Genomic DNA, 105,864 nt, shown 5'->3' on the forward strand with positions numbered 1-105,864 from the left:
GAGGGTCCTGCATTGCTTAGTAACCACCAGATTCTCTTTGTCTTATACCTGTAGAGTGCCTTTCATCTAATTTTGTCTTTTTTTTCCTCTTCAGTTCCATAAACAAGGAAAGATGGGAGAAGTAGTTAAGCAAAAGATCAGCCGAGATCGCCACTACTGGGACAAGGTAATAAATGGCCATTCATTGCCCAAAAATAGAGTCTAATACAAATAATATAATATGCCTGATTTATTCAGAGTGAAGAATGTAGGATCACATACAGAAGTTGATGGCTTCAACAAACTACTTTTAAATACATTTTTCGATTAGATAAAGTGGCTAATGTCTAGACATACTGCTGTGTCATTAGGATGTATTATGTGTTCTCAGTTTTACAGAGTGTTGAACATCCCCAGATTCTGGACTGGCAGTGTGGAGGATGCCGATAAGTGTGCAGTCACCCAAGACCCCTTCACCTGCATGAGTGGACTGGAGAAACTAAAACTTTTTGGGCTTAACGGCTACATGGATAACGCTTCAGCTTGATGTAGGTATAAACATCCGCTTTATGCCATATAGCACTCATTTTAGATTCTTTATCGTTTCTGTATTCTCACAGCACATAATAAAATCAAAGCTCACTCAGTAGTATGTCTTAGAATGTGTTTGCAGTTAACTTATATTAGGTGGCCTTAACTATTATGTACTTACAATTAAAATCTAATAATTGCAATTGCACTTATGGTGTATACATGTTTTTACATTGCACTTATTTTTTTTAATACTGCACTGTAATTTAGCCTCCCAACTCAAAAACGACTGCTATGTTTACATTTTTTCCACCTGCCCAATTGATATTATTTTTTAATTGTAGTGTCAGTTGCTCCCACACAGAAAGCAGGGCAGTGTAGAAATCTAAATTGGGCCTGGACATGAGTCAATAGGAATATTTTGAGTTGGAGGTCTAAAATCTTACAGTGTGTGTATATAATTACACTGTAATACATTTTGTACTTACATTTAGTAATTGCATTATTGACCCATTCATTACACCTAACCCATCTACATTAAAATGATAGAATATTACGAAGATGTGTTACTTAATCTAGAGTAATAAGATTACACTTGATATACTTACATATGGTAAGGCATGCTCAAATGTGCCATAATTATAATCTGTAATTACAGTGTTGTTCTATAACTTAGTTACATGATAAACACATTTATTTCATGTAAGTACAATGGATACCACTTTAAGTATTTATATACACTTTTATTCTTTAAAATAACATTTCAAATTATATAATTTTTTTTAAAGAGACTATACTTTTTTCTGCTATTTAGTGAGCCAACATTTATATATTCCTACTTCAAAAATGCTGTTCTTTTTAAATTTCATATTCATCAAGGATCTAGGAAAAACATCATGGTTTCCATTAAAAAATAAAAACAGCACAACTGTTACCATTAATAATACTTTAGAAATGACAACATAATTCAGCAGGTGTTGTAGCATGGTATTTGGTATTCTGAACATGTATTGACCTTATCTCATTACTTACAGCAAGTATTGCACTGTATATTTAACCATTTATTCTTCATGGCAGTGGGGGTACTCCAGGCAATTGGTCAGTATGGCTCTCTGATCATGAGTATGTACCGCTGAGCAGTCAGGAGGCATTGTCATGGTAGTATGAACTACCCATTCTGTAGTCCTGTATAATTAGCATTATTCACACTGAGCTGCACAACCACTCCAGCGCTTATACTTTCATGATTTAAAAGACGAAATTTAAAGTGATAGTTCACTCTCTATGTCAATTTGTTATTAATAATCATCTTGCTACCCAAACTTGGCATACAGATTCTAAGCTTCAATAAATGCAAAAAGGTTTGAAGGTTTGCGTGCCGGTCCTATTCATCAAGGGACTTTTGGTACGTGCTGTCTGGATTTGATGGCAATGCGAGGTACAAATAAATGAGTACACCATTTCCGGCAACCATTTCTTCAGGGTATAGGTTGTGTCCTAGTTCCTCTGCCTGTATTCACCAAATCCATTTTTGTTTGTTTCTAATTCCAGAAATTTTCAACCAACTGGTCAGACAATGATCATTGTTTACTTGCCCTACACCTACTCAGTCAACAGTAATAATGCCTCACTCAATGTGCTCCTTTTTATAACTTCAGTCATTCACTTTTTTGTAGGGGCTTTTTTCTCAGCGCCAGACTACCTAATAGATATGTAAATGGACGGTTAACTTCTATATAATGGCAGTATAAACTCATTTAAAATGTGTGAATGAAAAAAATATTATGGTAATCTATATATATTCATTAGTGGTTTTAAACTCTAATGTAATGTGTAAATGTAGATTGAACTACATAGGCCAGTTTAGGTTATTTTATCTTAGTAGTGCCTTGAATTTAAAAAATGAGCTAAAACTAATCCATCGCTTAACAGCTCTTGAAGGTCATGCACAGGTTTGGTCTTCTTATTTTTAACCACCTCCATTAAGCTGCCTGGGTCAGTCGTGCAAAGGCACTACCACCTATTCAAAACCATTTATCGCTGCTTTGTTGCTGTATGGCTAAATAAATACACATTTACATTTTTTTATTAGTATAGATCTATCATCTATGCCACTGTAACAAGCTGTGCCTCTTAAACAGGGCTCTCACAGAGATATGTGAAGTCATTATCCATATGGTCTGAATTACAAACCATTAGAAGGGGCCAGTAAGGATAAAATGATTTCTAATTAACTTCTTAAAGGGATAGTTCACTGGGTCGAAAGTTCTGTCATCAATTACTCACCCTCCCTTTGCTGGATTGGTTTATTTTCTTTCAATAAAAGAATGATCATGCTGTTATTTTCTCAGATAACGAAGAAGAAAGGTCACTGTGAAAATGTCAACAGTACCAATTCAATGGAGCTAAGGTGCATATGTTAAAATAAATTGAGTTTTCTGTTAGCACGTTTATTGCCTGTACATCGTCAAGCATTTCACTGTATGGACAACAGCGCTGCATGAGCCTGGGCTATGGTATGTTGGATGAGTAAATGATGACAGAGTTATTTTCGATTTAGAAGTATTCTCATGTTATTTTCTAGCAAATCAAACAGAATGAAAGAGACAAACAGAGAACGTATGTTTGATTTGGGGAAAACAGCCTCTGTACACTAAACTCCCATAGTATTCTATATTGCAGCTGCATGCCAGAGTCTTGCAATGTCTGTCTTCTATTCACACATAAATATGGCAAACTGAGACTAACTGAAACTGGAAGCTGTAAACTTGGTTGTAAACCAAATCCAGCGTGAAATTTGACTGTAGTTGATCAGCAGCCCTGATCAGCTTAAAAACTCTTCATGAACTTCCTTCTTAGATGACTCAAGAAAATTAGCAGGTATGAAGATTTGACTCTATAAGCCTGACTTTTGTGCATAAAAAGTCTTACATGATTATAGAAATTCATGAAGGTTGAAATGCCTGTGACAGGAGATACTAGTAATCCTGGAAACTAATTTGTCAGGAAACTCCAAGAGCACTTAACATATATTGTTACCACTATAAAAGCACTGTGTGTTTTCAATGTGACAGCTTATGGTGTTTCCCTTGGAATAGTTAAGTCTAGATTTCCTAGTGGCATTAACTAACCATAATAGTCTGCATTTACACCTGCCAGACAGGGGTAAATAAATATAATCACAATATACGGCCATCAGTGGCACCTTATAGATTTTGAATAAATGAAAATGAGGTGAGATAAATATCACCCTGGTTGGCTCTGGTGTTAAGATGAGCCTGTCAGAGGTTCCTCGGCCCTGCAACCAAGGAAGAAAATGGCATTTGATGACACAGCTAAAATGGAAAAAAGACGGGCTCGGGGGTATAGTTGTGTGAAAAGATGGCAGAAAGAACTAAGAAAAAAATCTGCTTCTGGGTTATTAGAGTTGGTTCGCTGGCAAACAGGTCAATGCTCATGAGGTAGTAGGGAGTGTTTTCTTCTACTCTCAGCTTTGAAATGGATAATGTTGAAGCCTGCTTTAGTTCTCAGTGAACAGATGATGAAGGGAGTAGGAAGAAAAGGAAAAGTAGAATATGGGCAGTGAAATGCTGTATGTGTGTTTTCATGGTGAGGTTGAAAAGAGATTTTAAAAGAAAGAGTTCGAAAGAGAAAAGAGAAAAATTCATCAGGGAGCACCCACTGTAGCCCTTTCAAGAAATTTATCACTTACATCACTGTCTGCTTGTCCTTTCACGCGGCCATACATTATTAATCAGATGTTGTGTTCTTTTTTCCAGTCTATAATGAAGTAGCGAAATCTGGAAATATCAGTGTTGTTATTTAATTTAACATCTAATTCATTACACCATACACTGATACATTAATCAGATTCACTGCAACAACTGTATATGTCAATATTTGTAAAAAAGCTCCTGAAATCATTTTTATTCTGAAAGGCAAAAGATCTAAGAGATTTTGGGTAATGTGGTCAAGTTGGTCAACAAAATTCTGCCTCACTGACTCTACAAGGCTATAGAAAACCACTTTGTTTGAAGTGAGCTTAAGTGCCTGTTATGGGATGGAATAGATCATGAAATCTGCAGTCGATTGCCACTTTTGGCCAGCTACTTTGTTTTTAAGCCAGTTCTGTTCCAATATAGCTGGTGTTGAGCTGCCTCAAATATCTGCCTCTTTATTTCCATAAGCCAGTTAAAGTGGCAAATAGTGCCTTTTACACGGGCTACACTACTACTATAGTGGCTAATTATTCTTTTTGTTGCCTGCATAAAATGCTTGGCAAAATTTCACCTAATTAGGGCACAATGGGCACCTTAATATAAAGGGTGTGTGGAAAATTAACAAATCTCATTATTCACTGAAATCTTGTAAGGAGCATATTTTGGTGCTGTTATTAACAGAAACAGATGACTTTCAGTAACATCTGACCCCAAATCTTTGCAGATATTCTTTCATATTCTGTGTGGCTTTGTTTGTAGTGAAAAAGCAATTCACTTTAAAATAAGTTTGGAAAATGTTTACCTTATTTGAAGCATAATGTGCATAAATAATGTTTTGATGTTTTAAAAAAATTTATGCTGATATTTTGACAAAAAGTGGAAATATACTTTCAAATATAAACTTCAAATTGCCAGTAGGTTGAAGCCAAATCACTGCATGGGTGAGTCATTGAGTCATCTATTCATCTGATTTGGTTCCAAGAGTATAAATTCGATTAAGAAACAAAAAATAATAATGTCTTGTGCTTCTTAAGATTCAAAACAGTTCTGATATGACTACTTTCTTTTGGAAAAACATAGGACAAGCCAAGCTACTATTTTAAAATGGAAGCCACTTAATATTTGTTAACTTTGTTAACTGGAGTTGTTCATCAAATGGATACCACATTTACATTTATAATTGTGCTGATTTTTGAAGAAAAACAAATCACCCTTGTGTGATATTAACAAATTATATCAGATTATATTAATATACCTTCTCTTTTTTAATAGGATTTTTAACAGATCAGACTCATGCAGTGGAAAGTTTGAACTCCTGTGCTCGCTTCTTTAGGAGTGTTTGTTTGTTTCTGCGTGTATAGTCTATAATGTCAAATCATATATAAAACAAATTCATTACAATATTATCGTGGATATGATATATAGTGCACACTTACTGAAACTGATTTTGCCATCAAATTATTTCAAACATTTACTTGATTCTAACTCTCCTCCTGAGACCAACACATTTAGTGAGACAGTTTTATGCTTAAAAGTACAGACATGAAAAAACTGCAAAAAGATACAGCGTAAGTAGGTAGGTTAAGATACAATATGACATCCTATTTTTTCGTAGGATCACTCAGACAACCTCTGGGAGCTGCCAGACCTTGGCTCATGAGTTGGTCATAACTTGGAATGAACCACTACACACCAGAGCGAGGATGCGCTGTAGGATGATCTGTAGATCTATAGCGCTTGCATCATGGACCCCTTCTACAGGGTGAGTATATGCTATAGAAATGTATTGATAACCGCTTGATGGATCACAAACCCCTGCTGCCAAATAGGAGTATTTTGAACAAACTGAAAATCTAACTAGTCTATGATAGTTCTCCTCTTACTTCCAGTGCGGAGTACTCCTGTCTGGATTTGATGCATTAATGCACTGCAGGACGTATCACTCATGTGCTCAATTAGCTCTCCACTTGAGTTCTATTATCTAGGGAACGGTAAGCAAATCACGCCAGCTCATCATTCATGTACACAAGAGAATAATCAGCCACCATCGCATCTTATTGACTAGGGTTAATTAGCCACTTCTCAGTGATGAATTTGAATTTATAGCCATACGTCACCACTGACGCAAGGGCTGGTCTCTCGATTAGCAAACTCAAAACTTGTAGATAGACGGAAGGCTTGCTTGGTCCACCAGAAATTGTATTTCAGACATTTAGACATCACCTGGGCTCCCGTGATAACGTGATTGTTGTAATGGTTTTCGCATGCAGCTGGTCTTGGACATGGGTAAACACCAGGTTGATAAGGTGAGGCTGGCTCATAATGGAAATTTCCTCTCACACTTAGCCAGTTTGCCTTATCAGACGCATGAACCAGAAAGTGCGCTGGGATGGGGCTCTTTAGATGTGTCAGGAGTAAGAGAATTGAGTGTGAATCTGCTGTCTTGGCTTGCTTAGTTTTTAGGTGTGGCTAATGGCTGGCACAACACTGATTCACTTGATGGCTTTACAAGATTGTGCACAGTCGCAACCTTCCTTTACTAACTCTATTTTAATTTTATTTAGTCCATTCACAAGAGAACTCAATTATCTAAAAATTTACTATGAAATAAACATTTGCTGTTTATATTTTGGTATGCAAAACGGTACACAATATACGGGTCGATCATGTTTCACCTCTACCAAATACAACCAGCAAACCTTGACAGTTTGGTATAATTAAACAGATTAAATGTCAAATCAAAGGTTACTTTTACTGTATGTAAAGTGGTGTCTAAAATGTTGGGGTTTGATTACATTTAGTACATTTATTATATTTTAATATTGTCAAATATTATTAAAAAAAGTTTTTAAAAGAACTGTATTCTCTAAAATTGCATTTATTCCCATCATGTGAAGTAGAATTTAGCCATTGCTTCCATTGAAGTGTCACATAATATCTTTTGTGGAAACTGTGATGCTTTTTCAGGATAGTTTCTGATGAATAGAAAGTTTAGAAAGTACTGCATTTACTGCAGGTAAATTTAACGCTGTCTCTGTTGAATAAAAAAACAGTAGTATACACTATGGAGGATTTTCATTTTATGCTGTTAGGCAGTATTAGTAGAGTCAATAACCCCAAAATCTCAATTCTAAATACAAATCAAATTTTTATATATTTTAAAACTAATTTTGTAGCTCTAAAAATGCAAACCACTCTTGCAAGCAAGACGCGCATTATCTAGTGCTTCTTTGAGATATTCCAGAATCAGAATTAGTGGCTACTTTAGTGAGTCTCAATCTAAAGAAAGCACTGAGGTTTACAGTTTCACTCATATCGCACATGTCAGTCACCAGTAATCATCTGTCCGCTCTCAGCTGTGACCGGTTTTAGGAACTCTCTGTGGCTGTCTTATCTTATAGTGGGGATATTTTTGTTGGACTGGCTGCTCGACCTGATGATGACTGCCATAACAAATAGCAGAACCTATTCTCTAATATTTGCTCTATGACAACAAGACAACATGCTGTAGAAGAAACTCTGGGCTTTTAAAGCTTACCTTTAGGGAAAAGTCAGAGAGTCTGTTTTGTCATCTATTTTAGTTAACAGGTACTGTGGGGAGGTTGACATCATTTTTCTTTTCAAAGATTCATAGTCTCCAAATTCTCCAGCAGCGAATGGATAACACTTTAAAAGGACGTGGCGCTTCTGGTAAAAAGAAGGTGCTTTAAAGAATGCTGGAGGCAAAGCTTGTCCCCACTTTTCAAAATAGCTCTCGCATACTGTTCACTGCAGCGGCCATTGGGGGCTTTGAGGTCACAGTTTAGCTGAAGCTTGGTGTCTGCCTTCTGATAGGTTCATGTAGGCTTTGTTTTATGCTGTTTTAGGGGCAGCACACATGACTTTGTTGTAACAGAGAAGCTGTGTACTATTGCAGAGTCAGGTAAATGCTACCATTTTTTCGCTTTCCTCTCATGGAGAATTGCAGACTTCCCTGAGTTTATTCAACTTAAAGGCCGAAACTTATGGACATTAACGCGGTCTCAAAGACACAAAAACAGATCTACTATATGCAAATATACTATAGTTCTCCATGGGTAGGCTAAAAGCCCCTTTAATCAATGTTTTGGTCTTGTTTTAAAGGTTTTGAGGCTAAAATATTTTAGTAAGTTTTTAGAGAATATACAATACTGTTCAGGAAAATTGATTTAAGATGTTTTTGTTGTTGTCGAAGAAATGTATAATTTTTATTCAGCATGTATTAATTGTTTCATATTTCATATTTATATCAACATTTCACATAAAGGCTGTTACTCTGAACTGAAAGTTACTTAAAAGTTATTTTTCAGTTACTGAAAAAGTTTCCACAGAATATTGAGGAGCACAACATCAAATCAGCATATTAGAAAGATTTCTGAATGATCATATTACACTGAAGTCGTGGAATAATGTATGACATAAAACTACATTTTAAATATATTAAACAGAAATGATTTAATAACACATAATACTACTACACACTCATTATTACTACATGATAATTATTTTCTGCTGATTAAATAAATACAGCTTTTGTATACATTAGAGATTTGCTCTTCAAAAACAATTGTAGCATTGAATTGAAATGTATAATCTAAATTTAAGATACTGTGTGAATAAAAATAATAATATTAAAAATACCTAAATTACAAGATTTGCTTTTAAGAAGTTACTTGTGCTTTTTTGATCTTGGCATGCAGCCAACCTGTTGTTAGGGACTCCTAAAATCAAAATACATGAACATTACCCATAACAGGGCAATTTAAGGATAAGATATTTTGTACTAGAAAAGTTGAGATAAATACTGATAAAGAATCATTATTTGCAGATAAAAATATACTTGATACATGATGCATGCAGGTATAAAGAAAAAACATCTTAGTTTTCATTTTCCATATAGTTTGTTTCTTTGTTTCCATGCTGTTTGACTGCCTAAATAAACTCTCCTGTAAGTTGGCTCTAACAGCACAATCTGGCTCTTGATTTATTCAGTTCTCAAAACCCTTTTCCTACAATGTTGCTGGATGTGTTGTGCTGTTCTTACTCTGCAAGGATCTATTTTAAAGTTCAAAAACATGAGAAATTCATGATCTTGCACGCAGCGTTTTTTTCTTTTGATAGTTGCTGCAGAGCTCAGCCCCAGCATTCTATCCGCAGCATCGAACGAACAATACCATAATGGTCTGAGAGATTCAGAGCTGAAATCTCAGCAGAATTGCAAAACAATTGCAAATGAGAATGAATAAGATGACTGACAGACAGGACAAACAGACAAAAATAAAAAGAATAATTCAGAGATAAAAATAGAAATTAAGAGAGCAGGCTAAAAGTATAAACAGGAAGTTATTGTCTGCTTTTAATGTTTTTAACCAATACAATAGCTAACATTTATGCGCCAAAACAATAGTTTGAGGAAGTTTAAAAGTCATCTGCTTGAAAACGAATGGAGTGGAAATTGTATTGTCAACATGGCTACCCAAAGAAAAGGATGCCTTCTGATTTAGGAGAGTCTAATCTGACTTACGATAAATCCAATTCAAAATTTGTAACTCCCACTGTACGTTATTGTTCTCATTCAGTTAGACAGGAACGAGTAAATGCAAAACTTGAAATTGCTGTCAGTGGGATGCAACTCGAGATGACCGTGTATATGGACTAACTTACTCTTGAAAGGCACTCAAAGCATGAAGCACAGCATATATCTTAGCCTCGAGGTGTAAGGCCTCAGCAGGAGGTTAAATATCAGGATTTCACTTCATTTCTAATATAATCCTCTGCCTGTATCTTCACTACAGAGCAGATGAGGAAGAGCGCTTACAATAATATTAACATGCCAGATGGCCTTTTGAAAGAGTACATCAGGATGTTATCGCTTAATGGCATCGCTTTCACCTTTTATTGAGGCGCCACACACTGAATCCCAACGGCGTGTGTTATCTTCTAAACGATAGGCAGAACAATAGAGCCCAACTTGAATCAGTCTTTGTAGTCGCTGGAGGAGGCTGGATTAAACAGACATTAATTTCTCTATTCCGCACCCATTGCAGATAGCGTAGAATAGCTCTAATAGGTCAAAGTCTGAATGGTGGTTTGAAAAGTCTAGATGCAAATGACGCTTGAATTGCAGATTTTTTTTTTTCTATCACTTAGAAACTGTCCAGGCAGGTTAATGCAAAAGATTGTGTGTGTGTGTGTGTGTGTGTGTGTGTGCACAAACGTTTAAATATTTATGTCATTTATAAGTAATGGATTTAGTGAAGGCCTTGGGAAAAAGTGCCTGTAGGACATTTTTGGTGAAATATGTAGCTTACATGCTCACAACACTTTCAAAGTGAATTGTCCAGTAAGTGGCACTTTATCCTAAACAGATGAAAATGAATCTGCCAATGTTTTATTGCTTTAGTTGTTGAATATATTGCAACTGAGAGTGTTACTAAAAGCTAATATCACATAAAATATACATTTACTGAAGCAACCATGACACTGTAGTCTGATGGTTCCTTCAAACTGTTTTCTTTGTTAATTGTATGATGTTGTACCAGGAGCTACCGAGCATGTTTACTTATGCCAGAAAAATCTGTGAGCATAATGAGTTGGACATGTGGGATGCAAAATGTCAAAATACTTTAGATTACAAATTTTGCATTATGCTAAAAGTGATATATGGAAGTCATAACATAGTACCATCTAAGGAACCTTTATAAAAGATAGCATTAATTAATCGTAACCTGACGCTTGTATCATATTTTTGTAAACAGGAATAAATCTTATTAGTGTTTTACTGCTCCCTAAGTGTCCATTTCAGCTGGAAACTGCTGTGGAATTATGGGTATGTTTATGGAGTTTGGTTTGGTATGTTTTATGGTTTTCTGAGTGTTTCTTTAAACACTTATCATGCAAGGGTGTGTGTATTATGATATCAGATGTCATCATGGTTTGACTGGGAACCAGGCAGCTCTGATATTTCCTGGAAAATGAAATCTGAACGTTTGGAATTCTGGTGACATACTGAAGAGAGGTTCAGTGTCCAGAGATTGCTCAGGAATCAGGAATGCCCAGTTGTTTCCCAGGAACACGTGGTAACACGCAAGCTCAGCTGGAAACAATACTCTACTGGGTGTGTGTTTCTGCGTGTGTGAACACCCTCCATAATCTAAAACAACAGCCGAGTCTTTATGCATCCTGCATGCATCTAGTTGGACTCAAGCTGCACCTCCAGTCAGAAAAGAACCAGGTTTGATATTTTGGTTGGCTGGAGCCTGGGCTGGATATTTGGAAGTGGATTCTTGCATGACAGTCTACCCTGAAAGCAAAATTCTGTCATCGCTACTCAAGTATGTGTCAGTCCGTAGCCAACACATACAATGTTCTTTTCTTCATCAGGAAATAACAAAATATATATATATTTTTTATAGCTTCCAGAAGAACTAAGATGGATGTCATGCATTTTATTCTGTCCTATTTTATGGTTTCAGTCTCAATAATATTGCAATTTTTGTGATACTTGTGATGCTTTGTGTCTTGAAAGCCTAAGCTTGAAAGCTTCAGACTAAAATTCACTGGAGTGACATCTAAAAATGAATTGGCATGCTTTTTGAAAGAGATCAGGTTGGGAAACGCCATGACACCTCTACCCTGATTTTTTGGTTTTGGGAGTGAAGTATCCAGTTATCTACATCAAAAACAAGTGTTTGCTGACTGGCTTCAAAACAGTTTCTGACCACTCAGCCTGCTAGTCTTTAATTTCTTTCATTCCTCCTGACTGACTTGTTTTCAACATTTACCTCTCTTGTGTTCTGCTAAGTGCAGTGTTGTAGCTAGTTGCGCTGGGGCTTTTCTCACCCCTGCCCTGTAATTAAAAAGATCTCTAAAGCACAGCAGGTGCATTGGCCTCAGATCAGAGTTGCCAACAGCGCTGAGCGAGATTGGATTAGAGCCACTGGTTTTCTGCAAACACTCAACATCTCACTGTTCTACAAATATATCAAAATGCTTTAAGCACACTCGCTTAGAGAGGATACAGTTATAGCGGTAATTTCAGAATAATTTACAATCGTAATCTCAGCATCTGGGTTCATTGTAGTGCTCAATAGTCTTGGAAAGATGTGGCTTTCGCTTAAGGAGAACTATGAAGCAGATGCTTAATGATAGCAGCAAAGTTCTCAGATGCAAGCAGATCTCTTTGAGTTGAGAAAAGAGGTTTTGACAGGGTAGACTGCAGGGAGTCCCTCTGTGGATTTTTGTGCGCCTGGGCGGCAGTGATTTACTGGGGAAAAGTAAGAAAAAGTGCAGTTTAGGCAGGAAGGATTTGCTGTGTGCTCAAATTTGAATTGATAAGGATGGGGCTTTAGGGTTTGGTAGATGCTGGGAACAGAGCAAATCATTTGGTAATCTAGAAAGTTGAGTAAGAGTAAAAGCTTTGATTGCGCTTATAAATACGGATATGTGTTTGTTTGTATGTGTTTTTATGCATGGCTGTATCTGTGCCTACCTTATCCTAACAGCACTTTTTGAGAGTGGACTGGCACGTTAAATCTCATGCTCATGTGTGCCTCAAACCATCTCTGCATGCCAGGCCATACAAAACTAATCTGGCTTTTGCATCCGCTTATTCTTCACCACGCCTGGCGCGCTTTAACCCACTTGACCTGATGCTAATAGCTTCTCCAGAGCTTAGCCTGTGCTATTCCAAGCTCTCTGTCCCCAATGCCAATCCTCTTTAAACCAAAGTCCTTTCCTCTGTCACATTACTATTCTAGCCCTCGCTGCCAAAAAACGGCTCATTGTACAAAACTACAACACCCTTTAAATGTCATTTCTTGATCATTAGCTTTTTCTCTTAGGGTGTTTAAGATACAGTGTGTGTCGCTCCATTTGCAGTAAATGTCATGACTTTTACTTCCAGACGCCTACTGATTGGTCTCTTTCAACTGTAATCCTTTAAAGGCGTGCATTAAAACTCGCAGATGGGCTTGATTGTGCCTCAGCTTACTGCTACACTGCTGGCATCTGTGATGAGGATTTGTAGAATACCAGGGGCTTGCTGCAAATCAGTGTTTTGGGGCTAAATTGCTTGTGTCTGTTTTTATTGTCACTAAACTGACTTTGCTGATTCGGCAGCAAAGCACTGAAGTCTCTGGTGAGAGGTCTGTCTGTTTCTTTGTGGGTGAATTATGATGGTGTATGTAGCAGTCCTATAATAAAGAGAAGTCAAAATGCAACCTATTTAATGTCTTGATTGTTTCTCTTAGACTAGTTTTTTCAAAATGAGGTCTGAAAGGGGGCATTAATTCATATTGCATGTTTAATTACAGTCATTTAAAGTTTGTTACACGATTTAAAAACTTCTGCCTTTCCCCCCAAAACTTTACGCACAGTTCCATGTGTATTGCACACACAAAAATGCAAAAATACCTCACATCTCTTACTAAATAAAAGCACTGTATCTAAAATATCATAAGTAATGCCCCAAAAAGCAAACTCTTTGAAAACACTGTAGCATTTGCTGTAATATTAGTTCTTGTTAGATTTGTGTTACATAGAGAATTGTGTGTTGCAAAAATTGTTTTATGGTGTATGGTTTTGGAGATTTGGTTGTTCTGGTGTTTGAGTGTCAGGTTTTCAAAATTGTGTGACAAATAAGATTTTGTGTTTATACAGTTGAAAAAACTGTAAAACTGTTTTTCATACATACATTCATACATATACATACTGTACATACATAGAAAGAAAGAAATTATTTATTTGCTTATTCATTCACTAATTTTTATTTATCTCTGTATTTAACTAATAAATACAGACACACACATTCATCCATCTATAAATATATGAATAAATAATTACATCAAATCAGATTTAATAAAATACCAAAGTTATATCAAAGTTAATCTTATAAGATTCTATTATTATTATTATTTTTTTATATTTTTTTTTTTAATTAATTCAATATTTAAATAAATTATCAGATCAGATTTTTAGTTTCTGATAAGAATTCTTTCAGAATTTTTACATTTATTTTATTAATTCTTTTATTTATTTAATTTTTGTTCGATCTATGTCATTTGCAGTCATTTATGTCTTCGATTGTCTTCATTGTTGTCTGGCTTTAGACATTTTAAGAGAAAACAAAGCAGATACTTAAATGAAATGAGAGAAACCAATGAGTAATACCTCACAGTCCGGGTGTTGTGTTTTTTAGGCAGGGTGCAGTGAGGACACAGGGGAAGTAAGGAGGACAGACTCCAGAAACCCCTGCAGGAGTCCAGAGTCCACCTCCATGCGCTTGGCTCTCACCGCAAAACCTCAAACAAGCAGTCACTTACCCCAGGAGCGAGATGTTCCCGGCAAACAGTTTCTCCTCCCCAGACACCTCCTCCATCCTTCCCCTCCCGCGTTTCTCTCTTTCATCTGCAGAGTTTATTTTGCTATACTGGCACCGGGATGACAGAACGGCTTCTTGTCTGAGTCATGGATGTTTGATTCAGGCCCGCGTTCCTCTGTTTGCTCGCAGAAGGTGAGCGCTGAGGTTGTCTCTTGATGAGCGCGGTGGCGTGCGAAACAGTCGGTCCCAGCGGATGAGCTGAGGTGTTAAAGCGCGAGAGTTCATCAGCAACTCTTCAAAGGCTCCCGGTCAAGGGTGCATGAAAGTGAGAGGATGTGACATGCATGTGGCTGTACACGTCTGTTTGACAACTGCTTTTGATGTGATGATGAAAGATTGTGGCATTAGCTGGGAAATATTATTCAGCACTGAAGAGCTTGGTAGGGATGAGTATCCACTCCTGCTGAATAAAAACAGTAAAAGTATTTAGTTTTTGGCAGTGCATGTTATGCTTCTGGGATGCAATCGCTTTATCCCTATCAGGCTGTTTAACTCAGCTTAACCAGCTAGAAATACTTGGTCAGTCAGCTTTATAGTCAGAGAGCAGTTTTTCCAACTCCAAAACCAGCATAAATAAATATTTGTATTTATAGAAATATATAATTTATTGAAATAATAAATTATTAAAATAATCACTGACTACTGTAGTAAGTGTTGTTTATTCATAAATTAAATAATCTGAATAAAATTTGTATAAAAAAATGTTATTTCTTTCTTCAACTGATTATTGTGTAATCTAAATAATTTTAAAAATGGTCCTTTGCCATACATTTTAAATTAAAATTAAAACTAAATAAATTAACTAAATTAGGATCTTATGGGAACTTCATAAAATAATATAAAAGCAATAAACTATAATTTAAATTCAATTAAATATGCTCAATGTCACGTTTGCTTACACCTGACTTGAATATTTTTTTATTTATCACCTCCTCACTATTTTTTTATGCTTTAAAATGTTACATTTTTAAATTACTATTAGTGTATTACTGAATTTTGTACAATTTGTATTTATATACTGTATATATGGAAATTTGATATTTTAAAAATATATAATTTTAGTTTTTAATATCATTTTAGTTTATTTCAAGAAACATAAATATATATATATAATGTTTCCAATGTTATTACTAAATATAACCATATGCTGTAATTTTTCAGCACAGACATGTAACACTTCCATTAACTTTAGTGATTATTAATGTTTTAATCCTCTTCACATGCATGCATGCATACACTATTAATCTGCAGGGAGAGAGTCATTTGCATTTTTCAAAATACACAAATTCAAGGACATCCATTTATCTCAGCGTGCCATGATATTTTATGAGTGCATAGCAAAATATCAAAGACTTTGTTGCTTTAGCTTGTTTGTTGGGGTGAGTTAGTGAACTAAAGACTCTGGCAACAGACCATGAAGGATCTTCTGCAGTGCTCCCAGTGAGCAGAGCCTGTCCAGACTTAAAATGAGTTTCATTTGTCTTCTCTCTCAGATATCTCACCTCGTCCCGCTCCCTGCCCGAGGCAGCCGCCCCAGACCGAGGCTGCATGCGTGATCGTCCGCTGCTCTGCTTCATCTGAAAGAGCTTTCCGCCTTTTTGTGTCCATGTGGCTCTGCAGTGACTGCGGTCACGCTTGAGGTCACACCCGGTGCTGGTTTGTTTATAATCGTATCGGTACTGATGAATTAACATGAATAGTACCATATGGGCTTATGCTTAGCTGGCTTAGTGTTCTATCACGTAGAGGACCCAGCATGGAATGTCACGGTGGAAGGTCATATGCTAATTGGCTTGTTTTGTTGTCATTTTTCTGCTTGTAGAAGTAATGCCAGAATGACTTTGGGAATTTGAACACTTGAAACTTCTTTATGCTTTGGTTGGGTTGGTTGAGATTATGCACCATTATATCCAGGTTTCTTTTTTCTCTTAATACTAAGTTATTGCTAAAACTTTAGTTTTAAAAATTGATTTGGCTAAACAAACATTTGGTCGGGAAGCTTTTTATTGGCTAAGATTACTCACAAAGAGCTCTTATGTGAGGTCCAGGCTTGCTTATGACTTCTGTGTGGACATGCTGTTAACTAGCAAAACAAAAGTTAGTAAAGATGATTGACCAGCATGATTGTTCAGATGAGAGTTTGTTGACTCTCATGAGAAAATGTTATTAACTTATAAAATATTACATTAAATAAAACCTAACAAAAAAATGAAATAAAATAAACTGCAAAAATATATGTGGTTTAATGAGAAGGAGCAATTTTAGAATTAAATAAACTTCTAAAATGATTTAATCTTAATAACGTGGTAAAAATAATATATACAGGCAAAGATAGTGACATAAACTACATGTAGGTAACCCTGATTGCTCGCCAAACGTGAAATCAAACACACAAGACTTAACACATACATGCTGGAATTCAATTGACTAAATTAATAAGACACTGCTGAAGATACACACACCACTAATAGGAAGGTAGGGTACAGAGAGCACATGAAAACGAGACAAAACAATAAACAAAGAGTCCAGAGGACATGACAACATGAAATCCTTACAAAAATTCTAAATAAACAAAAGATAAATGACAAATAAATGCCTCAATTTAAAAATGTACAAAAAATAAATGAAATTTAAAGTAAGAAGTCTGATGGGGATAATATAATAAAATAATAAATAAAATATATATTTAATATAAATTTTCACTTTTCCCTTTTTTTCTTAGAACAGGTGAACTAGCCCTCACGGTGTTCAGTACGTGCAGTAAGGCATGATCTGGTGGCTAGTCTGGAGGAAGGTGGTGGCATGTGTTTATACACAATATGCCTGAAGTCAAAATGCTCTACCATGGGACAAAAATGTGGCAATGGCAGCATTGAGGAAGGAGGAGGAGGTGATCATGGAGAGCCGGAGGTATGAAGACTCACACACATCAAAGACCTTTTACGGCCAAAACAAAGCAGACCGCTGCAGGATTAGTAGATCTGAACCAGGTCCATCTAGTCTTTGGTGATGTCTGAATTTGATTTGGGGTCCGGCTTAATATCTACAGGCTAAATCATGGCTTAGCATGGATATGGCAAAAGGTAAATGTCAGTGAATCGCTTTTTTATATAGCGCTTATCAGCACATTTTATGTGTCAAAGCACTCTAACAGTATTGAATAGGAAAATAGAGTGTATAGTTATGTATATTACTAAACACTTCATTTTCAATAAATGCGCATCTCACAAGACAGCCGCTAAGAGACTAAACCCCATACATGACAGAATGGGAGAAAAAACCTTTGGAGTGCCAGTTGGTGCCAGTTCCCATGTTTAGATTTGAAACTATACATATACTACTTTTTTAGTAGCTGGGGATTTTTCTTATTTTTTACCAGCCAGCTTATTTTTTGGTTCCAATGAAATTAAAATATTTTTAGATCATTTATAAATATAAATGGGATGCATATAAAATGTTAGCTGTAATTGTTATTACTGGAATATAAAAATTACAAAGTAAAAAAACTCTCCCTAAAAGTGATACTGCTTAAAAAAGTTGACTGCTATGTCACTAATCTTATTCTTGCAATTACTGCAGGGTGTCTTTGAAATGATCTTATAGTGTGAAATTCCATTTACTTTCAAATCATTAATGCCCTAAAAACAGTTAAATATCTTCTGCACAGGAAAGTTCTGTGCATTTCTGACCTATTCAAATAAATGCTGCAGCCCTGGCCAGAGTTTGTGACGTAAAAGAGCCATTATTAGACCCGGGTTCTGAAAGTCCAGAATGACACGCCATCTGTAGCGGCCTGATCCTATCTCCACCTCTGTTTCCCCTTCCTGTCTGTCTCTTCTGTCCTATAAATAAATACTAAAATGTCCCCTAAATATCATGTAGTAATGGAACTGAGACTTCAAAAATGGTCTATGTAATTTAGATGTCATGCAGGCATATTGTGTCAATGCAGACCTGAGTAAAAAGCCCTGGCCTGAACTTTTAAAGTCTAGGATCTTGTTATAGTGGAAAGTTTCATTTAGAATGGCACCCGTGAGCTCCAGTGATCTCACCGGGGAATGAGGAGGAAGCGGGTAAAGGAGCAGAGAGGGAAGCTCAGCAGCGGTCTTGAGTAGTTGGGTAGAAGGATGAGAGAAGCCCATCCCCATCAAGCTTCTAAGACTAGTGATGGTAGTCTTTAGAGAAATAGCAGGTCTGTAAAGAGATTTCTGTGACTTGAGGAGCAGTTGGAGCCAGAGATTTGACTGTAATCCCAGCCCAACCCTTCCAGCACCTCTCCACACCAGGACTCAGTTAAGAGTGGGAGAAGGAGGAAAGAGAGGAATAAAAGTCCCATAGGAGGCTGTGTGTGTGTGTGTGTGTGTGTGTGTGTGTGTATGAAGCTACATTTAGTGCTTGAGGCCTTAATGTGAGCTTCTGTACTTTTGAGAAGAACAAGCTCACTATGCTCCTCACTACAGCAACAAACATGATTTTTAGTCTCTAAAATCACCTCTTCTCTCTCTCTTCTGAGATAAATGTCCTCGCTTCCTTCAATTGTGCTTGACTCTGACGTTCCCATCACTTCCAGTCTCGGGTCAGTGATGATGTTTCACCTACTTAGACACGCACACACATGAACACGTTCACTGATACCAGGGTTCAGAGGTTTGAGAAACAACATCTTTTTCAGAAACAATGCATGGACCACTAATTTAAACTACAGACCATGTCGACGTGACTGCATACACAAAACTACAGTAACGTTTCAAAACATTTTTTTTTGCTACCATGCGATGCAAAGAGCCAAGATGACAGAAGGAATTTCCTTAAAAGAATATGGGATCTCACACCTGGAACTAATATTTAATACAGTGATCACACTGCCAAAACTGGTTCAGACTTTTTTTCCCATTGTTTTTCTAAAAACCACCTATCTAATATCAAATTAAAGGGTCACAGCCTGTAGCTATTGTAGCATTTTATTTTTCCTTTAAAGTCTGCTTATTATGTTAGTTTGGTTATTTTTCCTGCATTTGAAAACAATTGTAATTCAGCTTTTTGGCCATTTTATACAATTATCCAACTTCATTTTGACAATTAACCATCTTCACTTAAACGATTCTTTTATTAAAAATATTCTAAGCTTTTTGTAATTTTCAGATGATTTTGCTTTTTTCATTTTTGCCGATGCTTTGTTTGCTTTGCTTTTTACTTTTTTGTTCTTTGTTTATCTTGGTCTCTGTTTTTTGTGCTTTGTTTTTATTTTTCATACTTTATTTTCAGTTTTATTGGGTTGTTCTTTTGTTATACTTCTGCTTGTTTTGCCTGTTTTATTTCTTTTGTCTTGCTTAAACTCCAGGACTACAGTTAAATAAAAGTGTAGCTATGAGTGACTGGTTGATACAGTGACACACGTGCTTTCAACTGTCGTCATCCCTGTGTTTTCAGGAGGTCTCAACTGTGGCTGCAACGCTACAACCTGCACCCTCAAGGGAGATGCTGTGTGCCTAGTGGACAGTGCTGTGAAGGCTGCCAGGTACTTTTGTGAATCTCTCTTGGTCTCCTCTATCCTCTTCTGCATTCATTCTTCTCTGTGTGTAATATAAAGGTGTGAAATCGCATTCTTTGCCCCATTACTAAGTGTAACATGAACCAACATTTGTACTCCAAACATAGTCACTCAGTTTCCTCTCAGGCCCAGACACATAAATCTGAGCGCCTGGCCTGTTCACTCTACTGGGGAAAAAAAGCTGTGAGAGCAGGGCCCTCCGGAACAGACCCTAGAATGTGGATGCAGGTGGTTCTGCAGCAGATTTTACAACAAACTACAATAAGCTTCAAATATAGTGCTTCTGTTAAAAATGAGTAAATAGCAATTAAAAAGAATTTAATCTGCCACTTCTCTCGGACTGTATTTAGTTTCTGAAAAGCAAAGTTAATGGAATTGGTTTTTGGTGAGCTTCTTTCCATGAACTACTGGGACTACTGTCTTTGGTAATTCATGGCAAGCTTAACTCTGTGACTCTTCTGAGTTTATCCTATAGTGCCTGGCAGGTAATGGTTGGTGTATTTCTTGCTTTATTTTGAAGGAAATTTCCATTAGTGACACAGAAAATTTTAGGTTGGCTCTCTGCTGTTGTTCCTAAGCCTTTTGTTCCTGTGTGTCTGTGCAGTTAAAACCAGCTGGGACTCCTTTGTAGAGAGTCCAGTAACTCCTGTGACTTACCCGAATTCTGCACCGAACAAACCCCCACTGCCCTGCTAATGTGTACTTGCACGACGGATATGCGTGCCACAATATGGATGGTTACTGCTACAACGGCATCTGTCAGACTCATGAGCAGCAATGCATCACTCTGTGGGGACCAGGTTGGTACCTCTGTAGATTCAATATATGGATATCTGCAGGGTTCCAGGCTTATTTGGTTGACTAAAATTGATTGTGGGGTTCCATGTGGTATATATTTCATTAATCATATATTTTGACGCTGTAATTTATATGTAACCATTGTCAAACCAGAACTTCCAGCATGCATTCATACGGCAAGCTCAAGCAATACTTAAAGCTCACACTGATTGCTGTTATTTATTCCATATGTCTGTTCATACTTCCAAAAGGATCCAGGCCACAGTCTGATATATGTTAGTCTTTTCATCTGTTTTTGGTTTTTATACAAGTTGAAACAAGATGGAAGGAGGTACAGTGTCACATTTCCTTATGCTGTTTTATTTTCTTATTCTTTCTTGTTTTCCAGGAGCAAAACCTGCCCCTGAATCTGTTTTGAAAGAGTAAACTCTGCAGGTGATCCCTATGGAAATTGTGGAAAAGACTAAAGCTGTTCTTTTGCTAAATGCCAAGCAAGGTACAGTTAGGTCGTGATACTACAGCACTTTGCTCTTAACCTTTTTTCTACCATACGATTAGATTGACTTTTCAAATTTTCTTCAATTTTACATTATTTGCCTTTTGTTTTGTGTTTGTTTTTGTTGCTTTTGTTTCGATTGGCAAAACTACACTTTCTGTTTAGTTTCTGTTATGTTCTGCTTCATTTATTTTGCTTTGATCATTTGGTTTTGTTTGTCTCTGCTTTGCTTTTCGCTTTGCTTGTTTGATGCACTACCGCCCTCTTTGTTCGTTAAACCATTTCTTTGCTGCTTCAGAACGCTTTTCAGCTTAATTTTGTGGTACTCGCAATGCAAAAGCTTAGCTTTTATAGTGTCGATACAGCGCGGTATAATTAGAACCAGTGACTGACAAGGAAATAGCTGTGTTCGTGGCTCATTCTCAAAACAAAAGAATATTAAAATAAAGAACGTTATGTAAAATGGAGAATAGTATTCTAAGGTTGTTCTGATTCATTCATATCACTTGCTGTCTAATTGTTATGGGATGGCCCATCAAACACGCTTGTAATGAATGTAATTTTATTAATTTCTTTGTAGCTGTGACATTATTATTCAGAGACTGTGGCAGCCCCATGGTTTTGCATGTAATCTCTTGTCACTATTAATTACACTCTTAGCTCACAGATGAGTGAGAGGGTGTGAAAGGCGAGATTACCTCAAGACAACACAATCTCCTCTCGGTTTTCCATGCTTTATCGCTTTATCGCATTTATTCAGTGTAAAAACATTTAGCACTGCTGTGGCATGCTCACTTTGTATTTTGTCTACGTGGGTTTAAACAGGGATGCTAGGTGTGGGAAAATTCAGTGCCAAGGAGGTGCCAACAGGCCGGTGATCGGAACCAACGCGGTTTCCATAGAGACCAACATACCTCTGCAGGAGGGTGGGCGCTCTTCTGTGCCAAGGACACATGTGTACCTGGGTGATTTATATGCCTGATCCAGGACTGGTGTTGGCAGGCACTAAGTGCGCTGAGGGAATGGTAACGACAATAAATCATTTTAGAGATTATTTGTGTCATCGAGAGAAATTATGCTATTGGTTGGTCAGCTTAGGCTGAGATTATATTTGGCCATTTTATCGCCATTGACCATTTGTTTTGCTTTTCGTGTTAGTTTGTTTGATCATTAACCTCACCAACGTGTCTGTTTTCAACATCCGTATATTGTTACACGCTTTTACGCTAATACCTGATTCTGATTGGTCAATCGCCACATTTCATAGTTTGTTATTCCCAGATAACGACTGCAAAACTAATAACACAGGCTCATTCCGGGACTACGTAATCACCTTGACCGCTAGTTAATTATACATATCACCCGCTGCCACTGAGTGTTTGGCTTAGTAAAATATTATAACCTTATTATGATTATTTCTTTGGTTTTAAGCAAATACGTAAATTTAATTTGCTTCTATTTTACAGCATGTGAAGTTACATGTTCTACTGCGTATAAAAATAAAAAAATCAGTCTAACCGCAGTTAAAGCCAACAATATATATGTTTATTTCTTAACCTGTATTTCTCTCTTTCTCTCTCATCATAACAGATCTGTTTGAACAGGCAGTGTCAGAATGTCAGTGTCTTTCGAGTGCACAAGTGCTCTGGGAAGTGTAACGAAGAGGGGTAAGGTTGTTTTCCACTGTCAGTCTAAATTTCCTCAAATCTGCTGGAAAAGTTTTTTTTTAATCTCTTTAATTTTTCTGACATTAGTTATCAGGCATTAGGCTCATATTGAGTAGGAACGAGACAGTAAGTCAGCGCAAATTATTTCTCCACTGAAAGTCTCGCTTTTACAGAAATGTCCATTTCATTACATTATAGCTGTCTGTCGGGAGGACAGCATGTGCCCATAATAGCACTTAGCTAACTAGGTGCACACACTATAACTTCACTTGAACTAGATTACTGGAATTACAAATTCAATGAAATAGCAGTTAAAAGCAGAGATAAGACACTGATACTGTTCTAAATTAGATTACATCATAACCTTAGTGTGTCAGTGGTCATTCATGGAAGCTTGATACATTTAAAGGGATAGTTCACCCAAAAATGAAAATCTGTCATTTACTAATCTTGCTTTTTTTTTTTGTATGACCAGATGACTTTCTTTTATCCAGGAAAACTGATAATGAGGAGGAAATGTAGGGAACCTGCCATTATGTCCCTTCCTATAGCAACATTTCAATATTCTCCCTATAGAATATCGCAGCTTGCACCGTCTCTCAAACTTCACTTTGTGTTTCAAGAAATAAAATCATAAAGATATGAAAACAACATTCGAATAAGTTCCGATTTTAGGTAAACACCGTTGTTTCTCCGAGCATGCTGGGTGACTTGAGGCTTGTCTCAGCTGTTGAGGTACTTCAAAATCAATCTCTGTCATTCCAATAAGGTTATAAGAGTCATATTTAATTCATTTGTGTACCATTTAAAGTGCCATTCATCATGCACATGCGCTGTTTTGCCAGAGGACTGCTGAAATGTAATCGTTAAACGTTAGAGGCAAGAACACCCCGCATTGTCTTTTGCATTTGCACCCACTGTCATCTCTGGCACGTGCAAGCGTAATGTTTTATTTATTTCTCTCTTTTTGCTTCCTAAATTGGAATTCTTATTTTTGTCTGTAGGCTGTGCAATTGCATCCATTTTTTTCTTCTCCAAGTTCTATTTCCTTGACTGACTGCGCCAAAGACGAATTGATCACTGTTAATAAAGATGTTGGTGGCTCTGTAAGCATTCTGGGAACCTGATGCTACGAATGCTAGTTGTTTTTTTGCCGATCGACCCCTAAAGGCCCAGGCTCAGAACAATAGAAGACCACTAAATACTGAGACCAATACTAGACCCCCTTGAGCCTCACGCCGAAAACCCCAAGACTCTAATAATACTAAACCACTGAGGTCATTGGTTTCTAGTCTTGAGAGGTCTCAAGATCAACCCACAAAAAAAAAGACTCGAACAATCTCATTAATCCTTGAAATTTAAGAGTCTGTCTGCTGAGAGGGTCTGTTTTTAAAACCAGGAAGCTGATGAGAGAGTTTGAGAATCTGGAAAAGTTTCTTCATGTTTTTATGGCGGAAAGACGTAGCTGCATGACATATAATATGCAGACAGTGATTTAAACATCAAGTGACATCAATCAACTTATGCAGCGAATTCTGACACATACCCTGATGGAAAAATTTGATGCATTTTTGTGAAAATGGAAAATGCTGCCCTTGAATGCAACATTGAACAGAGCAGCCATGAACTGAATGCTCATGAGGAGATTTCATACCATTATCCCTCAGAATTCCTTAAACATTGAACAGCGGGGTGTTGCTGATAATGTCCAGCAGGAAATTTGATCAGAGGTTTGAGCTGCATGTGGCATTGATGCCAGTTGCTTTATGTTTACAGGAATGTAACAACAAGAAGAACTGCCACTGTGAAGCTCACTGGGCACCTCCTTTCTGTGATAGGACGGGTCATGGCAGCGACACAGCGGACCAATGAGACAAGCTGGTAAAGTGACGACAACTGCACTTTTTTTCAATTACTTCTAGCGCAGTATGCATTACACTAACATTGCATGACATGCTGCAGTGCCTCTGTGCTCCTTTCCATTCAAAGTTCAGAAGCATACTTTTTTTTTTCATAATTTATTACAGAAACAACTTTTAACTTGAATGAAACAAATGCGGCCTTAGCCACAAATTAGTTACAAATCTGTCAATCTCTGTCTGTACTTCTGTTGTTCTCTATCATTCTAAGAAATTTCAGACAACTCAGCACAAAAAGAAATGGAACAAACCGCCTTTTCTTAAACCTTTATTTGTTTATTTATTTATTTATTTATTTTTCTGAACTTTATTTCAACTCTACACAAAAAGAAATAATGCAAAAATGACCATCCTTAGTCACAATAAGGTTACACATTTACAAAAGTATTTACATTTATTAAGTATTTGCATTAACATTTATTAACTATTATTATATCGAAAATATATGTATTTATTTCAGAAACAGCTGTACACAAAGGAAGCAAATTTATGAAAATTGACCATCCTTAGTGACAGATAAGTTATACATTTACAAATGCATTTACATTTATGCATTTAGCATGTACTTTTACATAAAGCAAATTACAAGAGTAATAAAGCAATTTGTTTACACGATGGCATATTTATTTATTTATATTAGACCTATTTCAGAATACATTACATTTTGCCTGACTAGGAGCGCTTCTGTTTGCCAACATGCATGAAGTCTGTTTCGACTTTTCGCTTTTGTGCATTCAGATTTCAGCTGTACGCGCTTGAGGAAGTGCACTCAGCTCTAACCGCTTTCATCTCTCTGTAGACAGCCGCAGATCGCAGGTAGAATAGCGCAGCCCAAAGTACAATGTACTTACAAACCCATTAAACGATTTTCCAGTGGAAAAGATAACAGCATTGACGGGACACGCCATTGATTTACTGGTGGAAACTGAAGCACAGCGCTAGATGTCACTCAGCACACATTCAAGAACTTTGAGACAGCTTGTAAAAAATGCAGGTGGAGACACAGAGGAGGTTGATCGATTCTTTTCTTTCTAACCTGACTCTGACTTCTTGTGTTTTTCCCTCTCTGTGCCATTCTGTGCCGTGCTGTACAACAGATGTGCGAGTGTGTATTAATGTGCGTGCTGTCCTATGTGACAACAGCTGACAGCAGCGCTGTGGCCGGGCGCGCTGGTCACCCTCCTTGCTTGCTGTCGGCGGGACTGATTGTGTGCCTGAAGAGGAAAGCGCTGGTTCAGATGCTCTGCATCAATAAGAAGAGCGCCATCCAAAAGCTCAGGTACTGTCAATGGTGCGGTTTCCAAAATGTGTTTGATCCTGGATTCTGCTTGAGCCCATCCAGGGACACCCAAGAGTCCCTAGAGTTTTATTGAAGCTTAAGGAATTAAGTTTCGAGTTCAGTTGAAGTTCAAATCGACAGCAATTCGGGGCATGAGGCAGTTTGGTACAGAAAATAATTTTGACTTGTTTCCTAAAAACGAATTCATGGTCAGAGTAACACACTTACAATAGAAGTAAACTGGGCCAGCATTCCAGAGGGTTTAAAAGTCTAAATGTGATGTTTGTATTTTTAGTTAAAGCGCTTTGAATTATCAGTAAAACCCTGTCTATAATTCAAGCTTTAAAGCTGTCTAAATCACCCTTTGAGGTGAGAATAGTTTTCTTTGTGGATGAATCCTATGTAATTCCTCTCTGGTGGAGTCTGCTACTCTAAAAGCTCTATACACTTTACAAGTCCTTTCTGTATTATTGAGTGTTTTCAGAGAAAGCTATGGGGTTTAGCCATCATGACATTGATGATTAAACAGGTAGGGTAAGGTCACTACACTACGGTACAGTTTGGGGTCGGGAAGATTCATTAATGAAGGTCTCTACACGCTATGCATTCATTTTGATTTAATACAGTACAAAAATTCTGAAATACTATTACAAATGAAAATATGGTTTGTCTTTGTGAATATTGCCAAAATGTAATTTAGTGGCAAAGCTGAATTTTCAGATCTTTACACAATCCTTCAGAAATCATTCTGATACGCTGATTCATGCTTAAGATACATTTTTTTTTATCAACAATGAAAAGAGTTGTGCTCAGAATCTCAGTATGCTTTAATGACAACAAATTTCAAAAAGAGCAGCATTTATGTGAAATGAAAAATCTTTTGTAACATCATAAAAGTCTGTTTCACTTTGATCAATTTATTGCATTCTTGCTGAATAAAATTTTTACATTTTGTTTATATACATATTTACCCCAAACATTCTGTCAGATCAAGCAAAATGTTATTACAGATATTTACTGCCTTGCCTTGTGTTTACTTACACTGAACATGATTTCCATTTTAAACATAATTAAAAATCACGATACAGATGCTGCAATAGAGCTTTAATAAAAATGTACCTCCCTACTGTACTAATTATATTCAACATACCTAAAAACATGAAAGTTTTTAAATTTTTTTAAACTTTACAGATCAGTAGGGCTTAAAGCAAGCTCCCAGCCCCTACAGACACAGTCGGTGTTCAGGGTCTCTCTCAGCACAAGCCCGCCTCTTACCTTTACACTCCCGCCAGACAAGGTAAGTGTGATGCTCATCAACATGATTAGAACGCCCAAAATGTCATAATAATTATAGTAAATACGTTACTGCTTTAATATTCCTTTATGCAAAATGATTAGCCTGTTTTCGTTAGTACAGTTCCCTTACAATTGCATTTCTGATAATCTGTATTTTTAAATAATCATACTAAATTTAACCAAAGCCCACCGCTTGTAGAGATTTCTGCTATATATGGCTTTGATTTAGTGAAGAGCGGTAATCTAAATTAACATTTACACTTATTAACAAGCACTAACAAGACCCTTTATTAAACCTCAGATTCCATAATTCATTGCCTCTGTGTCTGTCCTGCCCAGCGAGGAGCAGATGAGGTCAGCTCTCTTGTAGAATTACTATGCCTGTTCAAGCCAATCCATCCTCGCTTTCCTGTTCACGGCATGAGACTTAGGTGCATAATTGATTTAGTCTCCAGTATCGACTTTCAAAGAATATTAATGAAGTCCAGATTTTCATCTAAAACCTCAAAGATTAATTTTGAAGGATTTCTGGTTTAATTCAGTGTAATATAGTTGAGTAGCTTAACAATATAACGAGAGAAACTGTTTGCTGTAAACCTTTGTTTGCCTCATGTGATTGAACGGTCACCAATCAAGCATTTTGGAGAAGTAAAGTGCTTCATCTGGGTATTTTTAGTCCGTGCCTTGCCATAACAGCATGTATGAACACCTTTATGAAGAGCATCGAATGTGAACAAGGGTTTAGATTGATTCTCGGAAGGTCTTAAAGGAATAGTTCACCCAAAAATGAATATTTTACACCACCTGAGCCATCCTAGGTGTATATGACTCTCTTCTTTCAGACGGGTGAACTTTTCCTATAAAGGTTAGCAGTAGCAAGCAGTAGTGCTGAATTCTTGTGTCTTTATTTACAAGAACTGTCTGTTTTCCACAGATGTCTCATCCCAGTTCTGAGCCTCCTTCCTCCACACAACTTCCACAGTTTGCGCCGGCTGCCTGAATGTCCGAGGCGCTGCCAGCCCGCTCCACATCAGCCACCCCATGCCCATCACAGGTCTGCAGCCTCACAGGACTCTGGTTTCACACACGCACTCGCCAGGCAGAGCGGCAGGCTTCCACACACTCCCACGCCAGCTGCCCCACGCTAACATCCAGGTAAGTGCTGTCAGCCTCAGACTGCACAGAATGTACCAGACATTTGAGGAGGAGCGTTAACGCCTCTGGTAGTTTAACGCATGTTCTAGTTACAGCAATGAAGTTTGGCCCAAGCATGTTCTAGGTTACAGCAAATGAATTCACTCAACGAAACTAAATAGAAGTCGCCAAAGGAGACGCATTCAAAACTCATTTATACCAGGTGGAAACTGTAAATGCATCTCAGCTGACTGTCACCAGACTTGACGGGAAATACCATGGAAATGGGGCTTCTCTAGCTCTATTTCTGGGTATTGTATGTATCTTGTGGGAAAACTTCTTTCAGTAGTATAAAAATCAATATAATATAATGTGTGTGTGTGTATGGTATATGTGTGTGTGTGTATATATATATATATATATATATATATATATATATATATATATATGTAATATAAAGAGACCCACATATTTAGAAAAATATTTACATGTATGTATTTACATTTATATAAATGATATATAAATATATTGAATAAATACAAGTGCAGTTTTATAATATAGTGTAATAAACATAAAAACGATTTTGATGCATTAATTATGCATATAATTGTACATTTTAATATAGGTATAAGTTTGTGCTTGTTTATGTGTGTGTAATATTTTAAGAAAGATATCTATTTGGTGATTTAGCTAAGGATTACATTTACTAATAAAAATAAAAATAAAAAGTGCACAATTAAATATCCTTATCAATATATATGCTGGACAAACAGGCATTGACATTATCGATCAATCTTGTCAACTTGATCAAAATGTGAATCAGTGCTTATCATATAGCCCTGATTAGTATACAATGGGCATGAACATCACGTAAAATATTAGAATCACATATGGTATTAGCACTGCTAGCCTATGGACCGCTGAAAATGACAGTAAGAAAGGTTCGTGGGTCAGGAGAGGTTTACCTTATGGGTCCTGGCCACCCTGAAAAGTAGCACAGTAATGCAAAACACATTCCTGTGTAAAATCTATTTGAATTTCTCATGCCTTGGCTTCTACTCATACATCTCTGTCCAGCTGCCTCAGGCGTGGTCTCTGGGCAGACTAAAAATGCGGGCACTCAAAGTTAAATTAGTTAAGTCCTGTCCTGAGATTACTTTTTCTTCATTCCAAAGTTTTATAATGCAAAACCTGTGCTGTGAAATGACCCCCAAAGACTGCAGCTGATATGAACCTCAGCTAATCTGAAGTTCTACTGACAGATGCAGAACCCAAGTGGAGGGAGATAAGGAGATATTAGCGAGCATTTCAGATTCTTCCATTGACATGCTATGCTGTGACACATCAAATTTTCTTACATGAAGCTTCCAAAGAAAGATAAAAGAAGACAAAAATATTAGAGAGGGGGTAGATTTATAGGGTGTAGGAGTGAAAGCGACAATGGAGAGAATGAGATTTGACGGAAAGTGAGAGCTTTCCTGTGAGAAGGGATGAGACACGTCCAAAAACAGTGTGAAGGTGATGTGGTTTAGACGAGCAGTGCGCTGTTTGGGATGCTGGCAGGACATGCTTATCAGACAGCATGAAGAAGGAACATCTGTTGCTTTGAGTCTCAGCTCGGATTCTCTGCGTAACGTAGCAAACTAACTCAGGCCAGCATCCAGCACACTGTGAGATGATCACCAACGATTCCAGACATTTATCTAGCAATGAAAGTAAAAGATGGGCATATCGATTATAATACATACATGCATACTGCACGTTATTATAAAATAAACAAACGTGCAAATATTAACCCATTAGGATGAGCTTTACTGTGATTCTTTAAAAAGCAATCTAGCAGCAGAACAATAGTATTAAGGCCGTTTTTGATGCAGGAGTACGCCACAGCTTGAGCTTCAGTAAGATAAAATAAAAAATCTAAATATATACAAGCATCTGTGGTATGCTGTTGAAAAACAATTTCCTTTAATCCAATAGGTTGTAAAAGTAAAACAGCCAAATTTGCTTACACATAATCAAGAATATATTATACTTCGTGGATGGGCAACCATGATAGTGACGCAGGCCAGGATTATTCTCCTTATAACCTAAATGCTGATTACAACCCACGATTCACACCTTTTACAACCTTTACTCTGCTTCTCTGTATAGCTGGACGTTAAATTTAATTTGATTTCTGCAAATTTGTTCAATTTGGTTTTTCATTTGTTAATTCAGAAGAAAAGCTTTGTTGTAAGTGGAAAGAAGACATTATCTAACAAGCCAATGTAAACATCTCTGGAAATGCATTAGCCTGGGCAGCAAACAAATAACCTTTTAGTAAAGGCTCACACAACAAACTTCCAGAGAGGACTGTTAAAAAGGGTTTATTCAAATACCATTGTATTTATAGGATTTTTTGCATCAAATTTAAGAAATTAGAAGACCTTTTTAAAGATCTCAACTCCACATTTCCAGTCTTTTGAATAATGCAAGAGCAAAAGAGATTAATCAGTGCATTAGTCTGGTTAATTTTGGCCAATTATTATCAACGAATTATTTTATTAAACATAGCGGTAATTCATTGAACACAAAGCCTTCAGTGCTCAGGTTTATTTAGCCAAATTCAGAAGTCTTTTTTAAATGAATCAATAAATTAACTCCATATAGTAATTCTTGTCTTTCCGCGGCTCTAAATTTAAGACCAAAACTTAAGAATTTATACTTTTGTACTAGCGCGTGGAAGAGTTTCCATGGCCTTAAATTGCAAACGACATTTAACTGAAGATGTTTTACTTGACCCGCATGAGACTATTACTAGTTTAGTACTTCTGGACATGCATTTGGCAAAAACTTTGTTGACTACTTGATTTCTCCTTTGAAAACTGAGGCAAATCCTCTATCCCCGGGCCTGTTTCTCATTGAGTTTAATAAATAAGCCAGGCTTATTTCTGTCAGTCCATCTAATTTGAACTAAACCAACTGACAAATTTGAATGGACTTTAACTGGAAATAAACTTATTTGATAAAACTGGTTTGAGCAGCAGTGTTTTGATTTACAAGATTTTAAACCATCCAAATATATTGGTGTCCCCTTCAACTTGCGTTGATAATCCTTTTAACTATCTCGACCGTGGGGCTGTTTTAATGTCGTTTTTCATGTGTTAATGGTTAACGTTAGCGAATGTTTACATTATGCAGTTTGCTGGCTGAAATTAATGAGCGGATAGAGCGACCTCTCCTGGCTGAGATGGAATTGCTGATTATAAAATGATTGGACCGATATGCAGTGATTTGCTTTACAAATTTCTTAAAATTTGATCATCTGGAGTCTAATATGAAACTAGCAATGCGTATTAAAGATGCGCCGCGTACGTCGCCAGCCGTCTGGGCCCCTGTTGAGTTGGAATAAATGCAGGTAAAGCATAAACAAAAGATGCTAGCGAAGTACTGGAAATCGCTTAGAATCTTTGTCTGTGCAGTTGTGGCATGCAATACAAATCAATTGGGATGACCGGGATTACAAAGCCTCGTGTTAAATATCACAGCACATGGCAAGAATACTAAATATGATGTGTGTTAGATGGGGTTAGATCAACATAAAATACAAGGTCCTGACATTTAACAGTGCAAAAGACCTATGCATAAAATATACTAAATAAAATTCTCGCCCATAAGGCTTCATGGGCTACTGTACTCAAAGCAAGGTAAGTTGTATATAGATTATGTCACAGATTTTATAGAGCGACTTTATATCTAAACCTCATATATACATACAAATGAACACGCTTGTTTCTCTCAACAAATGATGTTCTACAAAAGCTTCACACTGAAGGTAGAATACTTAATAACCTTAGTATATATTATATAAAAATAAAGACTGCTAGTTCTCCATCATGGCAGTCTATTGTGTGGAAAGCTCTTTCTTCAGAGCTCATATGCTGTGAAGCTGGTGGTGGCCAATGTGCATATGATTGATACACTGAAGCTTGCTTGGTTTATCATAACATTCATTGAAAGTATCTGGCATTAAACCTTTTGGCATATGAAATCACCATGGTTTGTTTAGTGCTCTGAGTGCCCTTTTCTATTTGATCTCCTCGAGTTCACATTTACTCGGGAGCTATGAAACACTTCTCACCTCTTACGGTACTCCTCACAAATTGGCTCTCATGGAGCACTACACCGCTGCAGCATACATGCGATTAGTGCTGGTCTCGTATTGTCGTAATGACATTGCTTTCTCTTAAGAGGAGGGTTTTAGAAATAAATTACTGATGATATCAATGGTTAGGTAATAGAGTATAAAAAAACGTTTGTGAGACACAGAAATTTGTGATTCGGTTGTCATAGCGCTTCGATTAGCCAGTTTCTCCACTGTTTTCCACAAAATGTGCTGGAACAAATAGGCGCTGTGATCATCCTCCGAGTAAATTAGAATAATGGTTGGTTCCTCAATTTCAATAAGGAGGTGAACTGGGTGCTGGGGATGGAGCGCGCAAGCATTTTTGCTATTCTGCAAACGTTACTAAATAGGTTTTTACTATAGACGAGGAGCGTAATCACAGCTCCATCTAGGTAGGCACTAGTACGCCAACAACAGTTACACGCTTCCTAAAAAATTATCTACCAAATAACAGATAGTGGTTCTCGATTATTTCAATTAGTACTCATTACAGAAGTCTTATCTCCGCTTGCTTGTTTTATTTATGTATGACTGACAAATATTGAACTCAGATTAGAGTGAGATTAATACGCTTTCAAATGTAATTCATCATTTAAATACTTTCAGACTTTGAAGTTATAATGCCCCTTGGAAGTTTGCTGGTCAAAAATTGTTTTAAATGTGTGATGATGATAAAGAAATCTTTTGTCTTGTTGGACTATAGGACCACGATAATCATCAGTCCTCACAGAAACCACTTCCAGCAGACCCTTTAATCAGAGTCACAGGGTTGGTGAAGCACGTCTGCAGTGGGAGTGAGGGATACTCTGGACCTCAGCTATCCTGATTCCAGCAGTACCCGGCCGCCCCTGCCATACACACTGCCAAACACAGGCCAGTCCTGCTTTGCTGACAAAAATCACATCTTTACGGATGAAAATCTAACTGCTTTTTGTGTGATACATTGTCAGACCTCTTCCCAGATTACCACTGCAGCCCTTTTACGATCACTGACATACTGGACTATACCCACAGCACTGGGTGAATTTCACCAGCATCTGAACACAACTTGTTTGCACTATAAAACTCTGTTGACTGAAGTGACCACCCTGCAGAAACTCCATGGAGGGTCTCACAGAGAAGAGGCTGTCCGGACACCTTGGTACTGCGCCTCCTCAGAAAGGTGTTAGTTTTGTCCTCAGCTCAGGTACTGCAGAACTATTTAAGATGTATTTATTGTGAGGAGGAAACGATGTGCAAAGCATGTATGCTACGTGCGACACTTTTTTTTACTGCGTGACAATTTTATGTTTGTTTTGACATGTTGAAAAATGCTGATTGAAATATATGCCGACTCAATCATATTTCTTTTTTTATTTTATTTTTTATTTACCTTATGTAAGACTTCAGGTGTTGTAGAAGTTCAAAAGACCTGCTTTTGAAATGACGCAGCATGTCTGGGATACTGGAGTACAAGCTACATTTGAGCTACAGCTAAATTTGAATGACTAAACACAGAGCGTTGGAATCAGTGCCACTAAGTGCAAAAAAAACCTCAACGATTACTTGAATGAGGCATGATGACGAATGAAAGAGGAAGTGATGCAAGACGTTATTGTTCAGTCATCTTTGAGACCTGACAAACCCAGCTTTTGTGAACTACAGTACCTTAAAATCACACGTGCTTGAGCAAATGCAGTGCTACAGTATCTGCCAAAGCAAGAATCGCCATTAGTATTGTTACAACTTTAGCCTAAGCATTCAGCTTTGTTTGTAATGATACCTCAAGCTGTAGGACTTCTTAAAGAGACATGTGCTGGACATTTTAACGGTCAAAAGTGAGTTACATCAATAGGGCCGTCTAGAGAGCAAATATACATAGCAATGGCATGACAACTTTATCTACAGAAAAATGAAAAATAAATAAATTGAGTCAGTATTCATAGTTCAAACACTTGAAGGTCATGATGTTCCTTTTCCAACATGTTCTGAAACATTCAGTGAAATACCAGTGGCAACACAAAATATGTGAAATGACACCACAGACCTTAAAATATCATGGAATAGCAGATCAGCATTCCCACTGAGCCATCAGCATCCAGCAGCCGTCATGTCTGTGTCTTTATGGCCTTGTTGTGCTGTATACACACGTTCTGTGAAATATCTTCCAATACTTGAGGTTATAGATGTTGAGTTTTCTGTACTGTGTTTCTTGCATTATTTTTGACAGTATTACACGACCAGTCAAAAGTTTAGGGTCAGTGAATTTTCTTTCAGAGAAATTAATAATTTTATTCAGCAAGGATGCATTAAACTGACTCAAAAGTGACAGTAAATATATTTATTACTTATTAGTTTTGTAAACCCGAAAATGCTGTTCTTTTGAACTTTTTTCAACAAAAAAAATCGATCTGTCTATCTATCTATCTCTCTGTCTATCTGTCTATCCAGTGGTCGAATTGTAAAAACAAATCAGGGAATGGTGGGGTCAGTGTGAGAGAGGGTGTGGCTAATTAATATAAAAGCATACTTTTTTTGATAATACATGGATAATAGTCCTGTTATCCAGTGAGTCTCTCCTCCTCACACAGTCACAAATATATTATGTCAGGAAAAGTCTTCAAACTGTAAATCAAGGAAAAAATGATTCCTAACTTTAAAAAAAAGAAGAAAAACACCAAAAGTTGAACCACTTTGTGTGAAAACTTGCTTATTACAGTATAGATTCTGATTGGTCAATTGCCGTTATTTAGTCCGTAGTAAACAATCGTTTCATTTGCGACTCAATTTGAGCCCTTTATCTATCTATCTATCTATCTATCTATCTATCTATCTATCTATCTATCTTAATGAGTATTAATGCTGAAATTGCATATTACATTTACTTTAAATATTTAAATAGAAGACCATTATTTTAAAATTAATAACATTCCATGGTAACATATTTTACTGTATTTTTGATCAAATAAATGCAGCTTTATTAGAGACTTTTACACAAAAAAATCTTACTGACCTCAAACTTTTGAACGATTTAAGGCATAGTCTCTTTAGCCAAATAGTGATTTTTCACGTACCTTTCTCACAAAAGTTTTCAACATCAGAATGATGTAAAGTACACAGGATGTAGTAAATATCACTGCTGGTGTGTCGTCACAACTACAGGAATGGCGTTTTACAAGTGGTTCCTTTTCCTGGCCATAACACAGCTCGTTTTATTCACAGCTGGGCTCACTGTTTTCATAAACTTATGAGATTGTTGTTCTGCTTGGTACTTCACCCTGAGGGGGAAATTACACTTTGGTTTTTCCACATAATATTTCAGTGTTGTTGATTTAGGTGTATATAAAACCCAGCCGTCACAGTATTTCTTTTCTGGCAAGCCTGTTATGTTATGTTCTTGTTTACCTATTCACAGCAAATGTATGTACATTTCACCTTTTTATATGCACTCATGTGGACGTGTTAAATGCTCACTTTTTGTTTTGTTTTTTAATCTGTGGTCAAAGATGATTGCTCTGTTTTTTGCACTGGGTGTTGAATTCATTGTGTTACAATTTTATATTATACGTCCGCTTTAATTTCTATGAATTAGGATGTTAAAAGGAAATGTGAATGCCTTCAAAAATTTAACTGGATACTGATAATGTAAGTGACTTGAACGATGAACAATAAATGAGGATATTGCTATTGTGAATTCGATTTTATTTTATTTTACACTAGGAACATAAAAGCTGTTTTTTAATAACTTCGAGGCTTTACTGTAATGTGTAAAATATGACATTAAGATAAAGATCATTTCTCGCTCCATAACAGAATTGTCTCACGGATGTCAGTCGATTTGAATCTTCCAAGCTTACATTATCCAGCAACTTTATGATGCTCTGAAACAGAAATTGCCTTTTGTTCCAAGCTACAAAATATTAATTTGTTCATATATAGTTTGTCAGGTTACCTGTCTCTCCCAAAATGCTTTAGCCATATCCGCTGCACCTGCTCCATACTACATTAGGGGTGTAAATATAATTTTACGCGGAGCGCTATTAGTTATCCCTTGTCAAAACGCTTTATCGCACTACTCGTATTGTTTAATCATTTATGCATTATGAATATTATAATGATCCTAATCCGTTACCTCGTTCTTCATGTGGTGATCTGCCCCGCTGTCAAGCAGAAGTTTCACCAGCTCCACATGGTTATTTAGCACAGCGACCTGAAAAATTGTAACCAAAAGCTCCAATGATGTCTTCCATCTTGCCTTTGACAATTTTAGTGGCAGTTTTGATGATAAATACCATTAGTGGTGTCTTGCCAGCTTTGTCATCAATTTAACGTTTACATCAGCTCCAGCCTGGAGGAGGACGGAGGCGACCGTGAGCGTTTCCACTGATGGCTGACACACGCATGAGAGGAGTCCAGAGAGACACTTTATCCATAACATCCACCTGTCAGGATACAAAAACACATGCTTTAAACTGACAATACAGAGGTCAAGCCTGCATTTGATACAAAGCTATGGGCTGTAAACGGTATATACGAAAAAAATAAACTCTGAAATAGTGTAGCTGAAGTTCAGTAACTTCAGATACCTGATCATATGAAATACATTTAAAGGAATAGTTCACCAAAAGTAAAAAATTCTTTTAAATGTGTCTTGTAATAAATCGTTAAGATGCTTTTAACTTACAAATGTTTCAAGTGACAGTTTTAAAGTTAAAATGCCTTTACTGATAGATTTGTTTCTTACAAACATGCAGCTTTTGCTTCACAAGATGAGATTTATAGACTGGAGTTGTGCGGGTCAGTTGTGGATTATAGGACAGATGTTTGAATCCTCATTCTAATGGCACTCATTCACTGCAGAGGATCCAAGTGATGTAATGCGTATGAAGAACAAATTCTGCTTTGAATGGCCTGTGGGTGAGTTAAGGTCCTTGCACACTGAGTCCGAAATGTTCCTTTTTTCCATACTCGCCATCTTTTCCTATCAAAATGCATGCTATGGATCCGAAAAACGTTTAGAGACGATGTGTGAATATGATTGACACAACACGAGGTTGTATTTCAGTGCAATAACTCCAAATACTCAGCACATGGGAAACTATTGTTTTAAAGTTGTTTTTGCACACATTAAACGGCTGAAAATCGTGGACTCACTTCCATCCTGGATCATATACGTAATGACAGGCAGGTGTCCTCCATCCACAGCCCAGTGGAGCGGCGAGCAGCCGCCATCCGTGTCTCAGGACTGCCATGTGGAGCCGCAGATTACGCAGATACTTCACTGTGTTCAGGTGACCAGCAAAACAGGCCTGCATTAGACTAATACAACAGATGCATAGATGAAAGTATGTATTAGAAGATATTAATTCTTCCAACAGCACTGTATGCAGACTCACCTGTCTTTCCAGTGCTGTCTCTTCCTGTTAATATCAGCTCCATGCTTTAATAAAATGTCCACTAAACTACAAAAACAAACAAACGCTGGTCATTATTAGAAATACATGGCTATATTTCACATATCAATAAATAAATGGCAAAGACTAATGGGGCATTCAGTAGCTTTCTTTGAATTTATCTCTCTGTGCACTTTTGTGTTGAAATGAATAAGATGGGAAGCATGTTTACTTGGTGAAACCTTTCTGTGCTGCCACCATGAGAGGGGTGAAGCCCATTTTGTCATAAACATCCACGTCGACTATTCTAGGAGAGGGGAATTACATGAGAGAGATGTTACAATTTGAAGTTGCTTTATGACGACACTGCCAATGTCCGTATTTCAAAAAGCATCTAAATGGTGTTTTTTTGAAAATCTAAAACTGCATAAAAATTTCCTGTAAGGCGTGAGGGTCAGGTGTAAGCCCATAAACATATACACTTTGTACAGTATAAAGACTTTTACGCCTACGGAGAGTCCCCCTGTAAATCACAAATACCAACATGTGTGTGTGTGTGTGTGTGTGTGTGTGTGTGTGTGCTGGTCTCACCCTGACTGCAGAACTGCGCTCAGCTCCTCCTCATCCTCTCTGTTCACAGCCTGGTGGAGGTTCTTTCCACTGAAAGGCTCTCCAAGTGGACAAGCCATCCAAGCATGAACTGATGCAGTACTATTCAGGTTTTTTAATGCTTTTTGAAAGAAATCGCCTATGCTTGAATGAGGTTGAATTTAAATTACAGCAAAACTGTAAAATTGTGAAATATTGTCACAAGTTAAAATAACTATTTTCTATTTTAAAATGCAATTTGGTGATGGGCAAAGAAGCCAGTACTGGAGGTAAATATCTCACGGGTGGTGAAGACAGAGACCACGCTGGGCTGAGGCTGCACTCCCTGAGGCTCTGGTGGCCCTCTCAGCCTAAAATTATATGAGGTGCTGGATTCCAAGCCTCTACAAGATGGTGGGGTGCTGTATCCTCTGTGATAAAACGCCAAAAATATTATCACATGGTGTGTTGCTAAAAACTGTAATAACTTTTAATAACCAAAGAGATGATCTTCACTGTCAATCTAGAGAAAACTGACATGTGTATACAGTGCTGTACATGTGTTTTGGGGGTCCATTTGCTCTACAGAGAAGCGGTCCGGCATGCAGGAGGGCTATTTTGAGGTTTGTTCTCTTGTTCTTCCAGATCAGCTCGATACTATGGTGAGTTACATTCCCAATCACAAGAGTAAGTTCTGGATATTTTGCTGCAGAAATGGAGCAGATTCTAATATCACGATATTAAAATTGGTGAGATTAAGCTTTAAAGTACTATCCAACACGGTCACATGACTTTTGTATGTGTGTTTTGACAAGGGTTGAAACCTAAACCAATCCATGGTTAATATGCAGTTATCTGATACAGCAGCACCTACGGTATGATCTTATTATTCAGGTGTGACTTTATGTAAACTGCAGCCTATTGGTTTCATCTTAATAAAGGTCATGAATATCACATGACAATACCCTCAAGAATAACTAACCACAAAAGATTGTTCCTGGATTAGTGATTCAGTTAAAAGATTACCCATTACTTTTTAATCACTATAGCTGAGAAAACATTAGGAACATTAGTCTCCTTTTCTTTTCTCCTAAATAGGTCTGTAAATATAATTTTGAATATATATATAGATATATATATATAGTATATATATATATATATATAGATATATAGAGTATAGATATATATATATATATATATATATATATATATATATATATATATTGTAAAGTTCCCTGACTACCAAATTGGTGAGATTAGCTCAGATTGTCCACTCCAGGAAATACGGCAGGCAGGTTTAGGTGGAACAGAACTCAAATTTCTTTATTTTGTAACAGGGTGAGGGAGAGGTTGGGAGAAAACTATAACTAAAAGCTGTTCCTTCTTTTGCTGGCTGGTCTCCTGGCAGCCCATCAATTTCCCCTGAGGGGAATGCAGAGGAAAAGAGAGTTAGTGAGGGGTGTCCAGTCTACTCACGGCCACACTGCACTTCTTTGTGGTTCAGGGTTCCAGCATTCAGCCTCTGCTCATCTGCCTTGGTCTCCCCACTGAGGCTTCCCATCCTCTTATATGGTGGTTCCTGATCGCACCCAATAGCCTGCAGCTGAGGCTCCTATTGGCGTAAGGCAAGGATGAACACCTGTGTGGAGCTATCCTGGTCCTGATCACCTGGTGACCCCATTCTGTGGGTCTCTCCATGGTGCTGAAAGTGCTCAGGCTGCCTTGTGGGGACCATTACCTTCAGGGCCACCACATACCCTCTTTCCAGCTCCAGGCCCTCACCTGAGCGCACGTATCATAGCCGCTATGTCTCCTAGATATTGCATCTGCATTTGCATGAGAATTCCTGCCCGGGTGTTCTACTTGAATTGAAGTCCTGCAACTGAAGAAACCAACGAGTGATTCGTGCATTTTTCCCCTTGTTTTGAGACATCCATTTAAGCGGGCATGATCAGTTACTAATATAAACTTTCTGCCCCAACAAGTAATATCTCAATTTGTCAACAGCCCACTTTATGGCAAGACACTTTTTTCTATAGTTGCATAGTTTCTCCTCATTTAAAGTAGCTGCACATGCCAATATACATGACCGGGTGTTCCATACTCATTTTGTAGCTGGGACAGCACTGCTCCCACTCCAATCTCTCAGAGGCATCTGCTTGTAGGGTAAAGGGTTTACTAAAATCTGGGGCTTGCAGGATGGGTCTACCACAGAGAGCCTGCTTTAGGTCGATGAAAGCCTGCTCTGCTTCCCCTTCGGGGCCCAGTTTACCTGGTTTGGGTGGCACTTGCCAGGGCCAGTTCAGTTAATGGGGCCGCTTCTTGTGGCAAAACTAGGAATAAAGGGTCGGTAGTAGCTGACAAGCCCAAGGAAGGTCCTTATTTGCTTCTTAGTTCGGGCTGGGGCCAGGAAAGTATAGAGTCAACCTTCTTGGATTGTGGTTTCACATTTCTCTTCCGATTTGTATACCCCAGGTAGTTGGTCTCCTCTGGGCCAGTGAACACTTGGAGGCATTTGCGGTTAGGGCGGCTGCCCTGCAACGCCTGTAGGACTGCTCCAGATGGTGAAGATGTTCCTCCCAGCCTCTGCTGTAGACCACAATGTCATCTAAGTATGCTGCAGAATAGTTTTGTGTGGTCGGGCTGACTCTATCCATGAGCCTTTGAAAGGTTGGGAGCCCCATGGACCCCAAAGGGAAGAACTCCTGCATTGGAAAGCCTCTAATCCGGAGTGGAAAAGGCTGTCTCTTGGTTTGGCTTGAGGAGTTAGAGGTACTTGCCAACAGCCTTTGGTCAAGTCAAGGTTGAGATAAAGCGGCAGGACCCAATCGCTCAATCAGCCTCATCTATTCTTGGCATTGGGTAAGTGTCAAACCTGGAAACCTCATTCAGCTTTCTGTAGTCATTACAGAACCGCGACTTCCATCGGGCTTTGGCACTAAGACAATGGGGCTTGACCAAGCACTTTGGGACTCCTCGATAACTCCTAGGTCCAACATTCTCTTCACCTCTTCCTCGTATGGCCTCCCTCCTCGCCCGGGATCCTATACGGTCGGAGCCGGACAATCGCCCCTGGTTCTGTCACTATATCATGGGATATCAGAGCAGTCTGCCCTGGAAGCTCAGAGAATACCTCACGGTGTCGCCACAGAAGTTCTCGCAGCTCTTGCCTCTGCCTGGGGATAACTGGTCGCCCATTTGACCGGGAGTTATGGGGGTCTGGATCTCTGCTGCAAAGACATCACTGGGAGAGGGAACCGGCTCCTGCCATGGCTTTAGGAGGTTTATATGGTAGATTTGCTGGCTCTTTCTCCGACCGGGTTGGCGCGACCTTATAGCTGACTGGGCCTGTCTGTCTCTACCACCTCATAGGGACTCCAGCCACCGGGCCAGGAATTTGCACTCACTGGACGGGATTAAAACCAGTACCTTTTCACCTGGGAGAAATTCTCGGACTTGTGCCCCCTCGGTTGTATACCTGGGCCTGCTGTAGTTGGGCTTGTTGCATGTGTTCTCGCATAACCGCCAAACCTTTGTCATTCGATCATGCATCTGTTCTACATATTCGATGACGGAGTGATGTCGTGATGGCTGCCGGTTCCCAGCTTTCCTTGGCAAGGTCTAACATCCTCGTGGTCGGCGCCCATAAAGTAGTTCAAGGGTGAGAAACCGGTGGAGCTTGTGGAACCTCTCGAATAGAAAATAAGACATATGGTAAATAACTGATCCCAATTCTTCCTATCAATGTCAATGACTTTTCTTAGCATTTGTTTCAGAGTTTTGTTAAATCGCTTCACGAGCCCGCCTGTCTGGGGTGGAAAATGGATGTTTTCAGTTGTTTCACCTTAAATTGTCGGCAGGTCTCTTTCATCACAGTAGACATGAATACCTAACCTTGGTCCGTAAGGATTTCTCGGCTATCCCCACCCAGCCAAAGAGCTGTACCAGTTCTCTTCATACGCCTTTGAGTTGGCCGATCGGAGTGGTATCGCTCTGGGAAGCGGTGGCATAATCCAGAATGACCAGAAGATATCGGGTGACCTCTGTTGGACTTTGGCAGGGTCCCACAATATCAAGTGCAATCCTGCTGAAAGGGGTTTCAATTATAGGCAGAGGAATAAGTGGATTGGTGGTAGGTTACCTTTGGGACTATGAAGTTGATAGACGGAATAGCGGCGACAATAATCCTCTACTGCCTTCTTGATGCCTGGGCCAATAGAACTGTGTGAGGATGCGCTCCATAGGTCTTCTCTGAGCCCAGGTGGCCTCCTCAACAGGTGAGTGTGTGCAAACACAACACCTTAGAAATATATGCTTTGGGTACCAACAGTTGTTCACATGTTTCCTCCTCTTCGCTGATCCACTCTATATAACAACCCATTTTTATCATAAAAATGTGGATACGCCAACCTACTCACCCTCTTGTAGTTGGCCCTCAACTAGTTGCGCATTCTTCCAGGCCTGGGTCAGTACGGATCTTGCAGCTGGGCAGTGCCAAACCGTCCCAAGCTCCCCAAGGTCTCTGATGGGGAAATTCAGAAAACACTTCGTGGGATTCTAGCTCTTGGCGACTCTGCACTCTTCCTGGGCCTTCTGAGGCCGTGGCAGTGGAACTGGAATTAACTTGCTCACCTCTATAGTCCTCTGGGCTGGTTGCTTCTGCATCCGTAGTCTCTTCAGGGGTTTGAGTAGGGGTACGCCTAGACGACGCCCCTTCGAGGTCGGGAGGTCTCTCTCTCCTCTGCAGCTCGGGCTGTCCAGTAGGCGGCAAATGCCTGACAGTCTCTGCCAACTAGGACTGGGACGGGCAAGTGCTCCACAACCCCTGCTCGATTTCTGAACTGGCCCCGAGGCGTCACCATGATTATTTCTGCAGTGGGGTAGTTTCTAGTGTCCCCCATGAATACAGGATACAGAGATTTCTCCTCCCACGAGTGACCCTGCAAACTCTGGCCGGACTAAGGTCACCATGCTTCCAGAGTCAACAAGGGCTTCCGTGTCTTGGCCTCCAATCTTGACAGGAACTTAGGGGCAGCTGCCTCTTCGTGGGCCAGCAGGTGGTGAGAAAATGGCATGGGCGTCTTGAAGAGTCGGTGGTGCTTGCTGTGGGCATGAGCTCTTCTCTGCCTGGGCAATCCCGGCCAAGTGCCCCCCCTTCCACATTTAAACACCGGTATGCAACCACATTTTGCAGAGGCCTCTCCTGCTTCCAACTGCCTTGGGTCTTCAGGGGCTTTGGCTTGAGTTATCTCAAGGGGATTTCTTACGCAGGCTCTCTGTCTTGTTGTGGTCTCCAGGAGGTAGCTTTATTCTCCTCAGGCTTCAGCAAACTCATAGTCACCTGGTGGTTCTCCAGAGAGCGATTAGCGCCCACGCTTACTGGTCCCTGTTGAGCCACATACTTCTTGGCATCTGCTGGCAGGCTGCGCACGCAACGGTCAATCACTACCTCTCTATGGAGGATGGCCCGTCTCCTTCCTCCAGCCAGCTTCTCACCATTCGAGTTAATGTGGTTACCTGAGCCCTTGCTGGGAGAGTAAGCTGGTATTCCCAGCTATGAACTCCGCTGTGCTTTGGCAGGTAGGCTTAGTCCATATTGAGCGAGAACTGCTCTCTTGACCATTTCATAACTGGTGGCCTCATGGACAGTGAGATCCCGACAGGCCTTCTGTGCCTCTCCGGTCAGAAAAGGCAGAATTAAGTTAGCCCACTCCATCCTTGGCCATCTCTCTCGCTGAGCGGTTTCTCTCAAAGAGGTCAAAGTAGGTTTCAACATCATCATCCTTAGTCATCTTGGTTAGATAATCTTGAGGCCTCCTGCCCTGGGCCTCAGTCCTTCGACAGAGCTCTGTGACGGCTGCATTGAGGGTGGTTTGGGCCTGCAGAATGGCAGTCAGGCCTCTTCCATTTTTTTTTTTTTTTTTTTTTTTTTTTCACAAGCTGGGCTTTCTATGCCCGCATTCTCCACCATATGTAAGCCCCTGACTACCAAATTGGTGAGATTAGCTCAGATTGTCCACTCAGGAAATACGGCAGGCAGGTTTAGGTGGAACAGAACTCAAATTTCTTTATTTTGTAACAGGGTGAGGGAGAGGGGTTGGGGAGAAAACTATAACTAAAAGCTGTTCCTTCTTTGCTGGCTGGTCTCCTGGCAGCCCATCAATTTCCTGAGGGGAATGCAGAGGAAAAGAGAGTTAGTGAGGGGTGTCCAGTCTACTCACGGCCACACTGCACTTTTGTGGTTCAGGGGTTCCAGCATTCAGCCTCTGCTCATCTGCCTTGGTCTCCCCTACTGAGGCTTCCCCATCCTCTTATATGGTGGTTCCTGATCGCACCCAACAGCCTGCAGCTGAGGCTCCTATTGGCGAAGCAAGGATGAACACCTGTGTGGGAGCTATCCTTGGTCCTGATCACCTGGTGACCCCATTCTTGTGGGGGTTCTCCATGGTGCTGAAAGTGCTCAGGCTGCCTTGTGGGGACCATTACTCTTCAGGGCTACTACAATATATATATATATATATATATATATATATATATATATATATATATATATATATATATATATATATATATAATTTAGCATTACTAGCACATCGTCTGTTTGTTAGTTACATATTAATGCCCTATTATATGTGACAATATTTTAATCCCTTAATTCTACCCCATGTCATAATTATTATTCCTTACTATTAATATGCAGCAAATTAGAGGTTTATTGAGGTAAAAAGTTTTTCAGAATAGTCGGAATTGGTCCTGAAACTGTGACTAAAATATAAATTACTGCATTATTATAAGCGCAGAATAAAGCATCCCCATGGTATGCAAGACTACATTATCAAAACTGTTGATTTGAATAAAGCTTTTTCTGAATTTTAAACGTTTCAAACAGGCCCAAACACAAATCAAATGTCTACCTGGGTTCATCATGGGCTCAGTCAGTGTCCTTGTAGTGCACTGTAGAGAAATCCCTCACAGAGGATGTTACTTTGTAGGAGTGTGCTGCGTGTTTGTTCTCGCACTTCTCTCTCGCGCAGATATGACTGTGAGCGCGCGGACGTTGTCATGGTGACAGCACTCATTTTTCTTTTGGTTACACACAACACGAGTTTCCAAAACGTATTCATATATATTAGTCGTGTTTTAACATGAGAGCGATGTATGGTTATTGAGAACGAATCATTGTTTTACTCTGTGGTCACTTTCGTCAGCCTGGGCTCTATTGTGATGGGATTAAATGACCACATGACCGCTCAAATCTCCTGCCGCCGCTAGTCTGAGCGGCGATTCGGTGCGCTAATGACTAGACGTTCGAATCGGTTCTTTCGAACAAATCAAGCAAAGAACCGGATTTAGTGATTCTTTTACGTCATCACGTGGTCCGCGACATCTCGTTAAATGCTTTCAAATATTTTAAATAAATGTTTTGCTCAATTTATAAAAAAAGTATAACCAGAAAAACAATGTTGTCGTTTCAAGACTTCATTAGTTTACATATATTTTTAAGCTCTAAAATAACTTATAGAAATCCTATGGTTGAGAACATTTGAACGTAGTTTATTACTAAATTTTTCATAGATTAATGGATTTTAGTGTGTGTGTCCACATTCAGTGTACATTTTATTTTACATTCCACGGTTAAACATTTGCATGTTTTAATGTTTTTAAAGCTCAGTCATGCCAATTTAGTTGTTAAGATTTCTGTTTTTAAAGTAACTTTTAACCAAATCCTAAATACTCACAAGGCCAACCCCATTCAGTGCAATTTCAGAACGACCGGTTCTCGGTCGATTAAAAGATCCGATTCATCAAAATGATTCATTCACGAATCGGACATCATTAGTGCGCTCGCTGAGCCAGGACAACCGATGACACAAAGGGTCTGCACGTCTTGAGCGCGGGTTCCTAAAACTGATCCGGAGGAGGCAACCTGTTTAAGACCATAAATATGTCACATTACTAATAGAGCGTGATTCGGTCGACTTGTTCAGTTTGATTTATTTGTGCAACTAAAAGAGAGAGAGGCGTGTTGGGGCAACGATGGAGATGGAGCTATCAACAGATGTGGAGAAACTATCCGAAACCAGCGAAACTCAGGATATCGACACGGATGATGTGCTGGAGCTAAACCAGTTCGACGGGCTCCTTTTTCTTCAAGATATTACAAGCCGTTGAGAGAAAGAAAAGGTCTGCCGGTGTGGGGAGCGAAATGCGAGTTCATGGACAGTTTGATGAGCAGCCAGATCGTGATAGTTACTGGCACAGCTAAAACAGGACAAAGCACTCAGGTCGGTTTATACGTTACAGCCTAGTGCGTTCATCATAATATTAGGATGTTCATTTTTATAGCGGTTTGTATAAGTATTAATATTTTATTTGGTGTTTATGGTATTTTAAACATGGTATTTGAAACTTCATTCCAAGTTCAAGATGGATTTTGAACTTAAGTTTATTTTTTGGAGGGATGCATAGCATCTTTTATTATTAATCTCAATCTTTTACGCAAAAGATCACACATGTAGGGCAAATGCAACCTATTCGTAGTTCATTCGTTGTTTATTATCTTATTCGTGGGTGTTTTGTTTCAATAGCCTTACAGCATGTGGTTTTCTGTGTTAATCTTGGTTTAGATCCCTCAGTGGTGTGCAGAGTTTTGCCTGTCCGCGCAGTACCAGAACGGCATGGTAGTGTGCACTCAGATCCATCAACAGAGCACGGTGGAGCTGGCCCTCCGTGTGGCCGATGAGATGGATGTCAACATCGGCAATGAGGTTGGATACAGCATCCCGCTTCAGACCTGCTGCTCCCACGACACCGTCCTGAGGTGCGTATATGATTTTTTTTTTTCCCAGTCATTTCTGCAATCCTCACCTCCCCCTTTCATTACCCCACACGCGCATCTCCTTTTCAGAGGCGCCTGTCCATCTAAACAATGCAAAGCTAACAAAAGGCTGAGGGGTTCGGTCTGGGGGTCTCCGAGGCAGCTGCCGTGTTTCCGTACTGCCCATATGCTTCATCAGAGCTTTCAGAGCAGCCATAAGTCAGCCTGGCGAACAAAAGAGCCAGAACAGTGCTGAGAACAGCTGAGAGGGTCTGACTTAACGAAACCACTGACCTTAAGGAAAACACTGAGTAAATTATCATCCAATCACGTCTGCTCGCTCGCCTAGCTCGCCATTTTCGTTCGCATCAGGCCTGCCGTGACATCTGTTGCTTTGCAGATACTGCACAGACGCGTGCTGCCCGGAAATGATGTCGGACCCCTCTTGGAGCAGTGCGGGTGGTGGTCATTGATCAGGCCCAGAACGCACCGCCAGCACAGACCTGCTCCTCGGCTGCTCAAGGACGTGCTCCTCACGCGCCAGAGCTCAGGCTGGTCATCCTCACCGCCGCTCTGCTGAGAAACTGCTGCGCCACTACGGAGCGTCCCTCAGATCCGCTGGATGGGCCGCAGCCGTGCCAGGTGGTGTACGGTAGTGGGAGAGGAGGTGTGAAGGACTACCTCTGCTCGGCTCTTAGACTGGCTCTGGAGATACATCAGAATCAAAAGCATGGAGACATTGTGACATTTCTGGCAACTGGAGCAAGTAAGAGGCGAACTAGTGCTAAACTTTTGTAATTGTTGAAATCTTTTTAGAATTTTTTTAAAAAATTATTTACAAATCATTGTATTAATGAAAAAAAAGTTTTTTTATTAAAAGGAAGAACAGAATGATGTATTATTACATACAAAAAGAGTTAATGCTTCTCTTAAATGTAAAATATAATGTAATATAATACAGTTTTTATTTCTAAAGTAAATTTTGACATTAATTTATATACATATCATATATATATATATATATATATATATATATATATATATATATATATATATATATATATATATATATATATATATATATTATGGGCATAGTTTTTTCTACCTATAGTAATGTACATCAGATCATTATTTTTAACGGTTCCTTAGTTTGCCAACCAACCTGCCTTCCTTCGGGGCATCTTGCATAGAACAGAAGATAGTCCCATTTGTGTAGTAATAGAAACTTCACTTTCCCTTCTTTTTTCAAGGAGATTGAATGCGCCCATGCCATTTTGCGGAGAGAGGGTGCCAATCTTGCTCTGTCTCATGGCGAGCTGGTGCCGGTGTCTCTGTGCCCTGAGCAAGGAGACAGTCCCTCAATGCTCTCTGAAGAGAGCAAGAGTAGGAGAGTCTTCCTCACCTGCAGCCCCAGTGAAGATTTGTTCTGGGCCGTTCACAGCATTCGCTTTGTGATTGATGCTGGAGTGCAAAAAAGATATGTATGTAGTGATTTTGTTTTTATTTTGAACTTTATAGATACTAGTCCTCATCGACATCTGCGAGTTATATACTGTATACATTATGATTTGTGGATGTGAAACTTTGATGTTTTATTGTGACAGGTGTACAATCCTAGAATCAGAGCCAATTCTATTGTTATTCGACCAATCAGCAAGAGCCAAGCGGAGAGCCGCAAACAACTTTGCAGGCCCAACAGGTGAGCACTTTCTGCTTTCTAAAAAAGTGTTGGAAATTCTACACACACTAACATTCAAAGGTTTGAGTTTTTTATTTTTTTTAAAGAAAGTATTTTATTCAGCAAAGACGCATTAAATTGATCTAAGGTGACAGCAAAGACATTTATAATATTAACAGAAGATCAATTAAATGATTTAAAAAAAAAAAATCTATTTTCTGGAACTTTCAAAGAAAATATTATCATGCTTTTTCCACAAAACAATATTAAGCAACACAACAGTTTTCAACATTGCTAATAATTTAAAATCAGCATATGTATAAATATGTATAAAATTATTTCTGAATGATCGCCTGACACAGAAGAATAGAGAAACATTGCTGAAAATTCAGATTTTTCATCACATAACATTTATATTAAAATAGCAAACTAATCTTATAAACTGTGATACTATTTCACAATATCACTTATTTTACTGAATGTTTGACCAAATAAATGCAGTATGGCTGAACATAAACAAATATAAAAGTTGTCGCTTGCACTGAATCTGAATGTGCCCGAAATGTTTTATTTTTGCAGGCAAGTGTTTCTGTTTGTATCAAGAGGACACATCACTTCCTGCTGAGAGTGTCCTCATATTCTTGAGTCTGACATCACTTCCACTGTGCTCTTCCTGAAGCGCATGGAAATTGCCGGCCTGAGCCACTGCGACTTCATTGACAGACCAGGTGAGCTGCAGTTCTCTTACACGATTGATCAAATCTATCGAACTTTCAGTCAAATCTCTGAAAACACAGCCCTATATTATTAAGGCGCATACACAGTTGCTATGTGGTTACTTCCAAATCAAAAGGATCCTTATAAAGTAAGTCTCTAGATATATTAAGATATATATATATATAAGTCTCTGTATATTTAGGTGATTTTTGCGCCACTGATTCTGAACAGCAAACGCTCTGTATACGCTGCGTTCACATATTGGAGGTAATCACATGAAATCATTCATAGGATCTCTCACACGAATCCGAGCAGTCCGTCTAAACACAAACAAGTCGTTCGCTATCCGCCGTTTACAATAGCCAAGCAAAGCTGGGATCAGCCAGGTTCTCTTGGCTCACAGTAAGGGTGCAGATGGGCCTGTCCTGCTCGCTGCTGGTATTAAGAGGTGGTGAGCCGTGTGTTAGCTGAGCCGACAGCGCTCTGACTGGGTTCATTGTTCCAAAGATAACCTGCTTCCATAAAACACACCAGTCAGATGAGCAGCATCATTAGTGGAGCTGCGGCAACAGCTTTTCTCTGAGAACAACACGGTGGGATGAACTAGATGAACTTGTTTATCTCATGATGCAAATATGTGAGGCGCTTTTGTTGTGCTGCAGATTAGTGAGAGTTTGTTGTTTGTTTACTGTCTGAAATGTCAGACCAACAGGCATTTCAATAGGACAAATGCATTACAGTTCACGGGTGAACCAATGATAATAATACTAGCTGGAGTTTTTTACAGTCACCTACAGCTTTAACAACTCATAATAATGTTTTGTTCTTATTTTATCGAAATGTTCTAGACAGCTGTTCTTAAAGATGTTAATTAACTCCTTTTATTTGGGTTAGTTGAGTATGGTTTTAGTATTGTTTATATATTTTTATAGCATTTATTCAAAAAACTTTAAATAAACTTTTTTTTTTGCATTTTGAAGAATTTTCATTTAGATTTTTGTTTTATTGCTTTTATAACTTTGTTAGCTTTTTATATTTATTCCAGTTTTTCAACTCGAAACATTTTTTTTTACAGTTAATTGTGAAGGCTGTTGACATTCATTTCAATACAGTAGGTTTTAGTTTTAATTATCAGGTCAGTTTTTTTAATTGGCCAAATAGATAGATTTATGGATAGATAGAGGTTTTGTTTGCATAATATGTGTGTGTGTTCTTGTATATTTATTATGTATATATAAATACACACACATACAGTATATATTTTGAAAATGTTTGCATTTATTTACATTATAAATAAAGTTAATATATGAACAACATATTTTTCTGAAATATATACATGCATGTATGTATTTATATATAAATAATAAACATGTATGGTACACATTAGGTATACAAATTTTTTTATTTTTTTATTTACATAATATATGTATAAATAAATAATATTTGTTATTATTGTTCTTTTTAAATTATGTTTTTTCCTAGAATATATTAGTAGCATACTTGGAAAAACAAAGTATTTTGAATGTTATTCACATTTTCAAACATATTTAATATTTTTCCACTTTTATGATAGATCCAGAAGGCCTGATGCAAGCTTTAGAAGAACTTGATTATCTTGCTGCTTTGGATGACGACGGAAATCTGTCCGAGATTGGAATTATCATGTCAGAGTTTCCTCTGGAGCCACAGATGGCTAAGACTTTGCTTGCGCCTTGCGAATTTGACTGTGTGAGCGGAAGTGCTGACCGTAGCTGCAATGTTAACAGGTAATCCTGTCTCAGTACAATCCACTCAACAGCTGTACCACCATGTGTCTGCGTTTCCATTATGTCTGTGCTCCAACGCATGTCAGCTCACAGTTGCTGTACCTTCAATTTAAATATCAAATACCAAATTATCATCGTTATTAAAATATATATGTTATGATCGATTACAAAGCTTTTTCTCTTTCTTTATGTAGCTCCGAGCTGTTTCTTACACCCCAGTGGAACTGAGACAGAAGGCCTTACTGTGTCATCAGAGGTTCCAGCATACAGATGGAGACCACTTCACTCTTATTAACATCTTTAACGCTTACAAATATGCTAAGGAAGGGCCATGTGAGTGATTTTGTGCTTTAAAGCAATTAACTGAAGCCACGTAAGACTATAATCCCCATGCATGTCTATTAACAGCCATTATTCTGAATTAAACGAGACAGTAGCTGACTAACAAAATCTAAAAAAGTGTTGAATTCACATTCGCATGCGCTTTTCAGACTCTAATGTGGAACGGTGGTGTGAAGACCATTTCTCAGTCTGTCTGCGCTCAGACGGCCGATGCGATGCGCTCTGAGCTAACAGAAATCCTGAAACGGGCTAGAGCTGCCAGTGTCTTTACCTGCCTTTGGCTCTAAAAGCAACAGCTTGAACATCAAACGTGCCCTACTAGCTGGCTTCTTCATGCAGGTATGGATATATCATGTACCCTTTAAAACTTTAACATATTGTTGTGCTTTGTACTCAGGCGACTTCTAATGTTTCTGAACTAGAAAGAGGATTAATCTCTTTCCAAAGTGCACTGTGTTAATGCACAACAGTGGAAATGGTGCACTAATTTCTATCAAATCATTGCACTGGCGCAGTAACGTCTGTGGTGAAGGCAGATTAGCAAACGGCACAGTGGTTTACAAATTTAGTGTGTTTAGTGCGTCTGAAACCCTGATTGTGTGCTGTTCTAATGCATTTTGCATTGTTTAATCTCTTTGGGGTTTTCCAGGTGGCGAGGACATTGACGGGTCAGGGAATTACTTCATGCTGACCCATAAACACGCGGGCTCAGATCCACCCCTGTCTGGCTACGGAACCGAGATGCACAAGAAGAACCTACCGGAATGGGTTCTGTACCATGAGCACACGCTCTCAGAGAACAACTGTGTCAGAACCGTCTCTCAGATCTCAGCGCATGAGTACGTATTGGATCATCCGCTTTGTCTAGAAAACTAAAGGCTAGAATACACAACTTTTAAAAATCTGAACAGATTTTAAAAACACTAGGAATCATACAACATGACCGAGCAACAACTTTTAAATTTGGTAGTGTACCAAGTTGTTCGATCACAGCAAGCTCACGCAAAAACTCACGCCTTGTTGCTAGGAGACGCATGACAACTGAAAACAAATGTGTTCTAAAATCAGCTGAAAATATCAAACATTTTTGATATCCTCCGACTGGATAGAATCAAAGTCTGAAGCTAAAATCTGTAAACATGGTACACTACCAGATTTTCTGTGGAATCTGTCAGCTTTAATCTGCAGACTGGCTCTGACTTTCCTCAACTAGCGTCAGCTTGTTCAGACTGTAAAATCAGGGCAAAATCCCCGTAGTGTACTCCAGACTTAAACCTGCGAGAATTAACACTTGCAGTGAAAACAATGTCCAGCTGTATTGGTTTCAGAAAGTGACTTCATTATTCTGTTCTGTTAATTCCGCTTAATACTTCCCAAAGCTCCATACTGACTGAACGGATACAGTACTTAGGAGTAGTTTATCTGCAGATGCATCTTGTAATCAAACAACTGTTTAATGAGGTGCTGATTTCATATGAATCTGTACTATTTGATTTGTATAAAATAATTTTTTGATTATTTTTATAAAAAAAGTAAGATGGTCCACTACTAATCCTAGCCATCAGTGGGGAGTAAGCAGATTGATCAGTCATGTACTAGTGAGATCGTATGAAGTCATAAGAATAATGTATAACAGTTACAAATTTTCTAAGAGAGACAAGAGAACTTTAGAAGTGTCTCCTTTAAGAATCATGTCACAGTGCTAGAGGTTTTACATGCATTGTTTAGAAATACCAAAATAAATAATATATATATATATATATATATATATATATATATATATATATATATATATATATATATATATATTTTTAGAAAGAAAATATTTTTAAAATCATTAATATAATCAGTAAAATGCATTTATTGTTATGCTTTGTTTAAATGAAATATTATTTATTTCTACAAATATAATTGTTTTATATCTTCCTTCTCAGCAATAATTAAGTTTAGCTCACTGTCTTTTTTTTAATAGTTAAATGAATTATTTTGTTTCACTTAAAAAAAAACAGAATCTTTAACTCTCCTTTTCATATGAGGCTAGCGAGCCATTTCTCTTTTCATTTCAACCATTTAAACAATTCGCGCTCCCATGCTCTCTAATCACCCGGTTCTTTTGCCGTTTGCGTGCGACAGGTTCGTTCAGATGGCGCCGCAGTATTTCTTCTACAACCTGCCACCTAGCGAGAGCAAAGACCTGCTGCAGCACGTTATCGATCACGGTTCAGCTGCTCCATCTAAAGGCAAAAGAAAAGGCCAGAAGCCCAGCAGCCCCGCCAGTGAAGAGCAGAGCCATGAGCGCTGTACCATACAGTGACGGAGGAAACAGAGTTACCATGACAACAGCTGACACTGCTGGCCTGCCGCACAGTAACCACGGACTTTCTGAAGCACAGCCAGGAATCCAAATGAGGTTGACTGATTGATCAACATTGATGAAAAGAAAAGATGTGGTCTGTTGCTTAAATTCAAAGGCAGGAAAAAAAAACATTTAGCTTGCCCCCTTTTTCTCAGTGCCCTAAGTAATAGCAGCTTGTGCGGTTTGGCTGAAAGTGCCGCTGAGTTAATAGCGATTTAAATAACCTACTGCCGTGCAGTAGTTAATGAATAAACTGTCCTTGACTTTATGGTGTCTAAAATGTGCTGTAAACTGTAGCTACTAGATAGCATTTTAAATAATATATTAAAAAGTAGAATGTAATTTAGCCATGTGCATCATAGTTTCACTGTACATTAATTTCCTTTGCATTGATTGTGCTTATCATTGGCTAGTGATTAGTGTTTTTTTATTATCATTATATATGTATTTATTTGCAAGGTAATTGTTCAGCTAATATAATTTATTATTATTATTATTAATCTCAAATTCACAGTGATATGTTAAATGAAACAAAATGTTTAAGTGTATTTGACCTTTTTTTGGAAGCGGTAATTTTTTTCTAAACTTCTCATACTGAATAAAGTACAAAAATGTTGTGAAATAATCTAGAACTTAATTCATCGTATCTGTTATGTGTTGTCACGTAGTGTACACTTGCAAATATCAGTGCAACTTTAAATTCTGATAATATTTCATTCAAGTTTCACGTCACCTTTATATTAAAGACGCAAAATCATTTAAAAAAGTTAGAAAAAATGTTTTTATGTTTTTATTTAGATGCTTCCTCTGGTGAACGCTTTAGTCACGTTAAAAAAATGATGATGTTGAAAATCGATGCATTGTATGGATTTACGTTTGATTCAATAAAAGCCACATGCTTGTATCGGTGTTTTAACGTGGTTTTTATTGTTTCAGTGTGAGAAACAGCAGTTCTTGCAAGGTTTCGCCAAGCAGCTGTTATAACTAAAGATCCAGATCACTTACATTATTATGACAGATGGCGGAGGTGGACGCGACGCTTGCGGTCAGTAAACAAAGTTTTTGATTGGTCCTCTGAACGCAGAACGTCATCCACAGCGCTCCCGCGCGCGTCGCGTGCTTGCAGCGCGAGCGCGTACTTTTCGCTGCTTTTGAGAGCTTAGCTGTAGTTTTCAGTTTTGTCGCTGTTCGCAACAAATGTATCAACTCTAACAATAAAAAAGAAGACTTTACAGATGTAACATAACTGTGCGTGTTGTTGTTGTTTGTTTTTTTTTCCAAAATGCCAATTTGTCTTGTTACTTGATATCATCCGCTGCTCAAATAGTCTCTAGAATAGACGTAGAAATTGGCGTATTTCACAACGATGGCGCGGAGATGCGTTTTCTGAAAGATGGGCGCGTCAAAAGCAGAATGAAAAAGTCGCACCTGTGTCGGTAACGGAGGAAGCTGTCTCCAGCGGCGACGTTCGCCGGGGTGAAAGTCGTTGGTTTGGTCGCTCGGATCCGCGCGTGTCCGTCGGGAGGAGAGCCCGGGCAGACTGTACCTCTGAGTTTTCAGCCGTCGACCTCGCCGAGGAAGTGGACAGAATCCTGGCTGACTGTGACAACCCTGATATATCACTGAACAGGACTTCTTATAAGATGCCAATGTTTGCGCTTCACTACCGAGACGTTTACGGTGGCAGCGCACGTGACAAAAACGGAATTAACGCGCCAACTTCCATTCAGGTCTTTTTTTTTTTTTCCTTTTTTTTTTTTAGTTTTCACATTAAAATGCTACGGCTTCTTTTTTTTCCATTCGGTCAATGGCGACCAGAATCAACGATAAATTATTAATAGAAGCGATTAAAGCCATTAAGTAAGGAACGCCTATCTGTTTCCTGTGTTTGTGAGCAGGCGGGCCTCCCCGGGAGCCGCTGAACCGTGCCAGCACAGAGAGCGCAGCGGCAGCTCCGTAAGTCTATCGATTATTGATCTGAGCTCAGTGACACGCATCATTTCCGCCGAGTTCCTGCTTGGTGGAGAGCACTGGTCTGTAATGTTCATGCATAGAAAGTCATTGTGCGATACATTTGATCTTTTGTTGTCTTTAGCTGTCAATAATGGATTTGTCACCATTGTCATTATCATATGACAATGAAAATCCTGTGTATTAACTGTGAAATCCTCTCTTTTTATTTTGAGAGGTAAGGTAAAATAAAAATGAACATTGATGGTGTGGTAACTCTTTGCAGGAAGGCCCCATCAGTGTTGGTTAATGCATAATGCATCTTAGTTAACCTTGGTTAATAAAAACTAGTGATGGCAAATGATTAACTGAGATTAATCACATCCAAATCCAAGGTTTTTGGGGGTTTTTTTTTACATAATATATGTATGTGCACTGTTTATTATGTATAAATACACACACATACAGTATATATTTGGAAAATATTTACATGTATATACATTTATATACTTACGTAGTGGTATTCTATATTATGTATAAATATGTTTAATATACAAGCAACTTATTTTTCTTAAATATATACATGCATGTGTTTGTATTTCTACATACATAATAAATATATGCAACACGCACTCCATATATTATGTAAACCAAAACTTTTATTTTGGATGCAAGTAATTGCTTGACAGCGCTCATAAAAACATGTTAGCTCTATTAAATGATATTAACAGACACAACTTTTGATGCGTTAGTATTTACATTAATAGCATTTAGTATATTTTAGTTTATTGTTAATTCATGTTAACTAATGTAAGCTCACTGTAAAGAGTGTTGCACACACACATTGTATAATTTGACGATTTAGATATCTGTTGAAAATGATTAATATTTTACTTGTAGGTTTTACATTGGATTTTAGATGTCTTATGAATAACAAAACCCCTTTATTAACCATAAAAACCCTCTTTTTGTTATTCAGAGGTTCTGCAATTGGTGGCGGCTCATCTGTGGCCCTGCCTGTGTACGACGCTTCAGAAGAGGACCTCATGAACACGATCGAGAAGGAGTTTGGGTCACAGCCACAGTGATCTTCTGAGACCGAAGAAAAAGATTATTGATAAATCGCCAAAAAGTATTAGCGCAATTGTTCGATCATATTGATCGTTTTTATATTTACCACTGATATTTTGATTTCATGTTTGATTTCAAAACATACATAAAGCTTGCCTAAAGTGATTTCGTTTAGCCGAGCCTATGCTGTGACATTTTTTTTTAAAGAATGATGTTCTGTAAAGCAGCTTGCCTGAGAGAAAAACATATGGAGGGGATAATTTAGTCCCATTTCCTGACCACATTTCCAACGTCCTCCACCCGTCTAAGACAGGAATGCATATCAGCAGTTTTAGTGGCTCCATGGAGGCCCCCTAAACTCCCCTGATGTACGTGCACCAGCTTGAATAGTCTCCAAACTGCCGAATACAATTCCTTTTAAGGCACACAATGGAAATCACGCAGATAGCCTACTGCTGTGCGTTTTACCTTTGGAAAAATCTTGCAAGATTTTTGTAGCTTTCGTTCCAATAATTTGGTTCATTTTAGATACAGCTAATAACCGATAGCAATGCAAAAATGGTTCATAAATTGAATTCGTGTCTGTAAAAATTGTTTTGTCAACAACAAAAGCTGTTTGCATCGCATTTTCTTTCATTCTGACAATTCAATAGGATGGAGACGAAAAACTTAAAATATTTGATGTTATTCTAGTAATAAGCAAATTATCCAACAGGTCAATGGTAAATTTGTCCTACAATTTAAGTTCAGGAGGAATATATGACGCCTTTATTTTTATTGTTATTATTATTTAATAACGTACATTGCCTTTCAAAGCATTCGAGATCATAGAAGTTGTTGACCACACGGTGTCGCTGTTGGCGCATCATTGGACCGTTGATTGACGGCTCGTGGTTGGAGAAAGTCGGTCAGTAAGGCAGGAGGCGGGGCACGGTTCTGAAAGCTGATTGGTCGCGCCTTCCACATCCACAGTTAGTATTGTGATCTGATTGGCCCTTGTTTAAACGCATTAGTCGAATGCGACGCTTCACGTTTTCCTTCCAAAACACTGGTCTGAGCAATAATTATAGACATCCGGTCTTAATCTCTAAGGGAACATTAATATAACTGGAAAGCACGCTATTTCACGATGTCCTTTCCAAAACTAACAGTCCTACAGTGTTGGCAAACAAAGAGTTTTTCGCCTAGATTCAGGGCCTTATTATTGGCATAAAATTTGCCTACATTAAAATTACTGCATATTTATATCTTATGAGAGAATTAATAAATAATATCATATTTTAAAACATGTAAAGTTAACTGAAATGTCTTAGTAAGTGTGGTCCATTTTTTTTATTTAAAGGAGTTTCTTTTAAATTGACTTTACACATTTGTGCTGACCTAAATGTTGCTGAGCGTGAACAAAATGACTTGTATCAACTTGCTGCTGAGATATGAACTAGCGGTGACGCATGAGACGAAAGATCCAGTACATGGACTTCACGAATCTTGACAGGAAGTGGATGCATCATGGGTGTGTCAGCAATGTGTGAGTGGAAGTTCAGTTACTGCCAAGAGCAGCGAGAAGCAGAACTGAACTACAGCCAGAACACGCCATCCCAAAACCACAGTCGTTTTCTGCTGCCACAGATTTCAGCTCCTTGGAGTGGAAGAAAATGACGACAAAACACACTTAATCGTCAAGAGTTTAATAAAAAAGGGTATTAAATAAAAGTATTATATGATAATCACAGTGCAGATAATTATCCACATATACATTTTTACACATTGTCCTCTTTCTAATTTTGTGTAGTTTAGCATACATTTCCACTAGACATGTACATATAAATGTATACAAAAACAAAGAAAAAAAGGAAGAGATTTTAAGGCAAACATAGTACAAAGACTTTGGCAAAAGAGTGCATCAATCTTTTTTACACGAGAGTAAACAAAATGTTCCATTGCAGAGTGCGAAATATGTGCAGCAAAAGAAGACAGGAGTCCAGTGCATAATCACGTTTTGCCCATGAGGGAATCAGCAGCCTTGCCCTCATAAAAGTGAGTCCCTGCATAACATCGGTGAGAGTCCAGAGTTCGGTCTCGGAGGAGGTTAGTTCGAGGCCGGCAGCAGCATGCTGACCGCAGCGCGCTGTGCCAGCGGGCAAGGCCTTGGCTGCGGAGATCTTGTTGAGGTTCCGCACCTCTGTTTGCCAAGACGGATCTTCTTGGTGGTCGCGTGTCGCCGCGGCGTGCTTGGTGAGATGATCGCTGCGCATGAACCGCCGGTCGCACACCGACAGACAAACTTCTTCTCGCGTGTGCGTTCGCCGATGCCGGGAGAGCTCGTCAGATCGAGCGAATTTCTTATCGCATCCTTCCCAGTTGCAACTAAAAGGTTTTTCCCCTGGAAGACAGAAGGCTTGTTAGACGACCCGCTTAACTTAGACATTAAACGTTACTTTATATATGTGCTGAACCCGTTAACGATATTTACCTGTGTGGGTTCTGAGATGCGCCTTTAGGTGAGAGCTTTTGAAATAGGTCTTCCGACAGCCTGGGAAATTGCAGACGTAGTTGCGCCTGCGTGAAAAGTCGACCTGCGTGGCGCTGCTCTGTCCCGAAGGCACGAATACAGGTGCGGGAGCCAGAGGGAGGAGCTTGGTGTTGCCTAGGGTCATAACAGTCTGTTGGCACTGTGGAGCCGAAGACACCGGGGACTGGGGCATCACGAACATCACCGTCCCCTGAGGCACTGGCGAACCCATCAGGAGAGGCTGCGGTAAGATAGATTTTACCCCAGGGCTGGGCTTCTGAATAAACGTGGCTGAGATGACTCCGGGTTGGGCCACTGGGAACATCTGGCAAATGATTGGCGGACTGGAGGTTGGGGGCGGCGACTGAGGAGATGATGTAATGGAGGGCTTGTCCGCCTTAAAAAGCAGTCTGCTGCTGTTTTGGCACGTGCCTCCTGTAGGGGTTTCGGTCTCGGGTTGGTGGGAAGAAGGAGCTTTCTCAGTCTTTTGTGGGTGAACAGCTTGTGGAATGTTCTGGTATAAAGAGCTGTCGGCTGTGTGGCGTATTACACTGGTTGCCATTGCTCTGCAAGGCGGGGGTGCGGTCTTGTCTGTGGGGTGCCCAGAAGAGGGCATCTGTGCGATGGAGGCCATGGTAGGGCATGAAGATCTCGGACTGGGGAGGCTGGGACAGGGCCGGGCCAGCGGGGAGGGGGGGGCTGGCACTGATGTGGTGCTGGAGGTGTCAGTAAAGCTGGGGCTGTGTGGTGGGGTCATGCACTGCAAAGAGAGAAGGCCATCTGAGTTAATCGGTGAACAATATTTTGCTGCTATATCGGTAACTGCCGATATTACAGTTTTTTTATCTACGTCTATCAATATTGGAATTATATATTGACCAGTGTTGTATTTTACTTTATTCAAATGTGCATGCTTTTACATTTATTTAAATGTGTATGCAATTAATAACTTTTTTTTCACATATTTATAAATATTTTGTTGTCATCTAACACTCGCATGAAGTTAATATTTAAAAGCACTAATAATTTAATAATACAGTTAAATATAATCTTGATTTTTAGAGATCCACCAATAAAAAGGCCAATAATAGTAAGCTGATTTTTATCTTTATGTTATGGCCGATAACCGATTAAAGAATTAAAGTAATAAAAAAAAAATACAAAAAAAATAAAATGAAACATATATTGTTACAACTTATAAACATTCTAAAATGTGCAGCATGAAAAAAAAACTCTAGATATTTATATATTCAATTGTAACATTCTAATGTTGTGATGTCAAAATTTGTATTTTATTTTTAAATTTAATTTACTTTTTTATTTGTTAAGTATAGACACATCAGCTATGCATCAGAATTATCAGACATTTTAATCCCTAAAAATCTTTGCCAAACAACTAAATATCCTTGTGGAATTTCTTTTATGGATGACTGGCTACTCTTTTCAGTAATATCATAGCTGTGCTATTTTGTCCGTTCATCTCTCAGCATCATTATGGCCCAGGTGATTCGCGCAATCACAGTGAAGGAGTCTGTGCTGAAGTTCAGCTGCAGATGTAGCTTATCTCAAGACCGCCACCTGCCTAGGGTGTCATAAAACCCTCCCAAAGTTTTCAGCAAACAAATCAGGTCCCGATAAGAGCTTTGTGCTACACCATGTGGCGCCAGAGGGCCGCGAGGTTCCCCGGAGCGAATGTTGACAAATTAAACAGAGCCTGAAGTGTACATATTTTACCTTCTAAGAGATAATTCCAAGCAGAGACGACTTACCAGTGAAGAGAGCGAGACAAAGTCCTTCGGGTCTCCGGCGGTTCGGGGTGCAGGAGGGAATCGCAGGAGTCTGACGCTGGAGTGAGAGGGCGAGGTTTGAAGGCATTGGGTTTTGGAGACATCTGACTCCAGAAGCTCATATAGACCAGAGCTTCAGCAGCCTCCAGATCATTGTATTCCAGACCACTGCACGGAGAGTGCTCACTGTGCTTCTTCCCCTCCAGAAAATCCTCACAGACCTCCATCCGAGCTCCCTGAGAAGAAGACAACAAAACGAATGTAACGTATTGCGTTGCGGGGCGAAAGTAAGCCCTCTGGTGGTTTTGACGCACATACAGCTCAGCTGCTGTGAGGATGTGAATGAGTCTTTCTCTGGCTTTATCTATTCATGGATCCAGAAGCAGTATGACAGTTTAACAGAGGAGCCCTTTTTAACACAGCCCGTCCGGAGGGACCCTCTATCGCTAGACCGGAGTCACCTCCCACTGCCAAATAAAGCCAAAACAATGACGTGCTCACAAGCTGCCCATGTGAAACGGCTGTGAGCAAAACTCGAAACCCCCTGACACGCACGGGAACAGCCAAAGGCCAGAAAACTTTGACTGATGGCAAACCCCTCCCATCCGCTGCTCTTCAGAAAAATAACAACGTTAGCATCCATGTGTTTGTTTGTTGGTTTTAACAAAATCTGCAGAAGTAATGAGCAGTGTGGTCATCTCAACCAGCCTCAATACTTTATGAAATACAGTGCACTGGTGGGATATTCAGTGGCATCCATAACACTGCTTTTTTTATCATTTTAAATAAGAATTCCAGATCAGTATGGTTTGGACAGCACTGAATAACAAATACTGTATTACACTGTTCTGAACGTAAATTAACAACACGGAGGGTTGGCTAAGAAAAAACGCAATAAAAGTAAAATGTACATTTACACAGACAGGTTCACCCATAAAAATATATTAAAAAAAACAATTAAAAGGTTAAACAATCTTCACTTTCTTGCAGACGACTAAGTGAGGGTTAAATGAGGCTAACGGGAATAACGGTGCCCACTGAAAATGAATGTTTGTATGTTACAAAAGAGCCTTGTTTATTGTCACAGGGCAAGTCAACACAAGACGTGGGTGGTAATAGATGCACGGCTTCAGAAATGTACAATTTTTTAGGTATTTCGTAACAATTCGTGACGCTGAGATAAATAGTTACTATGTAACATTAAGAAACGTTCTAAGTAGCATACCCCCGTTCTATTGCCGGTTAAAATAACCCGCCAGTGTCAGTGAATCGTAAAACAACGCATGACATAAATTAAACACAAATACAATTAGATGTTCCGCTCTTACCCCGCATAATTCCTCCATGTTAGAAAACTGACGTGTTGACATCTGCTCAAAACGTATGAAAAATAACTAAATGAAAAGTAGAGCAGAACAAAGACACGGAGCTGCTCCGCCCGCTCAGTGACGCGACTCGCACCGGAATTCGGTTCGCCTTTACCAGCAGCTGAGTAAAACAAGCCCCAGAAAAAAAGAGAAAATAAAATTCACAACAGTCTGGCGGGTGGCAGCACGCCACCAATGAAAAACAAATGTGTGTGAGACCTTGACCAATGGTGTGAAGGCCGACGCGTGATCAGTGCGTGATAGGCGCGCGATTGGCGGAGCGGGGGTGCGTGGCTCCGGTGGGCGTGTGGAGGGAGTCAGCAGTGTCACCGTAAACTCGCTGAACTGAGGGGCCGGATCTGGGCGAAAGGTCGCAGCCTTTAGGAGCCGCGTAATAGTGAAACGCGTTTGCGTGTCTGCTCAGCTTAAACATGTAAGGGCGAGACGCACAGCACCGCGGACGCGGAGGAGCGGCAACGTGCTTCGCTTACGACCGATTAATGACATTAATTTAATAGCATTAACGATTACCTTCCATGACGAACTAGGACGAGTATATTAGTCGTTTAACCATCGAGGAAGGAGAATTAAAATACTTTTCTTTGCACTTGCATACATACAGTTGTAATGATAAAATGCCTCATATGTATGATTAAATCATTGTAATAATTTCCAGTGTGTTTTTATGGTTACTCCAAAAAGCAAATTATGCACTATTTTTAACTCATTTACTTTTGACACATAATTAAAGGCTATAAAGAGGCTCGTCTTTGTTTTGATTTTGGGTTTTTTGGGGGGTTTTATTTTTCACTTTTCTGGTACACGACAGCAAAACATTGCCTTCTCTTTCTTTGTACATCTTTGTACAATCGTTTGCCTTTTGAATGTATTTTAGAACAATTAAATATATATTTTCCGAACGCATCGTTTACTCTAATCATTTATTCACGCAGATGTGAAAGTGCAAATAAATAAGACCTTCCAGAGGCGAAACTGCACATAAGTAAATGCAAACGTGCATTTGTGTAATTTTTGTAGAGGTTGTATTTTTGCAAAAAAAAAGGTTAATATTTCAAATGTATTAACTTCAAGTATTTCAGTGTAATATAATAAAGCGATTTTATTCATTTCCAGGTTTTCGAGATTCACTTTTTCTGTTGCAATGTAATAGACTGTGTTCAAATCACAACACTTTAAGGCCCAGAATACTTTGAATGTTTACCCTCTATATAGTTATTATACAATGCCACTTAAACATAAAAAAAGAGCAGCAACTCTTATGATACTGTGCTAGTACAATATAAACCGTCTTACCTCAATCTGTGGTCTGATTTGAACCCTGTTAAGGGCCTTTAGGTGGATACAACCATCTCTGTGTATGATAATGTCTCGAAAATCCTTCTGTCTTGCCTGGATTGAGTAGTATTTAAGTCACACCCTCTCTGTGAGGATGGGGTGACAGTTACTCGTTCGTCTGCCTTCAGAAGCAGTGACATTTAAGTGAGTCGATGTTAAACGAAGTTATCCTGGAAAATGTCAGGATGTTCTTCTGATCACGGTGCCTGCAGGTGACAGACGCTGCTGTAAAAGTGCTGTAGATGAGGCTGTTCTTTGAAAGGAAAATCTGTTCAGGGAATGTCTTTTTCAGTCCCTGCTGCAAATACACACCGATACTGACAGGTTGAGCATGAACACCGTCAGGCTTCCAAGTACTTTATCTCAGTCATTTTAGTTGCCAGGCAATAATTTGAAGTCTTTGAAGTGAATTTCCCTAAAACGGGAGATGCGAATGGGAAAATGTGTTAAACGGGTAGTCGAAAACCCAAATGTGCGATGTTTAACTTTCTAATATAATACCTTTATGCTTAATAAAATGTAGCATTTAATTAATTTATCGAATTTTCATTGAAATTATTTATTAACAGTAATATTTAAATTTAATTTTCATTCCTGAAATACAGCGATAACTCCAAGTATTTTCACCAGCTAAAAAAGGGTCAGTTATTTCTATCCATAGCGTGTCAAAAGGAAGTAACAGTTTCCATTTCCAAACAATTATTTTGGCATTAATTGCAATAATCTAGGGATATTTTTGTTTGCGCGAGGAATCTGACAGCAGCCAGAGATCTGAACTCATCATCATCCAGTCTGTCTGGAACGGCGTGAAGAAATAAACGGAGACAGACTAAACACACAACAAGACGCTTCATGAAACCTACCAGCAAAGCTACAGTACTGTTCAAAGTTTTAGGCACCGCTGGAAGTTTTTTTGCTGTCAAAAATAATGTCATAAACAGATTTTCTTTATAAATGAACTTCTCTTAACTAAATCAAATCGATATTTGGTTTGAGCATCCTCAGCTTTTGTCCTCGTAGTTTTTCAGGCAGCTTTGCAGGTATCGGTTTCTTGAAGCATCTTGTTCTGGATTTAGTTTGTTCTGTTTTTTTGTGTCATTCATGTTGGGAATAACAGCTTTAATCAATAAAATCGGTCAAATAGGTCAAATCACTACAAATGCGATATGAATACATGAAATACAGTATAATTTGGTAGCTGTCTTTGCTCGACATTTGGTTTTAATTTGCAATGGAGGTAATGCGTGTTATGCCTGCAAAATTAGATAAAAAACTTGAATACTGCAAAGCTGCTTCTCTAGCGTATAAAGGTAAAAATCCCTCCTCAGCTGGCCTTGGTGTGCTTGTTCAGCGGCAGTGCATCACGTAAGCTCAGGCGAGGATCGTGTTCTGCCAACGGCGAGCGGCGTGTGGGAAGTGTAGGAGTTATGTTAGGAGCGGCAGGCATGTTTGTGATATAAGTGGGCCAGACTGAGAGCGAAAGGAAGGAAACTAGAGGAAAGGTTATGCTATTCGCATCACCCCTTTCCCACCCCATCCCAAACCTCCCAGCACCCGACACCAGTTCTCACATAACGGCTTCGGTCCAGAGAAGAGCGTGGCTCAGTTATTTTAAGAGGTGTTGAAAATACTACTGTGCTTCTGCTGTTGTTGTGTCATGCACACAATTTGCTCTCATATTTGTGAATATTTCCGTATATGCAACATGGCACGATGCTTTAAGTGTAGTTTTCTATAGAACATTCACCGCTTCCCTTTTTCTCTTATTTAAATCTCCAAAAAGCTGAGCTTCTCAGAACGTATCAGCTGTCATTAAGCAGTATTGGCTGCATGAGTGTCTGTTTGTGTTGTGTGTTGTGTGTTGTGTGTGTGTGTGTGTGTGTGTGTGTTTTGGCAGTACTTACTACGGGCAATTCAAATGCACGTAGATCTCAACAACAGGCTGATCAACAGAAACTCCTCACTTCACAGTGGGTGTGTATCTGGGTGAAAGGGCAATGTTTGGAACAGAATGTAATTTTTGTTTTAAAACAGATCGTTCTGTGGTGAGGTGCTGAGTGGCACGTTTGACAAAGTCATCTGCTCTGCCATGTGATTATAAAGATTATATATATATATATATATATATATATATATATATATATATATATATATATATATATATACATATATATATATATATATATATATATATATATATATATATATATATATATATATATATATATATATATATATATATATATATATATATAATGTATATACACACACACACATAATGGTACAAATTGAAGTTGTGAGAGTAATGGTAGCCTTTTTGTTCAGAAGGAAAAAGTTTTTATTTACTTATTTTAATATTTTCTCTTGTCGGGGGGCATGTGATTAAAGCTCATGAGCGTAATTCCCTGAGTCCTGATGAACCAGACAAACCTGTCAGTGGCCAAATTAAGCCTCATTCACAGCCTTCCAGGCTATACTGATCATCTGATGCATGCTTCGTCACTGTGCTTTCCAGTATTTTCCCGTGCTGGATATGGGAGTTATGAATAAGGTGTTTTTTTTATGATTTTAATCTTCAGAAAGCCTCAATATTTGGTATTTTCTGTGCTCTCAGTAGATTTCCTGTAGATGGAGGTGTTTAGGAACACCATTGTCTTAAATGCATCATTACGTGTTTATGATTTGTTTATGCGAGCTCTAAGTCATAAAGATGTGCATTGTCATTGTGTGCAGAAGTTATACAACTGACGCTTTAAGCTGTCCTGAAAATTCGATATAAACTAAAGACAATGTAAGACAAATGCAACCAAGATGGGCAAAGTTTGCCTAGATCAGTAAAACAAAAACGAAATAGCTTGTAAGACGCATCTTCAAGTGTACTTTTAATCACATTCATAGTAACACAGTTAGTCACAGATGTCCCACAAACTTATCTCACAAACAATATGTTATTGAGGATAAAGTGGTGTTCTTTATACCTTCGTATAAAATGTTATAAAATATACTTTTCAGAAACGTGATTGCAAACACACAAAACAAATAAAGCTAAGAATATGAAACATTTTAGGGTTTGATTCAGGATTTGAATCTGTATTCATATGAATGAAAAGGTGTACAGGGTATACAAAAAAATATCATGGTTCTTCAAGATTGTTTCAAATGAGTTCGGTCAAGACCGATTTATGTGTGTTTAAAAAACAAAGCAAGCTCCACCTCCAGTGTTAAAAAAAAAAAAACTCCACAAAACCATAAACAACAGGTGGAAAGGAATGACACCTACAGGAAAAGGTTTTGTTTTGGCCACATTGATTCATCACTGTAACGGTCTGTGTTGTTTTAGATTTGAGGGGAAATTAAATGGGAAAGAGTTACTCTGTCAATGTCGCAAACAGACTGCAGACAAGCTTGCTTCAGTGTCCGGTCGCAGGATTTGAGGCCCCTGGTGTCCTAAAAAGCAAACAAACCAGAAAAGAACTACACGTCAAACTATAAAAAAAAATAGTAGTGATAATAAAAACTTTCTTTGAATTGACATGAATATAATGTCCTCTGTATCGTCTGCTTTAGTGAGATTTCAAATCACAGGGAGCATATGTTTAGGGCATAGGGAACAAGTGGACGTATACATATACAGTCTCTTTACCCATCAGTCATTGCACACCAAGTAGCATTTTTTTTTAGCTTAATTTACTGCATTTACGGTAAATAAAGCATAGAAGATGTGACTGATTGCATTGATGCAAATGTATTAACTATCGTCCAAAAAGCTTGGAAACAGTATGTTTTTAAATATATCTTTTGAAAGATATCACTTGCTCAACAAGGCAGCGTTTATTTGATTAGAAATACAGCAAAAACTCTAATAACGTAGCAATTTAAAATAAAAGTTTTCCCTTAAAATATAATATATAACGTGACGCTATAATGGCTAAGCTGGGTTTTCGGCACCGTTACTCCTGTCTTCACTGTCTCATAAATCTTTTCCGATTTATACTGATTTGCAAGAAACATTGTCTATAATGTTAGTGTTTCGTTATGGGCTACAGCCAGGCCCTAGTTGAGCTTCTGTCACTTAAGAGTAGGCCGATGGCCAAGTCAGGGAGACCGAATCAGCTGCACGGCCTTTGAGCGTGACATTCTTCAACCGTCATAGTGAACTATATGTAACCCAGCGCCTGTTTCCTATGCGTTTGAAAAATATAGGCCACGCCGAACAATGGCGGGGTCTGTTTACACAGTTTTACCAGAAGGTCTACAGCAATAGAAATGAAAGGTAGCCCTGTCAGTCAGCAGTCAGAGCGAGTGAAGGGTGTGTCTGTGTGAGGACTGAAGTGTGCTGACTCAGAAGCCTAAACACTCACAGCTGCGGGAGAGAATATATTCCGTCTCTGCGAACAAGTTCAGCAATTAATAAAGCATAGCTCAAAGCAAGGTGTTTAACGGGAGAAAGTCTGGTTTCGAGTAAAGAGTAAGAGAGGGAATGAAAAAACTCTGAATCTCTTTACAGATTCTCTGTCACCGCAGGGTCCCCCCCCCCCCATGGCATTTCACCCACTTGAGTACAAACAAGGGCTGTGAATGAGAATGGATTAGGACAAGAATGTTAGCAAACAACATAATAGGTTATTTTGTGTGTGTAAGCGCATGAGACACATACAGGAAGAACAGGCTATTTAATACCCCTCCTGACCTATATGTTAAGATTTTAAGTGTGTCAAATGCACGATTCGAAAACAAAGTCATTAATTTTTCCCCTCGAGGCTGTAGTTTGTGACGCAGAAAATATCAAGTATCACAGCAGATGTATAAAACTCTATCTTTGTGGATTTATTTAGCTCCGTCTGCTCTAAAAAAAAAAGACTGGAGCTTTTGTTTGTTTGTAGACCGAAGTAATGACTGCTGTAAACAACGAGAGGAGGTTAGTGAAGCCAATACTGCAAGGTTGCACGAGGACACGAGTGGTTCATGGAAAATTGAGGAAGAAAGATGGAGGTGTAAAACACAAAACAGATGGCTCACCACATTGTTGTGACACTAAACGTCCCTGAGTAAAATCTAGCCAGATCTCTTGTGTTATGGTGAAGCCCACTCGTGAATATGATTTTGTTTTTTTTAGAGGTTTTTTTTTTTGCATTGTTTATGCGTGTGTCTGCGGGAATTCTAAAACGTAGGAACAGATAAAATGTAATTTAAAAAAATAAATGAATATATGGAAATACTGTAAAAAAAAAAAATTAAATAATGCTAATAAAAAGAAATAAAATAAAGAAATAATTATAAGTGGAAGAAAAATATTATAAAATAATTTAAAAAGAAATAGTGCTCTCTCTCCTCCCTGGTGAAGAGTGATTTTTCCCTTCATGAAGGAACTTGAAAGAGGGTAACTGAGGCTGAGGGGGTATTTGAGGTCACTGCTGATTTGAGACACTCTCTATTTAGCCGCCCACTTCCTGTCCACCAGACAGATGGGCTATTGGAGCGCAGCCTGTTTCCATGACAACTCTTTTGGATACAGCTAGCTGAAAACCACAAGACACACAAACAGCCAAATAAAATACAAGGGCCCAAGTGGCTTTTATTGGAGCTTCAGATGTGTATCTGATACAAAAAGGAAACATGTCCGGCTAACAGTAAAGAAGCAAAGGAAAACAGTATCTGTATGTGTAAGAACACTTAAATATGCACATAAAATCCAAATCAGACATTAACAACAAGCTACAAACATACCCATTTGCATAAATATATCATTTAGAATGATTCCATGTAAAAACGTAAAATAGTATAGAAAACTTTGTCATAAAAAAGTCCCATCCCAGTATGTCAATAAATATATACAAAAGAAATGATACAAAGAGCGTACCAGTTGCATTTAGAAAGATTAATCAAACTCTGTACATTTCATCAAAAACAACATATTTTAGTATGCATAATCAGAAGTGAAATATGAATTAGAGTTTTAGCACGTGCACTGAGGTCGGTACAATCGAAATAACAGCAGTTTATGGGGCATGATAAAATGGTTACTGCATAACCAAATAAACAAAATGTAACTATTTATTTATAAGGCTTTAAAGACTTGCTTGCATTTGGTAATCATGAATTACATTAGCACTGATCGCAAATTCAACAAAGTCACAGTTCATTTGCTAACAATACAAAATAATGTGCTTTTAAATCTTTAGGTGTTATTTTGTTAAAACAAAAAGGTTTATACTGATTCTCTATGGATCACATTTTGAAAATGCCTTCCGAAGGATTCGTCAGAGGGCCTGTTGTATGGACCGTATTTTGTTCGTATAAGCAATGACAGACTTTGGGGAAGTCTAGGGTTGAAAACTCGTAAAATGAAAGTTACACACATACTGTACACGCAGCGTCTTTGACACTGCATCTCATAGAGTTGCTGAGCAAGAGATAATATACTGTACTCGCTAAATACTGCTCAGGGTTATTAATCTCAATACCAATACAGCGAAGCAATGAGGATTCCCCAAACCCATTTCACTACATCTTATTCATTCATCCTTTTTTGAGATTAGCATCTCCAGTGCTATGACTTTAAAGAGGAAAACTAATAGTACATTGTAATTGTGAGCTCCCTTTCGGCATCACAAAACAACTGAGAAGGGACAAAAAGACAGCTATCTGCTTATACTCAGGTAAAACAGAAGATATGGCTCAAAACCTTCAAGGTATTTGGCAGAAACACATCGGAAAGATGTTCTATTATTTCACTCTCAATTCACAAAGTACTTAAGGCTCATATACTGTATGAGGTTACCCAAAAACTGTTGGTTAGACTATACTAAAAGATGACATTGAGTCACTGAGGGATCTGCTGTATCCTAATAGAGCGGGAAGCCTGGCGTAAACCTGGCGTCTGCGGGATCTTCAGATCTCTGTCAGAGTGAGCTTAAACATTCCTCCCATTTCCTCCATCTGGATCTGGAAGGTGTCCTCGTTGGAGTAGTGCTTGATGATGTTGTCGTCCATGTTTACCAAGATCCTGAAACAAACCGGAGATGGAGGGACACTGTGGTTTATTTTTACCCCTGACTGATCATGCTTCAGCGATTGGGTGATTTACTATGAAAAACTTATTTTTAATTCAGTTCATTTGAATAAAAATGTGCATTTTTTTTGTTCTAGATTTATACGTTTTTATTTATTAATTATATGTGTTATTTATATTGCATTAGTTTCAAAAATCCTAAAATAATAAATAATACAAAATATAAATAAAACATTTATTCATAAATGAAAAATCTAAAAAGAAAAATCACTGAGTTTATTAAATTTAAAATAAATGATGAATTTAATGCAAATCATAGCCCCTAAATGTAATCTGAAAGTCCAAGTTTGAAGAAATCTTACCCTTTCTTGCATTTCTTGCAGACCTTTCCCATCTTCTCAAGAGGAACATCATATTTCTCTGAAATCTGGTGGAGAGCAAATCCATTAGCAGGAAGTTAAGTCTATTAACATGCAACTCTTAATTAGACAGCAGAACGGAGAGCAACTTCTCGTTTTAAGCAACTCAGCGCAATAATAATGAAAGTGTGCATGCCTTTCTTTGCAAGTACACTTCTAGAATTAGATTTTTAGAATGGCTCAAAGAAACACTGTTAACTCAAAAAAGTCGGTTACAATAAAAATCTTCAGACTTTAATTAAAGTATCTTTTCACGTTTGAGTGAACTGATTCAGTGAGCACTTCAACACTATGTACTGATTAAACTGAACATTTGTAGGCCTAAGTAAGTTTTTAAGCCAACAAGTATCAAAGTTCATCTTATTTCAGGATACGAGTAATTCAGTTTAATGTTTTCCCAGCCCCCCCTGACGTTATTCCCTCTTCTCATTCTCATCTCTAGCTGAAGTGTTGCAATGCTTGGTTGGCGTTGTGTTACACAGACTTCATGAAAACACACACGCTTTCCTATACCCGGCACAGGAACCTCTCCAGCCCTTGCCAGCTTTTGTGATCATTAAATGAATGTGTTTGTGCGCCAGCGTGATTCTCCTGCAATGTTTTAATGCAGACGGCCTGCTGACAGTCGATCTCCTGCTACGTAACTCGAGGCCCCCATTAAATCACCCAGCTTCAGACTCCAATTTCAGGGACTTTTCTGCACTGGCCACATGTTAGTGTACTTCTCTGGCATCTGAATTTCTCTGGGAGGTGCTCCGCTGCATTAGAAACGTAGCTGTGGGTTTGGATGGGATGTATAATTTTTGGGTGGGAGCTTTCTTGGAAGGAGTATTCGTGTGTGTTATTGTCTGTTTGTGTGGTGCAAGCGATGCATTACTAAACAAAATTATACTGTTATAATGTTTAGAACATTAAATGAATGTTTTTCGACATTCTTTCTGAGACTGTGTCCTTAAATAACCCTGAAATAAAGGCAGTTAACCTGTATTAGTTATATTAGCTTTACATTTTCTAAAGAAGAGTGAATGGCTCCTGCCTGAACAAAATAGTGTGCCATGACCCTCATGCATTGGCTGGTCACTTTATAGTGTTTGGTGCACTAATATTACTTTTATCATCAGGCAGGGAAAGGATTTAAAAAGTGAAATTAATTTCCAGTTCATATGGAGTAAAGCTAGCATATTGCTAAGCTAACAGACCAGCAGTCTAATAAGCATACATTTACTAAGCACAAGCAAATATTTTTTTTAATAATTGTAATAATTGTTGTAATACTTTAGCTTTTTTATTTATTATCATTTTAATTAAATAACATTTTTAAAATTAATTGAGGCATACATTTGACATCCACTATATTGGATTTATTTTTACAGAGCTTGTCGTAGTGCATTATGGGAATGTTTTATGGCATGCTACCGATATCAGTAGAGTTTCATTTTACACATAAGTAAACAATACAAAAATATATTCATAAATATAGCTACATTTATTTAGGTATTAGTAGTATTATTTTAACATCTTAATTTGATCATTACAGGTTATTGTTGCTAAATAAAAATATATTTCATGGACAATTATTTTGAATTTATTTTTCATACACCGATGGAAATGCTTGGTTGATGGGTGGTGCAACTCATTTCAACAGTTTGATGTTAGCCTGTTGTTACTTTAATACAATAATAAGCATAAAAACAAAAAGCACACACAAATATTTTAGTAAATAAATCTGAATTATTACTATCATTATGATTAATATTATTAATAATTAATAATACTATTTTACTGACACTTTTTATTTTTTTATTTTTTTACATTGAGCATTATAAGAATGCTTCAGTTGATGCAACTGATTTTGATAGTATGATGTTAGCATGTTATTAATCTAATACCATAATAAGAATAAAAACGCAAAGCACAACCAAACATTTTATTACATAAATCAGACATTTATTTATTTACCTAATTATACTTTTTCATGTATACTTTTTAATGTCTACTATATTATACTAGATTTATTTTATAGACTGAGCTCAACACAATGCTTAAAGGAAAATTCTGTCATCATTTACTCGTCCTCGAGAAATTCCAAATCTGTATGAATTCCTTTGTTCTGGTGAACACAAAGGAAGATATGTTGAAGAAAGTTTGTAACCAGTCTGTTTTGGCTCACCATTGACTTCCATAGTATTTATTGGGCCAATGGTGACCCAAAACGGCCTGGTTACCAACTCTCTTCAAAATATCTCCCTTTGTGTCCGGCAGAACAATGAAATCCATACAGATTTGGAATTACTCCAGCATGAGTAAATGATGACAGAATTTTCATTTTTGGGCGGACGTTTCGTTTGATGGGAATGTGCGTTCATCATTTCCTAACAGTTTATGATCAAAAGTCAAGCTTGCCTTAGCAAACGGCACTAATAAGGTAGAATGTGGACAGTTGGGAAAAGTGTAGTAAACTCACCGCTTCCACCAGGCCTTTTAGAGTGGGAGTTTTCAGCATGAGAGCATCAAACACTTCCTCTGCCTCCTTGCGCACATACAGCAAAACTGCAAAGACAGAGAAATGTGGTCAGCTACGGTCACTCATGCACAAACTGCAAGCCCAGTTTTCTGGAAACTGAGGTCAGACTTGAAAACCAAAATAAACTAGAAAGTAAAGTCCAAGCCATCTGCCAAGGCTTTCATGTAGCAGAAGATTTGATATGCTTTTCTAATGCGTGCTTTTAATAACCTTGTGTCTCACATGCTGTTCCCTGTAGTTGGGGGTCGCTGCTGATATCTATAAACACCGGTGCCGTCCTCTCCTCCCCTTTCACCCAAAAACCCCAGAAGGACTGGGCAGCATCCCAAGCCATTACTGGGAACACTGAGCTACAGCGAGGGAGGTTCAATGATGTGGACGGTCCGGAGTACACAGATTACACACATTACATCCTATTCCAAAGCCGACGTGTTGCCCTTGGCAAGGGGTTTGGTTAAATCCACCCACACACGGCTGACCGTGACTGCTATTCAATAGATAAACAAGCAGAGGATGACCACAGAGAGACGAGGCATCTTGTTGGGAGGGCTAGCAGGTCCGATGATCTCCAAAATTTCGTTCTTTATTTACTAAATCCCACCGGTGTTTGGTTCTGAATCATTTGTTAAAGTGATATAATCAGCAGGCATTGCCACCGAAATGTTGAGACAGACTAGTCTTTAATTGGGACCTATCTGGGTACAAACAATAGCTCTGTTCCAAAACCTAGTCAGATAAATCATTACCCACATAGACAACTGCAGCATCATGGACGCTCAGAGTGACTCTGCATATCACAGACTGTAAACAGTGGCCCACACATGCAGTTAATTAAAAATATAGGCATGAGCCTACCCAGACACGCTGGAAATATGTGCCTCTGTGTACATTTTTGTAAAACTCAGAATATTGTGTTATTCGAACCAGTTTTAACATGCTGCAAGTTTTGAAAACTTTTTTAAATGTTAGCATTGTGTTCGTTAACACTATCGGTTAGGTTTGGTGTAGGGGGTGTTTTTTACCACAATGCTTTTCATAAATTCATGTTTTTAACATCACAAGTTGAACGTGCATTCATCTCACTTATAAGTGTTAGCAGCATGACTTGAAAGCATTATATTATATATTCATAATAATTATTAATATTAACATTTTCTATCATATTTATTTTAAGTCATGCCATACTAAATTGATTATTTTATTTTAATTAAGTTTTATTTGATTATTATTATTGTTTATTATTATTATTATTATTAGTCAGAGCATTATAAGTCAGAATTCCAACTTGTAAAAACATTCACATCCTCATAGAACATAATTACAACTTTTCATCACAAGTTGTCATCTCATAATTACAGTACTTACAGCATGACTTGAAAGCAGCATATATTTAAAATTAACATTTCTCTCAGAAAGTCTGCCATCTTGATTTTTTATTTTTACTGAGCATACTGCAGTGCATTATGGGATTGTCTTTTCCATGAAGGATTCATGTCATATTGCCTTAGAGTTAGTCAAAAACAACATTTTAGGAAATATCCTCCATAGGCTTTCGAACAGAGCAAATGTGCTTTGAATTAGGATGTTTTTGTGTGTGGTTACTCACAAGCAACCAAATGGCATTGCACCATAACAGTGCCGATATTACAGTGCCAACAATACTGAATAAACACAAAAATACCCCAAAAATCCGTCTCATCCACAGCAGAGAAAAACGAATGACATATAACCCAGTTCCAGTTAAAACACACCTCTTTTAGGCTCATCCATCCTTGCCAGTTTATTGGGAGGCGATCCAAACTCCTCCTCGGAATAAGGTAATCTCTTCATAGCTGAGCTGAATATTGAAAGAAGGAAGAGAGAGGAGACGATGAGAAAGATGCAGCAGATGGGTTCTGAGAAAACCTCCATCCCTATAGAAAAAGGCGGCGCTAAGTACACCATTACCCATGATACAAACAGGACCTGAACGTTTCCTGGAAATACTGTACAGGGAGCAACGCTTCAGGGCAGAGCTAAAGGCTAATAATGCACATTTTACACCCTCCCCTGTCTTGAATAAACATTGCTGACTTAAATGAGCACAAAGTAGGCAAAAGACAGAAACTCACCCCTCCTCTGAGTCCTCCGGAGAGAAAGGCTGTAACGAGAAAAGCCACAGAAGAATCTAAATAACATTCATTAACAAATACCTTTAATATTTCAGAATAAGGAGGCATTGTAAAAGCAGGGGGCATTTTTCAAGCCAAGAGCCCCACGCACTTTAAAAATGGTGCACTGAAAATGTTCAGTTGGTTCAAGTGCCTGTGTTAAATGTCTTTCAGCTTACATCATTTCATTGTGCAAACTGAAGTCAACATGAAATGTTGAGTTTGGATCTCTAAAAATACATACCTCCGTGCACTTTTGCCACAGTGTCAAAGAAAAATGTCAAGTGAGTGGCGCTAAAACACAGGTTCAATACGTGAACCCTGGCACATCATCATGTTGATATAGGTACATATTGCTTTTATTGCGTTAAATATCCGGTGACTTTTGCTAAATGCTAATGCTCCAACATGTTGGAAATATGCCCTACAACAATTTCAACTGTAAACGTACCTAAAAGTGTTAACAAATGCAAAACTAATATAAAAAGGCATTTGTTGATGCAACTATGTCACTTTTACACAGATTTGAACTGTTTTGTTGAACAGAGCTCATGGCCTCTTAAGTGCTGAACATCTCTGTACTCCGCGAGCCACCGAACAAACCTACCGTCTATAAAAACCCATAGATATGAAGCTGTGTGACGCTAACATTCAAAAGCATCAGTTTTCAGTTATCCAGGCATATTAATTGAAGTCACATAATTTCTTCAAGTAATTGTGCAAAAAAATGTGCACAAATGTACATTTAAGCCATGAGACCAGGTAGAAATCTGCGTATTAGAACGGTTTCTAAAGCATCATGTGACATTCAAGGCAGCAGTAATGAATGCTACTGAAAATTCACTGCATTTTATTTAATGAAACAAATGCAGCCTTGGTGCGCATAAGAGACTGTACTGATATTTATAGAGGATATTCACACGAAGCTCACATTAAAAACACTGCATTTTAATTTAGCTTGATGTATTTTATTGCTGGAGAATTAAGCATTCAGCTGAACTGCTTCATTTCGTTGTCCGCAAAAATCTGTTTAAGATGAAACAACAATTTCCAGATCCCCTGCAGGATGACCACAGACCCCCAGTTGAAGACCCCTGGGTTAAATCATTAACACATGCTAACACAGTTAACCTACTTGGGATGATTAATGATGCGCTTGTAAATTGAGACCAAGTTTTATTTTTTTTGCTGTAGGCCCCGCATACTGCAATGCAAACTCATCTCAAAATACCCCCAGCGTATAAATCCGACCATTCAGGACAATGGCCGAAATGCACTGTATAAGCACATAAAAGCTCATCTTTCCACAGCTTCGTTTCTGCGGCACGACAAAAGTATGGCAAAGTTCACTTTTCTCCTTCTTTTTTTGTGTGTGATTTTAGAGAAGAGCAAACAGCAAGAGGGTTTATTTTCGGATCGAGATATACTCTGGGTTTCAATGTCACACGAGTACCGATGATCAAAGGTCGTGTTTAAGGACACTGTCTAACATTTGCTCTCCTGTGTGTCACGTGATTTTAGCCATATAGGTGACCAGGCTTTTGAGTCAAAGGTGGACGGAGAAGTTAAAGAACGGGTTTTACTGAGAAACTGAGCTGATTTAAAAATATCTTCCAGGTCTAAGACATGGGAGTCAGTGATGGGTACCACTGATGTTTATGACCGGAATGGTACGCTGGGCAAAGCTGTCCCGGTAAATTATGCATGTTTTGATTTGTTAAGAAACATGCGTGGGCTTAAGATGTGATCCCTTGCCAAGAACCTTCTGATAACAGCCAATCCCATGCCATAAATGGCAGATTTCATAACCGTGAGAAATGACTGTATTCCTTCCAACTGACTGCATCATTCTGGTCACCGTGACCCAAACGGCAATCTGTTTCCATGAAATGTTTCAGCGGTCTGCACTCACACATGCAATAAAGAGCACCAAAGTAATGATGTCAATACGCTTTTATCTACGGCCACTTATATGTAAATGATAGTATGGAACATTTCTGCTGAGAGAGGCACTGGCACGTAGATAATTAATACTTTTTGCAAGAGACAGAAAAAAGGTTTTACACAAATACTTAATTTTTTGTCCATATTTAATGTAAATAAAAATAAAATAAAATTCACTGAGCTTTGACTAAGTCAGAAAATGTTTTTAAAATATGCAAGGAAAAAAAACATTTTCTGTACATATATCACATATTATTATTTTATAAAAACGTGTAAATATATTTTTAAAATTTATAATGTATTAATAAGTTCAATCGGAATTCAATGATAATATATAATTCATATATAATGCCTTTTTTTTTTACATTTATATCATAAAAAGTCAATCTAATCTAAACAGAACATGGAGTCTTTGATTGATTCACTGGCTGATAATCTTTCAATAATATTCTCTCTATTCCAAACCACGTGCATGATTTTTAATAACCCACAACATACAAGTTTTTTAATGGAAAAGGTGATAAACTGTTCTTTTTTCCCATTCAATCTTAGACTGGGCCGTCTCGAAAAAGATTCTGGATTGCTAATGGAAAAGTTGCAATTTTAGCGCCAACATAGAAACTGGAGAGTTACTGGGGTCAGATGCGATTGTGCTCACATGCTGCAAAAATACATTATCGTACATTCTTGTATCTTCGTATCTTATCACCAGTGCTCACATGCAATGTGTCATAACCCACACTTCATAATCTACATGTCTAGCAGCTGTATACTTGTAGAGCACAGTGCATTTGAGTTTCATAAGTCAGACAAAGATGGACATGTTAAAAAGCTGCATAATCTTTTGGGATTTTTTTTTTATGGGGCGGATCTATAAAGCTGATAAGCACTTATTGACTCCAAACTGTCGCAAGGAGGTGCACTGAAGCTTTCAAACTACTGTATGTCTGATATTTGTCACTGTGAAATGAAAAAAAAGTGCACACAGTGTACTCACATGACGCTGGAAAGTGGAGAAATGGATGTCAGGGATGAAAAGAACAGGCTGCGTCTCGAAGTCCGTCATTGTCTTGAAGACGGTGATGTCGCTGCGCTTGTGCAGAAGGGGGACCTTGACATCTGGCCCAACTGGGAAAAATGGAGCAAGGACAGAGTGAAAAACACCTCTTACTGAAGCTCTAGTTGCACGTTTGTACAATCAAATCAGTTAAAAGCTAAAACTGTGCTTACAGTTTCCCAAAGGAGGGTTGACGTCAGGGCATTTGCCCTTCCTACGGGACTGTTTCCTCTCCTCATCACGGATCTTGCGCTCTGCACCCTTGTCGCAGAAGACTTTAATCTGGCAGTAAGCGCGGTGGATAGGCTTATTGCTGCGGTTGTTGTAGCTGTATGTGTCAATCTGTAGGTTGAGTGGTAGGCCCTTCACTCCTTTCTGAGAGGAGAAGTCTGTGCTCAGACAGTTCACTGAGATGAAGATCTGACGAGGGAAGAGAGGGAATAATTCAATGCCATGTGCACATAGTTTGTTACAAATTGATCAGTGATCAATGATGATTGATGTATTGTCATGCTCAGTTCAGCTTAAATTTCTTAAATTTAACGATAGATAAATAAATAAATAAATAGATAGATAAATGAAAAAAACTATTTTATAAAAATATATGTATTTAATCTTATATATATTATTTTAAAATAAATAAATAAAAAATAATACAATTTTAAAGTGCTAGCAGGAGAAAGGCTTAAAGCTATTCAAAATGAAAAAAAAAATAATAATAATAATAATAATAAAAATATATATATATATATGTATTTATTCTTATATATTATTTTATAAATAAATAAAAATAATACAATTTTAAAGTACTAGTGGTAGAAAAGTTTAAAGCTATTCACTGTGTGGATAGTTTTGCTTGTACTGAAGTTATGAATACTGTTTTCTGAGATGAAACTGAGAACACAAGACCGTGATGCCATTATCTGTGTTGTTTGTCGCCCCCTTTTGAAAGCAGACTAGAATCACAGCACATATTGTTTCTAGACTTCGGGTCCATCATGGTCTATAAAACGAACTTAATACATTACATAAGTAAGCAACTTAACTAAAACTGTAAATAATGTTTATATAAATATTGCTTCTCATATGAAGTGTGCAGTGTGTTTATACTGAAAAATAAACAATTATAGCTAGTAGTGATAAATTGTTTTCATGATTCTTTGACGGATATAAAGTAGACATTTTGTGTAACAACTTTCGATCAATTTAATGCATCCTCACTGAACAAAAGTATTGTTTATTAAAAAAAGAAATGTTCCTCGCACTAAACTTTTGAATAGTTGCATATATATAAAACTCTTAAACAGCATCTGTTTATTCCTACCAAATCAAAATTTACTTTAACTTTAATCAAAGTCAGTACAGCACCTTACGTAACAACAGATCATTAACAAAAGGCCTGAGACAAAATAAGAATAAGAATTACAAACAAATCGTCTTTCAACTAATCAGCAAATATTTGCACAAGCGTTTGCTCAAAGCTTGTCATTTCTCAAAAAAAGGCCGCTGGGGAGCGCTGCAAACCCACCCCATGCCTCTCAAGGTCTTGCCCTTTCTCTCTCTCCACTTTCTGTTTCTCTCTTTCTGTCTCGAGCACACCGACTCTAAACCACTCCCACACAACACCGCAAACAGTCGGCACACAGGAGACTGTGCACACGGATGAGTATCCTACAGCGCCAGGCTTATCTCATGATCTGCATCCTGGTTATGGGACAACACTGCTCACTGCAAAAATACCACATTTCAATTTTTAAACTGCGAGTCGTTTACTTTAACGTGACTAATTGCAACCTCGACTGCACGAATGCACGACAAGCACTATTTCCCAGACGGATTCGCTTCGGCTACAGAAAAATCTAAAGTAATCGGACTGATTTGCTCTAGGATCTGTTTGTCGCCTTGCGACGGGTTTAACCCGGCTAGTCTCGACGCACTCGTCAAACAGGATTCCTTTAGCTGTCAGCGCTCGCTGCTCCCCCATCGGAGTTTCCTCATTCTTGATGCCATTGTTAGGCCCATCAGTTCAGCCCAAAATAGGGCTGCCAGGCCTAACGATCTGAAAACTAATCATTTCAGCGTTCACATACACCTATTCTCACTGAAACAACAAGTATCTACATCAGATAGATAAATACAAAATAGATATTGGGTGATATCGGCCAGCGACAGAAAACACCAGTGCCCTTAATCTTGGAAAATCCCTTCTTCACACTTTAAGACATTTCTTAATGTTTCTCAGGAATTAGCATACTTTGTTTTTGTTGGCTTTTTTTGTACTCCAAGTGTCATGCATACGGTATATTTTGAGTGTAAAGCTTCATGTTAGTCATACTTTTCCTAAAAGGTCATGTCTATTTTAAGATCCTTTATCCGCGTACCAAAAATACATACCTAGAAAATGAACACATGGAAACAAAACAAAAAAAAGGACATTTACTATTATTCGCCTGTAAACTCTAAAGCACTCTTGTTTTAACAGGTGTCAAAAGAAAATCTCATTTAAAAAAAAAAAAAAAAAAAAACAATAATGTTGTTTATTAAGAATATTTTTTTCACTAAAACTATGCACACATTTAAAGTGCCTTAAAATGTCTTTACCTTTGCTTCCTCGCTGATGTCCCATGTGAATGAAATGGCGTTATATGAAATCTCTTCAATATTGCTGATGGTATTGAAACTTTCTTTGTAATCCGCTGTGGGAGACAAGAGAGGCTTTGTTAAGACGAGTGGATGATTTACATTTTGTAAGAGTACAGGTATGTTATATAATTTCAAATCTTAGTTGCAGACATAAGTAAGACTATAACTAAATGAGCTTTTTTAGACAAAATCAAGAGTTAAATAATTAATTGATAATAATAATAAGAATAATTAATCATTGTTTTTTTACACACATGTTGGACTAGTATAATGTTGTGACATTAAAGGGATAGTTCACCCAAAAAGGAAAATAATTTTTTTATTGTTCATGTTGATGGTAGCCATTGACCTCTCTCTCTCTCTCTCTCTCTCTCTATATATATATATATACATACATATATATATATATATATATATATATATATATATATATATATATATATATATATATATATATATATATATATATATATATATATATATATATATATACCATACTGAGTCTGGTTACCAGTGTTCCTCAAAATAGCTTTTTTTGTGTTCAGCAGAAGAAATATACACAACAGAACAACAGAGGGTGAGTAAATGCTAACAGAATTTCGAATTTCTGTGAACTGTCCCTTTAAGTCTTAAAGGGTACTTCCCCTTAGAAACCAACTTTCATTGAAAGCAAGATCATGTTGTGCACCCTTTCATGTATTACAGTGCTCATCTTTTATTTGTTGTGTTCATTGTGGAGGTCATTGATGGCTCTCCCCTTGACCTATTGTCTTGTCCCCACCTGCAGCCCCCCTGCATCTACTTTGACTGTACGTCTGTTTGTTATCTGTACTCGTTACTCCACCCTGAACTACACTGGCCTAAGAGAACCAAACAGACATGAAAGGGTGGGTGAGATCAGCGATGGCGTACTGATACCCCGAGACAAAGACTTCTCACCGATATCAATGCATCTCTGCTTGGCCGTGTGCTGTCTTGAGTGCCAGTATTTCCAGTGTTTCAGTTGGTCATCCCTGGATTTCTCTTCTCCAAACACTACCATCACAACACTCTGAAAAACAACAAGGTTTTAGTTACTGTTTTCTATTAATGTAGACACACACACACACTCTCAAACAGGTACATACACTCTTAAAAACATACCTAATTCACTAGAAAATATCTGGACACTTAAAGTAAGCTCCTCACAAAGACGAATGGCATTACATTGAATAAGAAATTATCAAAAGGCATCCGCCAACCAATCATATTAGAAAATGTACTTTCCCAAAAGGGGTACTTTTGCAAATACTTGTAATCAACTGGGGAAAACATATGAGTGGATGTGGATGTGCACAAAACAAGCAGTTAGAAAACAAAAGCGTGAAAGTCTCTAACGGTCACGTTTTGTATTTGTTTTTATAAAACAGAAAACCCGTAGATAAAATGGAAACAGAATAGAGAGTGCTAGAGTTAGAGGGTCAAATATACACACGCACATATATCATTGTTTTAATTTATGCTCTTCTTACCCTGACTTTACAGATGGGGCCATGCAGCAGTTTTCCATTGTCGGTTTCCCTGAGGGTGATGGGATAGAACTGTCCCTTGTTGAGGTACGTCATTGTGCCATCACCAGATTTCTGTCTCAGAGACTTGGAGGCTTCTAATGTGTATTCAAAATTATTACTGTTGGCCAAACACAAAAAAAGGGGTCACAACTTAATACTTATTTGCATCATCAGACTAAATACACCCATGACAATTTCCATGTTTGCTTTTACACAGAAGAGGCAGCTTGTAATATTTGTTGTAGGCTGACTTTCATTTGCACTCGGGCCACGAGCACCTGTCAGGAGGATGCACCAGCGTTCATATTCATGCTATTCGCACACAATCAGCTGATAAAATCTGCTATCTCTTAACCGGAATTGAGTTGTTTTTTTTTATGTTTTTTATGTACGACATACCCTGACACTGTGTCAAAAGTGGCGTAGTCCTCCTGCGGGATGGGACCCATGCCTAATTGGAGATCCCTTGGGAACGCAAACACCTGCGGTACACAAAACACGCCACATTACCGCTCATTCAGACAGTGGGAGAAAGCTGATTGCAAAAGCAAAAGAATAAACAAACGGCTCTCCCTGTGTGCGCCGGGTTTTTGTGGAACTATCATTTCTAAGGAAATCCTCCCTCCAGGTTTAAAAAAAAAAAAGAGCAGGTAGAGAGAGGGAGCGGGAATGAGAGCGGGCAAAAGAGAGAAAGAGAGAGAGAAAAGGCCCTGGCTATTATGTGAGAGGAAAATACAGCACTTTATTGTGTAAGAGAGACAATGGCATAATGACATGCTAGCTGCTATTTTGGAATGTTCAAATAAAAATAGGGAGGGGGCTCAATACAACAATGTCTTTAGAGTCAGCAGGTAAATGAAGTATTGTCTGAGGGTGGGAGGCTGGAGATGTGTGTGTGTGTGTGTGCGCGTTTGTGAGAACTCACATCTGGGTTCTCTGGGAAAGTCGAGTCTGGGGTGCGTGGCTGCGTGTTTGGACTGAACTGGTTGTGGGGGAGCTGAGGGTCAAACACCACAGTGTGACTGTCCGGTTCTGAGCAGTGGGGATTGGGGACAGTGACGGAGAATCCATGTGATGGACCCTCAGTCTTCACTGGGTAGTTGGGCCCAGGCGCTATGGAAACTGTCACTGTAGTATCGGGTGAGGGGAAAAGGCCTCTCTTGTCTTGAGTGTGCTGGTTCCCTGGAAGAACGATATTTACTCCTTTCAGAACCTGGATTCGGTTCTCCGGCGATGGCTCTTGGAGAGTGGTCATTAAGGTTCTGCTGGAAAATGTAAATGTAAAAAACTAAATATACGGCATGAAATGTTTCAAATATATTTTCCATGACTTACAAACAGTTGATTAAGAGTTTGGCTGAAACCTAATATTGATAATGTCTGACAAAAATAGAAACAATACATTGTATTTTTTCAAATGAAGCTACTAAATGTTAAAAGGTAAATGCATACAGCTTCACCCTTTACAGATAATTCTATACAAATCGCTTGCTTTATATGAACAATTTTGTAATTTGCGACGTATAGTTATTAATATATAAATCCAATACACAAATTAATCGTTGCGGACAAATGTCTTTGTTTTTGTAGATTAATAAACTAATTTCAGCCCTAGCAGCGAACAACACGAAGTAGGGTCTCATCTTCTCAGTATGGGAAAAACGGCATTCACTATTGCATCTTTGATGAGAATTTCACCTTTTGTTGGGATCCACATCAGAGCCCAGGACGTCAGCCTTTGGCTGGGATATTGTTCTCTTTTCCCGGGGCACCTGGGGAAAGTAAACAAACTCTATGTAAGTCTGACCACATCCAATAGCATCAGCTTTACCCATTATATCTTTCAGTGAACATATTTAACATATTAGGTGACATTTTATAGAGCAAAAGGATGCCAGGTATCATTAAAATAATTCTTTGTTGTTTAGAGCGCAAATAATTATAAGCATTAAATAAGGGTTTGTTGTTGCTGTCCTTTCGTCGCCTTTAAATTTATTTTATGATGTTTCCATTCTTCTGTTTTTAGATCTAACTTATTACTCAGTCTATTAATATGGTTTCTGTTGTTTTGGTTTTTTTTTTTAGATACTTATATGAAATATATTCATTCCATTTTATATTTTTATTGTGTTTGGTGTATTGTTGCTATAGCAATTTTGGGTTTGCAAAAAGTGCATAAGAAATGATTATTATTATCATTGCTGATGTTAACCTGTACTAGTCGTACCTTGTAGTATTCGTATAGAAAACCCAGAGCTGCGGCACTGTCTTCATCTCCGTTGATGCTCATCATGGCCTTGGTGGCGGCCGTCAGGGGGTTCTCCAGGAACGACTTCCAGGCCTCATCTTCACTCGTGTAAGGCCTCCGCTGGTTGTAAGCTTGGTCATTCTGTAGCACGAGCACTGCCCGCTTACTGTGAGGAACAGTTCATAAAGAGCTGTCAGTGTTAGAGCAAGAGCTAAATAAATCGTCAGGCGGAGGCAGACAGGCTGTGTGATTTGTAAACACAAAGAGTCAGAACAAAATGATGGATGTTGAGCATCAACAATCTGAAGATGTTTTGGCATTATTACTGGTGTCAAAGTTGACAAAAGCGCTGGCTGTTGTGAAAGGCCTTCTTTATCTCAGGATCTGTGACAAAACCGGCCCAAACAACAAATCTCTGCACAGACCGCAGCTTCCCGTTTGACAGCATGTTTCACTGGCTCTTCCAGTAAGACGGCCAGCAAAGTGTCACAAGGAGTTCTAGTGACTCTTCACAGACTGTGACAAAGTTCATTAAGAAAACCGGTTACGGCCTCTGTTCTTTTTCGTCATGGCTATGTCATTTTTGACTACCATTATCTATTATTTAGACGAAGGTGGCTTACAGAGATTGAACATACTCTGATTCAGTGCTCATTAAATGTATTGATGTGTTGAAATATTTGACAGTAAAATAAGGACAAGGTAGTTTATTTTTCATCTTTTAAACCTTTTAACTTGGGTGGGAAAGCAGGGCGGGGTTAAGTCAGTTGGGAAAAAAATCTAGCGTATTTAAGGAAAAAGATGATCAAGTAATGAAGTGTAAACTTAGAACCTGCCTTTTTAAATTTATTCGTGATAGTCCTGACGATGTTAAGTCTCTTGTCACATAACACCCTGGCCTTTAATAATGGAGCAAATCCATAAAAAGTTGCTATGACAAAACTTTACATCCAGGTTGGTTAACGCAAACGGATTATGAGTAATTTGATAACTAATTGTGCCATTCTTTCTCCCTGTTTGATTTTAGCTTTGCAACCTGATAGATCCGTTATCCTGGGACAATAAAACCTTGCGGACACGCAATCCCACTTCTAAAACAAAAGAGGCGACCAAGCGCATAATTACTAATGAGGCGTTTGTGGCCATATCCGTCAAACTCCAAACACTAACAGAGGAGAGTTTTAGTTTTCTCTTCAGGATTTACAGACACGAGGTCTAAAGTTGCTTACTCTATGGTGATGGCCCGTCAACAAAGTTTTGTTTGCGTGGGGGAAAGCTCATCAACAGGCAATTATTTTGGGTGTATACTTTGGTTCTTGTTGTTCTCAAACACAGGCGAACCGATTCTGAGAAGAAAAGCAAACCCAAACTTTTCCCAAAAAAGTTGCAGCAGATTCAGTTTAGATTTGCACGCTTTAAACAATGTACAAAAGGCTTAAACGCTGTTCTTGAGAAGGAATTGCCAACGCCTAGAAAGCAGGTGTGCTGTTTCAGTCAACCCTTCTTTCAAAATATAAACAACATTTAACAATAAATCATAACACACCAATCTACGAAATAGCCATGCACTTACTGCCAATACAAAATGTTTCACTATCTAAAAACCGCCAGTTATTACCTTTCCAAAAACACAGATGTAGTTTCCAGCTGTACCTTTACTTATCGAGACTCAAGGCTTAAATGTGAATTCGCGTCAAACGAGGAAAATGTGCACTCGAAAAAACACAAACGAACAAGCCAAATAACACGCAAGTCTGACAAATAGAGCGCAGCGCTCGTAACTCCCGCGGCAGGTGCAGATACACCTGTGACCGAAGCAGGTCTGAACATGACAGGTGAAGTAAGAAGCACAGACAGCACAACTGTGTAGCGGAATCGGCTCTCGGCTGTCAGTCCGACTCCTCGTGGTAAGACGGTTTCCAAAATTACCGAGATGGGTCAAACTGAAGCTAATCTGTGTCACTTCCAGCAAATTAAGCAGTAAATAGTGCACGTTTTTTCAATCAAGGGATCCTTTTCTGCTGATCATCTCTCAGTAGACTATGGACCTACAGTGGTGAACTTACTTGTCATGCTCCTGTGACATCTCTTATGGTCGAACTGGACTTTCTAGTTGGTACTGTAAATCCGATCCTTCTTCTTCTTGTGTGGAGCAAGGTTTTCAGGATGGGATGAGGGCTGCGTTAGAATTGCCTGTATGAGAACGGGTTTAGTTGGCTTTTCTCGCTTTTTTGGATATACTGAGAAATTGGGGCCGGTTTTACCTGTGACAGGGCACTGGATTGGATTACACCTGAGAGGAGGAGCTTGATATTCAACAACGCTCATTGCTTATGGTCTGTGCATGTTTAACTTAACAAAACCCCAGTGAAATTAACGATGCAGTCTAATAGTGTTTTTATTTAATTGATTATTTATTTTTATTTTAGCACCATATCACAGCAAAATATGAATATGGTAGTGGATGACCTGAATTGTTTAGAACTGCTTTTTGCTGGAATTTAGACATTATTTTAATTTAAGGACAATGCTTTACATTTAGCTTTATTTCATAAAACATTACCTTTTATGGTCTTTTAAACCATCTTACAGTATAGCTAAGGCTTCTGTATAATGGCAACTTTTACATTAAAAATGTTAAAAGTTTAAATTGTTGCCTTGTCTTTCTGCATGCCCAAGGCGGCCTGAGGTTGAATTTGAATTTCTTTTTTTAAAATATACAAATTACAATTTGAACTTCCACTCATGTACAGGCCTACACTGTTATCACCAGAGAGTAAGAGACACATCTGAACAGTGAAATCTGTTATTTTGCCGTAAAGTTGTTGTGAATCTTCTTTGCAGCATTTCTATTCACATGTATTCATGTGTCTTTAGTTTCTTGTGATTTGTATGCATAACAATATTAGGTGTTGCCAATACAATATTAAGTACCCCGCGTTCATTTAGCGTAGTAGGATAGGCCGGATTCAAACTGCTGTGAACACCCGCACCAACCCAAAACTGAAGATACCTTAACTGGAAAAAACTGGGGTCTATGCAAGTGTATTTCATAAAGCTGATCAATCACTTTATTAAACATGCTATATAATTATATCGTAATTGCAAGCTAATGCTGTAAATGTTCACGACAAAGATAGATTATAAAGATGGTATAAAATTACACATGCTAAACAAACGTGAACGGTAATCTTTTGAATAATCAGCTCGTTTATTTATGAGCAAAACACTGATTTGTGTTTATTTACATACCATTTTAATAATCTACAAGACGTCTAAAGCCAAAAGGAGATGTTTATCTTGCTCGCAGTTGCAAAAGACATTTATGCAAATCACCCAGTTTTATGAAACCCATCCCCCCTCGGTTTCTGTGACATTAAAGGTTCATTAATGTATATGTGTAAGCGTAGAAAGTCGTTCTCACTACTGGATGAGTATATTTATACAGTTAAGCAGAGATAATGCCTAAAAGGTTACAGAGATGAGAAAATAAACATCACCTCTTCTTAGTGAGAGAGGGCTAGAGATGCTATCATTCGGTTTTCAGTTTATGCTCCCCCTCCATACACACTTCTACTCAGAGTCCTGCTGCAATGTTTATTTACCCTAATGCCCAGACTCTTGTCGAGCAGGCGCACTGTTTATATTTGCTGTCATGGCTTTGGATGTGTGCTGACAGCAGAAACGTATTAGAGACGGTATGCAAGAGGAACGGTAGTCGGTGGTTGATGGCAATTTAGTTAGTCTACTTATTTTGGTTTAAAAAAAGGTTGAAGCCAGTACAATGGAACTGTGTTACAGAGTTCAATTGTATTAGCTTCAAACTTTTATTCAAAATATATATTTCTGTTTATATGCAGAATTCCATTGCACTAGCTTCGACCACACACACATATAAATACGTGCATTAAAAACAAGTCCTAAAGTCCTGAATGGGACGTGATTATACACATGAAACTAACTTAATAAGGATTTATTCTCTTGCTCATAGCAAAACAACCGAACCAACACCCACTGAAAAACACCCTGCAAAACTATGCATTCAAAGAAAATCCTTAAAAGCCCGAAGCAAATTATAGTCAATCAGATAAAAAAAAAAAAATCCCACAATAATTTTTCTGTTGTTTCAAATGTGCAAATTTTCAAATCATTTAGCTTTATAACGTCACTGAACAGCTGCCACTTGTCGTATTCTTTTTTTTATGTAGCTAGATGAATACTGCAGAGAATGGAAGAAACTATTAGGTAGAAAAAAATCAAAAAGGAAGTACTTTAACAGCAGTCTGGGAGGCATAATTTGCATGAATGACAAACAGTTGATGTAAACTTCACAAGCTTATGCATCCCTCTAGATTTTAGTCACAGGTGTAAATGAAAGTACATGTAGATTCTTGACTCTCAGAAAAAGTGAAGGTGCTTTAAAAATGGCTCACTAAGGCTGTAAGTGGGTTCACTGTAATACAAAACAAAATGAAAAAATAAAATATACATATTTAAAAATAATATATAGACTGCATTTAAAACTGTATTTAAAATGTTTTTAAATTTAAATAAAACATGTTTACAAAAAAATATTATTTTAGTCTTTCTAGAAATTCACATTTAATCCATCTTATTACTTGCCATTTATTAGCGATTTCTGAGTAAAAGTAATCTTATTTTTCACAGCATGAAACAAAATATTTACAGAAACATATAGTAGCTATATATTGTATTTACAGTGACATTTAATACATAAATTATATTAATTAACATATTCCTTAGAAGGACGGACGGCTGGATTTGCTTGAGTCTATTTGCAGTTCCCTCAGGATGTGGTGCGTGATTCCTCTCTGTTTGTGTTCTCTCTCCTCGCTCCTACTCTTGACAGTTATTAGCCCGCTCCAGTCATAAGTCTGAGTGTAGAGCACCAGGATGTGAGGGTAATAAGATGCAAATACAGACCACCTTTTAGGCTTGCCAGGACTCATCCTGACTGCGCTTGTCTTAAAGAGTCTAATGTTTCTCAGTGTTCAGCCAGGCACCGATAAAGTCGTATACTGATAGACATTACATCCAAGCCACATCCTATTTGCTCTCAGTAACGGCTGCTCACCTCTTCGCTGCCATTTGACCAGTTACTGCCTCGAGACAAAAGCGGGATGTTAAGCAAATAGTATAGAAGTACTGGAGGATCTCCATGATGTGCTGAAATTGACATGCCCAAATGACTAACTGCTTTTTGCGTTTTCCCAATAAACAGAGCAGCTGTGAAGGTTGCTGGGATAAGCTCTGGTGTTTTGGAGAAACTTTAGGAAGATGTTATCAAGCTGTCTTGTGTGCTTACAGTGCAAACACAGCGAGATGGTGAGGGTAGCGTGGGCCCGTATGCTGAACTCTCCTCTATCCCTGTCCTTTCATGTCTGATATATCCTTGAGGTCAGCAGAAAGGTTGGGTTTTATGGGACATCAACGGACAGGTTAACTCGGTTTAGTGGATTATTCGATTGCGTGGAAAGTTAGGATAAAGAGTATATTGTTAACCTCACATCCACTGACATGAATCTCTTAATTGTTCTTAATTACTTCAGATAATAAATTAATGCATTTAGGATTTTATATATATATATTGAAACATGTGGCACATTTTATATGCAGTTTGGTTTCATTTTTTGAAGCCTTGAAGCCTATTTTTAAAGCCTTGATTTGATGATTTTAAAATGTCATGTGGTGTAACTATTATTATAATCATTAATAATTCATATGAGTATACAGGTAAAAGTAAAATATAAATTGCCAGAAATAAATATACATTTTCCCCTGATATACTAAATTAGTGCTGTCAAGCAATTAATTGCATCCAAATTAAAAGTTTGTTTAGATAATATATCAGTGGGTGCTGTAATTATATTTTATATATTATATATTTTTACAAAAAGCATATATTATAAATATTTATATTTATGCATATTATACATTACAAGAATGCAAATACATGTCAATATATATGCACCATATAAACAAAGCTTTTATTTTGGATGCAGTTAATTGTAATTAATCCTTTGACAGCACTAAAATAAATAAGTAGAAGTCTTTCCTTATATGCTGAATGTATAACCCATCATTAATTAAAAAATATATTTCAATGACTTTGTAAATAATTTTATTATTGGCATTTTTGTTTTTTTGGATATTGTACCACATGACACTTTACAACTTATTGTCTTATATTTTTAGAAATTGACCTTGTCACACCATCATGAGGATCTGCGGTGGTCCTCTCTGTGATGTCATTTCCTGTTTTATGTTTTCTCTTCTTTTTTACTTTGCTGGTTGCACTACATGACTTTAAAGACAATTAAAATATTCATTAAGTTATCAGGGCATTTATTCATTTATGCTCCCAAAATATATCAAAATTATTTTTGAATAAAACAAGCTTATTATATAAGTCAGTGTATTTGTATTTCGTAACTCATTCAAATGAATTGTTTACATCACTGTCCAGTTGCATTTGGCCAAAACGGAGCTGTTCCAAATCCAAATAATGACCGCAACCTTTGCCACAGGCAGCTAGAGTTTCGTGTCGGAGCAAGCTGCCTGTAAATGTTGACTCATGTTATATCCAAGGTTTTGCCCAGTGGGTTGGGTGAAAGAGCTAATTTGTACAACAATAGATGGTGGGATGTGTTCGGTTGTGAAGATGTTGCAAGACATCTGAATGGCTTGAGTTTGCAACTGTCAAAGCTAAAAAACTGACCCTTTTCCCACAGCAGTTTCACTCTTTTTTTTTTTTTTTTTTTTTTTTTTTGCTCAAGCGGTTGAAGCGCGCAGGTTGAAACACGTTTAAAGCACCGAGCAATGCTTCAGCACGTCCATCTAAAACAATAAAAAAATAAATGACAGGCACATTTGATAAGCAGATACCTGCTGCCGAAATAATTCTCAGAGGGCTGTAATCTGCACGACACTGTCAATAAATGATACAGTATTGTTTGAAGTCCCCCTTTTTGCTGAAGCAACTGTTGAGTGACAAAACTAATTATTCCAAGCAAACATGCAGTGAGACTTGTGGGCTGTGCAGTTTGTTTAAAAACACTGTTTTATATGTACATATATTATGTTAGGCCTAATGCAATGTTTTTATTGGCCCCTTGTTACATAGAAATCTTGTTCCTGTCGTAGGATTTTATGTCTCAAGAGATATAACAATGTTATGGCATTAACTGAGAAATGTATTAAAATGTCTTCAGATGCTCATTCGGTTACATTGTAGAAATAGAGGCCCAGCTTGAGTTCGCGTTGAAAACTCTCACTTTGACTGTGTTGAGTAAAAATTGTGACACTCTCAGGTTTGTTGTTTACCAGTTGCTTCAGCAGGAACTGTACAGGAATGCCGATAAACAAAATTTTCAGCATTCCATCTAGTTCCTGCATTTTAAACGAACACTTACTTTAAAAAAAAAAAAAAAAAAAAGTTTCATATTTTATATACGCCACTTTCTTTGTTTGGGATTGACAGCACTTGCAGTGCCTACAATAAACCTTTACATTTGGCTCTATTTTAAATGTAGCGTGATCATTAGTACGTTTTATTCAGATTAAGAGTGATTTGAGCCCTTTTAAAAAAATTAAGTAAAAATCTACAATTTTGTGTTTTTTGAGCCAGTAGGACGTCTTTATATTTGATTTGTAATTTCTTTGCTCCTGTCAGCTGACACACAATTATGGTTTAAAATATTATATTAATTATAATAATAAATAAATATAATTTCTAATGCATATTGTGTAATTACACATTTGTGAATTTGCTTTGTATTAATGTGTAGCATAATGTTACATTAAAAAAAAACCCACTACAGTTAAAATTATAATCACGTGTTAATTGGACGTTAATGATATTTTTCACAAATTACAGTGATATAGTGTAACCTTTTCATTGAAATGATCTAAATGACTATATAGCATCAATCTGAATAAAAATGTAGTTTGATTAGACTAGAATTGTGACGATCAGCTGCAGTTTCACAGAATGTTGCATGGCAGATTTAGTACCTCTTACCTTGTTTTCAGGTCATGAGACACACACACACACACACACACACACACACCCCTATGGAGAGTCACAGTATGCAGTCATGCACTCTCAACTTAGTACACCGTTGCACTCTGTCCGTAGTGAAAAAACAGATGAACCTATGCTCCTTCCAAGCCATAAAATATGACATGAGTGCAAAACGAGAAGAGCAGATCTCATGCTGTGAAATGATCCCGGATCATCAAGAGGTCAAATAGCATTTTCCTTTCTCTCTTTACTACACGCCACAGATTTTGACACCACAAAGACTTTCATAAGATGACACCTGACGCTCAAAGATACAGGGACAGGAGCTTGATACGAGAAGAACTTTCAACGAGCAAGTTAACACACGCATACGTCTCCTGGAGACAGCGGCGTTAGAGCGAAACGCCGCTGCAAATGCGGCCGTTATAAAGGGCGGTTTACATTGTGAAGAACTGAGATTAGGACCTGTAGAACAGCCTCAAACTGCAGAGGTTAAACATGCTTCTCCGCCGTACCCGGTTAGGCTTCTTTTACAGCTCAGGCAAGTTTTCAGCAACAGAGATTTTTAGATTTCTAATTCAACATTCTGGCGGATATTTTCAGGTTGTGCAGGATTCAGTTCTGAAGACCGTGATGCAACCCCAAGCCTTAATATTCCAGAACACTGTGCGCGAAATGAGAGAAATGCGCAGGCATTGTGAAAGAAAAACCGACAGGAAGAAAAGCGGCCCGTTTGGCGCACAGATATGCAGACAGATACAGCGTGTTCGTGTGATGGAGGCGCAGTAATATTCACTCAAACGCCAGGGCAGGTAGGAACAGGCAGGTTTCACTTGAGTCCGAGCCAAAGCCATTACACTGAACTTATTATCGTCACCTCAGTCTCAGAACCACGAAACAGCCCTGTACACACATCTGTCTCCCGTTACAATGCTCAGCCGTCGAGGTTAGTGTCAGTGTGTGAAGATCTGTCAGTGAGGTACTGAAAGAAAACACGTTCTTATAGAAAGCTTTGAGGAAAGCTGCAAACCACGCATTTATCATCCTAATACAAGGGCAGAGGCCACGAGAAGCCTTTTTTTTTTCTAAAGCATTCACCTTTTTGCCCTGTAACTAAAAAAACAACAAGCTGCTAAATGAAAACAGTAAAAATGATTATTTGTAAATGTATTTATTTTTGTGGAAGAGTTTTCTTAGGGTCACCTAGGCTACGTTGGTAAATGATTTCAAATAAGTGCTTTTTTATTTGAATATTTTTAAATGTAATTTATTCCTGTGATGCAAAGCTGCCTTTCCAGCAGTCGTTGCTGATCATAATCATTCAGTAATCATTGTTGCGGGAAACATATATGTCCATGCTGTACTTATTTTTGTTTAAATGTTCTTTGATTAATAGAGAGTTAAAAAGAACAGCATTAATTGTTATATTTTATGCTTGTTTTATTTTTAGTAATATCGCTGAAAGTAAAGTGTAAACTCTGCTTTTATTTTCAGTGTAGATTTTCAAATGTGTTTGTCACGGAAGTGTCCAGATACCAAAATTTGATAATAACTATGCAATAAAAGACTTCAGAAGCTGTATGATTGCTTAAGCAGTGCACTTTTGGCCTTCATCGTGCCAAAATATGATTCATCTTTTTTTTTCTCATTGTTTATTTCTAGGTTTGCCATCATTGATTTTCCTTTCATCCTGAAAAGGGCCTGAGTTTAGATGAAACACACCATGCTCCTGTTCTTTTAGAAGACTCAGGTAAACTTACTTTTGCTCTGATGCAGCCGTATGGTCTCTAGTCAAGTCTTCTTCTTCTTCTTCTGTTTTGTTGTCTTTTGTTTGTTAAATCAACTTCAGTTCCTGGGCAGGGTGGATGATGGAGGGATGGAAGTGGCTGTTTAGATTTAGAGCTATGATACACAAATTACAAAGAACTAGGTACAAAGGACACTTGCTCGTCCCTTAGCTATGATGTAAAATTAAGTGTAAACGACACTAAAAACATTCAGCAGTTAAGGGCAAGTTACTTGTGAATACACTGGACTCGTTTCCACAGATTTTGTCAAACCGGAGAAGGGCTTTCTTGTAAACAGAAATGCTTTGTGACTGCTGAAGTTTATAGACTATGGTTAGTGTGACTCAAAGCACTTCATTATCTCATTTTGCCTCCTGCTTTATTGAAATGACACACTTTCAGTAATTATCCAGGGCATGGTTTGGCACAACTAATAATCCTCACGAGTGTGTCATCAGTCAAAACATGACAAACTGCAATCTGATGAAACTTCCTGGCAGTCCCAGATCGAGCTGCTCGTATTTACTCTCAGAGAGTTTTGAAAAGGTCGATCATTCGGTCTGAGCAGAAGACCAGCTGACGTGAAGCCAAGCGGGAAACTGTGTTTGTGACTGCACGGAATTGAAGAGGATTTCACAGTGTCACATAAACTCGGGGCAAGTTGACTCCCTGTGAAAAACCAACCAGTTTCAGTTGAACCTGAGCCAGATCTCGCAGACAAAGGGGAAAAGGCAGCGTTTAGGGTATTACTGAAAGACATCTACTGTAATCCGGTGATTAAAACACTATTCACAGACACAGTCATTCAAAGAAAATACATATTCATTTTAAAGGCAAATATTCAGTATTCAGTTAAATGAAAAGGTCACAAGTTGACAGATTTAGATTTGACTATTTCTGTCTGAATGTCTTTAGACTGGCAACGTGGTTGACAAAAAAAACTCTTGACACCATGACAACAACTATAAAAAATGTGTTACAGATTTAGGGTCAGCGCCACAGACTTTCAGCTCTAGGTGGTTTTAAGGGAAGCAACTAAGAGGGAAAGAGTCTTGAACAAGGTAAGAACATTATACAGCATTGCTCATACTCTGAGCTACGTGTGACATTTTTATTATTATTTAGTTTTTATTTCATTATTTTATTTTAGTATTTTTTTGTATGAAACACTACATTGTCTTAGGTTATAACGTATATTTTATTAAGACGATCGCACAGCATTGCACATACTCTCAGATAAATGATTATTATTATTATTATTATTGTATGTTTAAAATTTTATGGAATTTCAACTGAGGGTGGTTTTAATCAAATAAGGAAAAACATGAATTTTATATATATATATATATATATATATATATATATATATATATATATATATTGTCTTAAGATGACAAATATTTTATTAATATGAAAAAGTGTACTTTGAGTTAAAAAGAGGTTAATCAGGCAAAAAAACTGTATTGACGTAACAGAACTGAATAAACTAAAACATGTATTGTTGTATGTTGATGTATGTTGATCTCTGTATTAGAGCGCATTACAAAACATTGACAGATATTGTATTTTATTTATTTATAAAGCTATGATTTTATGCCATTTTATAAACATTAAACATATCAAGGGAAAAAATCTTTATAGAAATGACCCTGGAACCAGAATTCAGTTCTAACCAAATGATCAATGTGGGATTGAAAAAGTAAATATATATGTTTTTGATGTCCACCTAAAAAGTATTATTGTTTTAAGAATCTCAGCACCTCTTTGGATGTAAATGCACTATTCTTAAAGAAAACCAGTCTGACCTGTCGTGTGTTCGCCTCTAAACGAGTCTTACTGCCCATCCCATGCTCCTCAAGATTCAAATCAATGCAGTTCAAAAGAAAATGGGATTGCTTCTTCAACTGTCAGTTTGCTGCAACAACTACGTGTCTTACAAAACAAACGTTTTTTTTTTCCTCATTCAAACTGAGTCATGGTATAAATTAATTGAGTTTTTGGTACTTAACCCACCATATGACGGATATACAGAGTGGAGAATTCACACTTAGTGGCCAGAACAGTGTATAGATAAACATATAGATAATATATAATGCATGCATGCTGGGCCAAGACTTTGAGCTGATGTGAGCGAACGGCAGCACGGGGAAGATGTGATTCCAGCTGGGGAATGTGAAAACAATTGATAAGTAATGAGGTATATGTTTATTTAAAATGTCTATTATTTGTAGTTTGGTTTTAAAATGGAAATGTGTGTCTGTATTTAATATCTAGGTCTTGCGCTTTTGATTTTTCCAAAATAAAATAAACCGTTTTTCCAAGATGATACTAGTTCAGTTTTCTGCTTAAAAGAAGTCATTCAGTTCAACATGTTACTCTTAATACAACTTGTGATGGATATCTGAATATTGTTGCTTAAAGTATATTTCTATTCCTTGTGTGTGTGTGTGTGTGTGTGTGTGTGTGTGTGTGTGTGTGTGTGTGTGTGTGTGTAATAACAACATATACTTTAAGCAACAATATGTACATGTATATACACGTTGGTCTTAATTAATTAATTAATTTGTTTACCTTATCTCTGCACTGAAATAGGATTGCAGATAAATTTAATGCACTTTTTGTATAATGACAATAAAGATTCTGTTTCTGATAGTACTTGCCTAATTTGTAATAATTGTTTGTGATATTACTTTGAACTGAAGTGATTTTATCATGAAGTAGCTTATCATGAGGATTTTATGGCTGTGAGTCTGGGGGTATATTTAATTTAAATAATTAAAATAATTAAATAGATTTAGATTTATTCACTGGAATCTAGTAATGCATTTATTATTATTATTATTATTATTATTATTATTATTATTATTATTATTATTATTATTATTATTATTATTATTATTATTATTATCAAACGTGGTGGGATAATTCCAAAGAATATAGTAATACAGGGATCGAGGAAATATTTGAACTCCGTCCACAAGAGGGCAGCATTGACCTATTCCTGCTGTAGCCATGATGACCATCTTAACAGAAATGGCTTTTGTTTGCTCTTAAATATCTATACCCACATTTAGAACAATTCAAATATAGTTCAAAATATACACTCAGGCTACTTCAGAAATGAACTTATGCTCGGTGTCTAGAGAGAATTAGAGAGAGGGGCTATGGACGATCATGTTAATGATTGCTGCTGTGTTTTGACTATGCCACACTAACATGACATTACTCTTGTCTAATGACAGTTGTTCCTCTTTACTCGCAGCTATGTTTTATTCAAATGACCCCCTTTATCCAGTGTTTATGGAAATCAGTGAGTGCTGATGCTGTAGATGTGTGGTTTGATAAACTCTCACTCCCACCTCGCCTTTACTTACAATGATTTTGAATGTTTTGAAGGCGCATGACATGATACTTAAAACAACTGATGCGTAGCTACTTATGAATATGTTATGATAATAAGGCACTAATTTGGTCTCTGCTGCTGTGTGTATGTATGGCCTTTCATCTTTCTGCATCTGCTTAAGTGTGTGTCCTGCACTCGTTCATGAAGTTGACCTACGCTGCTTAAGGACCGCTGTTTTGTGTGTGTGTGTGTGTGTGTGTGTGTGTGTATTTTAACTGTAATATTTGTGTGGGTAATTTATCAAAGTATTCTGTTATCAAAGCATAAGGTACACAACCATCTAAGGTACTCTCTCTCTCTCTCTCTCTCTCTCTCTCTCTCTCTCTCTCTCTCTCTCTCTGTGTGTGTGTGTGTGTGTGTGTGTGTGTGTGTGTGTGTGTGTGTACTTGTTTATGCTATAGTGTTACGATACACTGTGGTCCCAGAGAGGGAAAAATCTATATATTTAAATAATACATGATGTTCGTCTGAAAGTGTAAAAATACAAACAGGTTTTCTGTAAAGGGTAGGTTTAAGTCAGTTAGGGTATCAGAGTATAAACGTAATAGAAGTCCCCAAAATTCACTGAAACAAATGTGTGTTATAATATCATTATATTATATTATATTATATTATATTATTTCTATAGTTGTCAGAGTGAGGTGGGAAATATATTTTTTTTTCATTCTTAAAGAAAGTTTACATTTTTAACACAATGCTTATTTGGTGTCAATATAACAATATAAATAATAAATAAAGTTGAATATCGCATCAGTTGTGCATGCAAGCCATGTAAACGTACAGCATCATACAAAAACTAAAATTAAACAAATCATATTTGACATAAAATAAGCTAGCTACCAAGGAAACATTTCTAATTTTCAGTTAGTTTAACTTGATGTGCCAAAACAACAAAAAAGTAAAATAAAATAAAAAAGTAAAATGTATAGACACAAAAAACAAACCCTAATAAAAATAAAAATAAAAAAGACACACATCAAAACATTTTAAGTAAAATGTAGTAGTAGTAGTAGTAATAATAATAATAATAATAATAATAATAATAATAATAATAATAATAATACACTAATTAACATTAGACAATTTTATGGTTTGATTATTTTCATTGTGCGTCCCCTCTTTCCATTAGTGAAAGAACAAAAGTGCTAATCTTTTTTTGGGACGTGACCCATAGATAAGGACCTGTATTTTTTCTGTTCATCCTTTTCGTGCACAGAAACAGTTTTTACATTTTTCATCACTGATATTCTCCGAGGACTTGTTATTAGTTTCGGCCCACATTGGGCCCCAGCATATTGGTTGCCATGGAGACAGGAGAACAGCGTTAATCACAGAGGATTCTCTGTTTGAAATGCATGTGGCTCTGATTGATTCAGACACTGGATCGCATTATTGTAGTCTCTGTGTGTAACTTCATTTCACTGAGTGTGATGTCACACATCTCTGACAGAGACTGAAGCTGCAGTTTAACTGGTATGTGATACAATACATCTGAGAAATGTCATTGAAGTTCTATGATACCAGTCACTATCGCATGTTCAGTGAATTACAATTTCTTGTTGTAAATGCATTCTATGATGTCTGACTGATCTCAGCCTGAACAGCCTCAGCAGCCATCAGCGCATTTCATTAAAGTGCCTTACGTTAAAGTTAAAGTGAAAATGGCAAATTTGCACAGTCAGCATTTCAAACCTTGCCTGAATAGCAGTTTTTATGGACATTTGTAGCAGACTTACCGTAACCTCTGCTATGTGAGAGTAGTCACGAATTATCCACTCTGTGTATTTATATGCGTGTGGAACAAGTGAACTCAACAGTGATTCATGGAAAGACATAAGTAACGTTTTTTTTTTCTAACCATGCTGTTTATTAAACCAAATCTCCATGACAACAGCAACGTCCAAATGAGTGCTTTATATCACAGAGCATTTATACCGGAGAGGATGAATACTCAAATACGCTACTGGTTTTTCCTATGCTGGTTTTCTCAAACCTCATCTATCAACTCTGATGTGATCCGCATGCCAAAAAATACATAAATAAAAGAAATGACTCCCTCCCCCCTCAGGCCACGGTGTAGATGAGTTTGTTTTCTCATTAGAACAGATTTGGATGAAATTCAGCCGTATATCACTCGCTCGCTAATGGATCCTTTGCAGTGAATGGGTGCCGTCAGAATGAGAGCCCAAACAGCCGATAAAAACATTACAGTAATCCAGTCCATCAATTAATGTCTTGTGAAGTCGAAAGCTATGTGTTTGTGGTAAACAAATACATCATTAAGATGTTGGCTTTGGCTTCTGACCAAAATACCAGTTCATAATCCACAATAATGCTTCTTTGTTAAAAAATGAACTTTCAAACCAAATATATATATATAGAATATATAGAAAATTTAGAACTTTTTTTGCTTACCATGCATATTCATCTCCTGATTAAGGCAAGGTTTTACAGAAAAGAAAAGCAATATTAAATAGAAGACTTTATTTTAGTCAGAAACTATTTAAAGGGCCCCTGAATTTGCATGAAAGCAGTGCGTAACGAAAGAAAGAGTCAACTCTGAATCATTGAAACGAGTCATTTTTAAAACGTATCCCAAGCCGTTTCATGTCGACCACACATGAAATATTAGCATACTGCTCGCCCACTTGGTCTGAGGGAAATGCAAGTTCATTATTTGCCACTAGGTGGTGCTTTTGGAGCATTCAAATTTTTCCCGGTAACGCTGTACACAAAGCAGCACTGAGCTCACAAAAGTTGCTGTATCATGCATATCTTTAATAAATAAAAATAAATAAATATTATAAGACATTGAAAGTGTTTTTGGATCTTGCACACATATAAGCCTGTTGTTGGGGACTTCTAAAAATGTAAATATGAACCTTTCACTGCCCATAATAGGGGCACTTTAGAGTTACATCCGTTTGAACTTTCATTTTGAGGGCATCCATTCACTGAGGATTTATTAGTGAAAAATGATACATTTCTCCAAGATAAAGTTCAAACGAAGAAAGTCATCGACATTTTGGATGGCTTCAGGGTGAAAACCTTTTTAGTTTAGTGAATTATTCCTTTAAGACTGAAACTTGTCCAACTGCAACTCCTTTTAGGAAGGTGTCAATGCGCAAAGCGTGCCCTGAAGCATTTTTTGCTTGTGATTATCAACAAAGCAGTAAACAAACGTGGCCCCGCTGGTTTTGTCCTGTGCATTAAATCTCTATGTCATAACAAAAGGAAGTGTAGGTTGTCCTGGAGGATTGCTATAGTAACCGCGAGGGTGGTGTTTTGCGCATAACAAGACAGGCGGAGGGAAATGCGGAGAGATGCACAGACCCTCCAAGAGCGAGATTTTAGTGAGAAAAGAGATAATGTGATGGCATATAGTCACTTGGTCTTCTTCTCTCATTTTAAAACATGTCTTATGTGTGACTAAATAGAACATCCTATCTGAGTGATGATCGGTAAATAAAAATGGTTATATTATAGGATGATTAAACATGCATGGTGTGTGTGAGATGGAGGGGGTCGTGATTAACACATGCACTTGTTTAAACCCAGATGGCTGTCTTTAGTGGCCAGAATGTGCTCATAATTCATTCATGAATGTGTACCAAAAAAAAAAAAAAAAAAACTGTTGTTAAGTGTTGTATATATTTTAAATATTTAATACTTTTTTTGTTTTCATTTTAAATTATAAGTGTTAGTAACTTTATCATTTACTTTTTGGGTAAACTAACTGTTATGATTTGGTTTGATTTAGATTTAAATGGTGACTAGGTTATATAAATTAGATTTAATTTAATTTCGAGTAATGAAATCTTATTTTTAATGGTTTTAGTTTCGGTTAACGGTAACAGCCCTGTCTGTGAACTCAATCTGTGCATCATCACATGAGCGGTGTGGTTTTTTTTTTTATATTAATAGGCAGCAAGGTTTGTCGTGGAGATCAGCGATAACAATCAGCATATGGTCAAAGGCAAGAACTAAAACCTCTTTGAGGCCCAAAAATAAAACTCAAATTCAAAATAACCTTCGTTTACCTCTGTTCTTATGTTGCATGAATAATGCTGTGAGCTGTTATTCTCCACAAAAAACAAATACACATAAATTCAAAGCCTGGCCTATAATGCAACCTTCTCTGCATGACCTCAGTGATCTTTCTGATACTCATCTGGAGGCAAAACAAAGTGACTCAGCAGAACTGTAATTACATTCGTCTTGCAGCCTGCGCTGTTTGTCCCCTGCCCGTGCAATTGCCGACAGAGAGAGAGAGAGAGAGAGAGATAGAGAGAGAGAGAAAGAGAGAGACACCGAGAGAGAGAGAGAGAGAGAGAGAGAGAGACAGAGAGAGAGAGAGACACAGAGAGAGAGAGAGAGAGAGAGAGAGACACACAGAGAGAGAGAGAGAGAGAGAGAGAGAGTGCTATGCTGCCAATTCAATCAATGTAGGTTGAGAGCTCAGTGCGTCATGTACTAATTTCAGCATGACGTCACTCTTGGACAGAAAACCAATTATCTTTCTAATACAATAATGTTCAGGTATTCAGGGATTTAGGATGTTGTGAAATAAGGTGTGGAAAAAACCCAACCTGTGATAAGAGCATTTGACCAATTGTTCTGACTTCTTTTATCACATCCAAAACCTTAACATCATTATTAAGCAAATCAGCTGGGTATTTCAGTAAAGAAAATTGTGAGTTACATGTTCTAAATATTAAATAAAAATTATAAATGTGTGCTTTACTGTATATACATATATGTGTGTGTGTGTGTGTGTGTGTGTGTGTGTGTGTGTGTGTGTGTGTGTGTGTGTGTATTGTATTTTTTAGTTTTTAGGTTTTCTTATCAAAATAACTACAGTTTGATTATGATTAATTGGAATGCACAATGAAAATACCAGATTTTTGAAAATAATAAAAAAAACATATATATTTATATATACACATAAATGGTTCAAACACGTTAAATTCATTTAATATACCAACATTCCCAGTTAATGATTACTCCAGTCATATTAGTTGCAATCCAGCACTGGTTAAATATATATGATTAATAGTCTATGTTGGTTGCTAACAACAACAAAATCACAATGCGCTTATAATTAATAATGGCTGTTCTATGTCAGTTCCAGCAGCGGCTAACAGAGTCACGCTAACCAGCGAAACCCCGACCTCACATATACCACGCCACAAATGACAATGTTTCTGTGGCGATACAAAAGCACGTGTAATAAACTGAAATGCAGGAGAGTGAAGAGAACAATTATCACGGGCTTCATAAAAGATCATAAGGGGCGATTAAAAACGTAATGGAGTGTAAGGTTCCTACGATTTTACAGCCACACCTGTTAGCTTCGCTCTCGCTCTAGTCTGCAGCCATTTGGTTTCCAATCGGTGAATGGTTTGGGCGTGCTCGAGTTCTCCTGAGTCACCAGCGGCTTCGTGACGGGACACACCCTGAGTCTACAGTCACAGGAAACACACTCTCACTCTGCAATGACTGAGCACATCAAAATCATGCTCATTTCAATATCTAATGTGAATAATATCTATTCACAAACTTACAAAGACTAAATAAAACTTAATGGGAATTCTAATTATGGATAGGCTTTTACTTGGCAATTTTTTTTGTAAATTTGCCAGCTTTTTCTGAGTGAAAAATGTTTCCTATAGCTTTTTTCCAAGTAAATCAAAAATGACTTTCTTCTGTTGAACACAAAGGAAGCTTTTTTCCACTGTATGGACAAACATTTCTTGAATTTCTCAAATTCTCAAAATATGTTCCACAGAAGAAAGAAATGCAAACATAAGACACTGATATTTATCTAAAATCAGGCCCTTGTTGAATTAACATTTTACTTCAGTTACAATTCATTACAACTAAACATCTAAAAAGAAAGAAATAACCAGAGTTTAACTGGCAAGTATTAGTAGGACGGTGGTCACAATAAATGGTTCTTATTACAGTGTTATATTTTTGAAAATATTATGTAGTTTTTTTTTTAAAAAAAGAAAGAAAAAAAATACATAAAACAGCTTATATAAAATTAAAATAGCCTATTCCCCAGTGTGTAATGATTGTAACATTTAGAATAAATGCTTCAAGTGAAATAACTATGTTGCTAAATTGACAAGCATATATCCCGTTATCATAGCCTCACAGGAGCCTTCATTGTTCACATATTGTAACGTGGTGGTTGTAGAAACGCTCCCGACGAAATATTACAAAAAAAGGATTCTTTTAATTCTTCTAAACTTCAACACACTCCACATTAATAAGGACAGACCAACTGAACGGGCCAGACACGACTTAAATACACACACACACACACACACACACACAATTAGGGAGAACTGAAACAGGTGAATACACACATGGGACTAGAACAGGAAGATGACCAAATAAGGAAAATCAGGAAGACCATGCAACATAAAACGCAACACACATGTAACACATATCACACAACT

The 105,864-nt window shown here is 37.9% G+C and overlaps 1 protein-coding gene, 1 long non-coding RNA gene and 2 pseudogenes across 5 annotated transcripts; 2 read left to right on the forward strand and 2 right to left on the reverse strand.

Moving 5' to 3' along the window:
• Positions 1–46,933: 46,933 nt before the first annotated feature.
• Positions 46,934–54,681, forward strand: LOC122361664 (annotated as a pseudogene).
• A 4,585-nt stretch (positions 54,682–59,266) lies between these two features.
• Positions 59,267–63,440, reverse strand: LOC122361665 (annotated as a pseudogene).
• A 6,726-nt stretch (positions 63,441–70,166) lies between these two features.
• On the reverse strand, positions 70,167–88,404 carry grhl1 (grainyhead-like transcription factor 1). Of its 2 annotated transcripts, none has more exons than XM_043263548.1 (15): positions 88,230–88,404; positions 86,143–86,329; positions 85,614–85,687; positions 84,841–85,177; positions 84,315–84,397; positions 83,877–84,033; positions 83,305–83,416; positions 82,324–82,418; positions 79,896–80,142; positions 79,663–79,793; positions 76,683–76,711; positions 76,323–76,408; positions 74,512–74,597; positions 71,991–72,055; positions 70,167–71,622 (listed from the first exon to the last, which is right to left on the reverse strand). In XM_043263548.1, exons 1-15 carry the CDS (start codon positions 88,247–88,249, stop codon positions 71,508–71,510), a joined length of 1,824 nt encoding a protein of 607 aa, XP_043119483.1. In that variant the 5' UTR covers positions 88,250–88,404; the 3' UTR covers positions 70,167–71,507. The 2 variants fall into 2 exon arrangements, with proteins under 2 accessions (XP_043119483.1, XP_043119482.1); XM_043263547.1 differs by having other exon boundaries at positions 84,841–85,180; positions 88,230–88,403.
• Positions 88,405–94,852: 6,448 nt separating this feature from the next.
• LOC122361659 lies at positions 94,853–98,507 on the forward strand. Of its 3 annotated transcripts, none has more exons than XR_006253006.1 (3): positions 94,853–95,019; positions 95,870–96,767; positions 96,977–98,507. It is a non-coding gene; the product is annotated as an uncharacterized LOC122361659 (long non-coding RNA). The 3 variants fall into 3 exon arrangements; XR_006253007.1 differs by having other exon boundaries at positions 95,870–95,957; XR_006253005.1 differs by having other exon boundaries at positions 95,870–98,507.
• Positions 98,508–105,864: the final 7,357 nt, after the last annotated feature.

This window comes from Puntigrus tetrazona, chromosome 17 (genome assembly GCF_018831695.1).
Source record: "Puntigrus tetrazona isolate hp1 chromosome 17, ASM1883169v1, whole genome shotgun sequence".
NCBI classification, from domain to species: Eukaryota; Metazoa; Chordata; class Actinopteri; order Cypriniformes; family Cyprinidae; genus Puntigrus; species Puntigrus tetrazona.

What these genes read in the sequence shown, in the direction of transcription:
- grhl1 (XM_043263547.1), bottom strand. Translation starts at nt 88,249, where the DNA reads ATGTCACAGGAGCATGACAA. An exon ending in ACTTTTGACACAGTGTCAGG is followed by an intron (nt 84,034 to 84,314) that starts GTATGTCGTACA and finishes TTTGGCCAACAG; the next exon opens with TAATAATTTTGAATACACAT. An exon ending in GATGGATGAGCCTAAAAGAG is followed by an intron (nt 74,598 to 76,322) that starts GTGTGTTTTAAC and finishes CTGTCTTTGCAG; the next exon opens with TTTTGCTGTATGTGCGCAAG.